A 121,223-nucleotide genomic window follows, 5' to 3' on the forward strand; every position below is an offset into this window, starting at 1 on the left:
TGCCCCCCCAAGCCCTGCCAAAAAATGTTGTTTCCTACACAGCCTATATTTTACACAGGACGCTCACAAACATTTCTGCCAAATTTCGTGACCACCCATTTAGTTGTTCTCATTTGGTATGGTGACGAATAGAACTTGAATAATGAAAACGAAATTAATATCAGAAATTCCAATAAACATGGATGGCCTGGAGACAAATGCCCAATCACAGCAGATCTAGAGAAAACTTTCTGGAAATGTTCACAGGTGTCTCTTGCTGGGGAATCTGGTCTTCCTGATGGCCATCTTAATTTAACCTTTTGTATTACTTTTGATATGGAACTCTGCAGGAAACTTCTTGGAGAAATTCCAAAGGACAAAAACATTGGAGAGGAATTTCATTCCAGAAATATTAAGTTAGGATTTGACATGAACATGATTCTAACTTTCAGTGTTTCCATAAAGATTTCTTCAAAAGATGAGAGCTGTGTTTTTCAGCCGTGTTTGTTAAATGACTACAGTCTTATGGTATGTGTGGGTATCTCGGTGCATCCCAGAGCGTTCTGCATCATATGTGGCGATTTGGTTCACCTAGCTCGGCTTTGAACTCTGTAACCCAAGCAGAGTCTTGCCTGAGAGCCGCTCCTGTTTTGGAAGCTCACGATGGCACAGTGTCAAAGGAATGAGCTTCAGATCTGACCTGAAAGGTAGTGATCCTGGCTGAGCGGGTAGATATTCTAGAGCCTCAGGTCTTCAGCAGTGAAATGGAAAAAGAAATCGACCCTTCTTACCCTTACAGCTTTGTTCTAGGGATCAAATAAGGTAAATACTTTGAAAAACAGAGAGTGCTTGTCTCTCTCTGGAGGAATTCCCGCACACCGATCTGCCTCCCTGGATGGAACCAGCTGTATAGCGGTGTAACCCCAGAAGTCCTACGGTATCCCTTGTTCGGCTGTAGTCGAGCTGGCCCAGGCCTGCAAGTCAGTTTCAGCGCCTTTATACTTGTTACACGTTCCTGCGTGGAATGTTCTTCCCTTGGGTAACTGCATGGCTGAACCTGATTTCCCTCCTATCTCTGTTCAAATGAAGCCTCAGCAGGAAGGCCTTCCCTGGACACACTCTATGTGACCGACCCCCAGGACTCCTCCTTCTTCCCTTACACCGCATCACTGTTCTTGGTCGCACGCGTGCGTTTTATAGTTATTTGTTTACCTGTCGATTATCTGACTACAGTGTCAGTTCCACAAGACTGGGCACTTCGCTTCCTTCTGCTGTAATCCTAATGCTTAGAACCTCGCAGGCGCACCTTACTCCCCCAGAAAAAAAAGCAGCAGCAGACAATAAAAAGACAAGAAAAGCGCGGCCTGCCGTATCAGACTGCGAGACAGGGCAGGCTGGCTGGAAGAAATTTCGGCGGGGCAGACACAGAGAACAAAGAAGAGGAGACCCCATGTTTCCATGTTTCTTCCTGCTCCCACTCCCACCCCTTGGCTTAGATGTATTACAGCAAAGCCTCAGTGTAATTATGGGCATTTAGATTGTTTACTCCTTGCTAACCACCCTCTTTGCTCACTAAATTGGTCCAAAGCCTGTGGCATGAGTAACTAAGCGTGCAGCAATTTGGCTCGCGGTGCGCCGGCAGCAGCAACGGGGTTCAGAGACACCACTGCCTTCACGCTAACTGGGCTCCGGAGCCAGCCCTCTGCCGATGCGGGGCTCAGACGGGCAGCTTCCACAGCCGGCGGCATTATGATGTCCTGGCAGACACGCAGGGGGACTTGCTCAACCCCGGGGTTCTTCACTCTGGGCTTCTCACAGGTGCCTGATTGGTCTCCCTAACTCCAGGCTCGCTCTGCACCCTACCCAGGGGGTGCAGAATAATTCCTCTCCCCACTTCCGGGGGAATAACATCCAAGCTGCATCTGCTCGGCCTGGATTTTGTGTGCCTAATTACCTCACCTCACATGTCCCTCCTCCTCATTCATCCCTTACCTGCTTCCCTATACAGGCCTACCTCAGGCCATTGGCACTAGCTATTCCTCTCATAGCTGCCTCCTCTTATCCATGTAGTAGTTTATATGAATGACGGAATGGATGATATGACTGAACAAATCCTGGTCTCTGTCTGTATCTTCACTTCCCCATCTGATAAATAGGTAGAAGGATTTAAGTTCTACGTTCCCTTCCAAAATGAATGAATGAGCATTAGGCAAGTCATTTAATGAGGTCAAAAAATTTCTTTTTCTTGGAATGTTTTTTTTTTTTTTTAAAGTAGGCTCCGCACTCAGCGTGAAGCCCAACGTGGGGCTTGGTCTCAGGACCCTGAGATCAAGAGTCAGATACTTAACTGACTGAGTCACCCAGGAGCCCCGAGGCCACAAAATTTTTGAAGACCCTACTTGGGCACTGGGTTCTAGGGGCTATAGAAATAGTGGTGAAAAAAAAAAAGATGGAAATCCTGCCCTAAAGGGACATACTTTCTAGTGGATGGAGATTGACAGACAATAAACATAGAAACAAGATGATTTCAGTTACTGGTAAGTACTGTAACAATGAAAATAAGAGAATGTGATGGAGAGTGAGCCATGGTAGGGGCTTTAGTTAGAGTAGTCAAGGGGGGCCTCTTTGAGGAGGTGACTTTTGAGTTGAGACCTGAATGACAGATAGTTGAGACAAACATTACAAGGAGGAGCAGCAAGTACAGGAGCACAGAGAAAGAAACGAGTGTGTTATCTTTAAGGAGCAGAAAGAAGGCCTGTGCAGCAGGAGACATTGTCTGGTGGGCAGGAGAGAGGGGATGAAGGTCTCGTCCAGAGGCTCTGGTATACAATGTGCTGGGGGCCATGGGACATCCATGGAGGGTTTTAGGAGGAGAGTGACTTACATCTTAGAACAAATCATTCTGGCTGCTTCTTGGAGAACAGACTAAAGGGAGATAGGAGAGGAGGCGGGAAGAACAACCATCCACGGGAGAAAAGAGGGCATCTGGGTCAAGGGTGAGGGGCTGGTAGAAATCAGGGTGTATGTTTTGGAGGTCAAGCTGAGAGGGCTCATAGATGGGTTGGATGTGCTTGTGAGACAGAGAGAGGCACGTGGGTTGTCATTAATAAGCAATGAATAATAAATATGGCTCAGGGATCCCTGAGCGATGCTAGTTTGCCAGAGAGCTCAGCATTGGAGTTTGAGCACATCTGAAAAATAGTAAGGTGACTTCTGTGTTTCCTACTTGTTGTTGTCTTTGAGGGTAGGAACCCTGTGGGTTTTGTTGCTTTAGACTTGATGCCTAGCACAATGCCAGGCACAGAGTGATACTCCTAATGGACGCGAAGAGTCCCTAAAGCTTATATCTCTCCCAAAGTCCTCCCAGGGAGGCTGGGCCAGGAAAGCATCCCTGGGCTCACAAGCCATTTGCTATCTCATAGTCCCATCAGTCCACAGTTAACCAATCAGAGTAGGTACGGCAGCTGTGCTGCATTCCCACTTCCAGGTTCAGGTCACCCAGAGCCCTCTCCTGGGCCTGTGCCCCCTCACTGGCTCCAGGAGCCCAGGATCCCAGTTTTGATGCCGTCTGGCTGCTTTCCCATCTTAAAAAATATGCCCCCTATTTACATTCACCAATAGTCTGGGCCCCCATCCCTTTCTTCTCTTATGGGTTACACACACATGCACAGAGGCTTTGGGGAGACCTAAGAGTCTGCCTCATACTAGCGGTGAAATGTCAGTTGTATGGGGCGGTGGGGGGATGTTAAGGGCAGGGGGGTGATCTGCATTAATACATCCTTCTCTCAGCTGAGGAGATCCCCACTTTGCCTATGATTAAGGAAAAGATATTCCTTCTCCAGAAGGTCTTCCCCAAGATGCTTCCAGAGGGGAAGAGTGCTCCCCCAGAGCTTCTCAGCAATGCAACTCTTGAGCATTCTTGGCTCAGACTGACTGATTATGCAGGCTTCACCCTGTTCCAGGGCTAATAAAAAAGCACAGCCCCAAGGCACTGGGGCTTTGTGTTAAATTTTTAATAGTCACGGTGGGTTTGATCCCACACTCCTGGGCAAATTAGTCACTGCAGGTTCAAGTGAGGAATTTATAGACAGGCCCCAACAATCTGCTTCTAATTTTGGGATGGAAACTTTGATTTAGGAATCCTAAAAGGCAATATGGTATCGTCAAGGAGGCCTAGGTTCCCGCCATTCAACAAATTTTATTAATCTATGTGTCTGGCACCGTGCTGATCCAGGCTCCTCCCTCTGAGTCTGAAGCTATGTGATTCTGAGCAAGTTATTTCCCATCTTTGGGCCTCAGCCTCCTGTCTTGCAAATGATGGAGTAGGGCTCTTCCCAGCTCTTTCCAACTGTGACATCCTGTGTCTGGGTCTATGAAGGACAAATGGCATCTCCAGGGCTGCAGCTGCTCCCTGGGAGGCCTCCCTTAGGGAATGTTGGCCTTGTGTGTAGAACAGTTCCTAGAAGCCCAAGCATGCCCTGCCCTGAATCCCTGCTCGCCCTCCTGCTGCAGGGGGAGCATGGAAAGGGTTAAATTTGGCTCAGCAAGACAGGAATAGACTCTCCCAATCCCCTCCCTCTTCGGGTCTCTCCCCTTTTTGTTCTCAGGGATTTGCTCAGCTTGCTGAGGTTAGGTAAAACTCCTTGCTGGGCTGGGAGCCATGCCTCTCTGCTGTGAGAGAGCTGAACTGTAGCAACTTGCCCAGGCTCTTCCCCCAGGCAAGAAATCTGAAGCTACCACAAGGGGTGGAGAAATCTTGGAACCTGAGACAATGATTCTGGCTGGAGCCAGAAGTGCCTTTGGAGATTATTGAGTCCAACTAGCTCGGTTTGCAGGTGGGGAAACTGAGGCCCAGAGAGGGGGCTTTTCTTAGGTTTACGCAGTGAGTTAGAGAGAGAAGCAAATGCAAGTTCCAGCATTCCCAGGCCAAATCCTTTCTCCTGGGCTGATGCCTGGACTTTAGGAGACAGTCTTTTTGGGCTGAAGCTGTCATGAATAGGAAGTTTTTTTGGGGAGGGGAGGGGCGCCCAGGTGGCTCAGTGGGTTAAAGCCTCTGTCTTCCTCTCAGCTCATGATCTCTGAATCCTGGGATAGAGCCCCACATCAGGCTCTCTGCTCAGCAGGGAGCGTGCTTCCCTTCTTCTCTCCCTGCCTGCCTCTCTGCCTGCTTGTGATCTCTGTCTGTGAAATAAATAAATAAAATCTTAGAAAAAAGAAAGAAAGAAAGAAAGAAAGAAAGAAAGAAAGAAAGAAAGAAAGAAAGAAAGAAAATGTTGGGTGGGAACAGAAGAAAAGCAGAGGGAACATAACCCCAGGTGTCATGAAGCAGGAGAAAGTGGCTCTTTGTTGAGGCTTTTTGGGGCTGCCTTCCTGATACACCTCCTGCCTCTGCCAGGCTGTCTAGGCATCCCAGATGACTACCCCTTCAATCCTCAGATCATAGCAAGCTGGTTTACTTTTACTAAGAACCCAGCTTGGGTGGAGCCTTCTTTATTTCTTTAGGGCTCAGTTTCTAAAACAGACTTGCTTCGAGTCACAGCTTCTCTTCTTACTAGCTGTGTGATCTTAGGCAAGTTGTTCCACTTTTCTGAATCTGAGCTACCCGTCTGTCAAATGATAGTGCTACTAGGACCTTCTTCACAGCACCGTGGAGAGATGAATGAGGTAATGCAGGGCCAAATGCAAACTAAGCGCTAGAGAAATGGCCACGGTTACTGGCACTCCTCTGCCTTTGGGTGGTCTATCACCATCTTTCTTGTCTTCTTTTTCAGTAGAATGGACCAGTCTCTGGGTCTGCCCTCCTCACAAGGTAGTATGAAACTCTAGTAAGACAACAGAGGTAAACGAGCTTCATAAAGGACTATGTGGAACCAGTAGTCTCTCTTGGTGTTTCCTCTGGCTAGTTTGTCCCATGGCCCCATGGCTCCTAAACAATACCCAGGTTGACCAGTTGTCCATCAGCTCAGGCTGTGATATAGGAGAAACACTGGGATCCCAAATGCACTGGATTCATCCTGACCATACATGAGTTAAATAGCTCTGGGCATATCATTTTGCCTTTCTAGGACAGGTTTTTTTGCCCACTGCAAGATGGGGCCAGAATCCCTGTTTTTCCCAGTTCATAGGTCTATGTTGGAAACTGCAAAACTCTCTGCCTGCTCTGTGTCCATTCCCCCTTCCTCTATTTCCACACCTGATTTCCATGAGATATCCAGCCCCCTCTGACTTCCAGTTTTGACCAGTGGTTTGGGGCAGCTGACCCAACCTCTGCTCCAGCGTTGGGTCTGAGACCAGCCTTGCCAGTCACAGCCGTAAATTCCCTTTGGTCACTGTGATTGGTTCATGGTTGGGACTGGGAGCCAATCACAGGCAACTAACATTTATCCTGGAACTTTGGCTTTTAGCGACAGGGAGAAATGACTCATTCTTTTTTCTATTGGACAAGAGCCTGGGAGAATGAGAATTTGGGGCTCCCAGGCACCATCAGGTGTCAGGAGAATCTACCTGATCATTAAGCAAATGCAAAGCAAAATAGACAAAAGGCAGAGAAGGGCAATCTTCTGCCAGTGTTGTTCGCAAATTGAGTGCGAACTTACCTAAAGCCAAACTATTCCTGGACTTTTCGGGAATATAAGTCAATTTATTTATATATAATATATATAACTATATATAGTAATAAAATATTTCCTTTCCTTTTTTCTTTCCTGTTTCTATTAATTGCTCTCTCTATCCAATTATTTTTGCTTAAAGTTGGTCTGATTTGGCTTTCTGTCACTTGCAATCAAAATTTCCTAATTAAGGGGCACCTGGGTGGTTCAGTGGGTTAAAGCCTCTGCCTTGGGCTCAGGTCATGATCCCAGGGTTCTGTGATCAAGCCCCATATCAGGCTCTCTGCTCAGCGGGGAGCCTGCTTCCCCCTCTCTCTCTGCCTGCCTCTATGCCTACTTGTGATCTCTTTCTGTCAAATAAATAAAGTCTTTAAAAAAATTCCCAATTAAGACAATAAAAGAATGATACTCATTGGAACAAACAATGTTAGCTGTTGACCCAATTTCCATTTCCCTTTCTTCCTTGCTAATAGAACCCTGGATGAGGGATGGGAGCAGGGAGAGAGTGTGATTAAGTCCTAGAAGAGATGTGATGCTTGATCTAAGTTAATTGTAACAACCCTGTTTCTTGGTTTTCAGAATTCTTGCATTAACTGTGATCATAAAACGAGGAGAAATCCACTGGAAAGTAGGTGTCTGGGAAAGTAGACAGCCAGCATCATCCTTCTTCCTGCCTTGAAAAAGGATATGATGACAGGAATTGCAGCAGCCACATTGTGACCATGAGGCAGAGGCCAAAAGAATTACAGAGGTACCTGTCCTCATGTCATTAAGGCCTAAACTAATACCAACAGCTGTCTGCCTGTATGTTTCTTATGAAAGAATAAAAATATCTATTTGTTTAAGCCACTGTTAGTTGGATTTTCTGTTATTTGCAGCTCAAAGCATTCTTTAGGAGTGAGTCATTTCACTCACAGAATTCAAGTAGCTATCCAGCAATGTCACCGATTTCCAAAACTCAGACAAGAGTACTAGTTAAGAGTAAAAAAACCCAGCTGTTTTTGCTCCTTAGGGGAACAAAAAGGTTGTGGGGGAAGAGAAAAACAAATAACATTTATCCAGTAGTTACTATTGCCAGGCAGTGTGTTAAGTCCTTTAGTAGCATATAACCTTCTAGGTTCAGTTGAAGATACTATTATTAGTCCCATTTTATAGGTCAGAAAATTGAGCCACAGAAAGATATTTTTTAGGGTCACTTGGCTAGGAAATTCTGGGGACAAAAAGGCTTCTGAGTAGCCAAAGTGGATTCTACCATGTATTTTACTCATAAAAGAGCCCCATTGCCCGGAGTTGATAGATGCATTTTCTACACGGTGTAGGCATGTAGTTCTCTAACAGATTTACTGTTGTAAAGAATGGAGAGACAAGGGGCCCTGAATTAGGTGACAGCTGACACTCTGTCACTGAACAATAACAAAAATACAAAAAAGGAAACCCTGGCTTTTTCAGTGTAGGCAAAATAGCCTAAGAGACCCGCATAGCCCTGAGGATACTGCTGTATTAAAACTCAATTCAATCATTAATGTTTTATAATGGCCCTGAGTCATCAAGGAAAGATGAAATGATGTTTCACTTCTTGCTTGAGAAGGCAGGGAAGCATGCACTACATCTAGGGAAGGTTCCTACCTGAAACGCTTAGAACAAAAGAAAATTTTAGCATTTTTATCAGCGATATCTCGATTTCCCCCTCCACAAGCCAACTTTCTGGAGAAATCAGCTCACAGAATGCTTCCTGCCCTAGAGGCCCAGAGGCCAAGGCGTTAGGGGACTGCATTTCTTATTGCCACTGTCCCAAGATATTCCCTTCTCAAGCCTATAAATGTCAACCTGTGTGCTTCTAGCAAAGGTGTTCTGAATTCTCATGCCTGGGGTTACCCATGGGTGCACATGGTGGAGAGCCCAGCAGCAGTGTGAAGACTTGGAGAGTGGCAGTTGTTAGGGCCTCTGCCTGCTGCCTTAGCGGGGACCACAGAAGGCTGCACAAGGAGCAGGGGTAGGCTCTGAGAGGCAGTTTGTAGACCTAGTGTCCAGCTGGGTGTGGGGGGGGTCACTGAACAAAGGACCTGAAGGGAAAAACCACACTATGCTGAGACTGGACGTGGCCTTCCATGTTTGTAATCCACCTTGTTCTGTGAAGATAAGGAACCTGAGGTCCAGAGAGGGGAAGGGGATTTTCAAGTTCACACATCAAGGTTATGGCAGAGCTCAGAGCCCTGTTCCTGACTTTGCACCAGGCAGAGGGGAACACCAAATAAAAGTCTGAGGGTTGGAGAGGTCCTCGGAGACTTATGTCCCGAGCGAAAAACATAAGGGATCAGCCTAGCTGACGTTCCTTTTCTATCCTTGGCCTCCTCTTTGGGACTTCCGGGACTTCCCAGGCAGCTGAACCTGGGGGCTCTCTGAGATATTAATTTAACAAATATATATTTTGTATCTAATATGTTCTCATAATAGTGAGCAACTGCTCCCTGTCCTCAAGGGGCTAATAGTAAAGTGCAGTGAAAGTAAATAGTAAAGCTGAGATGATAGGTTCTGGTATCGTTTGCCAGGCACCAAGATTGGGGGTCACTTACTCACTGCGCTTAGACACAACCTGAATCACAGAAGCAAAGACCTACATATAGACCAAAGGACAGCCACACAGGCGTAGGCAGAGGGACCTACATCTACACACACACACACACACACACACACTCTGTACACCCACAGACATACACTCACAGATGTACGTATAGACATGTGCCCACATCAGAGACACAGACACATGAATATATGGACACACACAAAGCACACACGTGTGCATACACGCGATGCGCTCTTGCATTCCTCCCTGACCCCCATGTGCAAATTGCAGTTTTAGCAACACTGGAGACGCCGTCTACAAATTTCCTGGTAAAACACTTCTCAACAATGCCTGACCCCAAACCAGGCGTGCCTGGGTCCCTGCCCCCACATCCCTTGGTGCTATAGGTATTTGCTGAGTGGAGGCTGGAAACCAGGATCTGAACCACTCCTGCCTGATTCACTCCTCTCTGGGCCGCAGAGCTTCCTCTTCCCTACTCAGGGCAGCTTCCCAGGCTCAGCACCTTGAGCTCTGCCCCTGACTCATCCTGCCTTAGCGCAGTATGAGGCCTGCGGTTTGCACAAGCTGGGGCATGATCTGCGGCAGGGATGGGGTGATTCTGGTGTGGGGAGGGGGGTCACTGTTAGGTAAGGGCCCTGGAGGAAGTATGGATATGGGCTGTGCGTGGGTAAGGGCACAAGGAATGTGTACCAATCAGTCCTGCTGGAAAGTTGTCTTGTGGGGGCAAAGGGGGAACCTAGCAGTAACCCCAGGATTGTCTGTAGTCTGGATTCCCCTCACCCTGGAGCTTCAGGGCCCCGTCGCCCCTCCTGCAGCTGTATTCTCCCCATGGAATCGAGAGTCTGTAGAGCCAATGGGATGTTTCATCCCAAGCCTAGGACCCCCACTTCCTGATCACATTCTGGGCACCCAGGATCTGAATTTCTTGTTCAGAAACTAGCCCCCAGCTAGTTTCCGGGGGCTGTGCAGCAAGCCTCTGCCAGGCATCTTCCTCCAAGGGCAGGATGTACACCCTTAAAGGGTGTGGGGGGGCAAACTGGTGTTGTTTGCTGGGCAGGAGTTGGGGTGGTGTGGGTGGAGCTTGGGCTGGGAGGTGTAAGCACCTTGCTTGTGGGAGAGCAAGGAGAAAAGAGGGAAGGCAGGCAGACTGAAGCCCTGGGGCCCTCCAAGGGCACTCTTGCTTAGTGCCTTGCCTGAAGTCAGTCTGTCCTGGTGCGGGGATACGGAGGCCTTCCGGTGGCAGAAGCACGAAGCTGAGTGTCAGGGAACCTGGACTCTGGGCAACTTCTGCCACTGAAGAGGGAGCGGCATAGTCTCTGAGGTCAGCTACCTGGGTTCCAAATTTCTGGGGATGTCTAACCATGCGACTCCAGACAAGATGCCCTCTGTGAGCTTCAGTTTCCTCATTGATCACACGAGACCAATAATTGTTCCCACCTAATGCTGAATAGTCAAGAGCTGAGCAAGTAGCTGGTACATAGTAAGTGATTACTGAGCATGATTATTTCTGACCTTGATAAGTCCCTTACTTTTCTCTGAGTCTTAACTTCCTTTTAGGAAGAGGAGGGATGATGTTAACCCAGGATTAGGCCCAGGGTAGATGCCTCTCAGTGCCTGGGAAGCCCCACAGACAGAGCACAGCAAACACGTTGAGTACTCACTGGGTGCAGAAGGCAGCCCTCTGCTCTCACTGATGGCTTGGACCTGTGTATCCCCATCAAAGGGCTTGGAGAGAAAAATGGTTCCCAGACAGCCGTCCTCCCTCATCTCAGGGCTTTGGCATATGCCCGTCCCCTTGCTGGAAACACCTGCACTATCTTTCTCTTCTCATCAGTTAACTGCCATGTAGGTTACAGATCTTAAATATTACTGCCTTGGGAAAGCTCAGATCTGCTGTGACCGGTTTACATTGTTCCTTGGATCTGCATTCCATCTATCGTTATATCTAGGTAGGTGATCACTGGATGCCACTTCCTCCAAGGGCCTTCCTTTCAACCCTGTCGAAGTTCTGTGCCCTCCCGACATACTCCCAAAGCACCCTGAACTTTACATTTCACATTTCATCTGTGAAATCTTTGTATTTCATCTCTGAGGTGTAGATGAAATGTCACTTCATCGTGGAGTTCCTGGATCAAGGTCGGTTCCCCTGCTGTGTGTTCCCATGGTGCTCCTTACACTCCTTTCATAAAATGCACAGAACTTGTCAAACTTGTCATGACTTATTCAATATCTGTCTTCTCGCACCAGAACAGGAACTTCCCGAGGCAGGAACATACTTGCCTATCCACCGTTGTATCCCCAGCATGTAGAACAGTGCTTAGCATATTGAAGGAACTAATAGCTATGTGTTTATCCTTCCCCTCTGCAGGCAGTGTGTCTGCACACACACTCACAAACCTACTTTTACTCTCAGTGCCTATGACAGTGGTGGCTGGCAGGAGGTAAACTCTCAGTTGGCACTTACTGAATGAAAGGATGAATAAGAGAGTCTCTTCTCTTCTACTACAGCCGAAGCTCGGGAGGCCAGAGAGCATGTCTTCAACGATGGTGTTTTCCATCTCTTGTGAAAATGGGATCAAGGGAAGGCTCCAAAGAATGTTCCTGTTATAGGACCAGATGTCCAGACTTCCACTCCAAGCAGACACAGTGGGGCCTCCAGGGCAACATGCCCCATTCTCCTATCTGGCCCCACACTTGCTTTCTGAGCTTAATTTCCACAGCTTCCTCCTAAACTTGGGGTCTCAGCCATGGACACCGTCCAGGATGAAGGAGGTAAAGGTACCTGGTTTTCTCCATTGTCCAACGGCTGCCATGGAGAGCCTCATGGGATAAAGGCAGGAAGAGATGTGCTAGTTCAGTGGGGCAAAGGAAGATTCATCAAATCCATGACATTAGAGCCCAACTACATCCCCCTAGTCTCAGCCTGGTTAGATAATACCCAATACCTAAATTGGGTATTATCTAATATACCCCATACCTAAATTGGGTATTATCTAGCCAGGATGAGACTAGGAGAATACTAGGATGTGTAGTAGTAAAGAACAAAGGAGGACAGGCATTTCATGCAGAGAAAATAATCAGCAAAAGCTCAAAGCAGGACCCGTTGAAATTTCTGGCACTGTGGCTCCTCCCTTAACAACCCTGGGGTCCAGCGCTATGCAGGGAGCAGAAGAACTGCCAGGGGCTGGAAGAGAACCGGGAACTGGTATAATTTTAGAGAAAGGAAATAATGGCACCATCAGCAATAGCAAAAGTAAGATGTGGCCTATCTTTCAAAGAGACCATTCATTGTGCAACTGTGCATGGGACCTTGCCTTTCCCGGATCTCAATTTCCTGATCTACAAAATAAATGTCTTGGATGAGATGGTGCCTCCAACTCTTTCCAGCTCTGTAGTCCTGTGACTGAAACTGAAGTCTCCCTTGGCTTCTCCTTCTGGTTTTGGATCAACACCAAGACTTGTGACCAGATATGAGGTCAGTCTTGACGATTTCAAGACAAATGAGGGTTCTGTCCATGCAGCTGGTGCCCATTTCCTGTGCCCAGAGCCCTGACCTTGTGCTTGGTGTAGCTGGCTGTCACCATGCTCACAGCGTCACCTGCCCCTACCAGTCTTTCATCCTCCAGGCTCCTGGAGCATCCCCAGAGCTTGGCCAGGGGAAAGGTGGCACAGCAGGTAGGAAGGGTATGTGGACAAAAGGGGGCCTACGGAGGGCTGGCAGGGCCTGGAGGACACCCTGATGATCCTTGGCTCAATGGCCTAAGGTTCTGCTTTCCTTTCCTATGTCCACATATGTTTCTTGCAGCCAGTAGGTTTTGGAATGAGTCAGACCTGGCTTTGAATTCCTTCCTTGCCACTTACTTATTGTAGGCATTTAGCCTAGTTTGCTTGTTTTTTACTCATTATTTCATTTGCTCATTAGCTCACTTTGACTCATCCATTTATGCATTACTCAATAAATGTTTAAGACTACCTACTAAGTGCCCACACAAAGCAAGGGATACAGTGTTCAACAAGCTGACTTTGTCACTGCCCTCATGATATGGTGCATCAGGAATGCTGGCCCGTGTGTCCAAGGGGAGAGCCACTAATGTGTGGCTATCAAGCATTTGACATCTGGTTGGTGTGACCAAGGAACACTTTAAATTTTATTTAATTTTTATTAATTTAAATTTAAAAATAGATACTTGGCTTGTTTTTAAGTATGCTTGAAATAATGGGATTGTGAAGCTACTTTTCAACTGCGAATTTTGTGAAATCCAAACACAGAGCAAATATTTAGGATTTAAGTCAAGATGTACTGGACAGGTTTAAAAACACATCAGACTTTAAAGTAAGAAAATACTTTAAAATCAGATTTTAGTAAGAAAATAGGAACAAGAAATACTCCACTCATAAATGTTTAGATCTCGATTACATGTTGGAAATAACATTTCAGATACATAGAGTTAAATAAAAATATATTACCAAAATGAATTTCACCTGTTTCTTTTTACTTTCTAAACATGGCTGGTGGCAATTTAAGATCACATATGCAGGTCACAGGGTCTTCCTGCTGGACAGTGCTGTGTTCGACACCGCGACAGGCTCACGGGATTGCAGGGAGCAGTAAATGCGATGATACATAGAAAGGGCTTCCTTCAGGAGAAGTACTCAGTCAGTGTTAACTACACCTGACCTTCAAACACTGGGCGGTACCCCAGATCACTCCTTTCTCTTACCTTGATAAGCGGAGCCTATAGTAGCACCAAAATCCGGTTCCCTTTGCTGTGACTTTCCCCCACAAACCCTGCGGGCCTTTTATGCACAGGGCCTTCCATGTCCCAACTCTTGTCCTTAGGACACTCCTAGACCGACGTTACAACAGGGGCCCAGGGGTCCCTCAATGCTCTACTAGATGTCATCTGTTTCCCTTCTTCTTCCTCCTCCCCAGCAGAGCACTACCTCAAAATCTGGCCACACTCCAGGACCTTCTAAGTCACTTTTGGATTTTACAGATTGGTAAAATGTTTCACAATTTGGGGGATCTAATACAGGATTGCTTTTTTTTCCCCCCCAAATAGGGTCATTGAAATTTTAAAAAAAAATTATTGTCTCCTATCACCATATTTCATAAGAGAATGCTTTTAAAAGTGGGAGTTATTATTATTATTATATTTTTTTGCAGAGTTTGACAATTCTAAAATTCATGTAGAAATGTAAAGGACCCAGAAAACCCAAAACAAGCTTGAAAAAGAAGAGCAAAAGTGAAGGACTCCTATCTCCCACTTTTAAAACTTACTACAAAGCTATAGTAATGAAGACAGTGTGGTACTGGCTAAGAATAGGCATCTGGGTCACTGGAAGAAAATGGAGAGTCTAGAAATAAACCCTGACATTTATGGTCAATTGATTCTGACAAGGCTGCCAAGACACCTCCATATGGAAAGAACAGCCTCTTCAACAAATGGTGTTGAGACAATTGGATATGCAAATATAAAAGAACAAATTCGCACTCCTCTATCTCATGTACACACACCTTAGCTCAATATGGATGTCTGACCTAAATTTAAGAAGGGTAGAAATATAGGGGTAAATCTTTGCAACTGTGGAATAGGCAATGGATTCCTAGATATGACCCCTAAAGCAGAAGCCATAAAAGAAAAAAAAACCTGATAAATTGGACATCATGAAAGCGAAAACTTTTGTGTTGTAAGTGACACAATTGAGAAGTGAAAGGACAAGCCACAGAATGGGAAAAATATTTGCAAACTGTATATCTGATGAAGGACTTGTATCCAGAATATATAAAGAGCTCTTCCAACTCAACAACAACTAGAGAATGGGAAAGGGATTTGAACAGACATTTGTCCAAAGAAGATATACAAATGGTCAATAAGTACATGAAAAGATGCTCAGCATTTTTAGTTACTGGGGAAATGCAAATAAAACCCACACGAGACACTATTTCACATCTACTGGGATGGCAATGATCAAGAAGACTGCTATTAACAAGTGTTGACAAGGATGTAGAGGAGTTAGACCCTTATATTCTGCTGGTGGAAATGAAGATGGTTGCGTTGAGAAACAGTTTTGGCAATTCTTTAAAATATTAAGGACAGAATTACCATATGACACAGCCATTCTATTCTTATGTATCTACCCAAGAGAAATGAAAACAAATTTTCACAAAAAACCCCACATATGGAAAAAACATATGTCCACAAAAGACTAACAAAAAGGGATGCTTGGGTGGTTCAGTTGGTTAAGTATCTGACTTGATCTCAGCTCAGGTCTTGACCTTAAGGGTCATGAATTCAAGCCCTGCGTTGGGCTCCATGCTGGGCATGTAGCCTACTTACAAAAAACCAAAACAAAACAAAAAAACCAAACCCACAACACAATAATAATAAAATAACTCAAAACCCCAAAAGGCCTCATACAAATATTCATAGCAGCATTGTTCCTAAAAAGTAGGAAAAGCCCAGTTGTCCATCAACTAACTGATGAGTAGATAAACAAAGTAGGGTATACCTATACGAGGAGTTTTACTTCGCTATGGAAAGGAATGAAGTAGTAATACACGCTACCACACAGATGAACCTCAAAAACCTGTCTGGTGAAATAAACCGGTAATAAAAGAACACATACTGTAGGATTCCATTTATCTGCAATGTCTGGATAGGCAAATCTACAGAGACAGAACGTAGACCAGTGGTTGGCAGGGGCTGGAAATGAAGGGTGGGGATCGGGGAAACTGCTAATGGGTATGAGATTTCTTTTTGGGGTGATGAAAAGATTAGAAAATTAGATTATGGGGATTGTTGCATAACTCTGTAAATAAACTGAAAACCACTGAATTTCACCCTTTAAACAGGTGAGTTTGATGGCATATAAATTATGTCTCAATACGGCTATTAAACAGAAGAACAGGGGCGCCTGGGTGGCTCAGTGGGTTAAACCTCTGCCTTTGGCTCAGGTCATGATCTCAGGGTCCTGGGATCAAGCCCCGTATTGGGCTCTCTGCTCAGCAGGGAGCCTGCTTCCCTTCCTCTCTCTCTCTCTGCCTGCCTCTCTGCTTACTTGTGATCTCTGTCTGTCAAATAAAGGTTTGAAAAAAAAAAACAACAACAAACCAGAAGAGCAGGCCAGAGGATGGACAGCCTATTAGAGAGGAGTGCAGAGCTCTGGTGTAAGTCCCAGATGAGTCCCAAGTCCCCCGCTTTTCAGCTGTGGGCCTTCGGGCAAATTAGTGACCGTGCAAACCCTCAATGTCCTTAGTTATGTGGGGGATGTGGTGAGGAATAAACAAGAGCATCTGTGTCAGGTGACATGACACAGGTCTGAGACACGGTGAGTGCCCCAAACTCACCAGCCATATCTGTCGTTAGATAGGCCTTCATCTCTGATTCAAGGACAGTCCTTTAAATGGAACAAAGCGAGCTTTATGAAAATCTCACTGGCTTGTCCTTCTTTTTCTCATTTTGTGAAAACTGGTGAAGGCTTCTGTACTGGCCACACCACCCACCTGTCCCCCTGCCCCCTCACCCCCTGGGGGAGTAGGGCGTTGCCCCCGCCCCCCAGCGTCATCCCTCCCTCTGAGCAGGAGACTGCCAGCGCTGGAAGAGCTGTAGGGATCCAGATTAGGAACAGAATCAGTCTTCACATGACATGAAGATAATAATAATCGTAATAATAATCATAATAACAGCTAACCATTCCTGAGCCTGTGCCATAAGCCAAGTATGATGGTAAACGTCTCATGCATATCATCTCCCTCAGTAACCCTCCAGGTACTCAGGGCCACAGTGCTAGTCAGTAGTGGAGCCCTCAAGAGCCTGCCAGCTTAACGCAAAACACTCCTACTCTTGATCAAGAGGCAGCTAAACGGACCTGACTGCAAGTGTTTGCATCCTCGCTCAGATCCTGGACAAGTTATCAGCAGCCCCGTTTTCCTGTAAGGTGTGTGTCCTCACGATACAGTGTTACTGCGGTAAGCACTTGGCCCGCGGTACTGCATGGAATCCACCCAGCGAGGTGTGAGGGCTCAGTGTTGGCTTTCATTATCACTCTGCATAGCTCCTCCTTAGGAGGAAGCCCAGAGGGAGAAACAGATGACACTTGGGCTGTTCTGGTTGGAAAAGGGGGTGAGGGTCCCAGTTCAACCTGTTCTCTCTTCTGCTGCCCCTCCCTGCAAGGCAGACCCTAAGAATCCCTCTTTGGGACCCTAGGGCTCCCCAAAGCATAGTTTGAAGCCATCTTCTTATGCCATCCTTATTCATTATGCAGATTAGAGCACTGAGGCCCAGAAAGGGGAGGACACTTGCCCAAGGTCACACAGTCACTCAGGGGCAGAGCTAGAATTAGACCTTTGGCTCTCTGCCCCAGTTGGGGGTCCCCAGTCTCCCTGATGACTCGCAGAGGTTGTGCTGCTGCCAGAACTCCCAGGTTGGGCTCCCTCCCCTCCCCCAGTCTCAGGGATAATCCTTTAATGAATTAAGTGGGGCAATTATGGGAGGGGAGAAGGAGGCTTTGTTGCTTTTTGGTAACCAACTGGCAACTTAAAGAGTCTCATTTACCATCAGTGGAGTACTCAGACATAAACCCTCCGACTTTCCACGTCTTCTCCAGCATTTTCTCCCCTCCATGTTCCCCTTCAGTTCACATCAACGCCCTCCCGTTGCGCCCTGGGGACAAAGGTGAACAAGACACACACAGCACCCCTCTTGTGGGGTTTTCATCTAGGACGGCAGTGGGACATCAAACAAGCAAAACCAGAACAAAACCCCAAAAAAGAGAAATAGTCTCAATACATCTGCCAGTTTGCGGTTCTCTTTCGTCAGAGTGGAGTCAGGGGCTGGATCTTGGAGGAGGCACAGGACAAGGCCTGGCTGTTGCTCCTCCTTCTGCCTGGAATAGCACGACTCTGATCAGTGCCACTGGCTCTTGATCCCTCCAGGTCCCCTCATGGGTCCTCTGATCAGAGCGGCCTTCCCTGGCCATCTTACCTGAGCAGTTCCAAGCTACTCTAGCCCAGGCTCTGTTCTATTTTCTCCCTCCCTCCCTCCCTTTCTTGCAGGGGGCAGTAACTGCAATGCTACATAGAAAGGGCTTCTCTCAAAGAGATTACTGCCTATGTTCTCCTCCAGGATTCTGATGGATTCCTGTCTCACGATGAGGTCTTTTATCCATTTTGAGTTTATCTTTGTGTACGGTGTAAGAGAATAGTCGAGTTTCATTCTTCTACATATAGCTTTCCAGTTTTCCCAGCACCATTTATTGAAGAGACTGTCTTTTTTCCACTGTATATTTTTTCCTGTTTTGTCAAAAATTAATTGACCATAGAGTTGAGGGTCCATATCTGGGCTCTCTACTCTGTTCCACTGATCTATGTGTCTGTTTTTATGCCAGTACCATGCTGTCTTGGTGATCACAGCTTTGTAATAAAGCTTGAAATCAGGTAAGGTGATGCCGCCAGCTTTATTTTTGTTTTTCAACATTTCCTTAGCGATTCGGGGTCTCTTCTGATTCCATACAAATTTTAGGATTATTTGCTCCAGCTCTTTGAAGAATGCCGGTGGAATTTTGATCGGAATGGCATTAAAAGTATAGATTGCTCTAGGCAGTATTGACATTTTAACAACGTTTATTCTTCCGATCCAAGAGCATGGAATGGTCTTCCATCTATTTGTGTCTTCTTCAATTTCTTTCATGAGTGTTCTGTAGTTCCTCAAGTACAGATCCTTTACCTCTTTGGTTAGGTTTATTCCCAGGTATCTTATGGTTCTTGGTGCTATAGTAAATGGAATCGATTCTCTAATTTCCCTTTCTGTATTTTCATTGTTAGTGTATAAGAAAGCCACTGATTTCTGCACATTGACTTTGTATCCTGCCACGTTGCTGAATTGCTGTATGAGTTCTAGTAGTTTGGGGGTGGATTGATATCAGCCACAGCAATTTCTTTCAAGATATGTCTCCAAAGGCAAAGGAAACAAAAGCTAAAATAAACTTCTGGGACTTCATCAAAATCAAAAGCTTCTGCACAGCAAAGGAAACAGTCAAAAAAACAAAGAGGCAACCCACGGAATGGGAGAAGATATTTGCAAATGACAGTACAGACAAAAGGTTGATATCCAGGATCTATAATGAACTCCTCAAACTCAACACACACGAAACAGGCAAGCACATCAAAAAATGGGCAGAAGATATGAACAGACACTTCTCCAATCAAGACATATAAATGGCTATCAGACACATGAAAAAATGTTCATCATCATTAGCCCTCAGGGAGATTCAAATTAAAACCACATTGAGATATCACCTTACACCAGTTAGAATGGCCAAAATTAACAAAACAGGAAACAACATGTGTTGGAGTGGATGTGCAGAAAGGGGAACCCTCTTCCACTGTTGGTGGGAATGCAAGTTGGTGCAGCCTCTTTGGAGAACAGTGTGGAGATTCCTCAAGAAATTAAAAATAGAGCTTCCCTACGACCCTGCAATTGCACTCCTGGGTATTTACCCCAAAGACACAGATGTCGTGAAAAGAAGGGCCATCTGTACCCCAATGTTTATAGCAGCAATGGCCACAGTCGCCAAACTATGGAAAGAACCAAGATGCCCTTCAATGGATGAATGGATAAGGAAGATGTGGTCCATATACACTATGGAGTATTATGCCTCCATCAGAAAGGATGAATACCCAACTTTTGTAGCAACATGGACGGGACTGGAAGAGATTATGCTGAGTGAAATAAGTCAAGCAGAGAGAGTCAATTATCATATGGTTTCACTTATTTGTGGAGCATAACAAATAGCATGGAGGACAAGGGGCATTAGAGAGGAGTAGGGAATTTGGGTAAATTGGAAGGGGAGGTGAACCATGAGAGACTATGGACTCTGAAAAACAATCTGAGGGGTTTGAAGTGGCGGGGGGGTGGGAGGTTGGGGTACCAGGTGGTGGGTATTATAGAGGGCACGGCTTGCATGGAGCACTGGGTGTGGTGAAAAAATAATGAATAATGTTTTTCTGAAAATAAATAAATTAAAAAAAAAAAGAAAGGGCTTCTCTCTCTCTTTTTCTTCCTCCCTCGCTTCCTTCCCTTTCCTTCCTTTCTCCCTCCCTCCTTTCCTCTCTTTCTTTCTTTCTTTCTCTCTCTCTCTTTCTTCCTTCCTCCTTCCTTTCTTCCCCTCTTTCTTTTTTTCTTTCTTCTTTCTTAAGATTTTACTTATTTATTTGAGAGAGAACGAGCACAAGTCGGGGAGGTGGGGAGAGGCAGAGGGAGAAGAAGACTCCCCATTGAGCAGGGAGTCCAGTGTGGGGCTCGATCTCAGGACCCTGAGATCACGACCTGAGCTGAAGGCAGACACTTAACCGACTGCGCCACCCAGGCATCCCTCTGCTTTATTTTCTTTAGAGCACACAGCTCACTAAAATCATCAGATTGACTGATTTGCTGACGTGTTTATCCTTTGTCTCCAGCCCCCCGTGGAAGCTGTGGCAGGCAGGAAGTGTGTCTGTCTGTCTTGCCCATGACTGCATGTCCAGCACCCAAAGTGTGCTTGGAATTTGGGGGGAACCCCATACTATGTGTTGACTAAGTGAATGAAAGAAGGAATGAAAAAGTCAAGTGCCAAAAAGTGGAAGCTGGGAAAGGAGCTACTTCCAGTTCTGTCGTGAACGTGCAGTGTGACCACGGGCAGGCTTCTTAGCTTCTCTGGTTAGCCTCATTTTCTTCAGCTGCAAAGTTGGAGAATTCGAGTTAACATCTCTCTTGGCTATGTGCTCACATCTTGCTATAAGGATTTTTACACCAAAATACTACTACTTTGCCTTTAGACATCTGTCTCACTCTCTAAGCTCTATGTTCCTTGGGGGCAGAAACCAAGTTGTAGCCTACAGTCTAAACTAGCACCACTACCTGACATACATGAGCAGCTATAGTTTTGGGTAAATGGCTGGCTGGCTGGCTGGCTGGCTAGATGGATGGATAGGTGACAGGTGCTCTGAAGGGATGCCTGGGTGGCTTAGTCAGTTAAGCTTCTGGCTTTTGGTTTCAGCTCCAGGCATGATCTCAGTGTCGTGAATGGAGCACGGCGTCGGGCTCCCCCTGCAGCGTGGAGTCTGCTCGCCCCTCTCTCTCTGGCCCTCCCACTGCGCGCGCTCTCTCTCTCTTTCCCAAACAAATAAATGAAATTTTAAAAAAATAAAAAGAAAGAAAGGTGCTCTGATGTTCCTTCCAGGGTGAGTGACTTGGGGTTCTAGCGGGACAATTAAAAGAGGAAGTGAGAATTCAGGTGTCTCCTTTGGCACTTTAGCTTGGACATCTACCTTCCTCATGGCCTTTCTGAATCCACTACCAGGGGTTCAGGCTCTTCCTGCTCTCCCACCCCCTAAGGCAGAGAACAATCTTCTCCACCAGAGTGAAGACCGTGAGGGAGTGGTACGAAGGAGACCTATGACACCATCTCATTAAAGAGTAGAAGACAGGGCCAATTATCACATGATCCAAACAGCAAAGTATGCCAAGGCGACCCAGCCACAGTCCTGTGGGAGGCAGGGGCTGGAGCAGTTTTCAGCTCTCTTCTTCTGGAAAAAGCCAGATAGTAAGGATTTTGTGCTTTGTGGGCCACACTGTGCCTGTGGCAGCTCCTCACCCCTGCCGCGCTAACCCCATTGGTTACAGAAATCCATCATGAACCATGGGGACTGCTTTCTAGTAAAACTATGTATAGACACAGAGGTTTCAACTAAATACGTTACAAAGTATCAGACTTGATTCTATTTCTTCAATCATTTAAAAATGAAACACAACCCATAGCTTATAGCAGTGCACGAACAAGTACAGAGAAGACAGTGTTGGGTGGCCTTTCTGGGAGGCTTTCTGAAGGAGGGACATGGAAGCCAGGGAAGGACTTGGATGGGGAGTAGCAGAGGTCTGAGTCAGAGGTAAGAGCAAGAACACACACTCAAACACAAGCAGGAGCTAGAGGAGACTCCGGGAGAATGAGTAAGGCAGGCCGAGTGGAACTGGGGGCCTGGGGGGACTCAGGTGCTCACGTCCCATTGAAAATGTGGGGCATCTGAGCTCTAGTGCTTTGCTGCCCACATATCCCCTTTTGAGATCATCCAAACTGTTAGGAGAAGTCTGGGTTTTGGGGTAGAAGTTCTCAATTTTTAAAAATTTGGCAACAAAATAAAGCTTTTATTGAAATTAAAAACTAAAAAAAAACTGAGAGCGGGTCAAATAGAACACGAGAAGGGGGCGATTGTGGTTCATAGATCATTAGTTTGCAGCTCGTGGCTTCCCAGGTTTATGGAAATCATGCAAATTGGAATGGGGGCGGGGAGCTTCTTAACCAGGGACTGTGCCTACGAGGGCAGGTGGACGCCTGGAAGTGGGGAGTGCAATGCACCCAACAAACAAGACCTATATTCCAGGAGAGTCCATTCTACTGAGATGTTTCGGAAGACATCTTTGTTAAAGTAAGCACAAACATATTTAGATCGATTGCAAAAATTACATAATTTTCCTTTTCTTTAAGTTAAGAAAATTATTCATTGGCATTACATACAATAAAGTTCCCTGGTCTTTCGAGTGCAGTTCAAAGTATTAGTTCTGCCTGTTCTGAACTCCATAGATCACAGAGCATATGCCGTCTGGGGTCTGGCTTCCTTGTCTCCACATGTTGTCCAAGAGGCATCCACGTCATTACGTGTGGTGGGGTTTGCTATTTCTCCTGGTCATGCCGTCTTGTTCCATTTACCTATTTTACTACCAGTGGACATTCGACTTATATCTAGTTTTTGGATTTTATGAGTGACATTGCTATGATGATTTGTGGACATAGGCACTGGCTTCCTGGGGTACATGCCTCACGTGGACTTGCTGGTGGCATGGCTGCTCTGTGGATCAGAGAAGGTAGTACCGTGGGGAGCCTGGGTGTCTCGTCTCAGTTGTTAAGCATCTGCCTTTGACTCAGGTCATGATGCCAGGACCCTGGGATCGAGCCCCACATCAGGCTCCCTGCTCTGTGGGAAGTCTGCTTCTCCCTCTCCGACTCCCCCTGCTTGTGTTCTCTCTCTTGCTGTGTCTCTGTCAAATAAATAAAATCTTAAAAAAAAAAAATGGTATTATTTGCTGTGAGAGGTTTCAGACTCTATCCGCAGGCCCCTGGGACTCAAGTCCACTCTCCCTTGCAGTTAGGTGAACTCTGGAAAATTTGAGAGCACTGGTGTAGAGGAAAGGACATGGAATGAAGTGGCAGAAGGCAGAGACCAAGAGATGGCCCCATTATTAGCATCATTTTGTACATTACCACATAGAGCAAGCTGATCTGTCTGAAACCAAGTAAATATTAAGGGGAGACCCTGGATTTAAATCCAGAGTCCGTCAACTCCAGAGTCGTGTTTTTCACTGCTCTGCTCTAAAGCCTGGGCATGAGCCCCTGTATTTCACCTGCCCAGCCTCTAGTTCTCTCCTCCCACTAACAGCATCTCAGTGTCTTTGCGGAGGTAGCCAGTGGCTACTTGATGTAGTCTCAGTGGGCTGTCACTCTAAATGCCCTCCACCCTGGGCCAAGGTGCAGGCCTGGGACCTGGCCCAGCATGAGGCTGAAGGGCACCAGGTGTCTAACATCCCTAGGGGTGCAAACTGTAAGGATGCATTCACTCTTAGGGTCAGACAAGCACAGGGTCAGCCTCTCTTCATTCCAAGCCCTGCAAGGGACCCAAGCTCAGCCAACTCCACCTTCCTTAAGCAATCCAGATCTTGAGAGGAGGGACATTTGTCCTTCTGGGGATTGCCCACTCCTTCCTTGTTCTTCTCTTTTTGGGGGGTGGGGTTGAACTGTAACCCCTGCACTCTTATTCATCCTCTGTGCTGTTCATACCCATGCATTAAATTCCCCTTCTGCACCAAGTAGGCAGGTGGGGTTGGTTTCTGTACCTTTTATTTATTTATTTTTTGGGGGAGAAAAAGTGCAAGTGGAGGTGGGTGGGGGCAGGGGTGGAGGGGCAGAGGGAGAAGGAGAGAGAGAATCTTAAGCAGCTTCCATACCCAGCACGGATCTCACAACCCTGAGATCATGACCTGAGACAAAATCAAGATTCGGATGCTTAACCCAAGCATTTCTGAGTCTCATTCTCTCCATCTGGAAAATGGGGATTCTTGGCTTAGCACTCCAGCTGGAAACAGAGCAAGTCCCTGGGGAGAAGGTGCCTCTGAGCCCCGCTTCCTAATTCTGGTTCTGCACTGGCACCACCGAGGGAGTCTTCACAGTATGATGCCCAGGCTTGCACCTCATCCTGATGCTTTCAGAATCTCAGGGTGGGCCCAGGCGCTTTGTAAAGCAACCCCCCCCAACCCTTGCCCCGCGCCTCCCTGAGGTGGTTATCGTAATGAGCACCCAGGGCTGAGAACACTGTGGGAAACAAGCCCGGGGTTCCTGCGAGCACTTCTCCTGCAAGGCTCCGTGGCTCCATGCCTGGGACTTTACTATAGGCATTAGAGTGGCCTTCATCTGGGCAGCAGCCAGTGGGAGGAGGAACAAGAACCACTTATCTTCCTTAGGCTTCCCTTATCCCTGGGTTTTCAAGGATCCCACCAGCAGCCTTGAGAAAGCCAGTGGGCTTAGCTCAAAATCCTTAGGCAATCGGAGCAGCCTATCTCTCATAGTTGCTGAGGGGTCTGAAATCTCAGAGCTTAGGGCCATCAAGAGGTCATGTGGGCCATTTCCTGGCCCCTGTGCAGGAGGCACTCGCAGGCACCCTGGAATAGGCATCAGGAGAGCAGGGTTCAAATCTCAACCCTGCCAGATCCCAGCCGGCGAAACTGCGCAAGCCACAGCAGCTTGGTATCCTCAAGCTGAGCCCGTCCACATACTCTGATTCAGAGGACAGGAGAGGGACCCCACAATCTATGCTTGTCTGTGCGTACTCTGGTATTGCTGAGCTCTGCATACTGCCCCCAAGGCTGAATTTTCAGGGTAGTTCTGAAGAGGGAAGCAGAGCTGAGCATCACAGCGAAAGGGCTGTGTTGGGGAGGATGGGCGTGCTTTGGATGGTGAGACAGAAGTGGCTTACAAGCCAGACACTGACCTCAAGCAGTCCCAAAACAGCAGGCCCTTGGTTTGCTTAGCTGTTACTCGATGGAGTAGGACATACTGTGTATAGTATAAATTCCAGCTCCCACATCTATTCCTCTGTCAGTCATGCCTTTTTAAAAAAAATTTTTAAAATTTGGGTCTAGTTGACACACAATGTCACAATAGTTTCGGGGTATAATATAGTGATTCAACTTCTCTATGCATCATACTATGCTCACCCTTATACTATGCTCATCACCAGAGTGCCATCTGCCAACACACAATGTTGTCACACTATTGTTGACTCTGTTCCTTATGAATCTCTCACATTGTCCTATTTAGGTATAACTAGGCCTGCGAAGTCCTTTAGATTCACTTACAACCACTATCCGCTGACAATTGCAAGCAGCTTTATGCAGAGCTGTCCTCCAGTATTTCAGGCACTGATTATCATTCTTTGTAGCACAACACCCTCATTGGTTACATGGCAGTAAGAGTCAGTAAGCAGAGGGGCTCAATCTACCCTTAGATACTTGATCCAAAATCCAATAAACCTGGACCAAAATGATCTATCTCTCCGCTTGACCATCCATCCACCCATCCAACCACACGTCCATCTGTGTGTCCATCTATCCATGCATTGCCAACTTACTTTCTTTTTTTTTTTTTAAAGATTTTATTTATTTATTTGACAGAGATCATAAGTAGGCAGAGAGGCAGGCAGAGAGAGAGAGAGAGGGAAGCAGACTCCCCACTGAGCAGAGAGCCCTATGTGGGGCTCGATCCCAGGACCCTGAGATCATGACCTGAGCTGAAGACAGAGGCTTAACCCACTGAGCCACCAGGCATCCCTGCCAACTTACTTTCATTTGCTTATTTCTGCCATCTACTTAATGAACTCGTCTATTTCTATGTATCCATTTATCATGAGTTGGGCTCTATAACAATCTGTCTATTCAATTTAGCAAACATTTATTCAGAGCCTGTCATGTGTCACGTGACACATGTCACTATCCCGACTTGTATCTCCTGCTGCCACTCTCTGTATACCTCTTCTTCCCTCTGAATGCTTTCTCCTCTGACCCTTCTACCGAACCTATAATCTGTGTGATCGCAATCTCCATTTGCCTCTCTCCTGATCCCCACTCTTCCCTGGTGGCATGTGAATAGACCCCTGGTCCTTTCTTGACTGCACTGACCTGGTTCCTCCATTCCTGCCCCATGCCAGACTCCAGGGAAATACTGATCGACTGGACGACTGGACCCTCAATTAGGCTGTTTGCAACATTTCTTTTTCCCCGTCTGGGACTATGGACAGTGTAAATATTTTATTCATAATAGGTGCTTTAAATTCATAGTTCTTGGGAGTTGGAAAGGACTCTTCAACTTTTAGTCATTCAACAAAACTTGCATAGATTTGCTTGCTAGGTGTACTTATCAGGCACAGAGTTTATGGATTACAGCCTTATTTTACAGTTGGGGGAGGGAAGCTCTGAGAAGGGCAGAGGCTTGCTCAAGGCCCCACAGCTATAGCAGAGCCTTGAGGACAGTGAAGAGATTGTCACTACTCTAGACCCAGACAGCTCCTGAGTTCCCTACAGACAGATGTTGTGTGCTTGAAAGTCCCTAGGTAGGAGGCGTTGGGAAACCACGAACTACCTCACCAAGTCAAACCAGTCAGGCCTCATCAAGAGCCATGCACAGCCGCCTTCTGGGTGGCAGGGAGAGAGAATCTGAGTCAGTCCTTGCCTGCACAGATGCCATCAGAGTGACCCGGGCTGTCAAGGGAAGGAGGAGGTGGCCCCGAGGGAAGAGAAGTGGAAGGAAAGGGAAGGGGAACAGGAGGAAGGAAAGGGAAGGAGGAGGCCTTATCTGAGCAGTGGAGTTTAGTTCCAAGGACTGGATTCCAATTAGACCAGACTTTCCCTCATTCTTGGAAAATATCCTGCTAACTGCCCATCTCTATGTTAAAATCAGACTCAGAGGATGTGAGGTCACTGTTTATCTAGCTCAGAAGTTCTTAAACTTGAATGAGTTCCAGAATGACCTGGGAAGCTCCAAATGTGGGGGATCTATGTGTATGCCATGAAAAGACCCCAAGACAACTGTTGAGTGAGTATGTTGCAGGGTGACACACAAGATACTATGTTAACAACCCCCCTCCCCCACAAAACCCTCCAAATGTTGTTTCCTTCTGGTATATTTATGTATGAATACAAATATCTGCAAAGGTTACACACCTGAGTGATTATATTGGTTGCCTTTGGAGAAGGTATTTGTAGTGGCAGCAAAGAGGGCTTTAACTTTCAGTGTACTGCTTTATTATTTCACAAAGAAAATGAATCATATTTTACTTGTGTATATGAAAAATTTAGATAAGATTTCTCCACTTTTTTTTCTTTGCCCATTTAAATTTCTGGGGGCATCTGTGCAGCTGATGCATGAAATGCACTTTGAGAAAAGCTAGTCTAGCCCACCATTGTACAGATGAGCAACTCGGGAGTCAGAGAGGGTAAGGAACTTGCCTAAAACCACACAGCATGGGAGTAACTGAGTTGGGACCTGAGCCCAGGATGTTTTACTTCAAGGCGGTGCTCTCTCTTCTCCACAGTGACTCGAGAAGGAAAGTCACCAGGGGAGGCAGTGCAGGCAGTAGACATGTTTCTGGAGCAAAGTGGGTGGTGCTGGGACTCCGTGCACCCCTGAGTCAGGCTGGTTGGCAGCCTCTCAGGGGGTGGGAGGGACACAAGGGCAGTGGTGGAGCAAGAAGGGCAAATATTGCCCATTTTTCTAACTTTTCTTTGAGCTGCTCTGTTCCAGCCCTCCACCCTTCTGGATACCCCAGCCTTTGTGTGGTTTGCATCTGAACACTTCCTGTTTCCAGAAGGCGCAGTGACTCCTGTGAAGTCGGCCTTGGAGCTGATGGCTGTAGACAACTCCTTCTGTCTCTCGACCTCGGCTTCGTCATGATCACCTGTGCAGGGGACCGAATCAGTGGCTCTTAAACCAGGCTACGCATCCTCTTGGAGGCTCACTTAAGAAGCAGAATTCTAGGCCACTCTGTAATGGAGAGTGGGGCCTGGAATGTGCCTTTTTTACACCACCTCTCCCCCTTCTCACCAGATGATTCTTACAAATCTGAAGTTAGGAAACTACTGGGCTACTAGTCTCTCTTCCCTGAGTGGTCTTCCCTGGACAACCAGTCCTGAGGCCTGGCCTGTGAGGAGGGCCTGGGGTGCTGAGGAAGCCAGCGATCGTGATCAGCGATCCCTGCTCCCAGGAGACCCTGGCCCTTCTCCCTGCTGCTCTGTCTAGGCCTTGCTTCCTGGGTTCCAGGCCTCAGGGTCGGCCTCTTCCTAACCTGGGCAGAATGTCTGGAATGTGGCTGCTGAGGGAGACAAGGCTGCCTGGGCTGCCAGAGCAGTCTCTGGAATTCACGCAGCAGAGAGTAGACTCCTGCCCCTGAGGGCCTCTGCCCCACTGGCCTTCAAGTGACCCAGCAGGACCCAGGCACCAAGGGCGGGGAGAAAGGGAGGGGTGCGAGGCCCAGAACAGGCCAGCAAAACTCACTAGGCCTCAGTTTCTTCATCTGTAAAATCACACCCTCCTTCTCAACATGCATGGCCCTGCCACACCTCCAAAGCCATTTTGCATCTATCCATCCTCTGCACTGCACACATCCCTGTAGCACCATGGGAAGAGCTACGGGAAATTCACAGATGAATTCGACATCAGACTGATCCAGAAAACGACAACTTTTTGCTTCAGGCACCCTGGTTAGGGCTTTACTGATTCATCCCTTATTTAATTCTGACAATTCCTGCAAGATAAGGATGGCTACTACCTCAGTATGGCAGATGAGGACATTGCTAGCCAGAGAGGTTAAGTCACTTGTCCTAGGCCACACAGCTGTACACACAGATGGCAGCACTGGGGTTGAACCCATCCGTCTGATTTCAAGTCCAAACTTCACCCTGTGCTCCACTCCTCTGACAAACAGGGTAAGGGGGATGAAGACCACACAGGGATCTCCTGCCCTGACCTCACCCAGAACAGGGCAGTCTGCTCCACCAGGGCCCGGGGACCCTCTAGCAGTTGGTGGAGAGGTGCAGTGGGGGCGATTAAGAGATGCCCATGCGCAGGTGGCTTTGTGATGGACCAGGGTAGGTGCACACCAGGTAGATGCAGGAGGGATGACAATCTGGACAGAGGCCCAACTAGCAAAGGGGGAGTGTTGGGTCAAGGCTGGGGAACAGAAGGCTGGCCGATGTGCCCAACTGGCTGCCTTCCCTGCTGGGCCCAGTGCAAAAGGACAATGAGAGGAACCAGATGCCAAAGTATCGAGATTCCGAGACAGAGATAGCAGAGCACTGAATCAAGTGTGAGGCCTTTCTAAATGCGGGTGGCAAGTCCTTGGATCCAAATCCCGTGTTTTGGTTGGAGCATCACATAAGGGGGGGAGGCTAGAAGCATGTATTTTTTTTTTTGAATAAATAAAGTTGTTTTACTTGAAGAACCTTTAACAGAAAAGTATATAAAGTCATTCCATAAATGTTGACATAGAGATCTTAAAATATGCCTCTGGAAGAGTCCTCAGTTAAGTCCCTCTGCCTTCCAGAATTAAATAAAGCCAACAATCACCCAACAATCATTTCCTAGAAACAGTTTAAAAATTAAAACAAATAACAAGAAGAAAAAACCCAGCCACTGTCAGCACTACCACCACCACCACCAGCAACAGCAGCAACAAAAAGATCCTTCAACAGGCTCATGCTTGAAGTGGGGACACATCCCACGTTCGTGGTAAATGGGCTGGCCTCAATATTTGCTTTCACACTTGGTTAAAATTTTCCATGATAGAAGCAATGGGTTTTAGAACTAGATAAACTGAGTTCAAATCCTCACTCTCCCACTTAAGGGTATGATGACCTTGGACAAGTCACTTTGAACTTTCTGAATCTCAGTTCCCTCTTCTGCAAAACGAGAATGAAAATGATAGTATTGCATCAGGAAGATTTATTTGAGGATCATAGGAGATGATGCTTAGTCTAGCACTTATTAAATTATAACAAATTATCACCACAATTATTATTATTGCTGTTGTCCCTACACAAGAGGGAGAAAGGGGAGATGAGGCTGGAAATGCAGTATGTGGTTGTGGAAAAGGGGACGTGGGAAGGGTACTGGTTCCCTGGCGGGAACCACATCCGAGCCCCAGGTCTGGGGGCAGGTAAAGGTGGGGATAACAGCAGAGGTTCTGTTTCAAGACCTCAGAGTGACTCCCCCCATCCCAGCTTCCTATTGGGGTGACCTAATCAAGGCCACAAACCAGCCAGCCTGGCTCCAGCAGCTCTCAGCACCAGAGCCCCACCTGCCAGCACCAGCCTGGGGCAGGCTGGGTGAGGGCTGGATTGGCCACAGATGAGCTCATGCCCACCGGCCCGGCCAACAAGGCCGGACGCTTCTCTTGGCAGGAGCCCCTCCATACTGCCAGCTGGGGGTCAGGATGAGCTGGAGGGCCCGGTGGCGCCCAGATGCCCACGGCCAGCAGGTCTGCTGAGTGTTTGATTACATTCCCGAGCACCCCAGGCAACACCAAGGCTGGCTGTTCCAACTCCTGCTGGGTCCCGTCTGTCCGCTGCAGAGCTGACATCCCAGGCTCGGCCCCCACGGCCCACCTGCCTTCCACCTTCTGCTTCTCCTTCTCGGCTGCAGGCTGCAGCCCTCACGAAGCCAGGTGGCCTCAGCCCCCAATGACTTCATCCTCCTTAAAGGCATCATGTCCCTTTGGCAGCCAGGCCTCTGGAGTTTTTCCTGTCCATAGGTCCATAGCCCAGACTCCAGGGTCTCTGCTCTGTACCTGCTGCTCAGCCTCTCTCCCGTCCCAGGGGAGAAGATGGCAGCACTGGGGTTGAACCCATCCGTCTGATTTCAAGTCCAAACTTCACCCTGTGCTCCACTCCTCTGACAAACAGGGTAAGGGGAGAAGGCAGGGAGAAGGCAGTGTGATGGAAGGGACCCCAGGCCTGGAAATGACAGCCGTATTTCAAGTTCATTGACACACTATCTCAAAGTAGCCAGTCCCTCAGCCAACTGTCCCCAGTGAACTGAATCTTCTCTCGAGGCTGGTCTTCCAGGGTGCACACCGCTCACTGGGCACCTGCTCTGGGTATGCAACACAAACGGGTAATGCAGGAACACAGCAGTTCCCTTCACCTGGGTGACCGCCATCCCTGTTTCCCTGGGACTATCCTGGTCACAGCACTGAAAGTTCTGATCCCTGGAAACCCCTCTGCTCTGGGCCAGCCTGGATGCTGGTCAGCTCACCCTGCACATGCGCCTGTGTTATCCTGTCTGTTTCTGATGATTTGTGTATGATTTTCAGTGAAAAGATCTGACTTGAGCCTGCCCCAAAAGGAATCAAAAGGGTGCAGTGTGTTGAACATGAAAATAATATGATCTGTGCTTTCAGACTTTATGGGAGCCCTAAAGTTGGCCACCTAATCAGAATTTTCATCACTGCTCAGGCCCCCCGCTTTATACTCTGCCCTATGGCAAATGTGGACAGATTGCTCTGGAAAGGAAAATTGAGGAGGGAGAAGGAAGAGCTCATCCTGTCCACAGGGGTAATAGGCTTTCCTCAGGCATGTAGGGGGAGAGGATAGAGGCTATATGCTAGGTCTCTCTAGTCTACAACATCCTTGTAAAGAACATTAGAATTTTAGAAAGTCAGAGCTAGGACTTAAAGATCTGAGTTCAACACCTGCTTTGTTGAGATAGGGAAACCGAGGTCGCTACAGAGGATTCAGATGAGATGTAATTCTTTTTATGCCTAATACTGTGTAAGAAACTCTGGTGCGCCAGGCCCACCCAGGTGAGGCTGGTGAGGCCAACGAGCAGTCTTGGTTGAGAACCACTGACTTAGACAGAGATCCATTCCTGAGCAGTTCCTCAGTGGAACAGACCAGCGTGAAGTGAAGAGAGGCGCCTGGGAAGTAGAACCCAAAGCAGAGGGTCACACAGGAGGTTCTGTTGGGGGGGCTGCAGGGGGTGGGGGACAGATCCAGGGCAGTATATACAGTCCAGTGGTTCAGGAGTTCAGACAGATGGGAGGTTGAAACTTAGCTTAGTCTAGACCTGTGACCTTGGGCAAGTAATTAAAGCTTTTCGGAGTTCAGTTTCTTCATCTGAAAAATAGAACATGATAACAGTGCCTAATCCACTGTGGTGGTGTTCGGAGAAATGAGATAATCCCTGCAGCTGAGTGCTGAGTCAAGTACATAAAGACTAGCTATTATTGTTATTATTACTTCTCACTCAGGTCAGGGGCACGGCACGGTCGGGGGCGCTCATGGAGGGGAGGTGGCTTTATGGGCTGTAGCGAGATGGATGGGGACAATCTTCGATGTCCAGGAAGCTGTCCTCGAGCAGCTTCCAAGGTATGCTGCTGGGGTGGACACTGAGGAGGCCAATTTCCCCGGTGCATGGGGTACTAGAGGCCGGCAGATGCCACAGTCAGGTCCTGAGGCCAGGAGGAAGAAGGTCCAGGGCCTGGGTCAAGAGTGACAGGGGAAGTAGAGAGGGGATGAATGTCAGTGGCATTATGGGGTTCTGCAATCCATACCAATATTCATCCCTCCCTTCCCTCCCTAGGCTGCAGGTTGTCCTGGACAGGCTGAAGGCCAGCTTTGGCCCAGATAGGGACCTGAGGGAAGACAGCCGCCTGCCACTCCACACATGACTAGTCAAAGGGCTCATGGGGCCACTCAGCCACCTTCCCTTGGGTTAATGCCTAATCAGCTCAGACTCGGAGACTTGGGCGGCAATCATTCAGGTGGATAATTGCTCAGGTTGGTCTTCCCGCTGGAGCTCCCCTCACGCTGCATACCCCCAGGCCTCTCATCCAAGTCTGAGGCAGCTTGCAGGAGAGAGGCCTGGGGGATTCTCCCCGCTACTGGGGAGCTCCTCTGGATGTCTTGGGCAACATACCACGGCAGCCCGCTTGGCACCATGGTCATCCCCAATGCTGGTGACAGATCCCCAACTGTATGGCCCACAGTGGCTCCATGAATGAATAGCTCCCGAGAGACGGGAAATAGCCAAGAGCCTCATTACTCCTTCATAAGCACCAAGACCAGAACCTTAATGCTTGCAGTTATCCTTAGGATCCAGCCTGAACTTCTAGAAAACGACATCCTAGTCATAGAATCAAGCTTCAGTTGTGGTCACATGGCAAAGAAAATAGATCTGTTCTGAGTAGCCCCAGGAATTACCAACCTATTTAACAATCGAGGAAACAGAGACTTAGCAAATTCAAAACCTCTGCCTTGGGTCACATAGCCACTATAATAGTGGTAATAATACAGATACGTAGAATTCTTGTTTATTGTCCAGGTTCAAGGGTTGGGGCTCAGCTGAACATCAGATAAAGATGCCAAGAGTCAGAAATGACTGCTGGGAGAGGTAATGAGCTCCCTATAATTAGAGGTATGCAAGCAAAATCTCACTTATTCATCAGGGAAGCTGCAGAGGGGCTGCAAGTCCTGGGGAGTGGGGAGGGAATTGGATAAGATGGTTGTAGAGCCATTTTCAGTCCTGGAGGGTGGGGGCGGGAACTGTTTCATTTACCTCTAAGTCCCCAGCACCAGGTACAGTCCCTGGAAGAGTGTAGGTATAGAGCCTCACACAACACAAGCGAATGAATGCATTCTGTAACTAAAAAGCACAGCAGTGAGAGAGGGAGGAGGGCTAATTCCTGTCTGACTTTCCTTCCCTTCCCTTAAAACACCAGTTCTCAGCACAGCAAGCACATTAGAGTCATTTGGAGAACGAGAGCAGAACGGAGCCCCATAAATTGTACCAAAACTAAGATGCCCTGCTTCCCGGTGAGACGCAGGCGCTGTGCCTGGCACTTCACACACATTATCTATCCCACAAATCCACACAACATTATGAAGCCAGGATTCTTGTTACCCCCGCCATTTCACAGATGGGGCAGCCAGAGCTTGGAGAGGATAAGCTGTTTATGAAGAAAGTCATAGCTAGTAACAGTAAGAGGAAGAATTACCAGGAGACTTGGGGGAGACTTTCTCTGCTAAATGACTTCCATTTAACCTTTATCTCATTGAGTCCTCACGAGATAAGAGTTACTGTTTACTCCCATCTTTTCTTTTCTTTCTTCCTTTTTTAAAATATTTTCTTATTTATTTGACAGAGAGAGATCACAAGTAGGCAGAGAGGCAGGCAGAGAGAGAGGAGGAAGCAGGCTCCCCGCTGTGCAGAGAGCCTGAAGCAGGGCTCGATCCCAGGACCCTGAGATCGCAACCTGAGCCAAAGGCAGAGGCCCCAACCCACCGAGCTACCCAGATGTCCCACTCCCATCTTTTCGAAAAAGGAAACTGAGGCTCTGACTCAGTATCTCACCCAAGATTACTGAGCTCCTAGGTGGCAGCACTGGGATTTTGAATCTGGCCTGGGAGGGTCTCGGATCTCGGCAGTGTCAGGGAGGAATGTGGAGGGAACACTGGCCCAGAGCTTAGCAACCCAGGTCCTTCCCTAGTCCCCTCATGGTCTCTGTGTGTTCCCCCAAGAGTACTACCTGCCTAGGGCCTCAGTTTCTCCTTCTGTCAAACCTAGGAGGGAGGTGGAGATGGGCGTCACTTCTTAGCAACTTTCCAGCCGTCATTTTCCATGACTCGATTCCCCACTGAGTTCTGGGCCACAAACCAGTTGGCTTCCTCCTTCCCTCTCCGTGAGACAGAGCTGGCAGGAGGGGGATGATCCGCCTCAATTCTCCCACCTCCTTTTTCCTCCTCCTCCTGGGCTGGGACACACCTACTCAACTTTCTCAGCAGCCTCCTCGGAGTGCGAGTGCACCGGGCTTTCCTGCTCTGTCTCTGCACCTCCCTCGGGAGCCTGTCAGCCCGGTGCGTGTGGAAAGGGCTCCAGCCCAGCAGCTCACCCTGGGGCACCCTCCCCTGCCTGAAGGGCGTAGGTAAGGACGGCTGGAGGATGGGTGGTTGAGGGAAGGGGTTGCGAAGCGAATCCATTCCTGTGCCTTGTTCCAGAGCAGGTGGGGGCGTTCTAAGGCTCTTGGAAGGTGGGGACGGGACCAGGATTTGAGAGGGGCAGGCATGGTGGGGGTAGGGAAACCTGGGCCCCAGGTGCCTACGTACACTGAATGAAGCCAGAGATGTAACCAGCCCAAGCCTGGGGGCTGGGGCGGTTGGGGCCCAGGAATGGACAAGGCCAGGGTTTTTGATCTCATGAAGGAGCAAGGTCATATTTGCACGTGTGAAAAGTTGGAGTTATGTCCTTGGAAGAATGAAAGTCTCCGCGTGGGCTTTCCGGGACTGAGCCTTCCGGTGGGGGGGTGGTGGTGACATTTTCCTACATGCTTTAAGTGGGGAAGTGCTGCGGCCAGGGAACCAAGAGGTGCTGGTTTCTTGTGTGTGTCCAGGGGGGCAAAGGAGTCCTGTTACAGAAAGCACCTGGTGTGGAGGAGGGAAGGAGTGCCCGAGGGACAGTCAGATAACCTGGCCGGCCCTGGCTCTTGTGTGGCTCTTGAGGTACCCTGATTAGAACCTCAGCTTTCCTGGCTATAAAAGGAGGGTGCTCACCATCTGTAAGGGCTGTAAAAGACTGTGAGTCTGAGAGGCACCAGGGGCAGCCCCGGTGCCGGGTGAGTGGGAGCAGTTCTTTCCCCCGTCTTGGGGGAAGCAGGAATCTGATGCATATCTTTGGAGGCAGGTGAGCTGGAGTGGAACGCTGAACAGAGCCACCAGGCCAGAGTTCAGCCCTCCACTGGAGAGAGGGTGTGCTATATGTCCCAATGTGGGGAGCAGCAGAGCACACTGGCGTTTGCTGAGGGCTTGGAAGGGCTGCCTCTGTCCCCTGCCACATTCCGGCGCTGGTGGTCTCAGCTGGGAGAGAGGAAGGAGGCAGAGAAGCAGGCTTGGGGCTCCTTTTACAGATACGAACAGAGCCCTCCACGCAGAACACTACTAACTGCTACTGTTACTGTTGGTACTTGCTGGATGCTTCCTGTGTTCAGGTCTGGGCTGAGTATGCATGGTCATTTGAAAATTGTGAGTTTTTGAAGGAGGATGGAAAGAGCATTTCATTATTCATGTCTTTGTAACTCACAGGCTGTGTGCTCTAAGATGGTCCCATACCTCTTTGGGCCTATTTCCCTACATATAAAATAAAGGTGGCTCGATTAATATTATGATGCATTTTTGACTGCTTCACCCCAGTAAGCCTGTTGGGTAGGCAAAGCAGGAATGGCTGTCTATGTTGCAGATGAGGGATGCAGGGCAAGCTCAGGTTTCCCCCAGTGTTCTCCACGGACCACAGGTTATACTGTGGCAAGGAATAAATCCATGCCATGCTAAATCCATGACATTGGCTAGCCTGGCAGAGTGCAACAGTGACACCCTCCTCCACCAGGAGCTCCCGGGGCCTCAGGTTTCTCATCTGTAAAATGGAAGAGGAGCTAGAGGGAGTCAAGGTCTCTCTGGAACCCCCCTGTGATTCCATGACTCTTAGGGTTCTCCTTAAGGACTCAGGCAACAGACCCAGAAGCGCAGGGACATTCTCCAGCCCCTCCGTATCAGCCGTGGCTGTGCCTTCTACAGGGAGGGTCAGCCAGGCTCACTCTACACCAGTCCTCTGTGAGTTGGGCCACCACGCTCCTGTCCCTGCACATTCTTCCTTGGGTGCAAATGAACTCCCCTCAGGCTAGAAGTTCTCTTTCCAGCTGCCCCACAGTATGCCACGATGCTGGCACTCCTGCTGGCCAGGTGGAGAGAATGTGGAGCAAGGGCCATGTCTTAAAGAAAACCAGGCAATGATGCCAGTATGATCAGGGACCTTCTGTACCCCCTGGATGGGCCTTGCCTTTTGCGTTCCTTCAGAACTGGACCGGGCAGAGCCTCTGGAATTTCCCATGCTCTCTGGGTTCCCAGCACAAGCAGAGTTGGCTCAGAATCTCAAAGCTACTCTTTCTATGGCTAATGGACTTAATGCTTACATTTATAATGAGGGTTTCTAGACAGGCTTACAAAGATATGTGTGGATTCAAATCCTGGATATTATTAGTTGTGTGACCTGGGCCTCAACTTCTCTAAACCTCAGTCTCCTAATTTGAGAAAGAGGGCTAATGATAGTCCTTTTCTCAAAGATGGATGTGACATTTAAGTGAGTTCATGCAGGTAGCACACAGGGTCGTATTCATGACGCTCACAGTCATGACGTAACCAGCTCCCTCTGCTTCCTCTGAGTGGAGACCAGCTCACAGCTCCCTGAAGTCTTCCTTCAGAAGACAAATCAGAGTTGCAATTATTAATTATTTGAGGGTTCTTTGTTTTTTTTTTTAAAATATTTTTATTTATTTATTTGACAGATCACAAGTAGGCAGAGAGGCAGGCAGAGTGGGGGGGAAGCAGGCTCCTCACTGAGCAGAGAGCCTGATGCGGGACTCGATCCCAGGACCCTGGGATCATGACCTGAGCGGAAGGCAGAGGCTTTAACCCACTGAGCCACCCAGGCGCCCCGAGGGTTCTTTTTGGATACTCTCTCTCTTATGAAGTATTGCTTACTGCTCTGGCCCCCATGTCCAGCACAGAGCCCGGCCCATCAGATGCTCATTGCATAGCTGCTGAGAGAACACATGAATCTTCATCTCTAATTCATAGACGAGAACTGTCACTTAGAGGAACTAAGCATTAGCCTGACCCATCACAGGTCAATAAGAGCGGGGCACAGAAAGATCCTTACAGATAATTGAATCAGACAGACGGAGATGCCGCAGCCTGGCCAGAGAACGCTGAGCCCTTGGCTGAGGTCACACAGCAAGTGAGCGGGGAAGGCAGGTCTACTCCCCAGACATTTTCACTCAGCTTTGCCCCTCTCTGTTGAGCTCCGTTCAGGAAAGGGCATTGCTTCCTAGTCAGGTCATCCATCTAGGAGGCGGGCGAATCATCTTCACCTCCGCAGAATGCAATTTGGGATCCATAACCAGGATGATGGCTAGACTGAGTTGCCCTTCAGGAGATTGGGGACATAAATTTCATCAATCGGAGCCCTGCCCCAACGCTCACCAGCACACACACACGCACACACAGGCAACACACGCGCGTGTGCACACCACTCCATCACTACCGCCTGCGACTTGGCAGGTATCTGTATCTGTATAACTAGAAGGGTCCTCAGGAGTTCCCTGAAGTCTCTGAGAATCGTTGGTCCCATTTAATGGATAGAACCATAGATTCTGAACTACTTGCCTCAAGTCACCAGTTTGTAATGCTGTCCTGGGTTGTTTGCAGCCCTCAGGGAGCCATTGCTGAGCACGGGATTTAAACACGGAAAGGGGAGCTCTCATTTACTGGCCTTTCTGTGTGCCTGACGCCAGGTTAGACCCAAGCACAAGGACCTTCTGTTCTGCATAATGGCCCTGCAGGCCCTACCCAGTAGCTCTTCCTCTGATTTTCTGCGTGGAGACAGGAGACACTCAGAGAGGCTCAGCCACTTCCTGTCCATCCCACAGCTTCTGTCCTCTGGGCACTGACTTCACTACACCTAATGAGTGTGAGCATGTGTCAGGCCCCCAGAGATTCATGGTTGGGGGAGGCAGGCCTATTAATGGATGGTTTAGTACCTTGAGGGAGGTAGTAAAATAAAGGCAAACTCAGATGGGCCTGGGGGCCCAGAAGTGATAGTCAGCCCAGTTATAGAGTCAATGAAGGAAGGCTTCTTAGAGGAGCTGGCATTTAGTATCAGTTTTGAAGTCTGAATAACGAAAATGAGGAAAGGCAATTCAGAAAGAGAAAGTAGCATGTGTCAAGGTAGGGCAAGTGTGGGCAGGAAACTATCAGCTGGGTGGAGAATGGTCAGAGTGTGCCCTGAGAGGTAGGATGGGGCCAGGTCACTGAAGGCCCTATGTGACAGGCCAAGGAGTATGAAAGAGGGGATGCTTTAAACATTTTCCGGTTTGGAGCCTGTGGAAGAGAGAAATCCCTCCCCTTCTCTCAGTCCTGAGTCTTCTCCCGTTCCTGAGACTGGAGTGGCCCCTGCGAGGCACCTGTCCATCCCCTTGCTGGGGGCAGGGAGCCCACAGTGGAGAATTCTCCATTACCCAGTTCCCGTTCATCTCCAGTGCCCACAGCAGCTGGCCTGGGTGCAAGCTCAGCAGGAGTGTACATGCCTGCTGTGGGGTAACGTTAGTGTGCGTGTGCTCACGCGTCCCGGGTGAGGGCTGCTGTCTGTACCTGCAGCGTCCTCTTTCCTCTGGATCCTCTTAGCAAATGCATGACTGCATGGCACAAAATGCAGGATTTTAGATGCGCCAGGAGCTTAGCCTTGGTAAGTGACCGAGCTTGATACCAGTATTGTGCCAGGGTTGGGCACATGAGCCCTGGAGCCAGGGTGCTCCAGCTCCAGTCCTGCCTGCACTGCTGTCTGTGACCTTGGATCACTTCACCTGTCTGGGGTGCAGGGTGTACAGCACTATCCACCTCACAGAAGTTGTTAGCATACAGCCAGCACATACTAAAAACTTGCTAAACATTAGCTACTGTGACAGATTTGGGGGCTCCTGAAGTCTTGGGAATTGGTGCGAGAGAATCATAGCATTTTGGAAAATTCAAATCCTAGAATCTCAAACTCTTGGAAGAGATTGAGATTAGAAGAATAATTAGAAGAACCCTATTGGATCCCTCTTGTAAGTCTCCACTCTGTAACGATTCCTTATATAGAGTCTCGACTGTGCTCTTTCTTCCTTCTTGCAAACAGTCAAGAACAGTGTGCATCACTTGTAAGTTACAACTTGATGAATTTTACTAAGTGAACGCAACAGTGGCTAACCAGCAACCAGAGCAAAAACAGACACCCCCAGCTCCCCAAGAGCCCTCCTGACGCTCCTCCTCGCTATTCACTCCCCCATCCACTCCCACACACAAACATGGTGATTACCCAGCCAGGGGGGCTGTTGTCAAATACCTTCTTGTGGGGTTATGTACCATAGTTAGGAGGACTCTGATTATTAGAGAGGCTCAGTGAGGTAATTTGGAACTTGTAAATGAAACTTTGAGTTATTTTTACTGTCCTATTTCAGTGGTAGCCTAGTTTAGGGCTGAGCTACCCAAATGCCTAGGGCTGTTTTTAAAAATTCAGATTCCTCAGCCCCATCCTGCATCTACAGCACTAGAATGTGGGATCTGGGTGTGGGGCCAGGGAATCTGCATTTTTAACAAGCTCCAGGGGAACTCCAGGTGAGGTCCAGCTTGGTTTGGGAACCACTAACTAGTGTTTCAGAGCTCAGACTCTGTTTTTCCAATCCACATGCCATCTTGCTGGATATTGACTTGGGACAAGGCATTTGGATTCCTGATCCTTAGTTTTTTCATCTGTAAAATGGGGATAAAATGATAGCACCTGCATCCTTGGGTTGTTGAAGGACTCTGACATCCACAGGCAAGTGCTCGCTAAGTGATGAAGCTACAATTGGTATGGCTATTCCTGAGAAAAGCCCATGTGGTCTAGCCCAAGGAATGTTGGGCTTGGGATCTGAAGACTTGTGTTTGAGTCCTGACTGGGCCACTTGCTAGCAGTATGACCTTGGCCAAATCTTCTGACCACCTCCCCATGTCCGGGTCTCAACTTCCTTATCTATTAAATGGAAATACTTTTTGCTCCCCTCATAGGGTCTTTGAGGGGATCAAACAAGAGAATGGACTGGAAAACTGCTCTGAGGATAGAAAAATGCTTCAGGAAGTAAACCCCAGCAAATGGGGACTCAGCTGAACCTGGGAACCTGGTAGAAAGCGGGTTTGCCTTGCCCTTGCGGTTCTGCAGAGGGCGGGCCGGATGCGGGTTGGGGAGGGAGCTGCTGAGTCGTTGGTGTTCCACGGTCCTGGTATGCCCTGGCACAGCTCCTGTGCCTCTTGGTTTCTGAGAACTGTCTCCTTCCTGGTCCTGGGGCAGGAAGAATCCAAAATCCTGTAAGCAATGAAATCCTGCGCCATGTGCCATATTCAGAATGCTTTTATTATTTCAATATCTTCCCTTTTATTAGAAGTTCTTTGAAGTCCTTTACTAGCATTTCCAGAAAACTTTTTAATGAAGTATAATATGCATACAAGAAATGCACAAATCGTAAGTGTATGGCTCAATGAACTTTACAGAAACTAACCAGTTGCCAGATGAGGAAACAGAACATTGCCACCATTCCAGAAACCTCCTTTGTGCCCCTTCCAGTCACTAACACCCTCACAAGGCCAACTTGATCTTACTCTTCCACAGATAAGTTTGCCTTTATGTAGTTAGAAGAGTACACTATGCATTCTTTTGCATATGGCTGTGTTTGTTCCAGACTACGTCAGTGGGATTCATCTGTTTTGTTGCCCAGAGCAATACTTCATTTCTGTCGGCTGCTTAGTATTCCCCGAGATGAGCATCCTACATTTGGCTCTTGGTGGACGTTCAGGGTGTTTCTACTGCGGGGCTATTATAATAGTGCTGCTCTGAAGATTCTGTGTGAGTCTTTGGTGAGTGCACGTGCACACTTCTGTTGTGTCTCCTAAGAGTGGGAGGGCTGGGTCATGAGGTGTATGTATGTGGATGGAAGCCTTTCGTTTTCCGGTTCTGTTCTATTCCCTGCAAGTGGAACATGGTTCATGGGCCTGTGTGTCTATCAGGTCTGATAAACAGACCTGACCACAGCAAGACAGTCGCCTCTGGGATGCTGATGCACAGGGAGATCTGCAGACTCAGAGACTCTCGGTCCAAGTCGGACACAGGAATCAGACCTGTCACTTTCCCTATCCTGTCTGCTCTTCTAATTGACTCTAGAGATAACCTTGTGTCTGCTTTGCCCGAGGGCCAGTGTTCCGCCCACAGTGGTCGGCAGACCACCTACAGGGGACTGCGTGCACTTGAGCGCACACAGTCCTACTCAATTAGACTTCTCCAGGTGAGGCTGTGATCTTAAACCCACTGACATTTGAGAAGCACTTCTTAGGAGCTGGGGGTCTTTCCCTCCCTTCCCCACCCCTCTGCACTGGGGCCTAGGAGAGGGTCACATACGGGATACCCACTTTGAAAGGAGGCACGGTAGAACACAGGATCTTAGTGGAAGAGATGACCTTGTTCAGCAGATCCCAAACACCGGTCCCACCAGAATGACCCTGGGAGCTTGTTAAACTTCTATTCCTGAGCCCCACCTCTAATGATTTTGTTTAGTAGATCTGGGGTGGGGCTGGCAAATATGTCTTTTTAACCCCCACCCCCTGAGTGGGAACCACTAGTTCCATTCAGTGGTCAGCCCTGTCTGGTGAGAACACAGTGGGCCCAGTGGTTCTGTTCTGCGTGTGCCATGGAAGAGTGGAGCAGAGTCACTGTGGGAAAGAGACAATCAGTATGGACTGAGCTCTGGGGGCTTGAGCTTGGAACTCCAGGCCTTGGCCTGGAGCCTACCAGCAGAGACTGGCTTACATCTCATTAGTATGCACCTTGCCGCTCACCATCATCCCTAACCCTTTCGTGCCTCTAGCCCCACAGTCAGGTTCAGCCAGCCGCACTGCACTGACAGGGGCCTCAAAGAGCGGAACCTCCTGTCGAGTCCCACTGCTAGAATGCCGTTCCCTGCCTGCCCGGGCCTGCCCGCCTGCTAGGCAGTTCTGCTCAGAGGGGTTTGGACTTGGCTGGACAGACAGCATGGCTAGGCTGGGCCAGGCCAGAGGGAGTGGGATGGAGAGGAAGGGCTGGAGATAGAGCCTTTGCTGAGAATCTGTGTTTGCAGGGCTGAGAGGACACGTGGTTATGGGATCCCTCTCCTCTCCCAAGTGCTGTTTCCAACCCCGGGCACAGAGAGGCAGGTGATCAGGTCACACACAGGTGATTTGAATTTTAATCCCGCCTTGGCCACATGCTGGCTGTGTGCATTGGAAGTTAGGGAGCCTCTCTGAGTCTCATTTACCTCATCTGCAAAATGAGGATAATTATAGGGTTGCTGTGAGCGAGTTTAAAAGCTGTAATGCATGCCGAGCGCTTACTATGGGGCCTCTCTGCATAGTAAATGTTCAATAAATGTTAGCTGCGACCAGTGTCTACCTCTGTAAACATTTTGTCTTCCCCAAACCTCACGATCCTCTGGGCATCATTCAACCGTAGCTTAGTGGAAGGTTAGCTCTGCTAAAGGCTGGAGAGCAGGGACCTGTCCCAACTCCCCGATAAACAAGTGGAGGCCCTGTAAAATGAAGGGGTTTTGCTCAGCTCCCACTGTGTCCCCTGGTTGGCCTTCTGATGGGTGAATGAGGACCCTTGACCCCAAAGGAGTGAGACTCATTTTCATCACAGTGTTTGCAGGGGACGGTCCTGTGTGAGCCATTGTGAGGATGGTTTTAGGCCCTTCATCTTTTTTTTTTTTTTCCCAATTTATTTATTTTCAGAAAAACAGTATTCATTATTTTTTCACCACACCCAGTGCTCCATGCAATCCGTGCCCTCTATAATACCCACCACCTGATACCCCAACCCCCCCCCACCCGCCACTTCAAACCCCTCAGATTGTTTTTCAGAGTCCATAGTCTCTCATGGTTCACCTCCCCTTCCAATTTACCCAAATTCCCTTCTCCTCTCTGACGCCCCTTCATCTTAATTAAGCTTCACTACACCCTGATGACTATCTTCTCCAATTTACATGTGAAGAGACTGAAACTCGGTCAGGTAGACTACTCCAGGTCACACAGCCAGCAAGGGTCAGGTCACAAACCCAGGCGGGACTCAAAAGCCGGCGGCCCGAGGCCGGAACCTGAGCCAGTGACCACCCTGTTCGGTGGCTCTGACAGTAGCCTCCTCACCCCCCACCGGCGGGGGGCCTGACTTGGAGGTAGACCTGACCGTGAGTGGCCACAGGGAGTGGGGGGGCGATGGTATCATGAATGAGGAGTGATGAGAAGCTTCCATTCCAGCAGCTTCTCAGAGCCAGCTAGGAGGAGCAGGGTCCACTTGACTGGTGGCTATAGGGCCTGGGAAGGCAGTTGTGTCCCCGATGGAGAGGGGAGCTGTGCTGAATGGCCTTATGCAGATCACATAGGACGGGGCCGGAGAGGCCAGCCCAGCAAGCCAGTGTCAGAATGAAAAAGATCAGGAAATTCACGTTGTTGGTGCGTCCCCAACATTCTCCACTTTCTGTCTTCACTGCCACCTTACACCCACCACACTGCCCCCCTCAGCCTCTGACTGACATCACACGGATTAGCTCTCTGCACCCACTGCGGGGTGGGGAAGATGACAGGAATAGAAATTACTCCTTTTTTTTTTCTCTTTTGAGAGAGAGAGAGTGCACGTGCATATATATGAGCTGGGGGAGCGGCAGAGGCAGAGAGACAGAGAGAATCTTAATCAGGCTCCACACCCAGTGCAGAGCCTGAAGCAGGGCTTGATCTCATGACCCTGAGATTATGACTTGAGCCGAAACCAAGAGTTGGATGCTTAACTGACTGAGCCACCCAGGTGCCCCAGAATAGAAATTATTCTTATTATTTTGATGCTGTTCAGGCTGCTGCTTAAGTTTTGTTACAGACCATCGCAAGGAGAGAAGGGATATCACAAAGACCCACGTGTGTGTGTGTGTGTGTGAGTGTGTGTGTGTGTGTGTAGGAGGGTGCTTGGGCAAGGAGCTCCTGGAACGTAGGCTGGGACTGGGACACATACAGAGAATAGTTTCTTCTTTCCACAGATTCTTTTTTGAACACCTAGTGTAATAGTAGTAACATTACTGTATTTTTAAATAGTAATAATAATAGTAATAACACTAGCTACTTTCTGTGTGCCTGGCACTATGCTAAATGTTGTCCATGCAGAATCTCCTTAAATCCTCCATGAGGTAAGAACTGGTATCGCCACAGCACAAATGGGGAAACCGAGGCTGAGATAGACAAAACCATGCCCCTAGATACAAGCAGAGGCAGGATGGAGGCCAGGTCTGACCCTGAGGCCTGGCTCCTTACTCATGCAGTCTCCTCCTGGCTGGTGACTTTCTGGGTTCCTGAGGAGCCTGCAGGTTGGGAGAAAGGCTGGGTTGGGGGAGCAGCTTTGTCAGTGTGGAGAGCCCGGGAGAGGGAGACTAGGATCTGCTTCTAGTTGTGCCACTGCTGCCATATGTGAGTTAATGCTATGCCTTCCCTTCCCTGGGCAGAGTTTTCCCATCTTTCCACACAGATTAGACTTCAAATCGTTTTCCAACTGTGCCCTCAGGAGGCCTGAGGCTTGTGGTCACAGAGATGCCTGGGGGGGTGGAGGTGGCGGCAAATGGGATGCAGGGGCTCTGCACCCCCAACTTGCATCTACCACAGCACCAGCTCTGTTGGATCCACTTTGCAGAACGATAATGATGGTTTAACAGTAACAACAGCTAACATGTACTTCGTGACTGCTGGGTGCTATGCACTGTCTTAAACGTTCAACAAGAAACCATCTAGTCAAACCTTCCAAACCACTGTCTCAGGTGGGTTCGCTTATTCTCTCCCTTTTAAAGATGAGGAAAAGCAGAGGCTCAGAGGTCAGGTTACATACCCAAGGTCATTCAATTTGGAACTTGGTGTCCCTATGTCTGAAAACTCACCCCTTTGCAAAGGATTCCACTGGATCCGAGTGGCAAGAAGCACAGACAGGAAGTGCCCCCACTAGACGAGGCGATGTAGCCGGGACGTTCCAGCCTCCGCAAGCAGTGCTGCTTTCTGGAAGAGGCTCTCCCGTTCCCTGGGCGAGTCTGTCCCATGACTTCAGAATACAACCTTCCTCCCTCCCAGAGAGCCACCCCAAACCTAGACTGTCAGGACAGCCTTTCTCCCCCTTCCTACCCCTCCTTCCATGCAGGGATTTCCTAGTGCCTTTCCAGCCAGGAGGAGAAAATCGAGGGTTCCCGCGGGGCTTCCTACAAGGCAGACTTCCCACTCGTGTCCCCACCTATCCCAGGGCACAAATGTAGAACCTAGAGGAGTTGCTCAGTTCCCCTGCTTGGCTCTCAAGCTTCTAATGGATAAGTATCATTCTCTGCCCTGCTGAGTGGGAGCTGGTTTTCATTTTACAAACCACTGTGGCCAGAGAGCCCCCCAAGAAATGGGGCAGGACACCTCCCCTCCTGCCTCTACCCCCGAGCCCACTGCTTCTGGGGTGCCTCGGGTTCAGGGAGTTTTCAGCTCCAAATGTAGAGCCCGTGGATCCATACGGGATCTCAAGAGTAAGAGACTTTGCTCCCTCTGGGCCTCACTGAGGGCCAGGGTCCGCAAACCAGAATGCCTCCAGCCAAACTGTCCTCACGGTGTAGGCAGAGATGTGGGCATGAATGGGTTTCTTTTCCATTAGAAAATTGACCTTGGTGGGGTGTCTGGTGGCTCAGTAGGTTAAAGCCTCTGCCTTCAGCTCAGGTCATGATCCCAGGGTCCTGGGATCGAGCCCCACATTGGGCTCTCTGCTTCCCCCTCTCTCTCGTTCTGCCTGCCTCTCTGCCTACTTGTGATCTATCTGTCAAATAAATAAATAAAATCTTTAAAAAAAAAAAAAAGAAAGAAAATTGACCTTGGTGACAAACAGTAGCTGAAAGACCCTCCGTGTCTGGGAAGCAGTCTCACGACTTTGGAGTGTGCATGACCTCCTTGCTCCTGCCTTGAGGACTCTGCACTGCCTGTTCTTTTCTGTCTGAAACCCTTTCTCAAGAAGACTCTGTAGCCCTCGCCCTGCTCAGATGTCACTTTGTCACCCTGATTTATCATTCCTTCCTTTCTGTTACTAGAAAAGAATCCCCACACAAGCAGGGACCTCATCTGTCTTGTTTTCTGTTCTGGAATGCCCTCACAGGGTGAGTCTCAGTAAATAAGTATTGAATGAATGAATGAGCAAATGAATGAATGAATGAATGACTTTGGCAGAGAAGGCCCAATAACAAAACTTTTTCTCATCCTTCTCCACTTCGTCCCTTTGTGTCCTCAGAACCCAGGTGCCTGGAAGCCCCTTGTTTTCTTCACATATCCATCTCTCCAGGGTCCCATCAAGATGTTCATGGGTCCTAAGCATCATAGCCCCTTCATCCATGAAAAAATATTAGAAATTATATCTTATGGTAATGTCGGTATAAAGATAAATGTATTTTTATATATGAAAATATTTCCTTCAACCTAAAAGTTTGCTTTCTTTCTTCTGAATTTAATAGAAATTAAAACATCTTCAGGGGTCCCTAAAAGTACCATGAGCCTTGGGTGTGCCCACTTGGGTGTGCCTACCAGATGGAGGGACCCTGCATCCTTCTCTGAATCCCAAGCATCCTTGGTTCCTGGTTCCTGTGCCACATTCTTTAGAGCTGAGGTGGCCAATACAGTAGCCAGGAGTCATGTGGCTATTTAAATTTAAATTAAATAAAATTACAAACTCAGTTCCTCCATTGTACCAGCCACATTTCAAGTCCTTGAAAGCTACAGATGGCTAGGGGCTCCCATGTTGGACGTCTCAGATATAGAACATCCCCACCATTGCGGGAAGTTCTTTTGGAGAGTGCTGTTCTAAATAATTGGGTCCAGCTACACCAGCCCTCTCTGAGTCTCTCTTCTTGGAATATGGATCCCAGGTCTTGGATGGCACTCGAATCCATCACCTATTAGGTGGATGAACCTGGGCAGAGCCTTCAAATTATCTGAGCCTCAGTTTCTCATTTAAAAAATGAGGGTCATAATAAGTGTCATAATAATGATGGTGATGTTGGTACAATAATTAACTTGCATTGAGTATATTCCAGTGCTGGCTGTTTGTCATGCATTGACTCATTCAGCCTTCTCAGCAACTCCATAAGATTGGTACATAGACCATATTCCTGGGACCAGAGAGGTGACATAACTAGCCAAGGTCACACAGCTGGTGAATGGGAGAGCTGGGATCGGAAACCAAGTCTATCTGACTTCAGAGCCCACTTTCTTGACTATCAATTCTACCCAGTGCTGCATCCCTTCCCTCAAAGCCAAGTGAGATAACACATGCAGATTTTTTTAACTTAAAGATTACGTGCAGATATGACGCATACTTTTTGTCATCAACAACAGTATCAGAATACTAATGACGAAGGGACCCCCCAGTCCCAGGTTTCTTTCTCCCATGACCTAAGTAAGGACTTCCTTCGTCAGTCAGCTCTGCCTTCTAATTTCAGGTGTGGGCAGGCCTGACCTTTGACAGCTCTCTTGAGGGCCTCTCAGTCCGCTGGTGGTTTGGGCTGCCATTTACCAAGCCATTATTGGTCCTAATAAGGTGTTCCTCTGCGTCTTTTCCTCCCTGCACATTCACCTATCGTATTATCTGTCTCCCCTGCAGCCCTGGGAAGTAGGTAGGAGTAGGTATTATTATCTTCAGTTTACAGACAGATAAAGTGAGGTTCAGAAGAGGTTCTGTGGCCTTTCCAAGGACATACAACCCATCAAGGGCTCAAACCACTGGCTCCTTTCCTGCTTATGTCCAGTTCTTTGACTGGTTGTGTTACAGGAGGAGCCGGCAGGGGCTGCCTACAAACTAGCAAGTGACTCAAGGGGTTCATCCAGGTTTCTGAGAAGTAAATCAAGCCTCTCTTCCCACAGGGAATTCCAGTTGGCTTAATCCCATAGAGCTGCTGTTCCAGCACCGTCCACACCAGAGTGGGAGTCTTGAATGGAAAAATCTCCTTTTTGATCTGATATAAGATCTCAGCATGTAATTCTCTTCTGGTCCTGCTGCTTCTCAAAAATCTTTAGTGGCTCCTTACTACTAGGAGGAAAAATAGCTTCAGCAGCTAAAGACTTCATGACTAGCAGTTACCTAGAATGTCAATATTCTTTCACTGATGATTTTAGTTCTGGTTCAAAGGCACCATCCCCCCTGTCCCTCCCTATCTTTCAGCTATTGTCACAAGTAGAATATACTTAGGATCCTTTCTTGAGAGGGAGCAGAAGCCAGTCCTAACACTGATGCCTGAGGCAGACACCATGGAGGGGAGGGGAGTGGGATCAGAAAATACTTACTGATAGAGCACCCAAATCCACAGCAAGTTTACATTTGGATTCGGGGGGGAGTGTGGACATTCTCTAATCCAGAAAAAATGAATCCATGGCCTCTTTTTCTCATGAAAGGCTCTCCAAACTTTAAATAATATCTCATCTCATTGTTTCTTCCCACAGCTTAGGAAATCCAGAGCACCCAGGTTCAGGAAGTCTGGCTGTGTGTTTTCAGTTCAGCCACTACCTTTCTGGGTGCTCTTGGGTGTGCTGTGCAAATCTCAGGGTCCCTTATCTGTGAAGTGGGAATAAAAAGGGCAGATGTGCTTCCTAGGAGTATTAGGTGACTACTAATGAATATTTGGGACATGCTACGAAATGGGATGATGTTGGGCCATGAGGGAGAATGTCCTCACTGGTCTGTGCCTGGGTACTTCTGGGAAGGACATGTGTGTGTGTGTGTGGGGGGGATTCACTGCCAGAAACAAAGCCTGACAGTTTGAAGAAATCTGGTAAAAGCTTCTTTAGTGGGAGTTTGATTTGACTTTGAATTCCTCCGAGTACGTCTGATTCCCCATGGAAGGAACAGAATTAGTCACAGACTTCTAGAACTAAGGACTAAAGTTACTGCACATGGGCCATTACAAATATAGATCATAGTGCATTAGAATCCTAGTGTATCCAACTGTGTGTCTTAGGACATTTTTATGACAGGACACGGGACACTGGAGTAGCAGAGCCCCAGCTTCTCAGATCTGGAGGGGCTCCTAGAGGCCATCTATCTAGTTATTCAAACTTGCGCTCCCCAGTGGGGGTGAGGGGCGAGCCTGTGGGCAGGACCCTAGCCCTCAAAACCCCTGCTCCTAATAGCGTAGATCTGCTTTAATCTATTTACAATTTCATTAGGAAAAAAGAGATTCTGCCCCTGAAAGCAGTAGAGGGGTTTGAAATCACAGATCCATTCCAGCCCCTTCACCCAACAGACAGCACATCATTTACAGAGGAGGAAAGAAGTTCACAGGGCTTAGGTGACTGACTTGACCAAGGCCACCAGGGAACAAATGACTTTTGACCCAGGTCTCCCAAGAGCCAGGGTAGCTTGTCACAAGGACCATTGTGCAAGCATCAGTGAGTGTGCAAGCCTGATTCACAGCCAGAGGAAATCCATTCCTCACTTTAGGGGCTCTTTTAGGGGTTAGTAGAGACCACAGGCCTGCACAGGCCAAAGAATCATACCTGTATAAGTTGGAAAGGACTTTAGAGCTCTTCTCATCTCCCCCAAGGGCAAGAATCCCCCTAGAGTAGCACCATCCTTCACAGGTGGCTACCCAGACTCTGCCCGCGCTCCTCACTGACGAGGAGCTCTGTATTCTGGGACGACTCATTCCAGAATGGCACTGGAGGTCACTAACCAAAAGAATGAGGAAAGAGCTCAGAGGATTGCTCCTCCCACTTGTGCTTAGACTTTTTATCAACGACTTGGATAAAGACACAGGATGTCACAACCACCAAGTTTCTGAATGCTGGAATCCAGATTCTTTTTTTTTTTTTTTAAGATTTCATTTATTTGTTTGACACACACACACAGAGATCACAAGCAGGCAGAGAGGCAGGCAAGCAGTCTCCCTGCTGAGCAGAGAGCCCAATGCGGGGCTTGATCTCAGGACTCCAAGATCATGACCTGAGCCAAAGGCAGAAGCTTAACCCACTGAGCCACCCAGGCACCTTGGAATCCAGATTCTGAGAAGTTGGAGCAGTGAGTTGAAGCACAGGGTGAAATGCATCATAGTCTCATTAAAGCCCTACAGCCCTGAGTTGGAGGAAATCAGCTCACGAAGGACCGATTGGGGATGGCGTAATAATACATCTGAGAGTTTTCATTACCTACAAACTCAGCAGTCAGTAGTATGAGCTGGCTGCTAAAAGAAACAGTACTTGGTAACATTTGTTGAAAACTGTGTCACATCTTATATTCAGCATTTATGTACATTAATTTCATTCTCAAAATAGTATTATTAAGGAGAGAAATGAAAATCAGACAGTAAGGCACTTGCTCAAGGTCGTACAGCCAGAAACTGGGTGCTATGAACCACTTTCTGCTGTCTTCCCCATCTGGGAGATGGGTCTGGGGATTTCCAAGGAGGCAGATCTGATTCAGACGTATATTCTAAAAGGGTCCATTCATGAGCCCGCACCCTTGCATTTGCTCGCACCTGTGCACCCACAAGCCCCATGGCTACCAACTTATTTGCTCCTATCATATTCATTCTGTCAAGCAGGCACATCCCATTAATGTATCCATGCAACTATTTGAAAATTGCCACCTAAGTATGTGTGTGCTCTCTTGCAAATGTGCACATTCACCCACATGAAGATTTTCCTCTGAGTCTGGGGAGCCAAGAACAGGAGGCCCCACCCCAGACAAGCGCCTGCTCGCAGCTTACCAGAACAGCCTGTGGCTGAGCCAGCAAGCTTAGACTCGACCAGAGACCAGAGGCTTCCTGCTCCGCTGAGGCACAGGCTGGGCTTTCTCCAGAGGGTTCGGTGGACCCCACCCACACCCCAACCTTAAGCAGGCTTTGATTTGGCCTTGGCTTTGCAAACTAATAATAACTAATATTTACTGAATTGTTTTCTATGGGCCAGGAGCTGTGCTAAGTCCATTAACGGGCATGATTTTCTTTATTTAGTCTTTATAAAACCCTAGGAAAGCAGTATTCTTAATAGCTCCATCTTACAGATGAGAAAGCAGAGGTTTGAGGAGGTTGACTTCCCCTTAAGCTGGGACTTAACCCCAAAAGGTCAGATCCCCTTAAGCTGGGACTTAACCCCAAAAGGTCAGATTCACAAAGATCCACAGTTTCTCTTTCTGGCAGTGTAGTCTGGAGGAGAGAACCTGGCTCTGGTTCTTACCCTATGACTTTGGGCAAGTACCTTTCTTTCTTTTTTCTTTCTTTCTTTCTTTTTTTTTTTTTAAAGATTTTATTTTATTTATTTATTTGTCAGGGAGAGATTGAGAGCAAGCGCAAGCAGGGGGAACAGCAGGCAGAGGGAGAGGGAGAAGCTGACACCCTGCTGATCAAGGAGCTGGATGTGGGACTCGACCCCAGGACTCTGGAATCATGATGCTTAACTAACTGAGCAACCCAGGCATCCTGGGCATGTCCTTTTCTTTTGGGAGGAACTTTATATTCCAGCTTCAGAAAGGAAAGAATAATCACTAATGGTTCTTTCCATTTTCATTCTGTCATTTGCTTTTCCTAAGTCCAGATCCTTCCTGTTTTCATCTGTTGAGTAGGGTTATATACCAGGCACTGGGATTTCATGCATGAAGAAGATATACAAAACTCTTGTCTTCATGGAGCCCAGTGTCCAGTGCTAACAAATTAGCACGAACATACTGGGTCATGCTATGTGTCATGGAGAATATGGTGGTATAATAAAGAAGGGTTCTAGTAAGGAGGCTACATCAAACTGGGTGTTAGGATGTGACATTTGAGAGCTGACCCAGGAAGAAGGATAACAAGAAGGAGCCAGCCATGTGAGAATCTTAAGTAAAGGGAAGCAGCAAGTGCAAAGGCCCTGAGGCAAACCCTAGTTTGGCATGTTTGTGGAAGAGAAAGGCCTATGTGGCTGCAGCTTGATGAACAATGGGGAGAGTGCTAGGAGTATCATTAGAAAAGTACACATGCATGTGGACCCACATGGCCTTGTAGGTCATATTAAGGAGTTTAGATTTTAATCTGAATGCTCTGGGAAGCCACTGGAGAATTTTAAGAAGGGAAGTGATTTGAACTGATTTATGTTTTCACAAGATGTTTCTTTTTTAAAAAAATACTTATTCATCTGAGAGAGAGAGAGAGAGAGAGAGAAAGCAAGCACAAGTGGGGGAGGGATACAGAAGGAGAAGCAGACACTGTGCTGAGCAGGGAGTCAGGACACAGGGCTCTATCCCAGGACCCTGGGATCATGACCTTACTCAAGGCAGGTGCTTAACTGACTGAGCCATCCAGGTGTCCCTCACAAGACATTTCAAAATAATGGTCCTAGGCTTTGGGCTGAGAGGGAAGCCCAGGAAACCAACATGCCTCTGCACCTTGCAAACCTATTCACTTGCCCAGGCATGGTGCCAGGAAACAAATGTCCAGACACAGGCCCTTCCTCAGCAAACCACTCACCTGGTCTGTGGGTCTTAAAGCTTGAACACAGCCCTGCTCACCAAACCCTCATCCATGGGTGCATTCTCTTTGCATCTTTTCCCCTTCCAGGGAGACCCTGTCCCTGCTGCCTTCCCTAAGCTCATCTCTGCAAGGCGCCTGTACAGCGGCTGAGTGGTGTGTCTTGTTGGGGCCTGCCCTATGAGGGTGCTGACCTGGTGAGCAGGAAGCTTTCTGCAAAGCAGGGCAGGGCGAGCAGGGAGGCTGTGTGCGCCCTAGGCTCGCTGGGCTGCAGAGTGAACAAACCTGGAACTGGGGTAAGAAGTCATTTTTCCTTGGGGCTTCAACTTCCAATGCAATGCCACCCTGGGACGTTGGGGTCCACTTGACTCAGAGGTCTATGCCCTCTTGCAGGAGACTGTGTTGAGGATGGGGTGAGTGGAATGGAGGGACTATGGCTTTTGCCTGAAGCCAACTCCATTGTGAACTGCAGTGGTAAGTGATGGGGAAGAGTGGAGGGCAGGAAGGATGAGGAATAGACACCCCAAGTACAGAATCTGCCTCCATTCCTGCCCTCTCTTGATGTGCTAGGCCTGGGGTGCCACCAATAGGATTTCAAGAGACAGATAGTGGTAGGGAGGCTGGAAGGAGTGGGCACAGTCAAATTCTTTTCTGTCACAGACTTGCAGGTCCCAAGTTAGGCAGACTTTTCCACTCCTGCCTCCCGGGTGGGATGCTCCCTGAGAGGTCTTAAAGAAGCTGCATTCAGCTCCCTCAGGACTCTGGAAAGACAAGGATGCAAGCCTCTCCTTTCCCCTCTTGCCCCCGGGAGTTTAACTCTTCCTTGCCTTTGAAGAGTGAGGCAACTGGAAAAACAAGTCTTGCCCGTTTCATCCAGGAATGCTCTGCACATCTGGCTGACAGCCACAAAGCTCCTTGGAGTCAAGACTCACAGGCAAGCCAGGCATAAGCCTGGTGTATGCAGCCTCCTACTTTGCTTCTGGAAGGTCAAGTTTGGCAACCAAATTTTGCCCTCCCTTACTCCCCTTCTATCTTCTCCCTTTCTTTAACCCTGAGGTTGGACTTTTAACCCAGGCTGGCGTTCATGGATGAGCCATGTGGGAAATGGCATGGGAGAGAATGGGAGCCACAGCAGGTCTTAGGGGGAGATGTACTCATTCATGGCTACTTCAACAACCCCCAGGGACTAGTTCTTTCCTGGACACCCACTATGTGAAATGGGGCAAGACTCAGTCCCAGCTCTGGGGCTCTATTTCCCTGTCTATGCACGAGTCAGGTGAGCACTCCATGTCTCAAAGTTCCACTGTAGCTCCGACATTCCAGGAGATTTGAAGTTACAGGATGAGTCAGAATCAGGCCCTATCCAAAGGGACTAGTGGAGGGACAGGGGCAGATAGACCTGGGATAGGGGAAGCAGCCCTGACTTGTGATGCAAGGAGCCCCAAGTTTAATTCTTGCTTTGCCTCTATCTAGCTGTTCAGGCCCTGGATGCGTCCCTTCCCTTTATGAAACTGAGTTTCCTATTACTAATAATAGCCAATATTAAGTTAAAACTTCTATGTCCCAGGCACCCTGCTGAGTCATCTCCCTTTATTTCATTCAATTTTCACAACAGTCCAATGAGGTAGATAATATCCTTATCCCCATGCTAAAGAAGAGGAAATCAAGGCTCACAGAGATTAAATAACCTGCCCAGAAAATCACCCAGCTAGTAAGTCGTGGAGCCAGGGCTGGCTGATGGCCAAACAGCCTGATGCCAGGTCCACGATCTTGGTCATTTTGCTTTTCTGTAGCCCTTGCAGGTGCTGACGCACCTCAGTTTGCCCGGACCTCAGCCTTGATGGGAGGGTCTTGTAGGAAGTATCTAGAGCCAGATTGCCAAGCTTAGGTCCCTGGAGGAAACTGTTCCACCATCACTGGGGAGCCCTTGAAGGTATTTTGGGAAAAGGAGTCAAGTGGTCAGGGTTGTATCTGCCAGGTACCCCTGAGAAAGCACTTAAACTCATCTGATAGTCTCCAAATATGGGGTTTCTCAACCTCAGCACTATTGACATTTTTTTGTTGTTGGGGGGCTGTCCTATGCAATGTAAGATGTTTAGCAGCACCCCAACCTCTATCCACTAGATGTCAGTAGCTCCCCCTCCCCCACAAGCTGGGAGAGTGGAAAACATCTTCAGACAGGTGTACCCTGAGGGGCAAAAATCACCCCAGCTAAGAACCACAGCAGTAGGAGCCATTTCTATCCTAACTTACACCCCTCCTTTTTTTTTTTTTTTTAAACCTAGGGCTTCGGGAGTTTTTCCATCATGATTATTGCCTTCTTGGGCTTTGTCATTTTCTTGCTCCATTGTACAACCTGTGAGAAGCCCCGAGAAGGGCTTGTCTCCTCCACCTGGCGCTTCACACACACTCTCTATAATGCAACCATCTACGAAAACTCTGCCCCCAAGACCTACGTGGAAAGCTCTGTGAAAATGGGCATTTACTTGGCTGAGCCTCAATGGGCAGTGAGATACCGGATTATCTCTGGGGATGTGGCCAATGTGTTTAAAACAGAGGAATATGTGGTGGGCAACTTCTGCTTTCTGAGAATAAGGACAAAGAGCAGCAACACGGCCCTCCTGAACAGGGAGGTGCGAGACAGCTACACCCTCATCATCCAGGCCACAGAGAAGACCTTGGAGTTAGAAGCTTTGACCCGCGTGGTGGTCCACATCCTGGACCAGAATGACCTGAAGCCCCTCTTCTCCCCACCCTCATACCGAGTCACCATCTCTGAGGACATGTCCCTCAAGAGCCCCATCTGTAAGGTGACTGCCACAGATGCTGATCTGGGCCAGAATGCCCAGTTCTATTATGCCTTTAACACAAGGTCAGAGATGTTTGCCATCCATCCCACCAGTGGCGTGGTCACCTTGGCTGGGAAGCTCAATGTCACCTGGCGAGGGAGGTATGAGCTCCAGGTGCTGGCTGTGGACCGCATGAGGAAAATATCAGAGGGCAATGGCTTTGGTAATCTGGCTGCACTCGTCATCCACGTGGAGCCTGCCCTCAGGAAGCCCCCAGCCATCATCTCGGTGGTGGTGGCTCCGCCAGACAGCAGAGAGGATACCACTTATGCCACTGTGATGGTAGACGCAAACAGCTCAGGTGCTGAAGTGGACTCCCTGGAAATTGTTGGTGGTGACCCTGGAAAGTACTTCAAAGCCATCAAGTCTTACACCCGCAGTAATGAGTTCAGTTTGGTGTCGGTCAAAGACATCAACTGGCTGGAGCACCTTCATGGATTCAACCTCAGCCTACAGGCCAGGAGTGGGAGCAGACCTTCTTTTTATTCCCAGATCAGGGGCTTTCACCTACCACCTTCCAAACTGGCTTCCCTTAAGTTTGAGCAGGCTGTTTACAGAGTGCAGCTTAGTGAGGTCTCCCCTCCTGGGAGCCGCGTGGTGATGGTGAAGGTAACCCAAGCTTTCCCCAACCTGCAGTATGTTCTAAAGCCATCCTCAGAGAATGTGGGGTTTAGACTTAATGCTCGCACTGGACTCATCACCACCACAAAGCTCTTGGACTTCCATGACCGAGCCCACTACCAGCTGCACATCAGAACCTCACCAGGCCTGGCTTCTACCACTGTGGTCATCGATATTGTGGACTGTAACAACCATGCCCCCATCTTCAACAGGTCCTCCTATGATGGTACCTTTGATGAGAACATCCCACCAGGCACCAGCATTTTGACGGTTAGTGCCACAGACAAGGATCATGGAGAGAATGGATATGTCACCTATTCCATCACTCGTCCAAAAGCTGTGCCCTTTTCTATCGACCCTTACCTGGGGATCATCTCCACCTCTAAACCCATGGACTATGAGCTCATGAAAAGAATTTATACCTTCCGAGTACGGGCATCAGACTGGGGATCCCCATTTCGCCAAGAAAAGGAAGTGTCTATATCTCTTAGGCTCAAGAACTTGAATGACAACAAGCCTATGTTTGAGCAAGTCAACTGCACTGGGTCTATCCGTGAAGACTGGCCAGTAGGAAAATCTGTAATGACCGTGTCAGCTATAGATGTGGATGAGCTTCAGAACCTAAAATATGAGTTTGTGTCAGGCAATGAACTACAGTATTTTGATCTAAATCATTTCTCTGGAGTGATATCGCTCAAACGCTCTTTTATGAATCATACTACAGGTCAACCCATCAACTATTTCCTGAAAATTACAGCCTCAGACGGGAAACACTATGCCTCGCCCACAACTTTGAATGTTACTATAGTAAAAGACCCTCGTTTCGAAGTCCCTATAACATGTGATAAAACAGGAGTACTGACACATTTCACAAAGACCATCCTCCATTCTGTTGGGTTTCAGAATCAGGACTCCAATGATGAGGACTTCATTTCCTTAAGTGCATATCAGATCAATCACCATACCCCCCAGTTTGAGGACCATTTCCCACAGTCCATTGACATCCTTGAGCGGGTTCCTGTCAATACCTCCCTGGCCCGCCTGGCAGCCATTGATCCTGATACTGGCTATAATGGCAAACTGGTCTATGTGATTGCAGATGGCAATGATGAGGGCTGCTTTGACATGGAGCTGGAGACAGGCATGCTCACTGTAGCTGCCCCTCTGGACTATGAAGCCACCAGTTTCTACATCCTCAATGTAACAGTGTATGACCTGGGCACTCCCCAGAAGTCGTCCTGGAAGCTGCTGACAGTGAATGTGAAAGACTGGAATGACAATGCACCCAGATTTCCTCCTGGTGGGTACCAGATAACCATCTCAGAGGACACAGAAGTTGGAACCACAATTGCAGAGTTGAAAGCAAAAGATGCTGACTCGGATGACAATGGGAGGGTTCGCTACACCCTGCTAAGCCCCACAGAGAAGTTCGCCCTTCATCCCCTCACTGGGGAACTGGCTGTCACAGGACACCTGGACCGGGAATCAGAGCCACAATATATACTCAAGGTGGAGGCCAGGGATCAGCCCAGGAAGGGCCACCAGCTCTTCTCTGTCACTGACCTGATAATCACATTGGAAGATGCCAATGACAACTCTCCTCAATGCATCACAGAACTCAGCAGTCTGAAAGTCCCAGAGGATATGCCTCCAGGGACTATTCTAACATTTCTGGATGCCTCTGATCCTGACGTGGGCCCTGCGGGAGAAGTGCGTTACATCCTGTTGGATGATGCCCATGGGACCTTCCATGTGGACCTGATGACCGGCGCACTCAGTCTGGAGAGAGAGCTGGATTTTGAGAGGCGGGCTGGATACAATCTGAGTTTGTGGGCCAGTGACAGTGGGAGGCCCCTGGCCCGCAGGACCCTCTGCCACGTGGAAGTGATAGTCCTGGATGTGAATGAGAATCTCCACCCTCCTCGCTTTGCCTCCTTTGTGCACCAGGGCCAAGTGCAGGAAAATAGCCCTTCGGGCACCCAGGTGATGGTAGTGACTGCCCACGACGATGACAGTGGCTTGGATGGGGAGCTCCAGTACTTCCTGAGGGCTGGCACCAGTCTTGCAGCCTTTAGCATCAACCAAGACACAGGTACTGAAAGTGGGGTGGATGGGAATGCCAGGTGCTGGGAGACAATGGCCTAAAGAGATCAGGGGCTGTCCTGAAAGAAGGCAGGCTGCAGGCTAGAAAGAAAGGCAATAAATAGGGACTCTCCTTTTTGTCCCTTTTATTTTAAATTTGTCTTTATCATACTGGAGATGTTTGTGTGTATGTGTGTATGTGTGTGTGTGCGTGTGTGTATCCATTGAAGTCAAATCACCCATCTCATTGGCATCTGTGTATACATTTATATACATACATATATTACACAGTACACATTATATATTATATATAACTATTATATATAACATATTGTATGTATATGCCTATAAAGGTAATGTATCATGGTTATAAATTTTTATATATAATTTTAAAATGAATGTATTTTTTTGTGTCTCACCTCCCCAGATTTAATCTTTATTAATAATTTGGCCTATAATCTTATAAATTTATCATCACTGCTTATTTTATTGTAAGAGAAAAGAATACAAAAGACACTAAGTCTGCAATACTTTTTTCCTCCATAACATTACACCAGAATATCTCCTATCTCAATGCATATATTTCCCTTTCTTTTTTAATAGCTGCATTTTATTATATCATATAGATGTCATATCTTTGATCGTATACTTTTGCTCATATGCATGAATCTCTATAGGAAAATCTCTTAATAATGCAGTTGCTGGGTCAATGGATAATGCATATCTTCAGTGTTAATAGATAATTCCAAATTGCCCTCCAAAAAGGTGGCACCAACTTAGTTATTCCTTTTAAGCTTCATAGAAAATAAGTACAGTTCAACAAATACTGGCAAGCACCCTCTGCTTTTGAGGTTCTGGACATAGGCACTTTAGGGGAGATCCCAGGTGAATGAAGGTGGGTCATTGGTGAGGCCAATGGCCTCGGAGCTTATAATCTGATGGGCAGTTTATTTCCAGGGTGAAGGGTAGGGTGATGTGGTAGAAAGAGCATTAGACTGAGATTCAATGACAGAGCCAGCTCTTCTGTCCACTTGCTACATGATCTTGATCAAATCATATTCTTTCTCTGGGCCTCAACTCCCCACCTGAAAAGGCATGGGGTTCCTTCAGTTCGGACCCGCTATGGCTGTGGACCTGGGCCCTGTCCTCTCACAAGTCCTTCCAGCTGAGTGTGACCCGTGAGAACATAGGGTGTAAGCCTCTTTTGCTTACTATTGGACCATGGACCTCTAGAACAGTGCTGGTCTATAAGGAAGCAATTTGTGGAGTGAGTGAACTAACGAAGATTCTGAAATCATTAAGATGCTGGAAAGGGGGACAGCCGTTTATTCATCAAATCTTTAACTCTTAAATTGGCACCTAAAATACCTAAGACTTGAAGGAACTGGTTTAAGGACAATTGCCATGGGCCTATTTTAGCAAAGAAAGGCTCCGAGAGCCTCTGCAAAAGGATATGAATTCCCCTGTTTGACTCAGCAGCTCCTACATGACCTTGGCAGCAGTCCCCTTTTCTTGTGGAATTTCTATTTCCATAGTACTGTTTGGGGACTATTAAGTAAGGTGATTTCTAAAACTACTGTGGGATCTAAAATATTTTGGGTTTGGTGATCAACTGTCCCTAGGTATGATTCAGACTCTGGCACCCCTGGACCGAGAATTTGTGTCCTGCTATTGGCTGACAGTACTGGCAGTGGATAGGGGTTCCATGCCTCTCTCTTCTGTAACTGAAGTCTACATTGAGGTTACGGATGTCAACGACAACCCACCCCAGATGTCCAGGCCCGTGTTCTACCCCTCTGTCCGGGAGGATGCACCCTTGCATACTTCTGTGCTTCAGCTGGATGCCCAGGACCCGGACTCCAGCTCCAAAGGAAAGCTGACCTTTAACATCACCAGTGGGAACAACATGGGATTCTTCGCAATTCACCCTCTCACAGGTAAGGACTTCAGAAATCTGGGTGAATCGTGATCTCTACCACAGTGCTTTTCAAAGTTTGGTCCTAGACCAGCAGCATCACCATTGAACTTGTTAGAAGCTCAAATTCCGAGACCCCACGTTATACCTACTGACTCAGAACACAGGGCGGGGCCCAGAAATCTGTACTTTATTTAACAAAATATCTAGGGGATTCTTATGTGTACTAAGTTTGAGAATCACTGCTCTACTAAGTCTGTGTCTCTGGGAAAATAAGAATATGTTGGATTTCTTTCCTTGGGGCCTAGGGAAGCTAAGCAGCTTGCCTGGTGGTCAACCTGGGATATTTCAGACCTGTGAGTGTTCCCAAACCCACCCCTTCCCTGAGTCACAGCCACAGACTGAATCTCTTAACCCTCGTTCTAAACTGATCTCAAGCCTGCCCACAAAGTGGTGGCAATGGAGGACCACTTCAGCAGAGTCAACTGTCTCACAAACACCTATCCTTGGCTCAAGGCCACTGGGACAAGGACAGTGGATGGTTTAGAGGAGTCCACAGGTCATAAGCTTGTAGCAGTGAGTCAGTCAGAGCTCACAGAGGTGTTTTATTTGGCCTGTGCAAGTTTTAAGCAATGACTTTTCAAGTTGTTGCCAACACTTAAAAAATAGAAAATTCCATAAAACATGCCAGATTTCTGGTTGTTCATAAAAAACAAAAACAAAAACAAAAACAAAAACAGGCAATCTGGCCACACTGACCCCATATTTGCACAGGGCTGCAACTGGCTGGAGCCAACAGCAGCTTCCAGTGCAGATCAGGTGCATGTCCTCCTGTCCCCACAGTTGCCTCACTCCCTGTTGTACTATTCCCAGCCTGCTCCCTGAATCTATGATATCTGCCTGGCTCCTGTTGGTGTTGGAATTTGGGAGCTAGCTCTCACTACTGTGGATGTATCTTCAAGGCCACATCTTTCTCCTAGAGGATGAGCAACAATCCTATAACAGAGGAGGCTGATGCTTTCTCCTCTGAACCCAAGATCCTATTCTCTGGCTGCAACAATTCACTTTTTTATTTTTAAAGATTTATTTATTTATTTGAGAGAGAAAGAGAGAGAGAGTGAGTGAGCACACGAGGGGCCAAGGAGGGGAGAGAGGGAAAGAGAGAGAAAGAATCTCAAGCAAACTCCCTGCTGAGCACAGAGCTCAACTTAGGGCTCCATCCCATGACCCTGAGATCATGACCTGAGCCAAAATCAAGAGTCAGATGTTCAACAGACTGAGCCACCCAGGTGTCCCTCCAATAATTGACTCTTGGAAGGACAAAACCTTGGTGAGATTGGAGGAGGTGGAAAGGGAGAAAACTAGTCTCCCATCTTTCAGACAAAAGGAAACAAAGGGGAGCATGAGCCTGGAAGTCCTGGGACAGACAGTGCTGGAGGACATGAGTGTCTTTGCACAGAGACATTAACTTTTGACCTCCGGGAATGGATTAGTCCTTTTAGAAGGACCGTTTCACCCTGGAAAATAGGCCCAAGTTGGCTCTCTACCTGGGCCCATCCTGTCCCTCCCCTTTCAGAAGAAAGAAGAGATCTCTCACCTAAGGCACTGGCTTCTCAACATCTTCCAAATCCCTACTCTGTTTACTGTCAACAGTTCCTTGACACAGGGTCTGGCAAAATGCCCTAGAGAGCAGAGATGTTCTTAGTCTTCCCGCAGTTGAGGAGAAGAAATTTTAACCAGCATGAACATTTAAAAATAAAATAATTAAGTCGACAATGGAGCCCCCAGTCCATTCTTCTTACCACCATTACATTGTCCCACTTCCTTGCTTGGATACCTTGGATGGTTTCCCTACATTCCTAAGATAAAGTCAGATCCTAACATGTCTCACACACTTGGGTCTGACATGGCCCATGCTGACCTTTTGGGCTTTATCCTGCCTTTCTCACCCTGCCACACTCTGGTTTCAACCATGTGACCTATTTCAGTCCACATGGCCTTTGCTCATGTTGTACTTTCTTCCAGAAGTTTGTTCTCCTCTCCTTTTGTCTGGCTAAGTTCTGCTCTTCTCTCAGATCCTAGCCCAGCTGTTCTTTCTTGAGAGGAGTTTTTCCTGACACTACATCTCCTAGCATCATCCACCCCTTTCTTCTTTAAACACTTATCACATATAACATTATGTTCATTTGTGTGATAATTCTATTAATTATCCCCGTCCTCCACTAAACATCAAAGACTTTCTAGAAAAGGAACCTTGACTGTTTTTGCCCTCTATAATATCTTCAGTGCCTGGCACACAGTAGGACCTCAACAAATAAGACAGAAATGAATGAATCTCTGCCAGCATCTACAATCTCTAGGGAAGTGAGAGTTTCACACATTTGTTCTGCAAATGTTTAAAGGTGTCTGTCCTTATGAAGCATTTAAACTATGTGCTATGTTGAAATGTGAGGATAAGGAAACACAGTTTCAGGCATTCCACTCATCATGAGCATGAAGATCTGGGTATAAAAAACTGAAGGAGCCAGTGCAAAGGAGCCCTGTTGTAAAATATGTGTAGACGTGGTGCCGCGACTGCTCAGAGGAGAGAAGGAGATGCTCGGTGTGGTGTAGTAGCAATGGCTGCATGAAGAGGGGGTGGGCATGCTGAGTGGAAGGTGGGGGAGGACTGACAGGCAGCAGTCTGCGAGGACCCCTGGGCAGGGAGAGCCACCGAAGCAACAGCCGGTAGGGAGGAGGAGCCAGTAAGTAGGTCACTTGTCTAAAGGCAGATCCCATTTCCCCACTTACTCACTGTAAGATCTTGGGACAGTTACTCAGCTGCTCTTTGCCTGAGTTTTTCCACCAGTCAAGTGCAGAGGATAATGGCCCCCTCCGGACTGGTTGTGAAGATTAGATGAGTTAATTGAGAGAGAGAGAGAGAGAGCTTGGAAGAACAACACACAGGAGCTCCAAGAGTGTTGGCTGTTAGGATCCCGAGGGAAAGGGAGCTGGGCAAGTGGCTGGGGTAAGACCTAGATGGTGGTGGGCCAGGTGAATGGTGTAGAAGAATCTGGAATCCATCAGAAGAGGAATTGACAGTGGTTGGAAAATCACTGGATGAAGAAAAGTAAAAGATGGGCCTGAGATGGGTGATGGGAAACATCTGTTTGGAGAGGAGAAATGATGAAGCCTACCTCATGCCAGGAAGGGCACTCAGCTGGCCCTCACACAGCCCTGTGGGTGGCTCTGCCATGTCCTCATTCCACATGGTGCTTCCTAGGAATCCAGACACTGACCTCAGAGAGGGGGATGAGGCTGACAACAGAGGCAATGACCCAGAAGCCACAGGCAGCAATTACAGGGACACTGGCTCTTAGAAGGTCAGGGGATGTGGTGGTGAGAGAAAGGAGAGAAAGAAGAAAAATAAGAGAGACAGAGAAAAAATGTGTGAGATTCAGAGAGGTAAACAGGGGAAGGGAGAGCGGCAGAGAGGGGTAAGGGAAAGAGGAGGAGGATGGTGAGGGAGAAACAGAGAGAGAGAGAGACAGAAAGGAAAGGGACAGAGGGAATGGAGAGAGAGAAGGTACAGGGAGGAAAGCCAGCACGGAGCCAGAGGGAAGGTTTACCAGCTGAGGCCCTCTCATTCCTGCACTATTTCTGGGGGCCCCCTAGATCCTGGGTCCTTCCTTGTCAGGCCCCTCATCTTGGGGATAAGCTGGATTGGGTCATCTGGGACAACAGTCACACTGTCCAGCGGAATGTGTCTTTCTTCCCTGACTGGAAGGGCCTCTGGCTGTGGGGCTTTCCAGAAACCTTCTCTGCTCCCCTGCCCCCATGTCTGCCCGCAGCAGGGAATAAAGAGTCCCGAGGAGACTGCTCTGAGGAGAGAGGGAGTTTGGTTCTACTGGTGACTCAGTTCTATTGCAAAAGGCAAGAACACTTACCTAACAGAGATCGATCCCATTTCTGGCACTGAAGGCTCCACCCCAACACCAAACCCCCTCCCCTCTCCTCACTGAGCCCACCTCCCCACACTTCATTACTCCATCATTTAACTGCCTAAACAAGAGAAAAAAACTTACTGAAAATTTCAGATGACCCCCTGACCTCTATCTGCTCTGCTTTCTCTTAAGAGACCTTCCCTCTCCAGCCCTGACCACTCTGTCTGTGGGCTTGGATGCCCCTCTTGCATAACTTCCATCTTGACTTTCCTGATGACTGCAGAGAATCTTCTCTCCTTTGTGGCTTCCGGTGCCCTCAATATATTGCCGTAGTGACTCAGAAAATTAAAAAACTAGACTTACAGATGAGCAAATCCACCTTCCTTAATTTACAGGCAAGCTGAGAGAGCCCAGAGGATACAAACTGCTTCCCCCTCCCACCACAGTACCTTGCACACAGCATTCCTACTAACGGTGAAAGCAGGACGTAGGTGGGAACTTCCACTGATCCATTATCTCTGCTGTGCTCTCCCACTTCTTCACCTCCCTTTCTTCTCCAGAGTCCCGTTCCTCTGTAATCTCCTTTTCTCCAAAGATCAGAAAAATTCTGCCCTAGGATTTGATGTATCTGCAAACTCACTCCCGAGAAAGTGGCCTGGGGAGCCCTTTGCTCAGGTCTCCATCCTTCTACCTCTCCCCCAGGTCTCCTATCCACTGCCCGGCAGCTGGACAGAGAGAACAAGGATGAACATATCCTGGAGGTGAGTAATGGTATGAACTCATTCACTGGATTCAAAAACCTCCTGAAGGAGTCCCAGCGGAAGCTGAGCCAGGCCCTGAGGCCACACGCGTGTCTCCAGGCACTGTGGCTGACGAGGGCCCTGGGCTCAGGGTGGAGGAGTTTCTTAGGCTGAGTCTTGCCCTGGTTGGTGGCCACGACTCTCAGGGGCTTCCCTGGCTCTCCAGCATGGGGAAGGGAAGGAATCTGAAACCATGTCTGGATTGGGCAGGAAGCACTGGTTGATTAGTAAAGCCTGCAGTGAGTGCTGGAAGAGGGAGTGGTACACGCGTGCTATGTACTTGTTGAGTCTGGTTTCCAGCCCATCCCTATAGCCAGAGAGAGAGAGAGAGAGAGAGAGTCACCCCAGGTCAAGTACTAGGGCAGTAGCTGAGCCCCGATGAAAACCCAGACCTTTGTTCTCTAGAGCTGTGGGTTCTAGGATGTTTCTAAAATCACGTAAACATCCCTGGGGCCCAATCCAACAGGAGGAGTCAGTAAATCAGAGAAGAGGAGAGTAAATCGGAAGGAATCTAGTTATACCCCTTTTGGAGCCATCCGTAACTGATTAACAGGCATCTCTTTTGGTCTTAAAGACATCGGGTGGGAGGGACACACATTCTTCTGCAGAATTGAAATAAATTGGCCTTCTGTGCTCCCAGGTCTGCACATTCCCTTTGTCAGAAATAGGTACTATTAGTAAGCAGCTACTAAATGGCCTTCTGGGACCGAGGCATTCTCCCTAGTTCAGTAGACACCAAAATATTTAGACACCAAAATATTTAAAAAATTCAGAACCACTTAGAGTGGAAATGTCCTATCTTGTAGGATGCCCTTGAGGCTATTGATGCGTGGGACGATTTGCCCCTACATGTAATAGCCCCTGATTCTGAAGTTGTCTTAGTGCCTTTTCTCTCCCTCTGGATTTCATTTCATCCATCGGTCCACATGTCTGACTCAAAAGGTACCACCCACTCCTTCATAAACATCTTCTCATTTGTTTTTTTTCTCTAACCTCCAGTAGCTTAAGGAAACCGGAGAACAAAGCTCATGAGAATTACAAGCAAATAAAAAGTAAATGGTCTCCAAAAAATGGCCCATGGGCCTCCTGAGTAAAGAGCACTAGCTTCTCTCTAGAGCCTCTGTGGCTTTGTTTTCTTCCAATTCTTTCTGGCTTTCCTGTGGGTGAGATTACTGGAGAGCTGGGTTCCAAGTAGGTGAAGTTACTATAATAAAAATCATAAGCATATACCAAGGAACAGACCGACTACAATTCTCAGGCCGTAGAAGGGAGGGGTGGTGGTAGGGTTGCAGTGGGTGGAGATGCATACTCATGCTTTGCATTTGGCGATTCATACCCTATTCTGTCCCTAGGTGACTGTGCTGGACAACGGGGAGCCCTCCTTAAAGTCCACCTCCAGGGTGGTGGTACGCATCTTAGATGTCAATGACAACCCCCCTGTGTTCTCACACAAGCTCTTCAATGTCCGCCTTCCAGAGAGGCTGAGCCCAGCCACCCCTGGGCCGGTGTACAGGCTGGTGGCTTCAGACCCCGATGAGGGTCTCAATGGCAGGGTCACCTACAGTATCGAGGAGAGTGATGAAGGGAGCTTCAGTATCGACCCAGCCACAGGCATGGTGTCATCTAGCAGCACCTTCACAGCTGGAGAATACAACATCCTCACGGTGAGGAGGGGATGGAGGCCGCAGAGGGGGGCTGTCATATCTGCTAAGGGATTTTTTTTGAGGATACAGGAGAAGGGAAACAGCCATCAGGCATGGCGAAGGTAGGTACTTCCTTCCCTGGCTTTCTCTGAGCGAAATGGGAGCCCTGACATCAGCCAAAGCATCAGAATTCTGGGCCTTTCTCTTTGAAGGCAGTAAGGTTCTTGCCTGGGAAATCTGCTCTACTCTTAGAGGTAAGGATTTTGGTGAGGGTAGCCTAGACTTTGGATGTAAGCCTTGGTTCCAAGCCTAGCTCTGCCCTTTTACACCTGTGTGACTTTGGACAAGTCCTTGAGCCTCTTTGAACTTTGTTTTATCATCTGCAAAATGGGGATAAGAACATTTTCCTTGTAGGAAGCCAACATAAGAAGTGGCTAGGACAGGGACATTCAGGCTGTCAGCCTCATTGCTGGCCAGGCAGCTGATCTCAGACAGCTGAATGCATTTCCTCCTCTAAAGGGAGATATAATGGTACCTCTCTCAGGAATGTCATGAGAATGAAATTAGATAGAGCACATATTGCTCTTAGAGCAGGGCCAGATACTAGTGAGAGCTCCATAAATTCTATTTCGTTTATGTATATGATTTTTAGGAAGGGCCCCATATGCCAAGGCCAGCTTGAGAATTAGCATGCAGTAAGGCTTCAGTTAATGGTGGCTCTGATATTTTTTCACTATGCATGAAGTTCTTGGGCCCAGGTTATTTGTTTAGTTCCCCACTGTGCCTGTAGGAACTAGCATGGTGCCTGTTCACAGTGAGCCTTCAACTGCGTGGTTGAATGAATGAATGAATGGACGAGTGGCTAAAAGCCCAGCTCCACCAGTCACAGGGTGCTCTGTCTCTTGGCTGACCACCAAGGTCTTCTTATTTCTTGGCCCCAACCCTGCAGACAAAGCTTCAATTTCAGGTTTGGCTTCTTTTCAGATCAAAGCAACAGACAGTGGGCAGCCACCACTCTCAGCCAGTGTCCGGCTACACATCGAGTGGATCCCCCAGCCCCGGTCCTCCTCCATACCACTGGCCTTTGACGAGCCCCACTACAGCTTTACAGTCATGGAGACTGACCCCGTGAACCACATGGTGGGCGTCATCAGTGTGGAGGGCCGACCGGGTCTCTTCTGGTTCAACATCTCTGGTGAGAGCCCGAGGAGGGCCAGCCTCTCCCATCCTTATAGCCCAGCCCTGGTGCTCACAGCCCAGTCCTTCTGAGCATTCTAATTCAGGTCATGCTCCCTGGCAGCCCCTCCTCTGGCTACGAGTAGTGACTGTCTCTTCCCTTACTCTCCAGGCCAGCGGGTGAGCAGAAGCAGCACTTCTGCCAAACTTGCCTTCCACACTAGCTATGATCTCAGTGAGAGCCTCCATGGCCTCCCTGGGACCCCCTCCCCCACTGGCCCCAGTTGGTCAGAGCCTCAGTTACTCCAAGGGCCTGGGAGACTTGGGAGAAAGCACAAGTCTTGTGTTTTCTCTCCTGCCTCAATGTGAGATCCATGTAGAGCTGACATCATTCACCAGGAGCCTGAGGACTGCTGTACCCTGGGGCCATGCTCAGTATTCTAATCCCAGGTTACATCCTCACAGTCATGGGACGTGTCCATTCTCTTTATAGGAGACACTTGGGTCCAAGCTCTCATGGTCTTCTCTGCAATTCCTTTGAAGACTTGTTAAAATATCTGGGGAGAGGAGAATCACAGACCCCTTTGGGACTCTGATGAATTGTTTGGGCATCTTATGAATGTTCAGGCCCTCTTCCCAGAAAGATGTGCATGTACGCACACACACACACATGTTTGCATACAAATATAAGGGTTTATAGAGTCTCTGAAACCCAGCCAGGGATTCCAGGTTAAGAATCTCTGAGGGTTTCAGGACCACATGAACTGTGGAGTCCTCTTACAGAGATTCCTGGCCTGGTTCAGAGATTAAATGTACACCAGTCCCAAGCCTTTTGACCTCCTGGATCTAATTTCAATTCTGATTTACTATTCTTATTTGGCTTTTTTCCCCCTTTGTACAAAATTAACACATGTACTCCGTAAATCATTAAGGAAACACCAATGAGTGTGAGAAGAGAATTAAAATCACTCAAACTCCCACCAGTCAGAAGATAATCCACAGCCAAGATGTTGATGTCTTTCTGTTTAGTCATTTTTCTTTACACACACACACACACACACGCGCGCGCATTTAGGATTATATTGAAGTATTCTTTTATAACCTTTTAAAATATAAGGTGAATATATTTCCATGCCACTAAACAGATTTCTATTTAGTAGACATTTAAATAGTTGTATGTTAATTCTATATTTTAGATTCATATAGTTTATGAAATCAATTCCCTCTTGTTGAACAGAGTTAGTTTCATTCTTTCATTTAGACTCTGCAGACTGTCCTATAAGCCATGAGGTTGAGCTCCAGTACTCCTGCCCGCTTCAGTCCCGCAGCAGAACACATTCTATGGAAAACAATGGACGTCCTCTGGCACTAGTTTGTCCTTATACACTTACATTTTTCTGTATCATCACTTAGATCTTAAAAAATTGGACAATAACTTGACAGGACCCACTACCACCTCCTGTCAATCTGCCGGCCAAGTCCCTGGGCACTACCACTGCCACCATCACTGAGGGTGCATTCTTTCCCCCCTGCTCCCACTCCAGGTGGTGACAAGGACATGGACTTTGATATTGAGAAGACCACAGGCAGCATTGTCATTGCCAAGCCTCTGGACACAAGGAGGAGGTCGAACTATAACTTGACTGTGGAGGTGACTGATGGGTCCCACACCATTGCCACTCAGGTGAGAAGCCTCCCCAGGGATCCCTGAGCTGAGAGCGGATGGGAGGCCTCCTTGGTTGGGATGAAACTACGGAGGGCTTGCAGTGGATGTGGTGTATCTCAGAGGGCACTGAATTTGGAATCAAGGTTTTGCCCTCCAGTCTTACCTGATACACTTTCTACTTCTGTGCTCTTGGGACAATTCTCGTTTCCACTGTGGATCTCTGTGTAATGAAGGGCTTTGTCTAAATGAGCGGTTTTCAATTTAAGATAGAGTTCTATAGGGGCTACCATGGGTATGAGAAATGATGGTCAGTGGGTTCCTGGCTTTCTACTATGGCTTCAGCCTGAATTTTACTTATTTCAGGTGTTGGAATTTCATAAAAAATTTCACTTGAAGAAAAAAGCCCTTTGAACCAGAATTTTGTTTTCTGAAAACCGCTAGACTGCATGTTATTTCAAAGCTTTGTGATTTTGAAACCCTATCATTCATTCAACAAAAATTTATAGAGTGACAGCTATGTGCCAGGCACTATGCTAGGTACAGATGATATGGTGAAGAACCAGACAGAAAGACAAGGTCCTAGAGCTTACGGTCTACCTTCTCTCTCATTCTCCTCCCTAGGTCTACATCTTCATGATTGCCAATGTTAACCACCATCGGCCCCAGTTTCTGGAGGCTCATTATGAAGTCAGAGTTCCCCAGGACACACTTCCTGGGGTGGAGCTCCTCCGAGTCCAGGCCACAGATCCAGACAAGGGCAAGGGCCTCATCTACACCATACATGGCAGCCAAGACCCGGGAAGTGCCAGTCTCTTCCAGCTGGACCCAAGCAGTGGTGTTCTGGTAACGGTGGGGAAGTTGGACTTGGGCTCAGGCCCCTCCCATCACACGCTGACAGTTATGGTGAGTAAACTGAGAAATCCAGGAAGATGCACTTGCATGTGGATGTGTGGGGGTGCACACACAGAGGCATGCTGAAGGTTCCCTTTCCCCTGATGTGTACGGACGCCCAGGATGATCTATGATATGAGATGTGATATTTCATAGCCAGCCAGAGGCGCCTACCATAAGGGATGTCCGAGAGTAAAGAAGAGGGGAGAGCTGCCAAGGAAGCACATGCAACCCCAGCTTTCTCTGGGCTCACTCCAAATACTCCCCAATAGTTCTCTCCCTGCTCCATGACTGCATGACCACACGGGGGCTGACATCGTGTCAGAGGTGGGGAAGGACCAGAGACAGTCCCCCACCCCCCACAGCAAGCACTGGGGTGAGGAAGTGAGGTGTGCAGGGCACAACATGGAAGAAAGACTCACTTTCAGGGTTCTGTGTCTACGATTTTGTGACCCTGAGAGGGAGCCTCCCTCAACCTACGCCCTGTGTGCCTCATGTGTCTCAATGAGTCTCAGCCCTGACCCTGCGCACTTCTCTCATCTTACACCTGAGGCCCACAGAGGTACAAAAACTTGCTCACCATCATACAGTTCTTTATGATGGAACCAGAATCAAAGCCAGCCTCCCTGGCTCAAGTTGCTGGGTTTTATGTGCTAGTTTATAAATAGCACATAAATATACAATAAAAGCTCTGAAAAATCCTACAGCAAAGAAAACTTTAACTTCATTTAATTCAGTGCCCCCTAAATTTAGTCACCCATAGAATTTTTCCCCCCCTGCATAACATGTTAACATCTCGAGGAACTAATAGTTTCTAAGACCTAATTTGGGCATTACTGTTTCTGTACTTATTTCTGCCTTTCTCCTAAAGTGGGATTATCCATGAAAATGGCTAAGCCCAATAATCACTAATTTACAAATTTATTTTTTTAAAAAGAGCATAAATGAGAGCAAAGTTTAAAAGAACACAGAGTTACAATTAGATATATTTTCCACCAGCATTCTATTTCATTGACCGTAATTTAACCCTGCCTCCTCCCATTCCATTTGCTGCTCATGGCATTATCCCCTTGGGCCCACAGGTCCGAGACCAGGAGATGCCCATCAAGAGGAACTTTGTGTGGGTGTCCATTTATGTGGAGGATGGAAACCTCCACCCACCCCACTTCACCCAGCTCCACTATGAGGCAAGCGTTCCTGACACCACGGCCCCTGGCACAGAGCTGCTACAGGTCCGAGCCATGGATGGTGACCGGGGAGCCAATGCTGAGGTCCACTACTCCCTTCTCAAAGGTGAGAGGCTCGGCCATGAGTCCAGAGTGTGAGGGAAGAGTCTCTGGCAATAAGAAAAAGGCCCAGGGCCATGAATTTGCAAGTAGATCAAATGCCAGGTTCTCTAAACTGTGGCAAATACCATTTCTAGAGCATTCTCTGGGATTATAATAACCTAACAATGTATTTCTGAAGATGGTAAGGATAAGAACCAAGGGTCTACTTAAGTTATGGAAGAATTCATATACATATTATATAAATTCACCAATAACCATATTTGTAAAGGATGCTTATGAAGTCCATGCAACATTTTAAAATGTAGTTCCTGTGCCTTTATGACAGAAAGGACCTATAAATACCTTATAAGATGTATGGCACAGTTTTAGGAATTACATTTAGGAGTAACATTTTCTGTTAAGGCTGTATCATTTTGTATCTGTTTGTTTTCCCCTCTCAAAAATAGGAACAATATTCCCTGTGCCAGAAAGATTTTAAAGATTAAAAGAGAAGATATATGTTAATACATGTTGTAAACTGCAAAATATTATATGAATGCCAAGGGTTTATTGCTATCATTGATAAGTATTAATTATACATAATCAAAGAAACAAAAAATGACAATATCGAGGATCCAACTAATTATTAATGATAATTATAATGTTTGATAATTCATAATTAATGATATGTAATAATTATTATCTTTAACAAAGTTAATACTCCATAGAGCTAGATGCTGTGGAGGGACATAGTGAATGTGACTTGCTTTATGCTCTCACAGAGCATAATGTTCATTTATTGCTTATATACTTCCTAGAAATCAGAACTTTTGTATTTTTTTAAGAAACAGAATTGTTATATCTTGCCATGTGGCAGAAATCTATGCATCACTGAAAAACAGTAATACTAACCCATTAGTTGCTTACTTTTTGTGATTTATAAAGCACACTCACATCTTTTACCTCATTTTATCTCATGGACAACCCCACTGATGGAGGTACTAATTTCATTTCCCAGATAAGATTAGTTTTAAAATAGTCTTCTGATTATAGCAGTAACACACGCTTATTTTTTAAAACATGAGAGAAGCAGGAATATATGAAGAAGAAAATAGCACTCAGCCATAGTTTTCAGCACAAACAAAATCATCTTGTGTCTTTCCCACTTGTCTTTTTGGTGCATCTTTTTGCCTTAGTAAAATTGAAGTGAATATACAATTTTGCGCCCCAATTTTTTCTCTTAGTGGTATAACAAATTATAATTATGCTTCGGTGGTTTACTTGGCTACATTTAATAGAGCTACTTTTAGACTGCAGTCTACCTATTGAAACTGTATTCTTTGACAGAACTTAGGGTTTGTATCACATGGGCAAATTGGGAAATCACCTAGCTGGTCAGCTGGAGAATGGCTTTCATGACCGGGGGGATATCAGATAGAGTGTTTTGTGATGAAGCCCAGCTATTTGTTTGCCACTGAAATAATAAAATATGCACCTGAATGATAAACAGCATAAGAAGAGTAAAAGAGCAATACTTCCCTGAGGGGAAGACCTGCACCCTGTGGTGAGCAGAATTATTCAGGTGTTACTGAGCCATGGCATTAAATAGGTAATCATCTCATTATAAGAAAAAAAATGTGCCTATGCGAGATGATGGATGTTAGCTAAACTTATTTTGACAATCACTTTGCAATATATATGTACATCAAATCGTTATGTTGTACACCTTAAACCAACACAACATCATATGTCAATTATATCTCAGTAAAATGGGGGGGTGTCAGTTATGCAAGATGAAATTCTAGAAATCTGCTGTGTGACATAGTGCCTATAATTAGCAATATTTTGCTATATCCTTAAACATTTGTTAAGAGGGAGCTTTCATGTTATCTGTTCTACCATAAAGAGAAAGAGAGAGGGAAGGAGGGAGGGAGGGAGGGAGGGAAGGAAGGAAGGCAGGCAGGCAGGTGGGAAGGGAGGGAGGGAGGGAGGGAGGAAGAGGGGAAGGGGGGAGGAAGGGAGTGTTGTTGTCTAAATAAGGTCAGACTTTAAAACCTGTGATAACTTTGAGACACTTTTTTTAGGGAAATACAATTAATTTTTAAACGTTATTTTTTGTGAATCATATAATATTGTATAAATATAACTTCCCTTGAAAGTTAAATTTGAAATGTTATTGTGCATTCATCAAAATAAATATTAAATTTTAAAAGGGCTACAAAAAATAGGCTACAAGATGTGGAGAAAGTACTCCCCTTTTATTTTCATTTGGGCTTCCTGATTAGTCAAAGACAAAGCTTTCCCTGGGTCCTAGAATCTCTTTAATTCTTCTCTAACACTTTCTACTCTTTGTTTTTTTACCATAGAAAGAGGATATGTCTCAGGCTCACATCCTTTAGCAAGCAATAGATTTTATCCAGATTTTAATAAGATATTTTTCCCACTATCTTGTTTCTATAGCAACCTCTGGTTTATGGCAAGCAATAATGATTTTCTTTTTTAAAGCAGCGATACAAAAGTTGCCTGTTAAAATACTTTAAATTTAAGACAATGAATCAATTTAAAGGAAAATACCCATTCAATAATAATTCAGAAGAGTAAAGGTAGGGACTGGGTATTGAAAAATTTGTAAAGGCGGGGTGCCCGGGTGGCTCAGTGGGTTAAAGCCTCTGCCTTCGGCTTGGGTCATGATCCCAGAGTCCTGGGATCGAGCCCCACATCAGGCTCTCTGCTCCGCAGGGAGTCTGCTTCCTCCTGTCTCTCTCTCTGCCTGCCTCTCTGCCTACTTGTGATCTCTGTCTGTTAAATAAATAAATGAAATCTTAAAAAAAAAAGAAAAAGAAAAATTTGTAAAGGCAATGTGAGAATGCCTGAATTTTAGGAAATCTGGGAGTGGTAGAAAGGGCATTTGATCAGAAGCCTCAAGGTCTGGGTGTTCTATCCAGTCCCTCCCCACTCAACTCTGTGCCACTCAACCCCAAAACCTGACATGGAAGGATCTTCCCACTATAGACTATATGGGGAACAGACAGAGTAGTGTTTTAATTCTCTCCTATAAAAGCCACAACTGAAATAGAGTGGAGTGTGTGCTTTTCTTCCAAAGCATACATTTCCTTTTTTTGCTTTCAAGACCTTCTGCAGCTCTGGTTCCCAGCTTAAGTTGTGACCCCAAAACTGAGTGATCATTAAGTTGCCACTTACGGAGTACCTACTATGTACCCCATGTAAGGTATTTTAGAACGTAGGTATCTTCCCTATAAACTACATCATAACTAGATCCATGGTAACACGGGATGTAGATGTTTGTCCTGTCCAAGTTTTGTGTGATAGCCTTTTTACTGATCTAGAAAGTATATCTTGAACAAGTGGCAAATTTCAGTTTGTCTTGTCTTTTGTTTCAGGGAACAGCGAGGGTTTCTTCAACATTGAAGACCTGCTAGGCACCATCACTCTGGCCCGAAAACTTGATCAGGCAAGTCATGCCCGGTATAGTCTGACAGTCAAGGCAGAAGATCAAGGCTCCCCACAGTGGCATGACCTGGCTACGGTGATCATTAATGTCTACCCCTCAGAGAGCAGTGCCCCCATCTTCTCCAAAGCTGAGTACTTCGTAGAGATCCCTGAATCAATCCCTGTTGGCTCCCCAATCCTCCTTGTGTCAGCCACAAGCTCCTCAGAAGTTACCTATGAATTAAGAGAGGGAAACAAGGATGGTGTATTCTCCATGAACTCATATTCTGGCCTCATTTCCACCCACAAGAAACTGGACCATGAGAAAATTTCATCTTATCAGCTGAAAATCCGAGGCAGCAATATGGCAGGTGCATTTACTGATGTCATGGCTCTTGTTTACATCATTGATGAAAATGACAATGCTCCCGTGTTCTTCAAGTCCATTTTTGTGGGCCAAGTTAGTGAAGCAGCTCCTCTGTACAGCATGATCATGGATGAAAACAACAACCCCCTTGTGATTCGTGCTTCTGACAGTGATGAAGAAGCTAATTCCTTGTTGGTCTATGAAATTTTGGATCCAGAGGCTCTGAAGTTTTTCAAAATTGATCCCAGCATGGGAACCCTAATCATCATATCAGAGATGGATTATGAGAGCATGCCTTCTTTCCAATTCAGCGTCTATGTCCATGACCAAGGAAACCCTATCTTATTTGCATCCAGGCCTGTCCAGGTCATTATTAATGTCAGAGATGTAAATGACTCTCCTCCCAGGTTCTCAGACCATGTATATGAAGTAGCAGTAGTGAAGCCCATCCATCGGGGTATGGAGCTCCTCATCGTGCGGGCCAGCGATGATGACTCAGAAGTCAATTATAGTATTAAAACTGGCAATGCTGATGAAGCTGTTGCCATCCATTCCATCACAGGTCGTATATCTGTACTGAATCCTGCTTTCCTGGGGGTCTCTAGAGAGCTCACTATCAGGGCTTCTGATGGCCTATATCAAGATACTGCTCTTGTAAAAATTTTTTTGACACAAGCCCCTAACACAAGTTTACAGTTTGATCAGATTGTCTATAGGGCAACAGTGAAGGAGAATTTACAAGATAGAAAGGCAGTGGTAATTCTTGGTGCCCAGGGCAATCACTTGAATGACACTCTTTCCTACTTCCTGTTGAATGGCACAGATATGTTTCATATGGTCAAATCAGCAGGTGTGTTGCAGACAAGAGGTATGGTGTTTGACAGAGAAGAGCAGGACACTTATGAGGTGGCAGTGGAATTGAGGGACAATCGGACCCCTCAGCGGGTGGCTCAGGCTCTGGTCAGAGTCTCTGTTGAGGATGTCAATGACAATCCCCCTCAATTTAAGCACCTGCCCTACTACACAATTATCCAAGATGGCACAGAGCCAGGGGATGTCCTCTTTCAGGTGTCTGCCACTGACCAGGACTTGGGGGTAAATGGTGCTATAACATATGCATTTGCAGAAGATTACACATATTTTCGAATAGACCCCTACCTTGGGGACATATCACTGAAGAAACCTTTTGACTATCAAGCTTTAAATAAGTATCACCTCAAAGTCATTGCTCGGGATGGAGGAACCCCATCCCTCCAGACTGAGGAAGAGGTACTTGTCACCGTGAGAAATAAATCCAACCCACTGTTTCAGAGCCCTTACTACAAAGTGAGAGTGCCTGAAAATATCACACTCTATACGCCAATTCTCCACACCCAGGCCCGAAGTCCAGAGGGACTCCGACTCATTTACAACATTGTGGAGGAAGAGCCCCTGATGCTCTTTACCACTGACTTTAAGACTGGAGTTCTAACAGTAACAGGCCCTTTGGACTATGAGTCTAAGACCAAACATGTGTTCACAGTCAGAGCCACAGACACAGCTTTGGGGTCATTTTCTGAGGCCACGGTGGAGGTTCTGGTGGAGGACATCAATGATAATCCTCCCACTTTCTCTCAATTGGTCTACACTACTTCAATCTCAGAAGGCTTGCCTGCTCAGACTCCTGTGATCCAATTGTTGGCTTCTGACCAGGACTCAGGGAAGAACCGTGATGTCTCCTATCAGATCGTAGAGGATGGTTCAGATATTTCCAAATTCTTCCAGATCAACGGGAGCACAGGGGAGATGTCCACAGTTCAAGAGCTGGATTATGAAACTCAACAACACTTTCATGTGAAGGTCAGGGCCATGGATAGAGGAGACCCCCCACTCACTGGTGAAACTCTTGTGGTTGTTAATGTATCTGACATCAATGATAACCCCCCAGAATTCAGGCAACCTCAGTATGAAGCCAATGTCAGTGAACTGGCAACCTGTGGACACCTGGTTCTTAAAGTTCAAGCTCTTGACCCTGACAGCAGGGACACCTCCCATCTCGAGTACCTGATTCTTTCTGGCAATCAGGACAGGCATTTCTCCATTAACAGCTCATCAGGAATAATTTCTATGTTTAACCTTTGCAAAAAGAACCTGGACTCTTCTTACAATTTGAGGGTAGGTGCTTCTGATGGGGTCTTTCAGGCAATTGTGCCAGTGTATATCAACACTACAAATGCCAACAAGTACAGCCCAGAGTTCCAGCAGCATGTTTATGAGGCAGAATTAGCAGAGAATGCAAAGGTGGGAACAAAGGTGATTGAGTTGCTAGCCATAGATAAAGACAGTGGTCCCTATGGTACTGTAGATTATACCATCATCAATAAACTAGCAGGTGAGAAGTTTTCTATAAACCCCAATGGCCAGATCACCACTCTGCAGAAACTGGATCGGGAAAATTCAACAGAGAGAGTTATTGCTATTAAAGTCATGGCTCAGGATGGAGGAGGAAGAGTGGCCTTCTGCACTGTAAAGATCATCCTGACAGATGAAAATGACAACCCTCCACAATTTAAAGCATCTGAGTACACAGTGTCCATTCAGTCCAATGTCAGTAAAGATTCCCCAGTTATTCAGGTGTTGGCCTACGATGCAGATGAGGGTCAGAATGCAGATGTCACCTACTCAGTGGACTCAATGGAGGACTTGGATGAAGAAGTCATTGAAGTCAACCCAACTACTGGTGTTGTTAAGGTGAAGGAGAGCTTGGTGGGATTGGAAAATCGTGCCTTTGACTTAAAAATCAAAGCCCAAGATGGGGGCCCTCCTCACTGGAACTCCCTGGTCCTGCTACGACTTCAGGTGGTTCCTAATGAAGTATCCTTGCCCAAATTTTCTGAACCTCTGTATACTTTCTCTGCATCTGAAGATCTTCCAGAAGGGTCTGAAATTGGTTCTGTTAAAGCAATGGCTGCTCAAGATCCAGTCATCTATAGTCTAGTGCAGGGTACTACACCAGAAAGCAACAAGGATGGTGTCTTCTCCTTGGACCGAAACACAGGAGTTCTAAAGGTGAGAAAGGCCATGGACTATGAGTCCACCAAATGGTACCAGATTGATTTAATGGCACATTGTCCCCATAATGATACTCACTTGGTTTCCTTGGTCTCTGTCAATATCCAAGTGAAAGATGTCAATGATAATAGGCCTATATTTGAGGCTGATCCCTATAAGGCTGTTCTCACTGAGAATATGCCAGTGGGGACCTCAGTCATTCAAGTGACTGCCAATGATGAGGACACTGGCAGTGATGGCCAGGTGAGCTACAGGCTGCCAGTGGACCCTGGTAGCAATATCCATGAGCTCTTTGCCATTGACAGTGAGACTGGCTGGATCACCACACTCCAGGAACTTGACTGTGAGACCCACCAGAACTACCGTTTTTATGTGGTGGCCTATGACCATGGAAGGACCATCCAGCTATCTTCTCAGGTTCTTGTTGAAGTCTCCATTACAGATGAGAATGACAACGCTCCCCAATTTGCTTCTGAAGACTACAGAGGATCTGTGGTTGAGAACAATGAACCTGGTGAACTTGTGGTCACTCTTAAAACCTTGGATGCTGATATCTCTGAACAGAACAGACAAGTCACCTGCTATATCACAGGTAAGGATAACTGTCTTGGAATGGAAGCACTGGAGTACTTTGAAAAAAGTATAGTAGGAGGTGCCCTAAGACATGGATTCAAGTCCTGGCTCTGTCACCTATTAGCAATGTGACCTTGCATAGATCAATTAACCTTCCAGGACCTCAGTTGCTTCATCTATAGACTTTGCATGCCTGTTCTCATTCACCTTACAAGGATGCTTGTAAGATCTAACTTGAAAAAGCTCTTGAGAGCCTCCTATAAATTGGAAAGTGTTTTGTAGAGAGAATTTCTTATTTCTTTAGACAGAGTAGACAGAATAGAAGGGAGATACTGTAAACGGTCTCAGCTTCTAGGGGATGGAGAAGACATCAGTAATGGTGTGATCCATGAAAACTCTGTCAGTTGACGTTTTTGTGGAGTGTATTCCACCCAGAGCAAGTAGTGGATACTAGATACACTCCTTAAGTCAATCACAAGACTTAAGTGTTAGAGTAAAAACCCTTCCATAGATATGATTCCAGCTAAATCCTTCATTTCACACACAGATAGGGGCAGAAACTCAACCAAGGTCACACTCCAGGCTTGAGTCAGGTCTGTGATTAAAACCACACCCTGTGAACTATTTTTCCCAGTGGATACTTACTGCAAACCTAAATTACCTCAGCCCCTGTCCAGTGGCTGAACCAGCTAGCCAGTGGCCAAAAAAGACTTTCTTTACTTCTCTCTCTCTCTCTTTAAAAATATTTTATTTATTTATTTGTCAGAGAGAGAGAGAGAGAGGGAGAGAGAAAGAGAGACAGAGAGAGCATAAGCTGGGACAGAGGGAGAAGAAGAATCCCACTGTACAGGGAGCCCAATGCCAGACTCGATCCCAGGTGGTATCATGACCTGAGCCGAGAGCAGGCACCCATGCATCCTAGGAGTTTCTTTACTTCTCAGTGTCCCTTTCCTCCTATCCCGGGTGCCATGTCATCCCATCCCTATAGATGTGGCTCCATCTGCTATCACATCTCTCTGACCGGAAATTAAGAACCTAAAGCTCCAACCAAGAATCATAGGCTCTTATAGAAACAGATCCTGGAACAGTGTCATTAGAAATATGGAAATTTAGGGAAATAGAATCTTATAATATCAGACTATGAAAAACACGAAGTCTTAACATCTCTGAGTAATAGAATAAATGTCAGTAGATCACCAATTCCTGGAATAGTTGAGTCTTAGAACTCTGGAATCTTGGAATCTCATAAATCCATCTTCTCTATCAGTGATCGCAGTCAAGGAAAGATGACTCAGAAGCAAACCTAGTGATCCATGGGAACCTCCACTTAGTCGGTGTCCTCATTGGTAAAATAAAACCTCAGAGAGCTTAGTGTTGTTGATCACTTCCCATTCCTCTACTGTTGAACAGATACTAGATATAAGAAGGTTTTTGTATAAAATTGAAATATGCTTCTTTTTTAACTTCCCCCAGTCTTCCCAAAGCACAAAAAAATAAGAAACCTGTACCTCAGCTACATATTTTAGAGTGGTGCTTCTCACAGTGATAATTCCACATAATAGGCTTTGAAGTCAGAAGAACCTCTCTAACACCAAATAACTGACTCAATATAGAACTGTGGGTCTCTAGTTAAGGAAGAAAATTTTGTCTTTCCTAGAAATCCTAAAAAAAAATTGTCATGTGGGCAGCCACCTAAGGCACAAAGCCTGGTACATTCCTATTCCTTGACTTCTGAAAGCTCTGTCCATCTTTTTAGAGGGAGATCCCTTGGGCCAGTTTGGCATCAGCCAGGCTGGAGATGAATGGAGGATTTTCTCAAGGAAGACCCTGGACCGTGAACACACTGCCAAGTACTTGCTCAGAATCACAGCTTCCGATGGCAAGTTCCAGGCTTCAGTCCTTGTAGAGATCTTCGTCCTGGACATCAATGATAACAGCCCACAATGCTCACAGGTGAGAGCCTTGCGAGGGTGAGGTGTCATTAGAGGCAAAGAAGCTGGAGTGAAGGCCAAAAGGAAGGAGGAAGACTCAGGGGACTATCTCTGAGGCTGGGCATCACTGATCAGTCCTTGCTTCTCCTCAGACTAGTGTCCTAGGCAGGGTGCATTCTGGGTAATTCCATCCCTTCCTCCCCGGCAAAGGGATGTCACCAAGCTCTTTAGAACTTTTGGTTCATACTTCTACCCCTACACTCCTGTCAAAAGTCACTCTCCGCAAAATATATCCAGAAAAGTAACTTTTGTTTAAAAAAAGATTTTATTTATTTATTTGACAGGCAGAGATAGAGAGGAGGAAGCAGGCTTTCCCCACTGAGCAGGGAGCCCGACACAGGGCTCGATCCCAGGGCCCTGGGATCATGACCTGAGCCGAAGGCAGAGGCTTTAACCTACTGAGCCACCCAGACGCCCCCAGAAAAGTAACTTCTTCATTCTCCAAACAGTCTGCTGTGCCCAGTGGGAAAATCCCTCCACCACTCAGCTTGGGCTCATTATCAAATACATCCAAAGATAACTGCCCTCAGAGACACCTCACACTGCCCCCATGCCCATATTATGCATATCTCCACATCTACATGGGTGATAGAGACCACCACAGATGCTCTACTTGAAGTTATATGTATACACAAACATGCAGACAGGACAGTTACATTTTTGCTAAGGACTTCATTTAATTCAACCCTAAATTTCCCGTGAAAACAAATGTTGAATGGTGGTGGTAGTGTGTGTCTGTGTGTGTTAGGGAAGGAACTGTGTTCTTAGAGGACATAAATGAGCAATCATTGTCCTATAGCTTTGTGTTTAGACATATTTTTTTAAAAATACAGTAGATAGTTTTTAACTTTGGGGGATTTGCATTACCTCAAAGTTTTCAGATAAAGTTAAACTATTAACATTTTACTTTTATAACATTTTAAGTTACAATAACTAAAATTCACATTAAAAAAATCTAGCCATTTAGAATATATACATAAATGCAAACTTACAGATACCCATACACAAAGGATCATCTACAACTCTATATATACATGAAAATACCTATACATATATACAGCCAGATACATAAGCATATACCTATAGACCCACAACATTCATCCATCTGTATACCCAGCCATACATGGAAATACATGTATGTAACTCCCACAAACATACTTACACATGTATTTGCATATATACACTTCACTTATTTGCACACATGTAAGTAATACCGACCTTGTAACAAAAAAAAGTACACATGTTCCATTACCTTTTCTTCCTCTGTCTTTTACACTCTAACCACATAAAATCATAGTAGGAAAAGAGAACCTATGTTATCAGGATGCATGGAAAATGCCTTTGCAGGATCCAAGATGACCACCTTCTGGGTGGTCTCAGAAGGGCAGCCCTTTTGGGGAGGATGGTGGCCACACTTTCTTCCTCTTTCCCTTAGACAGCCTTACAACCAGCCTGTATCTTCCCCATGCTGGAGGAGGCCAGGATCAAGCCCACCCTGGCCTTCTCACAGGTGGTCAACAGCATCACTAGAGCCAGGGAAAGGAGGCTTGCGGAGTCCATCTCTACAGCCCACTCAGGCCCATCTCTACAGCCCACTCAGGCCCAAAGCCTCCATCCAGAGCACTTACAGAGGTTCATATTCACCTATGCCCTGCAGTGGGGGAAACCAGTTTGCTTGGAGTCTGTCCCCAGAGACAGCAGCTATAGAAACACTGGGCTTCCAGGGAGCTCCAGCCTCTCCCCTGTGCGACACCACCTGCTATGAAGGCACCTACAGTGGAGGGAGGGTGGGACAGGCCCTGAGGGCCATGGGGGTCCACACCTGATTCAAACGGCCAAGAGTCTGTCTTGCGATGTGGACAGGGGGTGAGCATAACAGCATGGCCTTACCACAGAGACAAGAATGCTTGGCCTGGAGTGAGTAGCTTGACCTGACACCTTCCAGAATGCTTCAAATCAGGACCATCTCAACCTCATCCAGAAGTCTCGAAGGGTCCCTGTGGAGTAGGTGGTAGCAGGTCCTTCTAGCTCCAACTGTGGGTTTTCATTGGTGGAATTCTCACTCATTCTGTCTTTTCGAACTAGTCCTCTTGTCATCCTGCTTCTTGCTTTTAATCTCCATTTCCTTGCATTTTTCAACTTATTCTCTTTGTTTCACCCCTGCCCTGATTCTCTCTTTCCCTCTTCCCCATCTTGCTTTCTGATCTCTCTCAGCTTCTGTCTCCCCTGTCACTCTGCCTCTCTCTTGATCTAGATATATCTTCCATAATCTCCCTCTTCTTTTTCTTCCATTTCTAGCTTCTCTATACTGGCAAAATCAGTGAAGATATATCTCCAGGACACTTCATTTTGAAAGTTTCTGCAACAGACTTGGATTCTGATACCAATGCGCAGATCACATATTCTCTGCATGGTCCTGGGGCAGATGAATTTAAGCTGGATCCTCATACAGGTGGGTTTCCTGAGCTGTAGGATCAAACTAAGAACTTATTTAATTAATATCAGTGCCCAATACCATGCTAGGTTCCTTAGAGAAGAAACAGAAATTCACCTGTCCATCCACCTATCCATCCATCCACCCATGCATCCATCCACCCATCCATCCTTCCATCCACCCACCCATCCATCCATCCATTCTTCCATCCATCCATCCATCAATCCACCCACCCATCCTTCCATCCATTCACTCAGCAAACATATTGGCAGCATGTGCCAAGCATTGCACTAGATGGTGGGGACATAATCAACAGACAGATAAGATTTGGGTCTTGTGGGAAAGGCAGTTATTGAATCAGTGGTTTGAAATGTGCCAAGTTAAGAAAAAAATGCAGGATGCTAAGGGAACGTTTGACAGGAGTGAGGAGGGGTGCTTGGGAGCAGACTTAAGGGAGTGGTAGGGATGGATGTTCAAGGCAGAAGGATAACTATACAAGAACTTTATTTTAGGAAAGAGTGCATACATCTGAGGTCATGATGGAAGACAAGAAACTTGTGCACAGAGGGGCAGAGAGAGGCCAAAGGTGGATGGGGATGGGAGTGAAAATCCCTCCTTTAGAGCCACTAGAGGATTTGGGCAAATGAGCTTCATGGTCAAGGACATGATCTCAAGAGGCATATGTTGCAGACTTCAATGTATTATTGTAAAAATCCCAAGAGATGAAGTATACAGAAGTCCTGAGCAGGTCTGGCACATTATAAGAGCTCAGTAGATATGGTTGCCATTGTCATTATTGTTAGAGGGCAAAGCACAGAGGTGGAAGCAGAGAGCCCTGCAGGGTAGACCACCAATCCTGGGAGAGGTTGGGCCGTGAGAGTCTGGTGGAGAAGACCGAGTGAGGTCTGCTTCCTTTGGAAGAGCAACCCCACAGTGAGATCCATGTCCTGATGCTATGGGGGAGAGTGTGGGGACAGGCAGGACAGAAGGCCCAGGTCACAGAGGACTAGCTGCTGAACTTGGCTTAGAACCAGTAGTTCAAAGGATGGCTTGGAGATTCCTGAGCAGGGAGGTGGTAGGTGAGTAGTGTCCCAGGAAGCTGTCTGGATAGATAGAAGACAATATTGTCCTTTTTCATTCCAGCATGGGCATGCTGAGTCACCCCAGGAAGGTTACCTAATCTCTCTCTGCTGCTGTTTGTTCAGCTGCAGGATGATTGGTGGAGTCTTGAAAAAAAAAAAAATGCTGGGTGGTTTTTCTCAATGTGGAAATAATACATGCTCATTGTATAAAAATTCAAATGCTATAGGCATATATTATGTAGAAATTGGAAAGTCTATATGATAACAGCCCCCCTCAAAGATAAGCACTTTAGAATACCATTTTGTGGCTTGCTTTTTTTTTTCATATAGCAACACCTTGGAGGTAATAACAAGGCATTACATAAAACTCTATCATAATTCCTTCTAGGCTGGACAGTATTTTACTGTATGGCTAAATCATAATCTATTCAGCCAGTTCCTTTTTGAAAGACATACATAGTATTTTCAGTATGCTGCTATCATAAACAATGCTGGAGAGAATATCTTTATATATACGTTTTTATCCTTGGGTTGACTATTCCACTGGATATGTAATTGTGAACCAAAGGATAAACACATTTAATGTGTTGTCAGAAATTGCCTCCTTGCCCTTTAAAAATGCCGTGCCTCTTTGTAGCTTGTTGGTGAGGAATTAGGGAGGTAGACAGGTGTGGGACTGAACTTCTTTCCTAACTACTGTAGGCAGGACTGACCCCTTATGTCACGGAGTAACAAAACCCTGTGTGCCTCTGGTTGTCTTGCATAGATACCTAGAAGGCAAGTGCTGGAGTAATGTGCCCCAGGGAAAGCTTACCTGCTGTCGTTTCTCTGGCAGGGGAGCTGACCACCCTTACAGCCCTGGACCGAGAGAAGAAGGATATGTATAGCCTTGTTGCCAGGGCGACAGATGGAGGTGGCCAATCATGCCAGGCGGATGTGATCCTCCATGTGGAGGATGTGAATGACAACGCTCCCCATTTCTTCCCCAGCCACTGTGCTGTGGCTGTCTTCGACAACACCACGGTTAAGACTCCCGTAGCTGTGGTGTTGGCCCGGGATCCTGACCAAGGTGAGGAGGAAGATTGGAGGCTGTTCACTCACAGGGTCACCTGGGGTGAGGGTTTGACTGTGTGTTGCTCTGGGATGTAGCAAGGACTCTGCCTCCTTACTGAGTCCATGAACACTCACAAGAGGAAAATGTTTGCCCACAAACCACATACCTAAGTGCTAGGTGACAAAAGATTTGGGCAATGTTTTGAGGCCTGTGCAGGGCCTTTCAGCCTCATTGTTTCTCACTGGCTCTCAGGCCTGGAGCCCTTTCAGTTCTGCCATTTACACTCAGAACATTTTAAATGCAAACATCCAGTCTGAAATACACCAGTTGGAACTATTCAACTCTAATTAATTTGCCACAAGAAAGGAATTTTGGGCACAAAGTCTAGTAAGCCTATTAAATTCCTTGATCCATTTTCTATACAATAAAGTGGAATCATTCTCAGTATTTTACATTTGCATTGTAATGACATTATTTGCACTTGAGTTAATTCCTTTTCTTTAGAATTTACAAGGCAAATTAGATTCATGCACAACTATTTATTCTATATCATACCGATTATAATTTCTGCCACCATGAAGCATTTTGTGTGTGTGCATATATATGTGTATATATATTTATGTCTATATACAGTGCATATGTCCAATTTTCTTGAGTTTTAGCTTGGCATTGAAGGAGATGGGAGATTTTGGGAGGGAGGTAGGGGCTCAAGAGGGGGAAAATAGAGTAGAGGCATTGAATGGCTACAAGGCCCTAGAGGGCTCACTGGCTGGTACTTGCACACTTTCAGGGACAGGAATCTCCCTAGGTCCTAGGCAACTACTCTACTCACTTTCTATGGTACACTCCCTGCCCCCGCACTTCCTAGCAGCTCCCTACCAACCTTTGTGGTACATCAGAGAATTATCAAGTGCTACCTATTTTGAGTTGGCACCCATCAGTCCTGGTCTGGCCCTCTGTAGTCACACCCATCTCCTAGACTTCTGCCCACGAGAGCCCTTCCAAGGCTGGGAGGTGGTGATTATCTGCTCCAGCCCCAAGCTTTCCTTTCTGGGTGAAAGAGACCTAGTTTTTTCAATTACATGCTGCTTCTCATGCCCTCTTTCCAGGTCACATCCAGTGGCCTCGTACCAGTTTACCATTAACCCTTCGAAACCGTTATCATTCTAATCCAGATATTCCACCCAGATATTCCAAATGCGGACTGACCAGAAGCTCCCCCTCTCTAGAAAAATTATGGTCTCTCCAGAAAAATGTACATATGGGGAAAATGCATGGTATGCGCTTTTAATTTATGTAAATTCCACTATTGTAATAGGCAGTTCCTGCCACCATTCCACCAAAAGGGTGTGTGCCCCTACGTGTGTGTGAGATGTGAGACCCTCAGGCTCAGGGCACGCACTCCTCCCACTGGGTGAGGATCTCACGGCTGAGCAGTCAGTACTGGTGTTCTTCCTACACAATGGCCCCTACTGCTTCATCTAGTACACAACCAGAGAACATAATAGACTCTGAGCCAGAGGTGAAGAAACACTGCGTGTTTTGATTTGCTAAGAACTTTTCATGGGTATGTGTGTTTCCTTAACTTTTATTTTGAAATAATTATAGACTCATAGGAAGTTGCGAAAAGAGTACTGAGAGGCCCCTGTACCTGCCTCTCCAGCTTCCCCCAATGGTGGCATTTTAGCTGTTGTAGGAAATCGGTACTGGGACATTCCTGGTAACTGGATTATAAGCCTTACTCAGATTTCACCGGTTTTTATATGCACTCATTTGAACGTGTGCATGTGAGCACATGTCTTTGTGTGTATAGTTCTATTCAGTCTTATCCCACATAGAATGTCGTGTAACCACCACCTCCATCAAGACATAGACTTGTTCTATCACAACCAAGGAACTTGCTCTAGATGGCTTTGACCTTGCACAATTTTTACTTTATAAGCTGGCCTTGGACTCTAAAATCCACATAAACATTTTCAGACAATTTTATAGGTTTGCAGATGCCCTACCCCCAAGAACCTTTCTATGAAGCTTGAACCCACCTCCCCCCAGTAAAGAATCTCCCACTGAGAGATTCTCACTCTTTTTTTTTTAGTAATTATTTTTATTAATATGTAATGTATTATTTGCCCCAGGGGAGAGATACTCACTCTTAACACAACCTGAGCATGTTAGCCTCTATGGGGACCCTCTGCACCAGGCCTTCCTGTGGGTAGAAAGTTCGCTGCAGATGGGGCCAGAGGAGGGTCTCTCAGTATGAACTGTACCCTTGGTCTCCCCAACAGGTGCCAATGCCCAGGTGGTTTACTCTCTGACGGACTCTGCTGAAGGCCATTTTTCCATTGAAGCCACCACGGGTGTGATTCGGCTGGAGAAGCCACTACGGGTCAGGCCACAGGAAGCACTGGAGCTCACTGTCCGTGCCTCTGACCTGGGAACCCCGATACCACTGTCCACTCTGGGCACAGTCACTGTCTCAGTGGTAGGCCTTGATGACTATCTGCCGGTGTTCCTGAACACTGAGCATAGTGTGCAGGTGCCCGAGGACGCCCAGCTTGGCACAGAGGTGCTGCGGCTGGCCACCCTCACTCGCCCCAGTGCCGAGAAGACCAGCTACCGTGTGGTCAGTGGGAACGAGCAGGGGAGGTTCCGCCTGGATGCCCTCACAGGTGAGCCAGTGCCAAGGCAGCCCCACCCCCTACATGTACCTGCACACACAGGGTCTTGGGGAACACCGTCTTATTCACACGTGGGGTGTGTGTGCTCCATATAGACCCTCCCAGGACAAAACTTCTTTGGTTCTTTCTTCATTCTGCATCTCTCCAGGTCCCAAGTCCCTCTTCCACTCTGGGGCCAGCTTATGTGGGGACACCCCTTATTCCTCCATGTCCCCACCCAGGATGCTTGACAACCCACTCTCTTCCTACAGTTTGTAGCTTCATGGTCCCAGCTCAGGATCAGCCCCTGGAGGCTGAGGCCATTCTCTGTCCTTGGGTGACCAAACACTTGCTGGAATCTGGGGCATAAGCTTCCCAGGGCAGGGCTACCTGCTTCCCTCCTACAGCCCTCCCCAAATATCGCCGCCCCCCCGACTCTCCCCTTATTCTCATGAAGAGAACTAGGAAACGGTCTCTTCTTTCTTCCTAGCCACAGAAGAGTCTAAGTCAGACTCACAGAACCTCATGGAAGGGCCTCAGAGGCTGCCCAGGTCAGATTCCCCCTCACAGCACCCTTTGCAATGGTACTCTCTACCTCCTAGAGCAGCTGTCTTATCATTGAGCAGTATTTTTGAATGGTTGTACTATGGAGATTTTAAACATATAAAAAATAGAGAGAACAGTGTAATGAATCCCACATTCCCATCACCCAGCTTCGTTAATTGTTAACGTGTGCCCATTTGATTTCACATTTGCCCTTCGCTACCACTCCCATGCATACATTGCATTTGGTTGATAGGCAATATTTTAAGTCTCTTTTAATCTCTAACATTTTCCTTTCCCTCTCTATTTCCCCCACCATCTAACTAAGGAAACTTGGGTCATGTGTTGGGCAGAATTTTTTCTATTTTTGGATTGACTAATAGTTGTATCTTTTTGATGTCATATATCTCTCTAGCCCCTATATTTCTCATAAATGACATCTGAATTTAAGACCTTGATCAGGTTCAAGCTTAATTTTGTGGCAATAGTACTTCATAGATGATGCTGGGCTGTACTTGGCACTGTTAGGAGGCATATAATAATTAATTATGTAATTAATTTTGGTTTTCCTGAGGTTAAGATTGACAATGAGCCTGACCCATTCATTACAGAGTTCTTCGTCAGCTGTCCTTCTAATGGTTTTAGCAACCTTACGTGATCATTTCCTAGGTAAATTATTTCATTAGGGCCAGCAAAATGGCGATCTTCTGATTTTATCATTCCTCATTCATTTACTAACTAGAATTTTTTCATAAGGAAGCATTTTCTACCTTTAAATATTTGGTTATCCAGAAAGAGTATGATAAATCCTTCTTCTTTTCCAAATTTCAGAGAAATAAATCTATACTCTAGCAGTTAATTGAACAATTTTGGGTATTACAAAACTTTATAATATAAGTTCTGTCATTTACTAGGCAGGTGAACTTGAGAGCATCAGTTGACTCACCTAGAAAATGGGAACCATCGTTGTTCCTACTCTACAGAATTAATATTGATCTACATGAGAAAGATTTAGCATTACAGATTGAAATGAGATTTCAATGAAATAGAGATAAATGAGGGAAACACTGCTGTCGAGAATGACAATAACAAAAATAAGAGGAGATGGAGGGGGAGGGGTGGGGAAGGTAATGAGGAAACAAAACAAAGACAGTGAGGTAAGAGATGAAAGATGAGATGATGGACGAGATGAAGGACGAGATGATGGATATGATGGAGGAGAAAGAGGAGATGACGGAGGAAATGATAGAGTAGATGATGGAAGAGAGGAAGGAGATGATGGAGGACTTGGTGGAGATGATGGAAATGGAGGAGGAGAAAATGGAAGAGATTGTGAAGGAGATAGAAGAGATCTGTCTCCCAACCCTGTGCCTCTCCTTGGGTTTGACCCAAGACACCTCAGATCTCTGCCTTTTCAGTCCCAAATGCTTCATTGCTCCCATCATCTCTTGTTTCCTCAGGGATCCTGTATGTCAACAAGAGCCTGGATTTTGAGACAAGCTCCAAGTTCTTCCTATCCATAGAATGCAGTCGGAAAGGCTCTTCCTCCCTCAGTGACATGACCACAATCGTGGTCAACATCACTGATGTCAATGAACACCGACCCAGATTCCCCCAGGATCTGTACAGCACGAGAGTCTTAGAGAATGCCATCGTGGGTGACGTTGTGCTCACAGTAAGGACATGGAACTTTCCCCTTTGGGGGGGCATGGACTTGGGTGGATTCTCCCCACCCTGATGTCTATGAGTATGGGTTAATTGATCAATTTATACACTATAGATTTAACTCTGACTTGCAGCCACTTGGCCAAGCTGTTTCTCATGACAGAGGGTCTCAGGGCTATGTTTGATAAGGTCTAGATCAGGTACTGATAGATCAGGACATAGGAGAGACCCCAGAGAATCACCAGAGGCTTCAAGGTCTGGGAAGGGCCTGGAGTATTAGTGTGTGTAGAGGGGGAGGAGCACCAAATAACACCTCTTTGCATGTAAACGTATAAATGCTCCCCTACTACACAGAGTGAAACCAAACTCTGTATGCCCATATTCAAGATTCTCTATGGCCCCTCTTTATTCTGCTTTCTGGTCTTATCTCCTTTCACTCTCTGACATGCATCCTGTGCTCCAACCACATAAGATGTATCTTTCCCTAAACAGCCTCTGTACTTTCACACATTCTGGGCTCATTCCTGGAATGGATCCACTCCCAGAAGCTCTCTTTATTCTTCTGAGACTCATGAATGCTTTTCTAATCTCCCCAGGTAGAATTTATCCCTGTGTTCTCTGTGCTGTCATAAAGCTGATCATACTTTGCCCCAAATTAGAATTACCCGTAAAATTAGACATTAAACTTCCTGTGGGTATATTCACTTGGGCACATCACTCACTTCCTAGCTCAGGACCTAGCACCCCATCAGTATGAGTGAAGGAGTAAATGAATGAATCATGGCATGCTGAAATCTATACTAGGATACAAAATGAAGAGATTCCTTTGGTAGGGATGACTGTGGTCCAGGGACTGCCAGCCCAGTGGCAGCATTGGCATAGGGACATATCTGCCCCTTACACTCCCAGGGGCAATTTTCCTTTCTGGTCCCTCTTGCCCTACATTCACAACTACACTCCCACTGCTGCAGGTGTCAGCAACTGATGAAGATGGACCTGCAAATAGTGCCATCACCTACAGCCTGGTAGGAGGGAACCAACTCGGACACTTTGCAGTCCACCCCAAAAAGGGAGAGCTACAGGTGGCCAAGGCCCTGGATTGGGAACAGGTGAGTCATGTGGGAGGGGCCCAATCTGAGCTTATGTGAGGAGAGAGATGGCCCCAGTGCAGGTTCAGATGATGAACTGTGGTCAACACACCTTGCTGATTTCTCCAGACTTGTCTTCAGTGCCTCACACTTGTTTTCTCTGTGTGGTCTCTATGGCCTGTGAGGCCAGAAGCAGGAAAGAGACTAAGTGACCCTTAACCTTCACTGGAGGAGCCCGGGCTAGCTTCTTAGTGTTAACCAGGAATCATTAGATCATTATAATAAATTATCATTTGTTGAGCACCTGCTCTGTGCCAGGAACTTTGCTAAGTGCTTTATGACATTATGCCATTTGGTTCTTAAAATAATCCTAGGGGGTGGGTCCTGATATCCTCAGAGATGTTTAGTCACCTTCCCACGTTCTCACAGCTGGTAAGTGGTGGAACTGGAAATCAGACTTATTTCTTCTTGACTCCAAAACGTGGACCCTAAAATAGCATGGGTGGCTAATGGAGGTGGGCATAGGGGAGTGTCTCCATCTTATTTTTCTGAAAATATTAGTGATGAGTCATGGGGCAGAACTGGAGGTCTTGTTGCTAACTCTTCACTGGCATCTTGCTTTAGATTTCTAGCTATTCCCTGAGGCTCCGAGCCACAGACAGCGGGCGGCCCCCACTGCATGAAGACATAGACATTGCTATCCAAGTGGTGGATGTCAATGATAACCCACCAAGATTCTTCCAGCTCAACTACAGCACCTCTGTCCAGGTACGCTTGTGGTTCCAAAGACATCCTGAAGACTTCCTCCTTCATTTCTTTCCTGGAGGGTGCTCACTGCTGGTATCAGTCTACCCAAACAGTTGCTGTGACCTTGCCACTAATATCCCTAATGGCAACACAGCCTGCTAAAGGGGACTGTGCATTACAGAATTAAAAATAATCAGACACTGTGCTAGGCACTTCCATCCATTACCTCATTTGTGACCCACACAGCTACATGAAGCAGGTAGTACAATAGTCCCCCCATTTTCTGTGGTTTCAGTCAGGCTAATCCCCAGTCAACCACTGATCCCCCTCTGAGGTATCCTCAGAAGGTCAATAGTAGCCTAATGTACATCACATATTCTTTTTGCCTCTCTCATGTATCTCATTTTATCTCATCACATAGGCATCTTACCATCCTCACATTATCACAGGAAAAATAGGGGAGTACAGTTACTTTGAGAGAGGGAGACCACATTCACGTCACTTTTATTATATTATATTGTTATAATTTACTATTTTATCATTAGTTATTACTGTTGATCTCTTACTGTGCCTAATTGATAAATTAAACTTTATCATTGAGATGTATGTATAGAAAAAGCAGTATAAATGATGTGATACTATCCATGGTTTCAGGCATCCACTGGGGGTCTTAGAACATATCCTTGTGGATAAGGGGGCCTACTCTGCCCCCTTACACATCATAGATTTTTTTTAAATGGAGATACAGAAATGTACCATAGCTAGAATGTGGCAAACTTGGGATTTAAACCCAGGTGATTTTCCAAATCCCCAAGCTATTTTCACCATAAAATGGTTTATAAATGGGATCTGGAGAAGGCCTAGGGATTCAATGGGAATTGTGACCATAAGAGGTAAGGGAGGTAAGGAAGAGGATAGGAAGGTAGAATCCTGAGTCCTGCTATGTATTAGCTATGGTCACTCCACTTATACTTTTTGTATATTATAAGTATTAGTTAGGGTGCATTGACCTCCAATAACAGAATATCTGACTAAAATGTCACTAATAATAAGGGCTTATTATTTAACATAACAAAAGATGTGATGGTGGGAGGTTCTATTCCAGAACTGGTTATCTCAGCGGAAAAATGGAATCATAGCTTTGGGCTAGCTTCTTTGAAATTCCCTCACCTTCTTTCTCCTGGTTACAAAGTGGCTGCACAGCTCCAGCATTATATCTTTGTCTACCATCTTCGAAGGCAAATAGAAAAGGACTCCCCTCTCCTCAGGATCTGTTTTTATCAAAGAAGAAAGCTTCTCAGAACCCTCAGCTGGTTGACTTCTCCAGTGACCAGAATCAGATTACATGATCACAATCAAACCAAAAACTGGCACAGGGAATCAGATTTTATAACTGACTTAGACCAATCATAGTTCATCTCTCTCCATTTTTTTTTTTTTTTGAGAGGGAGTGGGAGAGAGCATGAGTAGGGGTGGGCAGAGGTAGAGAGAGAATCTTAAGCAGGCTCCATGCCCAGTGAACTGAGCCTTAGGCAGGGCTCAATTTCACAGCCCTGAGATCATGACCTGAACTGAAATCAAGAGTCAGACACTTAACCAGCTTCAGCCTCTCAGGTGCCCCAGTCCATTTCTTTTTAATAAGGGCATGGAGCACTGGGTGTGGTACATAAACAATGAATTTTGGAACACTGAAAAAAAATAAAATTAAATAAAATTTTTAAGGAAAGAAAGAAAAAAAATAAGGGCATATCTTTTCTGAGTATATTGCCATCCTACACCTGAATAAAAGTCGGGTTTGTAAGAAAGGGAGGAAGGAATGTTTGTTGGGTAGGCATCCATTAGTTTCTGTCTATAAGGTTTTGTTTGTTGATAGGATTTTGTTGCAAAAAAGGCAGTTAACAACCATTGTGTTATAGATACTAAATTCCCATATTATAGAACAGAGACTTTTCTTACTTGAATGCTTACTCATTTTAAAATTTTCTCATTCAATTGGGTGTTCCATTGGTCCTCTAAGCAGGAAATCATTTATAGGTGTTTTGTTGACCCTATGAACCACAAAACTTGTGCATGGATCCCCATGCACTAGTTTATATACATGAATCCTCAGCTATGTGACCTTGAGCAAGTCACCTTTTATAGGAGAAAGGGACTCTAAGGACCCTTCCTGCCTTAATGGGTTTTGTTTCTAAGATCCAGCACTGCCCTCAGGAAGCTCCTGTCCAGATTGGTGAAGCCAACAACTAATTCACAGGTTGGCAGAATGAACGAGTGATAGCTTGAGGTCCAGACATATCCTGAGAATAGCCAGAGTGCTGACGACTCGTCCCAGATGAAGGCATCCAGAAAGATGCAAAAGGAAGGACTGGAACTCATTTTGCTCTTTGATTTTCTGGCACTCTCTATCTTAGGAGAACTCACCCCATGGAAGCAAAGTCCTACAGCTGATCCTGAGTGACCCAGACTCCCCAGAGAATGGTCCCCCCTACTCATTCCAAATCACCAAGGGGAATGATGGCTCTGTCTTTAGAGTGACCCCTGATGGATGGCTGGTGACCACTATGGGCCTGAGCAGGAGAGTCCAGGAATGGTATCAGCTTCAGATCAAGGTGAGAGCTGTGTTGGGCCACTGGTGGTGACTGTGGGGACAGTAGTGTGCTGGCGAAAGCACTGCCAGTGCTTCTACTATTAGGCGGAAATGTATAGAGTTCTTACTAGGTGCTGGGCACTAGGCTAAGTGCTTCACATGCATTATTGCATTAAATCCTCACAACAGGTTTTAGGATGGATAGAGTTACCACCCCAGCTTTTAAGATGTGGTAACTGAGGCACAGGGAGGTTGAATGACTGGATTAAAGTAATACTACCAATAAGTGGCAGAGGTGGGTTGCTTCAGACCAAATACTCTGACCCTAGAGCCCAAGCTCTGAATTCCTGCACAGCTTCCAGGTAGAACAACACTCTCACCCTGGCTCTAACTCCTTGAGATTGGCCAGGAAAGCTCTCTGAACCTCACAAGAACTGCTGTGGGGTCCAAATTAAAGAAGATATATATGTGTTTAGGGTGTTATGGTGGTGCTGCAAAGGGTAGAGTGAGAATAGCAAAAAGGGAAGTGTCAAGATGGTAGTTAATCATTTCTTCTTTTCATTCCCTCAAAATCCCTTCCTAAATCTCAAGTCCTTGTGGACCCTGTTATTCTGTGAACTTTTCTGGGTTCAGGATGACATATCCATCCATTCACCCAGCTGGCCAGTCAGTGATTTGCTAAGCCTTTCAACAAATATTGAACACCCATCCTGTGCCAGGCCCTATGCTCACTGCCCCTTGTGTTACAGCAAGGGAAGAGGAGGGGTTGATCCCTGTCCTGGAGGCTTTTGATTCTAGTCATGGAGATAAACAGTAAATGAACGAAGAAAGAAAGTGCCTTATGAAAGGCACAGAGGAGACATATTCAGAGGGCGGCTGCCTTCATGAGGAAGGGACATTTGAGCTGGGACCAGAGAGGAGCCAGTCATGTTGAAAATGGGCAGGAGAATGTTGCAGGCTGGAGCAAGATAAGCCAGCTCTTGAGTTGGGAAGGAGCTTGACGTGATCTGAGATGGGGCCAATTTGGTCAGAATAGTGATCTTACTGGGAATAAAGCTGAAGAGATGGGTTGGGTAGATCATGGAGTCCTCTTGGCTTGGGTGACCATACTACTACTGCCCAAGATGTCCAAACTGTGATGCACTTGAGAGGGAAAGAAGCCCTAAAAGTAGTTAATTGGCGATCACTGAGCCACAACAGGATCAATCAGTGAAAATCAAGACCAATCTGGGCAAACCAGGATGTACAGCCACCCTAATTATAAGCCTTCGTAATACTTTTAGCATTACTTCCAATTCCAGCTGGAGAGAGTGGTGCAGAAACCTTGAGCTGATAATAAAGATGCAAGAAGTGGACAGACTAGGGACAAGCTCTGCACGGAAATAAACAGGAGTCAGTGATAGACTGGATATGGGGGAGAGAGAAGAATCAGGGGTGACTCCCAGGTTTGGAACCTGGGAGTGAAGACTGGGCCGTGGGGCCATTGCTGAGGCCAGAAATATGGTGTGGTGGGGGAAGGACTGGTTTATGAGTAAAATGAGGACTCTTTTTTGCACATATCACCTTTTAGATGCCCATGAGACACTGATGTGGAGGTGTCCAGTAGATAGTTGGGAATGGGAGTCTGCAGCTCAGAGGACAGGTGTGGGCTAATGTAGAGAGTTTTCAAAGCTTAAGGGCATGGACATAATTGCCTTCCAAGCAATGACCTCTGTCTTCTGACCCAGACAATCACAGTAATTATCTGCCTCACATCCTCTTGCACTTTTCTTGTACTTATGCTTTCATTCATTAGGAGGCACTAGAGGCCAGCAAAGAAACAGACTAGACACAGGTTCAGATTCTACTCTGGCCTTACCTGCTCTATGACTTTGGGCGAGTTACTTGACCTCTAAGTCTTAGTCATAGTTTTTGAAAATGGAAGACTTCCTGGTATCTATCTCATAAGAAAGGTTAGGGTTAGGGTTAAGGTTGATAAGCTATCTCAGATCACGCATCAGAAGCATTAGAAGTGACCAGCATACAGTCTGCGCTCAGTTGATGCCAGCTGTATGTTATGCTTAGCTCTGAGCTAAGAGAGCTGTCAGATGAGGAAATGGAGTTGAGTTTGACTGTGTGGTATGGGATATAACTCCCTCCATAATACCTTCAGTGCTTTGGAATTATTGTTCTCTTTCTCAACTGTGACGATGTGGTGAGCCTGCCCTCAGGTAGAGAGACGTGGCTGCCCCAGGAGGCCACAGACAGTTGTGGTAATGCAGTCCTGTGGTAATGGCCATGCTTGTTTTGTCCACAGGTGTCAGACAGTGGCATCCCTCCCCTCTCGTCTTCGACGTCTGTTAGTGTCCATGTCACGGAGCAGAGTCACTACCCACCCTCTGCCCTCCCACTGGAGATCTTCATCACCATTGGGGAGGAGGAATTCCATGGTGGCATGGTGGGCAAAATCCATGCCACAGACCGAGACCCGCAGGACACGCTGACCTACAGCCTGGCAGGAGAGGACAACGTGGCTAGGCACTTCTCAGTGGGCACATTCGATGGCAAGATTATTGCCACCCAGGACCTGCCTCGTGGCCGCTATGCATTCAACGTCACAGTCAGTGATGGGACCTTCGCTGCCACTGCTGGGGTCCATGTCCATGTGTGGCACGTGGGGCGGGAGGCTCTGCAGCAGGCCATGTGGTTGGGCTTCCACCAGCTCACCCCGGAGGAACTGGTGAGCGACCACTGGAGGAACCTGCAGAGGTTCCTCAGCAACAAACTGGACATCAAACGAGCTAACATTCACCTGGCCAGCCTTCAGCCTGCAGAGACCACAGCTGGGGTGGACGTGCTCCTGGTCTTTGAGGGGCATTCTGGAACCTTCTACAAGCTCCAGGAGCTGGCATCCATCATCACTCGCTCAGCCAAGGAGATGGAGCACTCGGTGGGAATTCAGATGAGGTCAGCCATGCCTGTGGTGCCCTGCCAGGGCCCAAGCTGCCAGGGTCAAATGTGCCAAGAGATGGTGCACCTGGACCCCAGGGTGGGCCCCACGTACAGCACAGCCAGGCTCAGCATCCTGACCCCACGGCACCGCCTGGAGAGGAGCTGCTCCTGCAACGGTAAGGAACAGGCTTCCCCAAGACAATCAGCACTGCAGGGCTTAGCCAGACTCACTGTAGGGATGGAGATCCCAGGGAGGCCGCATGGGGTAGTTAGAGGGGTGTTTTAGCAGGGCTAGGCCATAGGCCACGAGGGATGGGTAGTGGCCTCACAGAATCTAGTCATGGAATAGCACCCTATTCGTGGTCACTTTCTGGAGTTTTGAAACTAGCAGTAAGGATACAAGAAGCAGTTAGTAGGATGACTGAAAGCACAGACACTGGCATCAGACACCTGGGTTTAAATCCCAGCTCTGCCGCTTGTGAGCCAAGTGACCTTAGGAAAATTATCTAGCCTCTCTGTGTCTTTGAGCTGTTTATAGGGGTTAAATGAGTCTTAAATATTAAGAGCTTCCTTAGAAAAGTGCCTGATATAGAAAGTAGTCACTAACATGAGTTACTAATAGTATTACTATTACTACTACCGCCCGGTGGTTATAACCTCAGATTTTAACTCCAGCTCCCTCTCTTACTAGCTGTGTAACTTGGAATGGGTTACTAAGTCCTCAGAGCTGTAGATTCTCATCTATAAAATAATGAAAATATTATCATCTGCCTTCTGGAGTTGGTTTGGGGAGTAAATCACTCAATGGATATAAAAGCACCTAACTTTTGTCTGGTCCGTAAGCACAATGTCCATGATGGCTGTCATTCACATGGTAGCAGTTGTGGCTAGATGGATCTGCAATGTGCCGGATGCTGTATATGTTACTGAAACTGATTGTCACCAACATTAGTTCACCTGAAACTTCATGGCCTCCTGTGAGGCGCTGGTCTAAATACCTGTGTGTCCCACTCTAAAGGCTGAGCTCTTCACCAAGATCTATAGGAAGTCAGTTTCTTCCTGTGGACTTACCCAGCACCCCTGGCATCAAGAATCCATGCCCTTGACCAGCTCAGGAGCATCGGCAAAAGTCTCCAGTTCACCACCGCCCCCTGCCTGGCCTGGTCTACCCCTTATGGGTTCCCCCTTTTGCATTAGGGAAATTCTTTCTCTAAAGATTGGTGGACTTTCTCCAGGTCCCACTGTATTTAGGCTGGGTGAGCTACTCTTGGCTGTGTGTGTGTTTATGGGGCAGGGTGAGGGTAGGGGAGTGCTTCCTTTCTGCCTCTCTTGCTCCAGAGTTGCCTGCAAGGAAAGCCGTGATGGTCGAAGGTTCTTTCTTGGTCACCTGGCACCAGAGAGAAGAGGCTCTAAAAATTCATGCTTGTGCAACATCACCTGGGGAGTGTGGTTTTGCTTTTTTATTTTTTAAAAAGATTTTACAGACAGAGATCACAAGTAGGCAGAGAGGCAGGCATAGAGAGGCGGAAGCAGGCTCCCCACTGAGGAGAGAGACCAATGCGGGGCTCGATCCTCCTAAGGGTCACCTCCAGGTGTATTATTTAGAAGGTCTTGGGTGAGGCCTAGAATTGACATTTTTTATGAAGTTTTTATTTTAATTCCAATATAGTTAGCGTAGAGTGTTGTATAAGTTTCAGGTGTACAATACAGCAATTCAGCAATTCTGTACATTGTTCAGAGCTCATCACAATAAATGTGCTCAATCCCCTTCACCCATTTCACCCATCCCCCATACACTCCCCTCTGGTACACCATTAGTTTGCTCTCTATAGTTAAGTCTGTTTCTTGGTTTCTCTCTCCATCTCTCTCTCCTTGGAATTGGCATTAGCACCTCAGGCAGTTCGGAAGCAGGTGGTCCAAGGGCTGCTCTTTGAGAAATACCAGAGGTTGGCTTGCCAATTGTCAGAATCACTCGGAGGGGTGATTTGTTGTTTTTAAAAACATTTTGGTGAAATGAAATGCGGCACACAGAAAGGTCTACGTGCCACGGTTTTTACGAACCAAATACACCCGTGTAACTGGTACTTACAGCCAGGATCACCACGTGTCCAGCTTCCCAGGAGCCCCTCTTGGTCTCTTTTCTAGCCAATACACCCATAATGGGGAGATTTTTAAAATGCAGCTTCTCATGTGCCTCAGGAACTAGTGAGTCTTACTCTCTGAGGATAGAGCCTGGCATTCTGTATTTTAAAGTTCTCTCCAGCTGATCTTCAGCAAGGTCTGGGAATTCCTAGATGATCTAGATCATCTTCAGCCTCCTATCCAGTAATGACTTACGACAACAGAATTGCCTGCAGCAGAGAGTTTTAGATGACGGACAGCCTCCGGATCTCGAAATCCCATGTGCCTAAGGCTTCCTGGTTCTTCTTTCTCCTCTTGGCTTTTGTTCCCTCTCTTCAACAGTCTAGGGTATCTGGGACCGTATACAGCTCCTACCCTTGCCTGATGACTGATAAGCTTATTCACACTGAGGTTTTAGGGATTTAACAACTGGACTCCCTTCTGGGAAGGATAGTGCTTAATATACGTATAACACAGAATTCTCCACGGTGGCCGGCAGAATGCTATTTCCTAGGGCTTGGAAGAGGTGGTCCCCATAAGAGGATCCCATGGTCAAATCAGCTGGAGAAAGTCAAGTTGAAGTGGAGCCTCCTGACTCTGTAACTATGTGCTAGCATTTGCTATGGGGGGATGTGCACATAGGACTTCACAGAATTCTGCATCCCCTTCCTCGGTCGCAGTGACTCTGGACCTCTCAGCAGCGATGCGTCTGGTTATGAGCTTCTCAAACGGTTACACTCCTAATGACAAAGGGGAGATCTTGAGGCGAAGCACCTTCATGGTATTCCTGAAATCACACATATATGCAAAATCCTCTCCAATTCTGCCTCTTGCTCCCCACCCAGTGATGTTAGAAATAACAAAGAAACTATGTAGGATAGAAATTTTGATTTCCACACATTTCATTGGTAGCATTTCTGGCTTGATTCTTGCTTTCTCGGTGGTTTGAGCTCATAGTTCCTGAGACCCAAGGCAAGGGTCTCTGGGGACAAAAGAAAGTGTGCAGGGGGATGGTGTCTGTCTGGCTGCAGGATCCTGGACGGGTAACTCCCCCCACCCTGACTCACCAAGAAGCCTCACTTCTATAGGATGTGAACAATGTCACCCAAGGGTTGAATGAGACAGAGTCAGTTCAAGAACTCTGTGGGGGACCTCGTCATGTGGAGCTAAAATCTCCGCTTGCTTCTACAGGTACTGCCACAAGATTCAGCGGACAAAGCTTTGGGCGGTACAGTCTTCTGAAGGCACAGAACTGGCACATCCGTTTCCGCCTGAAAACACTCCAATCGCAGGCTGTTCTCCTGTTCAGCAATGAGACAGTGTATGTCTCCCTGAAGGTAAGGTACTGCCAGCCTGAGAGATTCCATGTGAGCGTGCCAGGAGAGGGAGGTGGGGACAGCTTGAGGAACAGCTACGAAGCCCAATTGTTGGCAGAGAAAACCCTGCGTGGTTTTCAGGGATGCTGGTGTGACAATTAGTTTAAGGCACAAGACTTTGCAGCTGTGATGCCCAAGCCCCCCACCTGGAGATATTATAGCCAAAGACAAGTTGGGCTGCTCTGTGGGCGGAGAGAGAGCGCTTCTGAAGATAGAGGGAGAAATGGAGGCCACCTAGTCATGGTGGGTTTGTTTTGTTTTGTTTTATCACTTTTGCTGAGTAGCCAGTGTTTTCCAGGATGGGTGGGAAGCTGGCTACCACTAGGTTGCTCAAGACTACAAACCCAGCATTAAGTTACATGGAATCACATGGAAGAAAAAGGAATTTCCTTTCTCATGGTCTTTCAGTCCTTCTGATTAATCTTGTAGAATATCTTAGTTTGCCTGCCTGACTTTAATGCCTCCAACACAAAAGCCAATCTCCCACTTTGACAAAGAACAAACGGACTTTGGCAGCTAGTTAGAAATTAATTATTCGATAAATATTTATCGAGCATCTGCTAAGTAACAGGCACTGTTCTAGACAGTGTTCTCATCAGTGAATAAGACAAAAATCCCTCTGAGAGCTTTCACCCTATGGGGGAAGACTGACAATAAACATAAACATAATAGCTCAGAAAATCTTGGTTTGTCCAAATGTGATAAATGTTTTGGCTTTAACAACCAAAAAAAGGGTTAAGGGGATTAGGACTATGGAAAGTTTCAATTTTAAGTAAGGTGATCAGGGAATTCTTCACTGAGTTGGTAACTAAACCATAATATAAGGGGGGTAAGGGAATTAGCTAGGTAGCATTCTAGGTAGAGGGAATAGCAATGCAAAAACATTTTGGTAGGGGAATGTTTCACAGGTTTAAGAACATCCCAGATGTGTATATGGCCTGAGTAAAGTAAGCAAGGGAGACAGTAGTAGTAGGATTTGGGGTCAGCGATACAGTGGGCTGAGGGTGTATCCATGAAGTTCTCATAGGCCATTGAAGGACTTCAGCTTTTATTCTGAGCAAAATGGAGGGCATGAGAAGGTTTGAGCAGAGAACTGACATGATGTGACATTTTTAAAAGGAGCCTAATGGCTCCTGTGTTGAAAAACAAGTTTAGAGAAACAAAGATAAAAGCAGAGACCCACCCAAGATGATACTGTGACAGTTCAGGTGAGAGATGGTGGTGGTCTAGATCAGGGTAATGACAGTGAACTGGGAAGAAGAGTTGACAGTTTAGATAGATTTTTGAAGGTAAAACCAAGAGGACTTCCTGATGAATCGAATGAGGGCTGGGAGAGAAAGCAAGGAGTAAGATTTGGGCCTGAGTTATTAGAAGGAATGGAGTTGCTGCCAACAGACTTAGGGAAGAATATGGGTAGAGCAGGTTTGGGGAAGATCAAAAGTTCAGTTTTGAGATGTAAGTTTGAGATGCCTACTAGACTTCCAAGTGGAGCTGGATAAACAAGTCTAGTGTCTGTGAGAAAAGTCTCAGATAGAGATGAAGATCTGGGCACCTTCAGCATATACTTAGTATTGAAAGCCATCAAACTGGATGAGATCACCAGGAAGTGTAGATTGAAAAAAGAGTAGACCAAGGATTCATCCTTGTGATACTCCAAATTGAGATGTCTGGGGGAAGAGAAGGATCCAAAAAAGGAGACTAAAAATTTGCAACCAGTGATGTTGGAGGAAAACCAAGAGTACTGTATCCAAGCTGAATGAAGATACATGTATCATGAAAGAAGGAGTGACCAGCTGATAACATGCTGCTGAGAGATGAGTGAGATGGGTGATATTAATCATTGGACTTGGGAACACCGCAGTCACTAAATACCCTAACACCAGTGGTTTCAGTATCATGGTGGGTGGGTTGGAATTTTGCTGCAAAGAGGAAGCAAAGAAAGAAGGTGATCTCTGGTGAGAGAAGTGGGTTCAAGAAAACTTTTTAAAAAGATTAGAGTAATAACAGCATGTTTGTGTGATGACTGGAATGGTACAACAGAGAATGAACAAAGATGTAGGGAAAAGAAAGGAGAGTCAATGGAAACTAGCCCTTGAGGAGCTAAGGGGGGTGGGACCAAGTGCATGAATGGAGAGACTGGCTTCCACCAAGGTGAATAGAGGTGATGGTAAGAGTGCCTGCAAGTCCCACCCAACTGGTGAGAGCAAGGATGGGGAGGGGAGCTTCAGGGGTTCGAGGAGAGAGAGGTTGTGAATCTGGGAGAGTAAACCGAGGAAGATAATTAGGCACCATGAAGGTCTCAATTGAAACTTGCAGTCATGAAATTAAAGGGAGATCAATAAATAGGGTTCTGTGTTTTTCTTCAGCTATGTTCAGCTCAGTGATGCTCACATACAGTAGGGAGAATTGGATTTTGCCAGGTTTGTGTGGTTTGCCAAGTGAGTTTTACCCCGTAGGAGAGGACAGGAGTTTGGCTATGTAATTTAAGCTGGATAAGGAGAGAGGTGAGAACCTTCCAGAGGTTGAGAGACAATGAAAAGTTGGTTGGACCAATGGATTTGTGGTCCTGGATAAGTGAAAGGAGAGATTTAAGGACAGTTTTGAGTTTACAAACTATAATAATAGTAAATTTCCTTTAAAGTAAATATCTGTATAGGTAGTATTCAACCAGGGCAAAAGTTGGGGAAGTGATGTACAAATGGCTAACTTCTGTAAAACACTGGATTGGATTTTCAAATTTCACCCAGAGAAGGCTCTATACAACCCAGACTGACCACAGTAGCCCTACCTCTTGGGTTTAGGTAAACCAAAATGATATAACCCAGTTGTTCTCAGACTTCTTGATTTCAGGACTTTTTTACACTCTTAAAAATAATTAAAGATCCTAGGGAAGTTCTGTTCATGTGGGTTAGAGCTAGCAATATTTTCAGTACTAGAAATTAAAACTGAGAAGTGTTAAAATCTTTATTAATTCATTTAAAAATAGCAAGAAACCTATTACATGTTGACATAAATACCATCTTATTGTGAACAATAATTACATTTTCCAAAATTAAGAAAAAAGAAGAGAGGCACTGTTTTACATTTTTTGCACATCTCTTTTACATATGGCTTTATAGTAGATGGCTAGAGTTTCATATCTACTTCTGTGTTCATCTGTTGTGATAGCCATGTCTGGAAATCACTGCATATTTGTGAGGGAATGAGAGTATAAAAGGCAAATAATGTTTTAGGATTATTATAAAAATGGTTTCCCCTTGCGGGTTCCCTGGAAAGGTCTTAGAGACCCACTTTGAGAACTGCAGAACTGTTGAATAAGAGAGTGGGAGTGAGAGGGGGTTTTTGGTGTCCTTGAGGGCCAACTTGAGGAGCACAGAACACAGGAGAGGCCTACAGAGAAGAATCCAAAAGAGACAGTCTCAGGCAGCAAGGCTTCTCTGGGCATCAGTTTCCTCCTCTGTGATATGGAGATGCCATCCCTGCCCAGATCACGCCATGGAATATGGTGAGGGCCAAATGAGACCATAGACAGAACAGCTTTTATGCTCTACAAAGACAATGTTTAAAACAGCCTTGAAAATCCCCCAATACTACTTCTCCCACCCATGAAAATCAACCACCATTCTTTGCACTGGTAGTCTGTTAGCAGTACTTTTTTTATAAGGACTTCTTAGCTTTGCTGATGGCCATCTGGGTTATCTTTGCAGCTGGCTGATGGAGTGCTCCAGCTGGAATACCACTGCCCAGGTGGTTTCTATGGAAATCTTTCCTCCTGGCTCCACGTGAATGACCAAGAGTGGCACTCCATTGTGGTGGAGGAGATAGACACTTCCATTCGCCTATTGGTTGACAGCTCAGGCAATGCCTCCTTTGTGCTCCCAGAGAACTGCCAGGGTCTCAGGCCTGAAGGAGACCTCTTTCTGGGTGGCCTTGTTCTCTTGCATTCTTCCCCAGTTGTGTCCCAGGGTTTTGAAGGCTGCCTGGATGCGGTTGTGATCAACGGAGAGGCGCTGGAGCTGCTGGTCCATGGCAAGAAGTCATCAGGGTTGCAAGAGAGGCAGGCCCTCACCCAGTGCTGCTCACACAGGGATGACTGCAGCCAAAACCCATGTCTCAATGGCGGCAAGTGCTCACAGACCCATGGGGCAGGTAAGGCTGGAAACGACTCCATGGTTTATCCCAGGAGGCTCTTCAGAAGACCCCAGCACATTGAACTAGCAATCATATATCACTGGAGAGTTTACAAAGTATATTCCTTCAGCACAGCCCCATGAGGGAGAGAAAGGTTGAAAGAAAGCTGTCAATGGCTTTATTTCATGGCACAGGAAACTGCTGGGCTACGTAAGGGCTGCCCAGATGGATGAAGGAACTCACCCAAGGTCACAAGGCTGTTAAGTGAGAGAGGTGCATTTGGGGTACAGATCTCAGTGGAGCACTCCTCCCCTGATGCCAGATGTCTCTCTCTTCCCCTTAATATCTTGTGAGTAATCCACTAGGTTTACACTAAGGGAAGCCAAGAGTCTTTGTTCTCCTTCAACAAGGACTGACTTTCTTTCTACTTGTTTGGATGGGGGACCGGCATGAACAGGGACCTCTGGTGCCATGGGTCAATTTCATCACACACCTTAGTGTTACATTCGGTCCATGCCAGGTTTCTCTTTTATATTCCTCTTTACTGTGTGCTTAGCTGCCTCTCCCCCACCCCAAACCCACAGGCAAACATCTAAAGTTTTTTTTTTAAAGATATTTATTTATTTGACAGACAGAGATCATAAGTAGGCAGAGAGGCAGGCAGGGGGAGGGGGGAAGCAGGCTCCCCACTGAGCAGAGAACCCGATGTGGGGCTCGATCCCAGGACCCTGAGATCATGACCTGAGCCGAAGACAAAGGCTTTGACCTACTGAGCCACCCAGGTGCCCCACATCTAAAGTTTTTAAATGAGTTCTTACAAAATATATAGCACTGGTTTTACACATGCTTGGATTTCTAACTATATGTGATACATATATTTTTACATACATATATGTAAAATTACATACATATATGTATGTATGTATTTACATACTATACATGTAGTTTTCCATCCACACTGTCACAATTCATATTCATTGCTTTTCTTGTGGCTCCATGCCCCAGTGTGTGTACCTGCACTCACATCTTCCCTCTCTACTTAGCTAGCAACGAACACCCTGGTGGCTTCAACACCCCACCTCCATCAATACTGCTGCATGAATATCCTCATACATATCTTCTTATGAACCTATATGAGAACTCCCTTCAAACACACACACACACACACACACACACACCCCACACCCAGGGATGGAATTCACACACCCGGAGGATGTAAATCATTATTTTGACTGACTAGGGCCAAATTGCTCTTCAGCCTGGCCACAGCAGCTGCCCTTCTCCCAGCACTGCAGGAGGATCTGGTGTCTCTGTCAACACTCGGCATTATCCCATTTTCTCACTTTTGCCAGGATAATAGTACTGTCGTTTCCATCTGCAGAATATCTGATCACTTCTATCTATCTGCACTACCAGGCAGCTGTCATCTCTCCCCCTTGGGTCAGCTGCCTCCCTGTTCTCTACCTTCTCTCCTTCCACCTGTGCCTTCCAGCAGGGCACCAGAGTGACCTTTATACAGAGCAGGTCTGAGTGTATCACTTTCCTGCTTGGAAACTTGCAGTGGCTTCCCCTTGCTATTAAGAGTCCTAATTCCTAATTCCTGCATCTGGCTCATAGGGATGCTCTGGTCCATCTCACCTCCCTGGCCCGGTAGCCCGGTAGCCCCCAGTCTCCCTTGGCTCGCCAGGCTCTGTCATGTTATGATAATTACTAATATACTGACATTATACACAGTTCGTTCTATAGGTTTGAATCCCAAATTTCCCACTAACTTGCTGGATGACCTTGAGCAAATGTCATGTATTCTTTGTGCCTCATCTCCTCACTTGCCATCAACTTGTACCTGTTCCCTGATGAAGGTAACAGTAACCAATTTCAGCGCTGGCATGAGGCTCCAATGGGCTGATATGTGCAGGTGGTTAGCACGGTGACTCGCACTTACTGAGCGCTGTCTAGGATGCCTACTATTCTTTATGGGCCTCTTCTCTGTAGCCTATAGGTTGTTTGAGGCTGGGATCATGTCCGGGGCATCAGTGCCCTGGACGGTGCTTGTCACAGGAGGCACTCACTAACTGAACATGGGACATGCAGATCTGCAGACACGCCGAGCCCCCCACCCCCCACCGTCTGTCCTGGAGGGCCTCTCAGCCTGCAGCTGCCTGACTCTTTTCCCCCTGCCCTCCTTCCTAGGCTATGTCTGCAAGTGTCCCCCCCAGTTCTCAGGCAGGCACTGTGAACAAAGAAGGGAGAACTGTACTTCAATACCCTGCCTGGAAGGTGGCACTTGCATCTCATCCCCTGAAGGCATCTCCTGTAACTGTCCTCACCCTTATATGGGAGACAGGTAAGCACAGGGGAGCGACCTGCCTTTGGCTTCTCATCCTGGGTTTGGGACCATTAGGAAATGACCTCCACATTCCTGCCGATGGGAGACCAGGAGCTGAGTGCTCCAGTGACCAGGCTTCTTGGTCTTTTCTATGTGCCAAGGCTTCTCCCTCCAGCCACCTGCATCAGAACATGCAGGGAAAGAGGCTTCTCAGTGATTTCTCTAGTCTTATTCTGGACGTACTGGGCTCCGGGAATCTACACTAGGCTGGGCTCCGGGAATCTACACTTCTAATCCGCTCCTCAGGTGGATTTCTCATCTTTGCTGAAGTCGGAAAATGGCTGAAGTTATTCTCTGGCACTGGTAGTGACTTCCTGGAAAGTGGCCTGAGGACAATGACTCCGCTAGGTACAGACACTGCTGTGCTGAACCCCACCGCAAGCTACTTGTGCCTTGTATTATGCTGGTCTGGGGGACTGCAAGAATCCTTAGATCCCTAGAATCCTAGAAGTAAAGAGTTTTGCTAATTATCTGGTTTTAGGGCTCCCCAGTTTGGGAGTCTTTTAAAAATTATCAGGGACACTTGTGGAAAATACAGATTTCTGGACCGACTGTATCAGAATCTCCAAGGAATGAGGCCTGGGATTCTATCTATAACAAGATCCCAAGAGATCCCCTTGTTGTCAGTATGTGCATAAGAGAGCCAATGATGTAGTCCACCCACTCACTTTACACATGGGGAAACTGAGGCCCAGAGAAAGAAAGGGCTTGTCCAAACCGCCCCCCACCATGTGTTTGTGACCCAAGTCCTTTCTCTCAGCACCTGGCATTTTTGGCCCCACTGCATACCTCACTCAGCAGGAGATGTGTTGGCGGGATACTTCCTGGCTGAAAGTGGTGGTATTTGCATTTTAAAAGAGGAACTTGGGGAGGACGATGTCTAACCCAAGAGAATAAAGTGTTGGTGGTGAAACTGAAGACACTGGGACTCAAGTAGAATGAAGGGAGCCTTTCTTAATATCCCTCGAAAGTGGATGAAACTGGCCACGGAAGCCTCCTAGGAGCCTTACACCATGGCACGCCAAGCTGGCAGTGACCTGGGAGGTCGTACAATTCCAAGTGCTTGCTCTGAACAGTTGTCCAATGGGAGGTTTGTGCAAGACCAACTGGGTCCCTGTGACTTCCTGAAGAACAGTGGCAACAGTGGTGCCCAGCTGCCACAGCTGCGTGCTGCTGACTTCTGTCTGGGACTCTGACAATATTGCTGAGGACAGCTGGGTGTGTTGGCTGCTTCCACCACAGTACGTGGTTGTAAATCTCACCTCAGTGGTGGAGGGTATATCCAATGCCTAGATCACATGAATGGGAAATCATGGGTGTGCCCAGAGCCTAGATTCCAAATGGTCATGAATGAAGTTGTAGCTGACTCCCACACCTTCCTGGTGGAAGATGGACCGCTCTGATGTTGATATGTGTGATCGTTACCATCCATTTTCTTTTCTTTTCTTTTGGTTGAAAATTGGGGAAGGTAGGCTTGTGCCCAGGGGTCCATAAATCTTTGTGAGAGGGGACATGGAAAGGGAAGTATAATGACTCAATCCCCTGACTATTTCTCTCTCTCTGCAGGTGTGAAATGGAAGCAAGGGGCTGCTCAGAAGGACACTGCCTAGTCACCCCTGAGATCACAAGGGGTGACTGGGGGCAACAGGAGATTCTGATCATCATAGTGGCCCTGCTGTTTATCATTTTAAGCACCGTCGGGCTCCTCTTCTACTGCCGCCGTTGCAAGTCCCACAAGCCCGTGGCCATGGAGGACCCAGACCTCCTGGCCAGGAGTGTTGGTGTTGACACCCAAACTATGCCTTCCATCGAGCTCAACCCACTGAGCACCAGCTCCTGCAACAATCTGAACCAACTGGAGCCCAGCAAGACCTCAGTTCCAAATGAACTGGTCACTTTTGGACCCAGCTCTAAGCAGCGGCCAGTGGTCTGCAGTGTGCCTCCCAGACTCCCGCCAGCTGTGGTCCCTTCCCACTCCGACAATGAGTCCATCATTAAGAGGACATGGTCAGGCGAAGAGATGGGTCAGTATAGCCAGAGGCCCTTAGTCTCTGGAATTGATGGAATAGGGTGGTAGACCTAAACACTCCATTAGGTGAGGCCACCATCCAGTCCAATCCCTTGAGATCGGATATGAAGGAATGTGCTCAAGGTCACTGTGCACTGGTGGTCTGGACCAAATGCCAGCTCTCTGGACTCAGAATCTGTGGCTCATTCCAATGTACCATGATCTCCTCCTCTAAATTCCAACTCATTCCATAGGATTGATATCTATGGCAGAAACCTGTAGACCCTGATAGGGATAAATGTAGACCCTTTTCCCTGGGGTGAAAAGGGGGGGGGGCTTCTGTTCCTTTGTGCTTTTCTGGGAAAGGAAAGAGCAGTAGTCCAAGCTTCTGGTCACCCATTCTGGAGGTATGGTAACCTTGGTCCAGAACTGACTGAACTAGAGGAGGGTTCTTCACCTCACTCTCATCTTTGGCTCAGAAGGAGGTGAATTTGTAAAGCACTTTATATTTTCTGGCTTATTCACCAATAGTTTAAAAAGGTGCTTTCATAAACTTTTTGCTGATATAATCAGAATCCATAAAGACACAGTAACATGTTCTAATTCACCCAACTATTCAGTAGAAGGGACAGAGCAAGGACCAGGGATGCCTGCTCTCCATTCTTTCAAGCTGTGTCTCATTTAATCATCCTCTGTGACAGATGCCATCACACTCCCCCAGTCCAAACTGTGTGTCCGTTTCCTTCAGTTAAGGAGACTCACCATTAGGACTTGTGGTGGAGTTGCTGTTTCCAGCAGAGGTGAGCGGGCTGCTTGGAGTCATCCACATTTTTCCCTTATTCACTGAATCTTAGATCATCAGTAGAGATTTGCAATTTGAGCTGGCTTTAGCTTAAACCTCTGGCCTTGAAGTTCAGCCCTGTTGAATTCTAGATACCAATCTAAACTGCCAGAAACAGCACACATGAATGGTCACATAACCACCCAGTCTTTTGCCTGTTTCTACCACATGCTGAACTATGTTTAGTAGCTGTAAGACCTGCTGAAACCTTCACCAGGGAAACTCGATGCTCACCCTATCTTGTCATTTTCAGTGTGCCCAGGTGGAGCTGCGGTCTGGCCTCCTACTTACTCCAGGAAGGAACGCTGGGAATACCCCCACTCGGAAATGACCTCTGGCCCTCTGCCGCCATCGCCTCACCGCCACCAGGTCCCACCCATGATGCCAGACCCCACTGGCCTCTATGGGGGCTTCCCATTCCCACTGGAGCTGGAAAACAAGCGGGCACCCCTCCCGCCCCGTTACAGCAATCAGAACCTGGAAGATCTGATGCCCCCACAGCCCCCCAATCCCCGGGAACACCTGCTGGCCCCCTGTCTCAACGAGTACACGGCCATCAGCTACTACCACTCACAGTTCCGGCAGGGAGGGGGAGGGCCCTGCCTGGCAGAGGGGGGCTACAAAGGGGTGAGTATGCGCCTTAGCCGGGCTGGGCCCTCTTATGCTGATTGTGAGGTTGGGGGTGGGCATCCCACAGGGCGGGGCCAGACCCAGGCTCCCCCCAACTATGAGGGCTCTGACATGGTGGAGAGTGATTACGGGAGCTGTGAGGAGGTCATGTTCTAGCTATCCTCAGAGGAAGGTAGGTAGGAGGCCAAGGACTTGGCACCTTCCTCCTGTCTTGTAGGAGTGAATTGAGCATGGCTGAAGAAGTGGGAGGGAAGGTCCCATCCCCAGTCCAGGCTGTGATACTTTGAAATGTGCTCTTGTGGACCCCCCAGCGAGTCCCTGAGGATGGAGGGAAGCTGAGTGGAGCTCCAAAAATCTCACTAGGGTCCCCAGCAGGAAGGGGATGTACAGAACAGTTAAGCCTAGAAAACCAGGACAAACTGATTCCTAGGAGGGGCAAGAGGGAGTCTGTCTCACTGACCGCCATCTCTCAGTCCCCAGAGAGGCAGCTCTGCCAGGGAGCGTTCTTATACCTGCTCAAGACTCCATTCTAGATGCAGAGGCAGGTCCACCCAAAAGGCAGCTACTACATCAGCCCCAGAGACAAGGTCCAGGGTCTTCTGACCCTGCAGGGCCACAAGGTATCCTCCTCTAAGGGCTGAGAGGTGAGCAGCAGGTGAGCAGGTCACCAAGTCACCTGTGCACCCTGCATCATTCCCACCTAACTGCAGCCTCTGCTCTGTGTGAGGCACTGTGCTAGGCCTGGGGTGACAAGGGCTCCTGAGGAGCATCATTTGGCCTCGGTCTCCTTGGGGTCCCACTCCTCTAATGCAGGGTCCAAGGAACTTGCTCCGCCTCTTTAAGTCACAGGACTTTCCACCAGCCAGGTCCTGCCAGGATTCCTGCAGCCCTGAACCTTCTTTGCCAAGGACTTCAGACCTCACGGAACTCTGGGTTCTTCACCCCAAGTTTCTCAAGCACTTTGGGCCACAGGCAGGAAGGACATAATTATTCATTTTTTAAATTCTTAGGCACTTTTCAACCTTGCTGTCTGGATGAGTTGCCCCAAAGGGATTTTTCTTTCCTAGACACAAGGAACTAAAAGCTCCCCATTCAGGGCATCAGGGCAGGGTGAAGGCATGGAGCTGGACATTGGTGTTCAGGGTGGACACTGCCTTTTCCTGCCCCCCCATCTCAGATGCCTGCCAATCTAAGTGTTACCTGCAGTGACTCAACCCTATGCATGGAGGGTCAATGTGGGCACGTGCCTGCACATGTGGGCACCTCATGTAGAGTATGTGTGTACATGTGTAGAGAGTATGTAGCCAGGAGTGGCAGGGATGGAGAATTCTGGTGGCCTTGCCATTCCTGCCCCATCAATCCCTTTCTCTGGTCCATTGACTTTTCAATTGTGTTGTTTCTGGAGAAAGAAGTGAAAAGGAAGAGCAATAGACACTCTCACCCACAGGGTTGCTGCTTACAGAGAGGGAGCTGTGTGGGTGAAGGCGTATTGGTTGGAGTGGCTGGTAGCTGTGTGTGTAACTGTATGTGTGACTGACAGGATGCACGGTTTCACTGGCCATTTGTTGTTGTTGTTTTTTAAAAAATAATAAAGTCTTTTTTATGGTTATTTTGTATGTCACTTATCCTGTTTGGGGTTAGGTCAGGGGAAGGGCACTAGGGTCGATGGGCCCTGCGAAGCTGAGGTTCATGGAATTTGGGGACCAGAAGGGACCCAGCCTCGAGGTCATCAAGCACTGTGATTCCCAAATCCAGCAAAATGGCTAAAATATAGCTCTGTGAGCCCCAAAGCCAGACAGAAAATCAGAACCTCTTGGGGCAGGGCCCAGACCACTCTGGGAAAACACCTTTAATTCCAAAACAACTGCCTGCAGTTAGTGGACAAGCCCACTGATCAGCACGTGAAGGAATGGCCTGGGACAAGGCTTCAGGACTGCTGACCCTGGCCAGCACCCTCCCCACCACATTGCACTGGATAGGAAGAGTGAGCTTTACAGCACAAGCCTTGGGAAGCCAGCCCTCCCTGTGCCCAGAGCCAGCCTGTGGCTGCTGCTCCACAGCTCACTCCCAAGTGGATGTGAATATCACCGGGCAACTGTGACACAGGCCTTGCAGGTGATACCGAGACCAGAAAGCCAGTCCCTGCTGTTGAGTTTCTGGTGCAGCTGGGAAGGGAAGGCACATCCATGAGAAGCACCACAGCACACATACCACTGTGGCCTTGGGCAGGAATGAATTGGCTTCCTGTTGTTTAGAAGCATAAACAATAAACAGTGACCATTATACTAGGAAATAATACCAAATAGTATGTAGATATAATTAACTTATCAGAACTGTGCAGGAAACCACATATAAACTAGTCCAGTGTTGCCCAGACTTCTGTTGTTTTGCTTACCACTGTTGGCGATTTTTGTCCTAATACCACCTGTATCATTATTTACTTAATTTTCTTTTAGCACATTCCAATTTTTAAAAAATATCTTTGTTCACCCTAAAATGACATATCCATTCACTAAAGAACTCGAAAGTTACTATATTTTTCTAGAACACATGAAAACACACAAACATTCAGACTTTAAAAATGACTGTCTATCTGATGTTCCTCGTCCCAAGTCCCACAGAGAAGGGTTTGTCTGAGGTCCTGCAGGTAGAACTTCACAGAGATAAGACCCACATTCAGGTCTGTACCCAGCCTGGTTATCCCCCTACAACACAGTTTGTTCTCCTTCAGGAAGGGGGAGCCTCTTTCCACCCATCCAGGCTTTCCACAATAGGCCCGTCATTCCCTTTGTCTTCCGGAGCCTGCACTTTCACAGGTCAACCATCAGAGGGCACTCTGGGATCAAAATTCAGCCTACTGAGCTGCTAAGGACCTAAAGGTTTTCAGGGAAATTCTCCCATCTCAAGACTTTGGGGCTCTAATTCCAAAAGTCCCGAGTCTTACACAATGTAACAGTGGAAAAGAAAGGCAGAGATGCAGGTTTCCTGACTTCCGGGCTGGGCATTTTTACAGTTCACCATAGTTCACCTCCATTTCACTGGCACTTGCTATATGGCAAGTGCTGTGCAAGCACTTGACAGGTCTTGTCTCATTTACTACTCATAAAAACCCCATGAGGTAAGTGAGGATTCACAACCACGTCCAGGGTGGGAGGGCAGCTGGAATTCACTGGACAACAGCAAAGGAGTTGTGAGCCTGCTCATTCAGAGGGCTGTGGAGGAGGCCTGCACAATCACACCATCACGTGGGGTTTACCATGGGTAACAGAGAAAGCCAATGTATCTTCCAGAAACTGAAGCATTGCTGTGGAGGGGACACATAATTTAGGCCATGGCCAGGACCTCAAAATGGGTATCTGGGTGAAAAAGGGAAGAGCTCAAGGCCTTGGGGGAAGAAAACTATTCTCTTTTGGGCTGAAGATTATGGAGGTTCTAAAAGATAAAAGGAGAAAAATATGACAGTATATAACACTTGGAGATATGGAGTGATTTGCCTGAGGCCCATGGCTAATTTGGTATAGAACAGCTGGCCCATCCTGATATCCCATGGTGAACTGGTGAATGCCAGCCTACGAGGGAATCTGGGCCCAGCTGCTGAACGACAACCCACACTTCAGTGTTGAAGGCCAGACTTTGGAAGACCTCGAGCAGCCTCTGCTAGCTCTGTCTTGACAATAGGCACAGGAGGTCTCACCGAGTAAAGAGAAGGAAATTTCTCAAGGACCCAGCTGGGAAAAGACAAGCCTTTAGAATTTTCTTAAGATTCCTCAACAAATCTACAGGGTCCAACCAAGGAAAGTACTTGATTATATTGATACAAAATTAAAAGTATATATAGCGATGCCAACTTCTTAGAGGCCATGCTCCATTCCCTACTAAAGGACACCCCACTGAGTTTAGTAACCAGCGGATACCAGATACACTGTTAGACCCCACAGACAAGCACTAGGAGATCAAGCCTGATCCTATCAGTGCCTCAAGCAGCCCAAGTAGGGAGTAGCCCAAGTAGTCACAGCTCTCTAGCATCAGTAGAGATGAGGCTAACCAGAGAAGGGGGAGCCATAAATTATGACTGACATAGCCAGGGAAGGTTCTAAAGAGGAACAGCCATCTGAGTTGGATCTTAAAATAGAGCTTCAGATTTAGTGCAGAGAGAAGGGCCAGCCAGGTTAAGGGAAAAGCCCAAAGCAAAGGCCGAGAGGTTTTACATATTGGGCAATGGTGGGTAGTCCTTTTATGTGGGGTTGGAGTGTGGGAGGACTCAGGCATCCAGACTGGGGCCTGGAAATGTTCCCTGTCCACTAAGGGTTGTGAGTGACAGAGTTAGTGGCAGGGAGACAGATCTTAGGGGCAGTACGAGGTTTGGAGTCAGACAGACCTGGCCCCACCACTTAGAAAATGTGTGCTCTCAGGGCACGTGGGTGGCTCAGTCAGTTAAGCGACTTCCTTTGGCTCAGGTCATGATCCTGGAGTCTCGGGATCGAGTCCCATATCAGGGTCCCTGCCTGGCAGGGAGTCTGCTTCTCCTTCTGAGCTTCCTTCTTCTCATGCTCTCTCTCTCCCTCAGATAAATAAATAAACTCTTTATTTAAAAAAAAAGAAAATAAAATGTGTGTCCTCGGTTAAGCCTCAGTCTGTGTAGTGGGAATATTTTCTGTGCCTTCCATCATTGGACATGAGTACTAGATAACATAGGTAACGTGCTTAGCATAATTGGCATAGTAAAGGCTCAAAAGATGTTATATATTTTATTGCTACTATTAAAAAGGCAGATCTTTTTGTAGTATCCATAACCACACACTTACCTTTGTTCCATGGCCAAGATAAAAAACATCCCTCCAGCTAGGGGTGAGAAGGAGCTTAAATGTATCAAGGCAGTAGTTCTCAACAGGGGAGGGGGATGAGTTCCACTCCCCAAACCCCACACAAGGCTACCTTTGATAATGTCTAGAGACACTTTGGATTACCACAACTGGCACTTAGTGGCTAGAGACCAGGGATGTTGCTAAACATCCTACAATGCACGGGACATTCTCCACAACAAAGAATTATTCACCAAAAATGTACATAATACTGCAGTTGAGAAACTGTCCTGAGGAAATACACATAGGCTTTATGCAGCACTATAGCAGCTGGGAACCTGGCCTGAGGCAAAAGTACACTTAGGCCAAGAATAGCAGTTATGGCATATGGTTTTGCTCATTTATAAAAAGGCACCGTTCTGGAGTCAACATTTGTCAGAGTAAATATCAAGGTGAGAACAAAATAGTAGATAATCCAACAATATGTAAAAAGAGTAACACACCGTGATTAAGTCGGATTTAATCCAGGTAAGCAAGACTGGTCCAACATCGATAAATCAATCATTTTAATCCACCATATCAATGAGTGAAAAAAGAAAAATTGTAAGATCATGTCAATTGATAAAGAAGAAAACTGGACAAAATTCACCTAGTTATGATTTTAAAAAAATCTCTCAGGGGACGCCTTGGTGGCTCAGTTAAGCGTCTGTCTTCAGCTCAGGTCATGATCCCAGCATCCTGGGATCGAGTCCCACATCGGGCTCCTTGCTCCACAAGGAGCCTGCTTCTCCCTCTGCCTCTGCCTGCCACTTTGCCTGCCTGTACTCTTTCTGTCTCTCTGACAAATAAATAAATAAAATCTTAAAAAAAAAACTCTCAGTACAGAAATGGAGGGGAACTTCCATAAAAATCTGAAAGCTTGCATCATACTCAAGGGTGAAAGGCTGAATGTTCTCTCTGTAAGATCAGAGATAAGACTAGAATGTTTACTGTCACCAACTCTCTTTTATAACATAGTGGTAGAAGTTCTAGCCACTGCAGTAAGAAAAAAAAGTATACAGAACGGAAAAAAAAGGAAATACAACTATCTCTATATGAGAACAACATGACTGTCTACACAGAACATCCCAAGAAATCTAGACAAAAACTCATAGAACTACTAAGTAGAGGCAGCCTGTAGGATACAAGATTAATATGCAAAAATCAGTTGCATTTTTACAGCTTACTAATGAACACATGGAAAATGAAATTAAAAACACATTACCATTTACAATTGCTCCAAAGAAAACTAAATACTTAGATATACATCCAACAAAACATTTACAAGATCTGACAAGTGGCTAAAATAAAAAATAATGACAATACCAAATGCTGACAAGGATAAGGAGAAACTAGGTCATTCACACACACATTGCTGGTAGAAATGTGAAATGGCATGGTCACTCTGCAAACTGGTTTGGAAATTCCTTTTAAAACTAAAAATGGGCTTACATACAACTCAGCAATTGCATTCTTGGATCTATATCCCACAGAAATTTAAAAAAAAAAACCTTATTTTCATGCAGGAACTTGTACCCGAATGAATATTCATAGCAGCTTTATTCATAGCCAGACCCGGAAATGATGCAGATTTCTTACCGTGGGTGAGTGGTTAAACCAACCGTGGTACATCCATACCATGGAATATGACTTTGCAGTAAAAAGAGACAAACTATTAATATAGGTAACAACTTCAGTGATCGTCAAGGAAATTATACTAAGTGAAAGAAGCCAATCTCAGAAGGATACATACTGTGTAATTCAATTTATATGACATTTGTGAAGTAGCATAATGGTGGAGAGGAAGAACAGATTAGTGGTTGCCAAGAGTTGGGGATGTCGGGGGAGCACAGGAGGGGAGCATGTCTCTATAGGGGCAACATGAAGGAGCCTTGTGGTGATGGCACAGATAAGCATCTTGACTGGGGTGGTGGAAGCTACAAATATGATAAAATTGCTTATATCCACACATGCAACACACACACACACACACACGCACGCACATGTGACTCTATATATTGTGCCAATGTCAATTTCCCAATTTGGGTCATGTACTATAGCTATATAAAATTTTCACATTGAGGGAGACCGTAGGAAGGGAGAGCTGGACTTCCCCAGACATTTCTTTGCACTTGTGGATCTATACTTACTTCAAGAAAAAAAGCTTTAAATTTTTAAGAAGGCTAAATTTTTTTTTAAAGATTTTATTTATTTATTTGACAGAGAGAGATCACAAGTAGACGGAGAGGCAGGCAGAGAGAGAGAGAGAGAGAGAGGGAAGCAGGCTCCCCGCCGAGCAGAGAGCCCGATACGGGACTCGATCCCAGGACCCTGAGATCATGACCCAAGCCGAAGGCAGCGGCTCAACTCACCGAGCCACCCAGGTGCCCGGAAGGCTAAATTTTAAAAAACATCACTAAGGAAGACAGGCCAATGGCAAATAAGTCATGAAAAAAAGTCAGGAAAAGGTGCAGGACATCACTAGTCATTAGGTAAATGCAAATTAAAACCACAAAGACATACTATGATATACCCACTAAGCTGGCTAAAATGTAAAAGACCATAATATGAAGTATTGGTGAGCATATGGAACAATCGGAGCTTTTTTAAATTGTTGGCAGGAATCCAAAATAGCAGAGTTACTCTGGAAAAACAATTTCCCAATTTCTTATAAAGTTAGTAAACACTTATCATACAAACCCACGATTCCTCTCCTAGGTATTTTACCCTAGAGAAATGAAAACATTATGTCTCCACAAAGGTCTGTACATGAATATTTATAGCAGTTTTATTCATCATAGCTGAAAACTGGAAGCAACCCAAAAGTCCAACAATTGGTGAATGAATAAACAAATTATGGTTCATCCATACAATGGAGTAGTATTTGGCAATAAAAAGAAATAAACCTAATGATACAAGGCACAATACAAGTGAATATAGAAAGCATTATGCTAAGTCAAAAAAGCCAGACAGAAAGGACTCCATACTTAGCGATCGCATTTATATGACATTCTAGAAAAGGCAAAACAAGAGACAGAAAAATCAGATCCATTGTTGCCAAGGGCCAAGTGGGTATGGGGATGGATTTGACTACAAAGGAGCACAAGGGAACTTTCTGGGTAAAACAAACATTCCATATCTCTCTTTTTTTTTTTTTTTTTTGACAGATCACAAGTAGGCAGAGAGGCAGGCAGAGAGAAAGAGAGAGGAGGAGGAGGCAGGCTCCCTGCCGAGCAGAAAGCCCGATGCAGGACTCGATCCCAGGACCCTGAAATCATGACCCGAGCTGAAGGCAGAGGCTTTAACCACTGAGCCACCCAGGCGCCCCAAACATTCCACATCTTGATGGAAATGGTAGTCACATGCATTTGTCAAAACTCATCAAACTGCATCCTTAAGAAACAGGTGAATTTTATTACAAGTAGATTATACTCCAACTTTTTCTCCCAAAATGGTGGGGGAGACCAATGGCCAAGGGTCTAGTAAAGTGCACCAGTTAAAGATATACAGTTTCTTGCATATGTCTGCAATGGAAGTCTGAGGAAGCAAGCCTCTTTAGCAAAGTGCCCTAAGTTTAGGGCCCAAACTCAGTCCACTGTCACTCAACTTAGGCCTCCAGCAGTACAGTGGGCTTACCTTGAGGGCCCTTGTTACCTGAAAGGAAGGGTTATAGTCATTAAGTGTAAACATAAGCAGGAACAAACATGTGAAGAGGTGAACAATCTGAAAAATTGTGAATGCTCTCCACAAAGGAAGCAAGCGAGATAGGACTATAATGAATGGATGTAAAACCACAAAACAAGTAAAACTGCTTCTGGGTCTTGGTTTTCTTCAATTTGTCTAATATTTCAGAAAATACTTCATAAGCTTTCATGCCAGGAAATTTAGAACATTCTCTAAAACCCTCACAATAATCCCTAAAGGCAGACTTCCCTCCTGAGACTATAACAAAGAGGCGGAGTCAGTCAGTGCTTTTGGGAAGCACTTGGGTTCGGGAATCACAGGGCTTGCTACAGTGTGAATCCTAATTCTGCCACTTGCTGGTTGATAACTTGGAACAGTTACTGAATCCCTGTGACACCCCCTCCCCCAGTTGCAGAAATAAGAGTGATAGTCAAAAGTAGTCATAATACATTCCCTGCCTTCCTCTCTCTGTACTTCAGTAGTGTGCCTCAAGGCCTCTGCTTTTCTATGAGTCTAATTCAGTAGCCACCCATGATTGGCTTTCAGATCACCTAAGGGGTGGCTCAGGTGGTCTTGTTTTCCCTCTTAATGTGACAACAGGACAGGAGTGACAGAAGTCATCTCTTCCACTGTCCTGAAATCAATCTCCATACTTCAAATACATACACATGCATGGAGGGGGTGGGATCTCAAGAATTGGCTTATGTGATGGTCAGGACTGGCAAGTCT

General features: G+C 46.8%; 1 protein-coding gene across 2 annotated transcripts; it reads left to right on the forward strand.

The window, feature by feature from the left end:
- The first annotated feature begins 35,104 nt into the window (after positions 1-35,104).
- On the forward strand, positions 35,105-113,578 carry FAT2 (FAT atypical cadherin 2). 2 transcript variants are annotated; one of them, XM_044231079.1, is made up of 24 exons: positions 35,105-35,230; positions 55,708-58,984; positions 60,597-60,911; positions 65,515-65,573; positions 66,965-67,276; positions 68,240-68,450; positions 69,976-70,115; positions 70,719-71,000; positions 72,071-72,281; positions 75,658-79,716; positions 81,454-81,650; positions 83,987-84,140; positions 86,040-86,273; positions 88,544-88,927; positions 90,919-91,133; positions 92,095-92,232; positions 92,836-92,979; positions 95,370-95,567; positions 97,842-98,652; positions 101,789-101,934; positions 105,681-106,122; positions 108,295-108,448; positions 110,057-110,514; positions 111,593-113,578. In XM_044231079.1, the coding sequence occupies exons 2-24, from the start codon at positions 55,729-55,731 to the stop codon at positions 112,123-112,125; spliced, it is 13,053 nt and encodes a 4,350-aa protein (XP_044087014.1). In that variant the 5' UTR covers positions 35,105-35,230; positions 55,708-55,728; the 3' UTR covers positions 112,126-113,578. The 2 variants fall into 2 exon arrangements, with proteins under 2 accessions (XP_044087014.1, XP_044087024.1); XM_044231089.1 differs by lacking the exon at positions 35,105-35,230 and adding an exon at positions 53,705-53,718.
- Positions 113,579-121,223: the final 7,645 nt, after the last annotated feature.

Source organism: Neovison vison, chromosome 1 (assembly GCF_020171115.1).
Source record: "Neovison vison isolate M4711 chromosome 1, ASM_NN_V1, whole genome shotgun sequence".
NCBI classification, from domain to species: Eukaryota; Metazoa; Chordata; class Mammalia; order Carnivora; family Mustelidae; genus Neogale; species Neogale vison.

Bases quoted from the DNA above. Each gene is read 5' to 3' on its own strand.
- FAT2 (XM_044231079.1), top strand. From the start codon at position 55,729: ATGATTATTGCCTTCTTGGGCTTTGTCATTTTCTTGCTCCATTGTACA. The intron at 68,451-69,975 runs GTGAGAGCCCGA...CTCCCACTCCAG, and splicing joins CTTCTGGTTCAACATCTCTG to GTGGTGACAAGGACATGGAC. The intron at 72,282-75,657 runs GTGAGAGGCTCG...CTTTTGTTTCAG, and splicing joins CCACTACTCCCTTCTCAAAG to GGAACAGCGAGGGTTTCTTC.